General features: G+C 41.1%; 1 protein-coding gene across 5 annotated transcripts; it reads right to left on the reverse strand.

Moving 5' to 3' along the window:
- Positions 1 to 10352: 10352 nt before the first annotated feature.
- FBXL4 (F-box and leucine rich repeat protein 4) lies at positions 10353 to 83007 on the reverse strand. Of its 5 annotated transcripts, XR_008576380.1 has the most exons (11): positions 82936 to 83007; positions 76769 to 76940; positions 75372 to 75962; positions 65154 to 65499; positions 57335 to 57579; positions 47032 to 47245; positions 30713 to 30784; positions 29173 to 29485; positions 20131 to 21059; positions 19704 to 19745; positions 10353 to 19590 (listed from the first exon to the last, which is right to left on the reverse strand). XR_008576380.1 is itself a non-coding variant. In XM_054820411.1 (9 exons), the coding sequence occupies exons 3-9, from the start codon at positions 75878 to 75880 to the stop codon at positions 20896 to 20898; spliced, it is 1863 nt and encodes a 620-aa protein (XP_054676386.1). In that variant the 5' UTR covers positions 75881 to 75962; positions 76769 to 76940; positions 82936 to 83007; the 3' UTR covers positions 10353 to 20895. The 5 variants fall into 5 exon arrangements, 1 of the variants encoding a protein (XP_054676386.1); XR_008576378.1 differs by having other exon boundaries at positions 10353 to 20264; positions 20766 to 21059; XR_008576381.1 differs by lacking the exon at positions 19704 to 19745.
- Positions 83008 to 144179: the final 61172 nt, after the last annotated feature.

Below are 144179 nucleotides of genomic sequence, written 5' to 3' on the forward strand. Positions count from 1 at the left end.
TTTGTTCCGGTGCCGTCGGTGCGGGGTTTCTCCGGTGCGGGAGGAAGAGGACGGATGACCCGCCCGGGGAGGGGAAGCCACGGCCCCGGCTGCGCGACAGGGCCCGGCGTCGGAGGGGAGAGCGGCCACCGGCGGGCGGGCGCGCCGGGCGTAATCCGGTTTAAACCTCTGGGTTTAGATAAAGCCATGGGGAGGGTCGTGTACACGGGGTGTCCTCCGGCCCGGGCAGCGCCTTGCGGGGCAGGGGGGTGGGAGTAAGGGCGGGGTGGGTGGGGGGAAAGATGTCCGCGGCTTCTCGGCGGGTGGATAGGGCAGCGGCGGCCTTTTGCCGCCTCGAAAACGGAGGCTTGGGCGTTGCGGTGTGTCTTGGAAAACGTGTGCCTCCCGCGTCCTCTGCTCCTTCGGGGGTTATCTATTTATTTTGTGTTTCAGAAGGGGAGGGGGGTCTCGGCAGCCGCTCCGGGTTTAATCTCGAGGTGGAAAAGAAAGAAAAAACATTTTTTTCAGAGTTGCGGGCGCTAAGTTGGTACTTTGTGGTCGGGGCATGGCCAGGTTGTCGTCGGGGATGTAGGAAGATGCTCTGAAGAAGGCGAGTGTCACCCTGGCTCAGCCGGGCGGCCCAGGCACCGGACGGTACTTGGAAGAGAGAGTACTTTTCCGGGGAAAATTCGAGCAAAACCATTTAGCAGAAATGGCAAAATAAAAAGCAAGAACTCCCTCTCAGACCCCACTTCTCATCAAATTATAAACCAAACAAGTGGGCTTTTCCACAGACGAGTCCGAGCCGCAGCGCGTGGATTTCCACGCCGCACCCGGCCTCAGCCCGTGGGCCGACTCACGCCGCAAGTCCCTTTCCTCGAACTGCAAATCCGTCCCTGCAAAGTCCGTTTAAATACCTCCGAAACTCGGCCGAGTGTCCCGGGTGTGCCGGGGTTTCACGCAGCGCCCCTGGGGCCGGGGAGGCCGCCTGTGCCGGTGCGGACCCCCTTCCCCTTCCATCCCCCTGCCCTGCAGCGGCCCCGCACCGCCCCCCGGCCCCCGCAAGGCCCGGGCCTCCCCGCGGGACGAGGGGGTCGGATCCTGCCCTCCTTTCGGCGGGCAAGGGAGAGGGACGGGGCGAGGGCAGCGACGAAGGAGCGGCGGAAACTCTTTGCCGGTGCTACCGGGAGGCGCGGCAGGGCGGCGGCGGGAGCTGCGCCCTTGCCGGGGGGTGGCGGGCAGCGGGGGTCCCTTCGCCCTGGGGAGGAGGCGAGTTTGGCCGGTGTCTGTCTGGCCCCGTCCGTGCACAGCATCAGTCCCCCGCCAGGGCAGAGCCGGTGCCGGTGCGGGGCAGGCGGGCTGCCTCCTCCCCGCGAGGGGTGCGGGCCGCGGAGGCCGGCGGGGCCGGCCCGGGGGACGCCGCCGCTCCCACGGCGGGGCCGAGGCGGTGCGGGCTGTCCCGGGGAGCTGCCGGGGCTGGAAGGCGGCCTCGGCGCCGGGCTCCAGCTCTGGCCCGGCTGCGGCTCTCCCGGCGGCCCCGCAGCGTTCGGCTCAGCTGTACCCCCGTGTACCCCCGGGCATGTCCGCGCCCATGTCATTTTTAAGGATTAAACAGCAAGTAGGCCGGTAGGAAGTCGGCGGCCGGTGTTTCTTCCCCTCCTCCTCGCCGGGCGGTAAATCCTGTCAGGAAAACCCGGGCAGAGGCAGCTCGTAAAAGTGGTGGCGAGACCGCTCTCCCCCTCCTCTTCCCTGTCCCGTCCCCTCCCGTCCCGGGAGTTGTGAGAGGCGCTCGTCTAAAAGTTAGGACTTGTTTTTAGCCAGCCTGACTCATTCATTAATTCTCTTTCCCTCCTTGATTCATTCATGTCTACAGTCATTCATTGCCAAGTCCATGGAGGCATCAGCTCCTTGGTCAGTAGGGGAGACGTACAAACAAGGATGGTGCTATTTATTTCCCTCTGCCTGTGGATTTCTAAGACGTTCAAGCAGGCACAATCATTAAACTAATTTGTATTTGATTGTTTGGGCGGACGGGGGTGAATTTTATTGCACTAAGCATTCAAGCACGCACGCATCGCTGATTACCAGTATACATTAAATAAAGTTGTTTGTACACATTGTCTTACCACATATAGGCAGTCTTATTATTCTAATTACTCTAATTAGTGCATTGAAATGTTTTCTACTTGATTTGAGGAGACAGTGATTAGTTCTATTACTTCTTTTAACTCTTATTTCATGGAAAACTGTTGATGCATGTTCCAATTACCTTGTTTTTCTCTTTAATATAGCGCGGACCAAAAATATGATGAAATGATACCGTTGGCGAGTAGAAACATTCATCTATTTTACCTTTTTAAAAGAGCTTCCATTTTTTATACATCCCCCCAGCAGATAGACACTTCCCCCCACCCCCCAACCGTTCGCAAATAATTATTTCTATCCAAAGCAGCACATTTCTTCTTTACAATTTCTTCTGCTTGTGCTTTGGTACTTTATGGTTGTAACATTTACTTTATTTTTTTTTCCTCAAAAAAAAAAAAAAAAGAAAGAGGGGAGTCTGAGGTATATTTGATGCGAATCTATTTCATAAGTTTTAAATTAAGGTTACTATTAATTGATAAGATCAGTTCATCAAACATGTTACTTCGATAGGGAATTGTAATTAAAACTTTAATCCCGTTTGAGACTTTTTTTTTTCTTAAACACTTTCTTGAGGGATTTCTTTTTCCTTTTCCGTGGCGGCTGCCGTTTTAAGCAGGACGGAGGTACGAAGCGGAGCCCAGCCCTCACCAGAGCAGAAAGGTTATTTCGTTATCGAAAAACTCATCTTCACTATTGAGCCAATAGAAGTTTTGTGTCGAGTTTTGGGATGTGTGTGTGTGTGTGTGTTTGCCTTTTGTGTTGATGTGCCGGCCACTTAAACCCAGCCGGTGACAAAGCAGGCGGCGGGGACGGAATCTCGCCTTCCTCTCACGTTACAGACAGGGAGACTGGCTACTTCTCGGTCATAAAAACACTGCTTTTATTGTTGCCGTCTCCCCCCTCCTTTTCCCACTAGTTTGTTAAATAAATACGAAGGGATGGGGGGGAAAATACCAACAAAAAAACCAAACAAAAAAAGAAAATAAAAAAGAAATGCAAACCGTCCCGTAAATTCTTAGAAGTCCAGGTCTGGAGGGAAATCTATGGAGTTACATAGGTAAATACAGGGCCTAGGCTGCTTGTACTTTTAATATTTAAACTGGGATTGTAGGGGATCTAAAGACGCCTTCCTAACCTTTGCCAATTGCCTATGCATGGAGAAATCCCGCAAGATGCACAAAGGGGTGAGACGGCTTCCCGTTGCCTCTGACAAACGACTCCTCCGCTGGTGTGGCTGGGGACCGAGTTTCCCTCCGGGTCGAGGTGGCGGGGGCGAGGGAGGGAGACGGGGACAGCGGTGGGGTTTGGTGGGGGTGTTTGCGGGGGGCAGGGGGGTGGTGGTGGTGTCCTGTTTCTCCTTCTCGCAGAGCCTCGTGTCGCCACCCTCCGTGGACCGGCCTCAGCGTCGGCAGCGCTTCCGCCCAGGGAAGATGCCACCGGCCCCGGTCCCGGCCACGGCCCCGGCCCCGGTCCCCGGGGCCGGGGCCGTGGCCGGGACCGGGGCCGGGACGGCGCGTGGAGTGCGGGCGCCCCCCAGCGGCCGCCGTGGCCGCGGGGACTCCCCCGGGAAGGGCAAGGGGAGCATCCCCCCTCCCTCCTCTCCGACATCTCTCTCTCTGTGCTTGGACTCAAGGACGATGGGGTCGGGCTCCGGGGCACCCGGCGGAGAGGTCGCTGGAGCTCGCCGGTGCCTCTGTGGGGGAGGAGAGTCGTGAGTACGCTTGTTCTCTTCCCCCTTGGTTTTACCTTTTTTGTTGTTGTTGAATTTTTTTTGTTGTTCTTTTATTTCAGTATACACGCAGCAGCATCAAAATCAATTAGACGTGCTGCTTCTCCCGCTGTCTGGCTGGGGTTAAAACAAAACAACAAAAAAAAGCAAACCAAAAACCAAACAAAAAAACTAGCAAAACCCCGGTTCATTTGCAAGTCCCCGAAGTCTGGGAGACAGGATGCGATTCGCCTGCCCCCCTGCAGGCGCAGGGCTGGCAACATGTCCTGCCCCACAGAGATGCAACTCCTCTTCCAGCTCCGCAACGCTGTGTTGGATAACCAGACAAACGCATGCCACCTGCCCTCCGCGGTGTGGAAACAGTCCTGCATGGTGCCCGTGCCCGCGGAGCCTCGCTCTGCCCTGCCACCCGTGGAGTGGGACACTTGTGAGGCTTGGCCATTCCGACCACGTTGCGTAGGAGCGGTGTGGCTCCTGCTGCTGCCCTCAAGTTTGCTGCCAGGTCTAACTCCAGCACCAGATACCCTGCAGCCCATGGGAGCCGCTCTCTGTCCCGCCCGGGAAGCCAGGGCACAGCCAGGGGAGCGGGGCAGGTCCCTGCGGCCCTGCCGGCTGCAGCACTCCCCACACCTCAGCCAGTGCCTTCCCCACCTCGCTCCCTTCTTCTGGGGGTGTGTGCGTGTGTGTGTCTCAAATCTCACCATTTCACCAAACGGCTTCTGTTCTTGATGAAGTGGAATCACTCTAGATGCCAGACCATGACTAAAGGCCTCCAAAACACCCCAGCCAACCCCAGCCCCCTGCCGCCCTTTTGGGTGAAACCCCCATTTTCCAGGAATAGAGAATCAGAGACAGCCCCGGTCTCCTGCGGGGCCGTTTGGTGCTGGCTGGGTGCTCTCTTCACCCACCTCACGGCACAACTGCGACACCCTCCTCAAGCCACCTGACTTGGCTCTTTATGGGACCCAGACCCCAGCAGCAGCACTCGCTGGTGAGACCATAGAGGTTTACATCTTGTGTTTATTTCAGTGCTACCCATTTCGTAACTACCACTTACCATGCTGTGTAAGTAGGTGCTGAAAATGTTAAACTATTGTGAATATCAAGAACTCAAGCCATTCAGACATTCTGCTACAGCAGACTTTAGTGCACTGAAAACAGCTAAGTGACATATCACGATCTCAGAGTCTCTTCCTAACTCAACAAGCAAATGGAGCTGAAACAAAACAAAACAAAACAAACAAAAAAAGATTAAGTTTTAGAAAGGCATGAGCGTTCTGCACACAGCTAATCACTCTACAGACAGCCAATACTGTAGCACTGAGCAGACATGGGAGAAAATAACCTGTTTTCCAGCTGAACATCAATTGTGGAGCTGTTCAGATAACAGAAATAAGATGCTATGCATACAGCTGGAACTGGAAAGGTAAGCAGTGGCTACACCTTCCACCATAGACCAAGCCTGCGTCAGTCCTAGCTGTGGAGACAGCTCTGTTCGCAGTCGGCAGAGAGCCACGACGAACGTTCAGCCACTAAAGGGAAAAGCTGGCTTTGTTTCAGGGACCTTTCCTAAACTGGCAGATAAGTAAGGATTGATTTATCTCCTAATAGGTTTGGGGAGCTGGATAACATTGACCTTTTGCATACTAATTTTGCTGAACACCCTCAGTGTATAAATCATATCCCAAACCAGACAGTTTTAATTTTGGGTAGAATCTAGGCCCTTAACTTAAGCAGTCCCTTATTAAAATTATGAATGTCTGGCCCTTTGAGTTGGGCAAGAAAAAGGGTGGACAACCCAGCCTGCCTACATGCATTCTGTAGCTGACGAAGGGAGGGAGGCATTGCAGAGGATCTGCGGAGGGACGGCCGGTCCATTCGGCTTCGGTTCTGCCACCTCTCCAGCTGACCGTTCAGAAACACAGGCAGCAGGGCCAGGCCACTGCATCTCTATACAGAGCTACATATCTATAGGGGCAGGTTAGATTTCACTTCTACCCTACCTACAAGGCTGAAATCAATCTTCCTCTTCCCACCTGGCCCAGCACCCTGACTCTTGCACTCCTGCCTCTACATCTCCAGTGAAAGGGCAGAAGGGGGCTCACCCGGAGTATCGCCATGTAACCCGGCAGCTAAGCCTCAGCTGCACCTTCAGTTCCCCTTGGCCTGAATCCAAGGCTTCCCACATCCTGCTGGTGCTCCACCACCAGACCTGGACCTAGCACTTACCAGGTCAAATAAGGTTAGCTGTAGTAGGTGTTCAGCACCTACCAGTCCTGGACACACAGCCTACACACGCGGCCACAGGCTGCTACAGACAGTGGGAAGCCTTGTTTAGATGTCCCAAATGTGTTTTGTTTTTTTTTTATTTAAGATCAAATTCAGCAGTGTCCAGAGAGTCTGGGGTAAGAAGGACACGCTGTGGAGTTTGCAGGAGTCCTTAGAGGCAGTGGCTGTGACAGCAGCAAGCACTGTAAAACATGGCTAACAGCCTCATTGAAATGTCACAATCCCAACCTAATACAGAAAAGCATCCCAAGGGAATATGGCCCCTTTTCTCATTTCTGTTACTTTTGAGACAAAATATAGCATTGCTATTTCTCGACCAGAGCGAACGGCCTCTCTGCCTTCCCTGGACTGATCCTGCTGTTCTGTAAGCAGGGGGCCACGACAGGTACTAACCGTCCAGCAGACGGAAAGATGCAAGAAGGAGCTGCAGTTCCCTCGCTCTTCCAAATTTAAACTCAGCATCCGTAGGAGACTTCTGGGAAAAAGTATTTTTATAAAGAGACAGTGGTGTTCTGAGGAAAAAGACATGCTAGGGAGCAAGGTAGTGTGCTTGCTTTCTTGCAAAGAGGAGAGTGTACATTTTCACTTAGTCTCTTACAGCATTTAAGGAAAAAATCTCTTAATAAAACTGCATTCAACAACTTTACACATTAAATTGGGGTAACATTGAAAGTACAGTATGATACTTGCCAAAGATCACCTACACACATGAAGGTGACCCATCTACTGATGCGTGGCACTAAATCCTCCACTCCAGAACCGCAGTTGAAGATGGCAGCTCCAGCTGCCAGAGTTCAGATTCAGCTCCTGCCAACTGAAAGATGTAAAACCAGCCTAAGGACTGTGTATGTAGGAAAATGAAAAAAGGTGGGTCGTCACCGCACCCCCTCACACCTGACTTCTTGCTATCAGGTGACAGATAGCACCTGATCATTAGCTGACGATCATTAATGTCGATCCGTGCCTCCTTTCCGAAGCTCTGCCACATCGAGCAGCAGAGGCACAGATGCGAAAGCCTCTGCGCCTTTTGGAGAGCAGCAGAACACCCGTGGATCAATACTTTAACTTGAAAGCCGCTGTCGTTCTCTGAAGAGACTGAATTATTTAAAAGCATATATATAAAAAAAAATATCACAGCAGCATTGTAGATCTCCAGGTTTGATCGGTACCCACTGTATTTTGCTCTTACAAATCCTTTCTCTTAGCCAATTCAAACGCAATGATCTACTCTTGCAGAACATTTAAGGTCCCCACGAATCTCATCAGTACAAGATACAGTAAATTTTCCCTGATCACACAGAGATGGAAAGTGAATGACAAGTTTAGTAACTTGTCCCCAGGTCAATCGGCAGGCACAGCACTGACACCGCCACAGCCCGTGGCGCACACCTGAAGTCTCTGTACCCACCCACCGCTTTTTGTTCTCCTTCCCCAATCACTTAAAAAAGATGAGTATCTTGAGCTCAACACCAGGTACTTGCAGACCTCAAAGAAAGGATGTCTGCTGGCGGAATGAAAGTTACTGCAAAGCATCCTATCAAGTCTATCAACGCATTGTACGGAAAAAAAAATACAAATGCTGAAAGTAGCTTGCCATCACCTTCAATGAACTCTCCATATGGGTCAGATAATTTGCACACAAGCACTTTGCAATTACTAAACAGAAGTGACTGCAAAAACACAGTAAAGATTACTCTGAAGAGAGATACCGCATAGTAAGGTCTCTAAAGTTCATCCCAAAGCACACTCCTTTTACATATTTTCAAAATGCCCAATTAAGCAGTTTAGCACTCTGACATTTTCCTGTAGTCACTGCAAGGGAACAGCTGCTCCCAGCAGCAGCATCCCGGGAACAGGTGGCGGAAAGCGGTAGCAGACACCAGACCCAACCTTCTTCAGCAGTATCTCGAAACGAGACTGAGAATGGCATCAATCACACTTTCTCAGATGTAATGCAACTTTTTCTTTTAATTCCAATTCCAGTTTTCATTAACTCTGAGCTGCCTTTGGTAATTTTTAGCAAATGTTAAAATGACTAATTTAGACGAGGTGCTCTTGATCCTTCCGTAAGAGACCTCCTGTGCTGAACTAAGAGCTGCCCATGTTGTTACATTTACCGTTGGATACAGGTACTAGGAAAAAATAACCTATGATGTGATTTGCAATCCACTTTTTTTCTGGGACATCCCGTGTAGTTTTTAAATATAGACTATTTAATGTCTATTTTTTTTTTTATTTTTATTTTTTTTCCTGTGGTGGACTTTCTTTGAGCCCTGACCTTGCAGCCAGTTAATAAGGCTAACTCTAAGCCAAATTTATCCTTTTTTCAAAGGAACTGTGTGGACTGTATCACTGGGGTCCAACAAGCACTCGGAGACCTATTGGCCTGAAGTTTGAATTTAAATTGCTTGTGCATTTGCATCTAGAGAGATGGACATGACCTTGTTACAAAAATGCTGCAGCACTTATTTTAATTCCTAAAGATATCTGGCAGTTCAAAACTGACTGGTCACTGTGTTAGAGCTTTTTTTTAATTTCTAGCTCTTCAAAACCGAGGGAAAGTGTTACATTAAAATCTGTTAATGTTGAAAAAAAATAAAAAGAAATGCCTGCATTGTATATGATGACATTTGCTATTATCAGTCAACGAACAATTGCGGAACACATGGTATCACATCCACAGCGTTCTGTTTAAATTCAATAAAGATTGCCAATTGCATGTTAAAGTAACAGAGATAAGTTCACATCTTCGAACATTTTCACATAACACTAAACTTTCCCCTGTCCCTGTGGACATATAACATGTAAAACCACGTGAGTACTGAGAACACTTAACTGCTTTCACTTCCCCAAATAAAAATGCACTTCTGCCAAATAATAATGTAATAAAGCATATTATAGGCTCTCCGGCATTGAAGTCTGGAAATCCTGAAATATTTTAAAATCTGGCTTTATCTGTGTGTTTTTTAAACCATTTCCATGATCAGAAGTGTCACCCATAGGAACAGAAACACTTGACAATTTCCAGTTATACGTGTGAATTTTCAATACTGTGAAAGCAGCACCGAGAAACAGGTATCTGTCAAAAATGACGCCTGAAACTGTACTTAGCACGTGTCAAAAGTCAGCTGTATTTTATCCAAGATGTGCAGAAGCTGGGACCAGTCCTGTCCTCATGCTTCCTGAGAATCAGAAGCAAGAGCAGCTCTACGTTGGTGCTAGGAGGTGGTTTCAGCACATGGGAAACGATACTGGCCCGAGGCAAAGCTGCGATACAAAAAAAGCACGTAAACGAAGCTGAACACTTCTGTAGGTGCTGGACATTAAAAAACAAAAAGAGTCTTAAGAAAAGTTTTACTGAGATGCAAGAAAACAACTCAAAACATAGTATTTCTTTTAGCAGAAGCGTTGTCTTGAACAATTAACAGTATCAGGCAAATCTAACGCTTGTTAGAACTCTGCCTAGAAGAAAATGGGCACTGATCAGACCAATATCGATTTGGTAAATAATATCGATTTGGTAAGTAATTCCGAACTAATAAACAAACTTTCTAGATAATTCACGGAAACAGGAGGACCAAGTCTAGCAAAGCAGTTACTGATTTCCAGTTCAGTACTTGGGTTGTTCTGGACAAGTCGAGCCCAACCTGGTTCCCATTTTCAAAGCTGCAGAACTCGGTAAAATCATTGCTAAATTTAGAGTTTATCCTATTACTTGAGTTCCACTACATCCAAACACAACTATATCACTACCTATATAATTAAAGGGATTCATACGTTACGGTAACATGATTTGCATTAGAGTAGGAAACTATGCTTGAAAAAAATTCAACAATTATTTTTTTCTTGGTAATCTCCATATTCCGCTTTATATCCCGTCTGTCTATACCCATCTGTTGTCTTTTGCGCTGTACCTAGATCACAAACCGTTTCAAGCATTTATTTTGTGTAATGCCCCTAGTTCCACGTGCTTTCATAGGGCTGCAGTAAGCTAAACATTAAACAATAATACGCTTAAAAAAAAAATTACTGCACAAATTTGTATCTAAAAACAGCCAGGGGAGCTTATTTCAAAATGAACAGTGATAAAAAATATGCCCAAACTGTTCCTCTGAATGTATCATATTTTGTGTTTTATTTCACTGCTTTTTTAAAATGAATGCACAAAAGGTCAAGGAATGTAGACGAATCATTTATTTTTGTTTTATTTATTCATTATTTTATGTACACGTGGTAGTTTTCAACACAGTCAAAGGGAAAAAAAATTAAGTGCAAAGCAAAATAAATATTATAGGTTGAATATATTTTAACACATTTCTGTCATCTCTGAATTAGCAGACACTGACAACTCGGCGAGGACATTAACTTCAACTTCTTTATACTGGCAGTAACAGAATAAAACTGTACAACACAATATTATGACATTTTAAATGATCCGACACACCAGAATAAAAAAGGCTTAATTCACTAAATGGAAATAATTGGTGTGTAAATATGTAATTAACTTTTTAAGATAAAAAACCCCTACCTTTGCGTTAGCAATATAAGGCATTAGATGATTTCTCCATAATAAATTCAATCATTTATAAATATAGGGCTAACACCTCTGTTTTACGTGTGTTCAAGTAAACCCTTACCTCTTACCAGAAATACAAATTAAGTGGTAGGAGTCAAAGGCATTCAAAGGAGGAGCCGCCAGGTCTGCGTGCCTGAGCTGTGCCCGCACGTGCACAGAGACCGTGGGGTTACACGGAGAGAGAAGATGCAGTAGTCAAACGTGAACAGGAGTAACACACTAACAACATTCACTTGACCATTTACTGTTGGTCAAGCAGAGCACTCGGAGGGGAAAACCCCTTCGTTTTGAAATGTAATCAAGTACTTGCATAAATATAAAAAAAGCACAAGCCTCAGAGGGCTGTGGTGGGTTGACCCAGGCTGGAGGCCAGGTGTCCACCAAAGCCGCTCTGTCACTGTCCGTCCTCAGCTGGGCAGGGGAGAGGTACCAACAGGCTCGTGGGTCGAGATAAGGATGGGGAGAGATCACTCACCAATTACCGTCAGGGGCAAAACAGACTCGACTTGGGGAAATTAATTTAATTTATTACCAATCAAATCAGAGTTGAGTAATGAGAAATAAAACCGAACATCAAAACACCTCCCCCCACCCCTCCCTTCTTCCCAGGCTCAACTTCACTCCCGAATTCTCTACCTCTCCCCCGCCAGCAGCACAGGGGGACGGGGAATGGGGGTTGTGGTCAGTTCATTACACGTTGTCTCTGCTGCTCCTTCCTCCTCAGGAGGAGAACTCCTCCCCTGCTCCAGCATGGGATTCCTCCCAAGGGAGACAGTCCTCCATGAACTTCTCCAATGTGAGTCCTTCCCACAGGCTGCAGTTCTTCACAAACTGCTCCAGCGTGGGTCCCCCACGGGGTCACAAGTCCTGCCAGCAAACCTGCTCTGGTGTAGGCTGCTCTCTCCATGGGTCCACAGGTCCTGCCAGGAGCCTGTTCCAGCATGGGCTTCCCACAGGGTCACAGCCTCCTTCGAGTGCCTCCACCTGCTCTGGCATGAGGTCCTCCACCTGTTCCAGCGTCGATATCTGCTCCATCATTAACCTCCCTGGGCTGCAGGGGGACAGCCTGCCTCACCACGGTCTTATCCAGGCGCTGCAGGGGAATCTCTGCTCTGGCGCCTAGAGAACCTTCTGCCCCTCCTTCTGCACTGATCTTGGTGTCTGCAGAGTTGTTCCTCTCACATCGTCTCACTCTTCTCTCTGGCTGCAGTTGCTGTGGCACAGGTTTTTTTCCCCCTTTTTAAATACATTACCCCAGAGGCACTACCACCATCACTGATAGGCTCAGCCTTGGCCAGCAGCAGGTCCGTCTTGGAGCCGGCTGGCATTGGCTCTATCGGACATGGGGGAAGCTTCTGGCAGCTTCTCACAGAAACCACCCCTGTAGCCCCTCTGCTACCAAAGCCTTGCCACGCAAACCAATTACAGAGGGGAATATTAAAAACAAATTTACAGAAGATGCTAAGGTAAACACTGCTATCACAGTAAGAAGAGCACAAAATGAAAAATGGGTTTAATGCTGAATGTGTACAACTTACTGAATGACAGCACAGAGAACAAATTTGGGATCTAAGGTTGCACGTGCAGACACAGCTCTTAGAATATTGACTATATTTAGGACTGCAACAGTGCAAAGTAGTGGATGTTAGCTTCGTGGGGCCATGTAGCTTAACATCAGGAAACAGTTGTGGAAAAACATGTCCACAAACCACTGCCCCCACCTCCCACTTTTGGTTTTGCTAACCGCTGCCTTCACCACGCTTCAAATATGCTCTTGCTAGCCTTTCTGATCTAAACCTTCCAACGTCTGTTGCTCAAAGGACCTTAGTTAGGAAAGTTACTGAAGCCAGTTAGAACTTGCTTGTTCTCAGATGTTGATTTTATGCTTCAGGGCTTGAACCACCATTACGGGGTGAAAATAAACCACCTCAGTTTGGACATCTTTTGGATGCAGTAGTGAGGTGAAGTTATCTAAAAGTTAAGGAGCCTTGGAACACCATCGAAAGTGGCTATCCTCATGTATGCTAAGTTGAATTAAGACATTTGCACAGCCAACATGCTCCCACCCGTTGCTTGTTAATTCTTTTCACTGAAGTTTACTGTCCTCTTCCTTCTTCAGGTTTTAATGCCCAACTTGTGAGGGGAAAAAAAGAAGAAAAACAAGTACTTCTATAGACTCAGCTACCAGAAAACAAAAAGTTTTCTAGCTTTAGCCAAGACATTTTATAGGGAGCAACAGAGTAAAGAAAGCAGTGGCCTTTGATGGAAGGGGCTAATAGGGAGCATCTCACTCTAAATCCACACGTGCTAGGACAGCCCGCATTGTCCAGGAAGCTGGCTTCCAACAGAAGTGGTCTATGTGGACCTCAGCTTCTCCAGAGGTCAATTCAAGACCTCAATTTAAGATTGATCTCCCAATCTGAATTACCCAGCGGAGGAACCTGTCTCTCCAGAGTGAAGGGATCAGAGGAGACTAGTTTCCTAACTTTAGTACCTACCCTAGATATTTAAAATTAGATGATACAAATATCCTCCAGCTATAGAAAATGTGCTTAGAGGCAATTATCCCTTTTGTCCTTCTCGACTTGTTATTAAAAAAAGGCATAACTTGCTTCTTGGTGCTTACTGGCATAGCAGAGCTATTTACAGATAGTGTCCAGAACTGTTCCCTCTATTGCTGCTCTTCCACCTTTTATATAAATTAGTTCCTTTAAAAGGTAATACAGTAGGAGTTCATTGCAACATTACTCAAACTCCTATTGTTGCGGCAGAAAGTGGAGCATGTTATTAAATCATAAACACAGCACAAGTATTTTGTTGCTGGTTATCTGAGGGGGGGCAAGGAGAGACTTATTATTTTTAAATGAATCCAGGTGCTGGGTTCAGGTATTTAAATTTGAAGGCCTGGAGATGCCATTCCTTCTCCTCTGCACATAGGAATAAACGTGAGCAGGAAATTTCCCCACGCAATTCACGCACCTCACTTGCGGAGCTCAGGCCAGTCTCAAGACACCCCAAATCCACTCTCTGCCTGGTAAGGAGAGGAATGCAAAAAGCCACAAGATGCTGAAGAGCTGCAGTGGCTTTATGCTCACTAGGAATAAGTAGAGTGAGACCATTGCACTGATTTTGCTAAGATAGCTCAAGGGACAGCTGGTAATTAGGACTTGTCTGTATGTGAAAGTTAAATCAAAAAGTGCACAGCATCCCTGCAACACACCAATTCCTTGTTATTTTAATTCACTTTCAGTAACTCTTCCAAAATAACTCCAAGCATAGCCCAGCCATTAGTTTCCAAATCACAACTAAACCAGCTATTTTTAATTTGCCTCTATTAGTTCCAGAATAGTGTGTATGTGCAGAAATCTGTGGCACTGCCCTGAGGAAAATAAACCTAAAGAGACCAAGGTCTGAGAGAGAGAACCCATCTCCTGATGGTGAGTAGTACTACCCCACAGCTCTTGACAAATAACGGTAAGTGCACAAAAGATGGTAATTCACCACAATTACACAGTATCTCCCTAAAATGCTCAGACAGTTCAGTGTTTCATAAACTTTGTCTTCTTCTTCATCTGAATTCAAACTTTCATGTTTTGGCACTACGAACAGCTAACCACTATACTCGGTAAGCAGAAACAACTGGCACCTAAGCCATGGTAATCCCAATTTATTATACGATCTACGTAAACTAATACAAAAAATATGCAAACTAAACTGTTCCTAATATATGATAGACAACTAATTTTCTAAACAGAAACTATTGTCAGTACCCAAGAATAGGGATATTTATCTTAGTCCTTGGTCTAACTTTCAGACTTCAGAGTGACAATAATACTCCTGTAATCATGTGTTTTGTACATTACAGAACTGTATGTCAAAAACATTACCAAAATTTTATTTTAGTAAGTTACATTTAGATTTTCTTACTAATTTAAACCAAGAAAAAAAACCAACTTTCCTTAAAAAAAAAAAGGAAATTAAAAACCAACAAGATTCTTGTGACTGTTCTCGACATTTCAAGTTTCTTAAGATAGGTATTATTTCCTTTCTGACCACTTTCATCTTCAGCAATCAGTACACTGAAGCAAACGGAACAACCAAAGGGCAAGTCTCAGATCACAGAACCACAGAACGTTTGAGGTTGGAAGGGACCTCTGGAGCTCATCTATGGCTCAAGCAGGGCCACCTAGAGCTGGTTGCCAAGGACCATGTCCAGGCAGCTTTTGAGTATCTCCAAGGATGGAGACTCCACAGGCTTTCTTAGTCACCCTCGCCATAAAACGTGTTGTCTTGTGTTCAGACCGAGTCTCCTGTGTTTCAGTTTGTGCCCACTGCCTCTTGTCCTGTGCGTGGGATATGTCTTCCTCTTCTTTGTCGCCCTCTCCATCAGGTATTCCTATACATTGATAAGATTTCCCTGCAACCTTCTCTTCACCATTTTCACCTCGAAACTGCCATTTATTTGTCCTCATAAAAGGACCAATTACAAAAATCCTAAACAATTAAGTCTTAGATGTGTCTGTGTGTGCATGCACAAAATCATTTCAGAGTTCAACAAAAAAATGCAGATGGGCAGCGATAGGTGAAGAAAAAAATATTTTTATGTAGTTCATAAAAATGAAACAAAGAAACATCAGGAATTACTGCACAAGCACGTATTTGAAAGGTCAGTATTAAAAGCATCTAAATGCTAAATCTCGACTTAGAAGTATGAGCATGTGAAACTATATGGGAAACTAAATTTCTGGGAAAGATGACAGCTGATCTAGAACAATGCACTTACTTTCCTCACGTCTATAAATAGCTCTGGCCACCCTTTCATGAGTTTCCAGATAAATGTGAATAAGTCCCCTTTGTTTCCTTTCTCAACTTTCCTGACATTTGCATTTCTTCAGTATCCAAGGAAAAAGAGAGAGCTTTGAAATAGTTGAGGCTTTTTTTATTTGTTTGTTTTTAGAAAAGGGAACAAAACAGGCAAGAGAAAAACTTCATTCCTCACAAAGGATCCTCTCCAATTCAGGATGTCTGTCCTAGCTGTGCCATTTATCATTCTTAAATGAAAACAAGACAGGGAGAAACTAGAGCTACATAATTCAAACTAAAATAACAGTACTTAGTCCATTAGCTAAAAAGGAAAATCTTGCCACTGCCTGCTATTACTGAGGCTGAATCTTCTTAAAAAGAGCCACCTCTTGCCGAGGTCCTTCTTTGATGATCATGAGGATCTGTAACACGCAAGACTCATGTTTCAGCTCTTCCTCATGTCAGTTCTCACAACCTGTCCCCATGCCTGGCAATATTTAGTAAAGAGCCCTTTTTCATTATCAAGTCAGAAATCTAAAATCACAGAAATTGTCATCTCAGTGAAGGACAAATGCCTGCATTTGGGAAAAATCCTGACGGTGTCCAACACAGCATGTACAGATGCATTAAACCAGGAATTTCTAGCCTAGTAATTTCAAAAGCTACAACTTACGGAATCATTGCAAAAGAGTAATAACGAACATGTAAATCAATAAAGTCACCCCCATACTGCATACAATGAAATGCTACATTTTATCTAGATTTTGTAAATTTAGTAGTCCTGCAGATGTGACATGGGAAACATAACTCGTAAGATGCAATAAGTACGGACGGTAAGAACCAGGATTAAACACACAATTTTTGCAAATGCACAGTGGGTAACATTTGGGATGACAGGAAAGCAGGTAACCTAGCCATAGTCTGAATTATAGCAACATGAAAGATTATCAAATAGCCACAATACATTAATTACATTTTCCCATTAATTTCATGCATTTACAGAAGTATAGATATAGCCAGAGATTTCAGAACAGGGAAAAAGGACGCATTTCCACCAAAAAATTAAAAAAAAAAAAAGAAAAAAAAAACATACCACCAGCATTGGCAAGGGACTCAGGAGCAGAAGCAGATCCTGGCATTTAAAACATTGACTTTTTAAGTTAATTTGCTTCTTTCTGGACGGATTTTGGCAAATTTTGAGGTTTGGGGATGGATGTTGTTCCAGTCTTGTTTTTTGCTATTCCAAGACAGGTAGTACAGCGCTGGATGGAATTAATATCACTTTAGTATTCTAAAGCCAGGTATCTAACCTGAGCTAAATCACAGCTTCCACAGTCTCCAGAGAGGCTCTCCAGAACATGATTCATTCCACTTTCCTTCAATATCTATCTTAGGAGGAGATTAATAGCTCTCTAGAGGTGCCCAGATTCCTCCCTTAAACTAGATGTCTAACTTTGAGAGCGCTAAAATTCAGTGAGATGAATTCTACTCACTGTGTACCACGATTACTGGACATCCTGTATCTGGAAAAGTAGGCATGAGAGCCCCAAGGAACAAATCAGGCAGTAAATACAAGGTCTTTTTTTTGTCTGAAATTTGGACCTCCAAGTACACAGTGATTCTAAAGTCCAAACTCCTATGCAAACCTGTTCTTCCATATAAGTCCTGCTCACTAATGTACTTAATCATGTGCATAATTTAAACAACAAACCCCATCAAACTTCCATAGAGTTATCCAGCCAGAAAGCTCAGAATTATGAATACAAGTATGTACACTATTCAATTAAAGCCTTCAAGAGTTGGGAAGATGCTTTCAATGGTAAAATTATCATATTAATTTTTAAAATGACCGAAAGAATGACATATCTGCCTACATGCCATCCCACACCAATTTCATACAGATAGTATGGAAGCCCTCCTTTAGTTTAGGAACAGGAGCACTTCAGAGCAAGCCTTTTTTTTTTTTTTTTTGACATGTTAGCAGTGTTTTTTTAACATCTGTTGCCAAAGTACATCTTTTACAATGCTTCTGAGAGACAGACAAGATCAAAGTACAAGATTAAAAAAAATGGAATATCCTTAAAAGCAGAATTTAGATAATGTGACTGAGGGATGGTCTAGTGTTAGAGATGACAACCCAATTCCAGAATAATTAAAATTCCTCCAACGGAGGAATTGGCATCATTCATTTTGGATTAAATGAAACTAGAACAAATTTTCCTCTATATGACAGCTTCACAAGGAGACAGTCCACAGTAGTTATCGGACTCTGCATTTGCACTCTGGCATACCCTGTAACACCTTCCACGTGTAGACAAACCAAAAGGCACTTTGGCAAAGCAACACAAGAAATCCAGCACGCCTCCTGCCCAGGCTTTTCCTGCTGCACAGGTGGAGAGGAACTCCGTCTCCAGGCACACTAAAACAACAGCTGAAACCAGAACTGCTATCAAACACCTTTTGTTATTACATTCACTGCACACAAGTTATTCCTACATGAAAAACTTTGAGATTTATACATATGTGTAAGTATGTACACACACACAAATAAAATTCATATACACGCACAAACATATGTGTGCATATATACAATTTCTACATACATATGTATAAAGAGATATACACGCATAAGTATAAAATAACAGAACTAAAGAGAAAGATCTGTTCTTGCTTCTTTGTGATGTATAAGGAAGGTTTGAAAGCATATTGTTTTCTTTATCCTGGAAATATTAGAAACGTCTCTTTGCTGGAAGACTTCTTGGAGGTATAAAGCCACGGCTAAAAGAGCTTACTCACTGATTGAAGGATAAAGTCTACAGCTATAGATGGAAGTCCTTCCCAATTATTTCTCTGCCATTTGGACTAATTATGTGTTAGTGATAGTGAAGTTTTAAATAGTCCAAATAAAAAGTAGACTTCAATTTATCTTTCAAGTGACAATAGAGAATTCTTGACAAAATCAATTTCAAACAGAAAGCACAACATAAGACAAAAATCCTTTAGTATGACCATCATGTCAATTTAAAACTCCTTTATACTACCAAAAAAGCAACATAGAATGAAATCCTTTACACATACATGATTACAAAAACACTTATTTGATTCACTGATGCTGTAGAAGTGAAACTATTATTTACCAAGTTTACCAGTTTGAAGGCACAATGGCTAACACTTCATCCACATCCCATTCTATTTACAGTGAAAAACAAACAAGAAGGATCTCTAAGAAAAAAAAGGAGATAAACACAGATGCACCCTGAGAAGTGAAATTTCACAACAAAAACATTTGTTCTGAAATACTGTTCTTTGTAAACTCCCATTATCTGAACCTGTGTTCTCCTAGAACTAGGACAATAATGTTTAATACTCAATTACAATGAAAAAAAATTACTTGTTGATTAAAAAAGTTAAAAGTAAAGCTCCCAGAAAAATAAATCAACCCAAACCTGATAGAAAGAAATGAGGTTTCACACAGAATCATACCAAAGCTGAGATCTGTCAACTTGGAAACCCCCCCACTAAATCTGAATCTAAAGATCTCTGACAATGTCCAGTTTTCTAAAAAAAAAAAAAAAAAAAAAAAAAAATAATGGAATGGCATAATCTAGTTGCAAATCCCATAGTGCCATCTGTGTGGAGGGAAAAAAAAAAAATCAAAAAGCCAACTGTGCATGCCCTTCTTTGGATCTGGAATTCCCAAAAGTATCTGTAAAATTTAAAAATCTGAAGAAAAAGGTCTGTTTATAAAATCAGATAAATGTTCTGTAACTGTTTCATGACATGGTTTATAAAGCATTGGCACCAGCAAAAAGAGTTCAAAGCGTTCATTCAGGAGTCACAGGGCTCGTCAAATCCTTAATGATTCATAGCAGTCCTCTAGTAGCGGTCAGTTATTTACTGCATAAATGGAAGTATTCTTTGCCAGTGATCGTCGGTGCAATAATGTACTTCTGCCAGACAAATATTTTCCTTCTTATTCCAGCAGATAATAAGCGCCATCGATACAAGAATAGTGGAGCCAATAGCAAATGACAGGCAGTGTTTCATGGTCCATATTCATCAACAATGGCTAAAAAGGTAAAATTCAAAACTCAATCTGTACATAGCAACATACTCTAGCAGTGGTATTCAAGAAAAAAAAAGAAAAAACATTTCATCCAAGGAAGCACAAAAGGAAGAAACCTCTAAAATTTGTCCATCGACACAGTTTTCCTTCTCCAGAAGCTAAACAGTATTAAAGAGAAAGAGTGCAATAGTACTTTGAGCAATCACCTCTTGGAAAAACAAACGAAAAACCAAAGCCCAAACCCAAAACAAATCCAATACTAAGGTTTGGTGATTATTAAACCACCAAATTATACTGCCCTTGTTTCAAACTCACTATATTTTCATTGCTGTTTTACTGAACAAAAAGTTTGGTTTTACACTTGACAGTAGATTGGATGCCAGTGTAGGGGACAGTTGCTAACGCATTATCCCAAGTCCTACTTTTCATGGTACTTTGCATGATAACCAGATGTATCACAAATCAAGTCTTGACAATGACAGAAATTTGAAAAGAAAATTGCTCTGGAGTTTTCTACACATTACCAGTTACGACACTAAGTACCTGGCTCAAACTTTATCTCCAATACCAAGAAGCAGCTGGCAATTTTCTCTTTCGTTTCTGCTCTAAGTTCAGGTGGAAGATTCTTGCATTTATCTGTTGTGTCGCTTAGGCTGGTCTGTAAAACATCACTACATCTAATTCAGGTGGAGGAAGGGAGAAAAAAACGTATCAGATACAATTCACTGCCAAAAAAATGAAGACAAAGTGTCTTTTCAATCCATTCTTACACAAGCTTAAATGGATTTTCAAACAACTAATTATAGGCCAGATCATAACAACTTACGCTGCTGGCCAAACTAGAATGCTACAGTAAGTGTGTATGTATATACAAATACATCTGCATACATTTATATATACACACACAAACACATATACATAAAGAGGAAGCACCCATCTTTTGCTTACTGCTAAATATTGAACTTCTGCTTTCACCTGGATATTAACATAGTTTATTGTGTATCACACACCCTATCAAGGGACAGTTAAATGACATTCTTCACTTTCTTCTCATTGAAGCCACACATATGGCTGGTATTTAAAAACATGCAGTGCCACAAATTAACACAGAGTAAAACAACTGTTAGGTACAATATCAATTCTTTAAGAAATGCATAATATATTTAAATGTATTTTACCCATTTGTGTAGATAATTAATACTTTCCACTATTTCATAGGGGATTTATATTCTTCTTAAAAAAAAAGTCAGCACAAATTCACAGGAAACAACTCTGTCAAACAAATTCCACAGCAGCATATGTAGTGAGTCACTGGGTGAAACTCTTTTTAATGAACACATTAGGAAAGTTGGCATTCAGCTCTAGGACAACTCTATTATCAATCTGTGAACAGAAGGACACATCGAGTAAAGAAAGATCTTTACAAGACTCCAGCAGTTTTCTTAAAGATGCAGGGCTTACCATCCTCGTCCCTGTTCAAAAAAGATACAAAACAAATTGTAAGGTCATGGAGAATAGCTGGGTTTTTTTTTCAAAGCTACTATGAAAAAAAAATGACTATAATGCAATTTTTATTTAGATTATTTCAATTACATTTAAAATTAAAAGCTTCTCAGAGACAGTGCAGAATTTTTGCCTTTAAGAAGCCCGTTGTACTTTCCTAACCCAGCTGCTTAAGTAACTCCATCACTTCCTAATGATAATGGGGGGCAACTTCATAACTTCAAGAGGAATTTCTAACTACAGAAGCTGAGCCGAGGTACCCACAGCTACAAGACCTCCCAGTGACCAGATGATGGGCTTTGGCAACAAGCAACACTCATGCTCTCATGACTCTCCTACTGACTGCAATGACCGGCACAGCACACGAGCTATTACAGGCTACTCCAATTCCAAATAAATCAGCAAGGTTTCTAGGACTCTAGAGTGAGTATAGGTATTATGTACACACAGGGGCAGTTGTGCAAAAGACTACCAATCATATCTATACATACACTAACTGTAACAGAAAACACACTACTTACCCCTGCTAAAAACGTGACCACAGCAACTAAACTCCTAAGTGTCACACAGGCTGGGATGAAGCACGGGATTGAGCCAGAAATCAAATAAATAAGGTGTCTATAAGCATGCATCCACAGTGGGCTAAATTGCTTATCAAGCTCTCCTGGCTCTACTGAGTTTATACATCCAACATGACTGCAGACACCTGCTGGTAGACACTTCAACTTACTCAGCTCCATCTTGAACTGAACTGCACCCCAAAAAGTCATCTAGTCCAGGATCTTGACTATGGCCAGGGCCAATAATGCTTACCAAAAAAGCAAGAGTAGATTTTTAAAGCAGCTTTTCACTGGTGGATCCTCTAAACTGCCAAAAATTATCAGTTTAGGGATTTCTGAAGCTACCTTTCATGAATGCTACTACTTTTCTGAACTTCTTTAAACTTATGGCCCCTTCACATGATTTCTACAGTTTAACTATATAATGCTAAAAAAAAAAAAAAAAAGAAAAAAATCAGCCTTAACCCCACTGCCTATTAATTGCAATAATTAACGAGCAATGAATCATAAAGCAGTGAAAGATCATTCCCAGTTCATTATTTCCACATCGTTCATAATCCTATGGACATCTCTTCTGTTCCCTCAAGTCTGTCTGTTTTCCAGAGTCTTTGGTATCTCAGATGACCACTGTTGTCTTGTTTCTGCACTACTTTATTTCTTTTGAAATTGGATGACCAGAACTATACAGTGGTCTGAGCACAAAATCAGTAACTGTATAATGAGGTCTTATGGTGTTTTCTCCATTTCTTTCCTAAGAAATCCCAACCTTATGTTTGTCTGTTAGAATCCTGCTGAGCAATGAACTGATGTTTTCCAAAAATTGACCACAGAATCTCTTTCCTACAGAACAGTAACTAATGCAAAACCACCCCCCATATGTTTAGTTAATGTTATTTTGCCTCATGTGATTACTTTGCACTTGATGGAACAGTTTTCCTTCTGCTTTATCATCTGTTTACTAAGTATCATAGGATCCTTCTGCAATTTTCCAGTGTTAAGCTCTTCAGCTTAAGATTTTTCTACCCTGAATATCTGTGCATTACCCTCTGGTATAGCATTATTCACCTCTGCCTGGATTACTTATAAACAGATCAGTACAGACCCTTGATGACCACAGTAGTAACTTCACTGTGATAAGAGACGACACGTTCTTGTCCTCTGTTGTCTATCTTTGAAACACTCATTACAACCCAGGAGAAGACAGCTAAGTTACAAAAGCAGAAGTACCTTGGCTAAAGCTTTTGAAAATCCACTCCCCTATGGACTGGATAAAGTGTTCACCTTCACCAAGAATTTAAAGGAATTCTGAAAAATTGGAGAGGCATAACTATCCTGATGGGGATGCAGCTCTCCTTCAAAATATCTAATGGCTTTCATGTCCACTGACTCTTTCTTTCTTACTATTGCAACCGTTTTACACAGAGCGGAAGGCAATCTCACTGCTTTGCAGCTTCTAACCCTTTACAGAAGACTGTGCCATGTTTGTAACCCTTCACTCCTCTAGTGCCGAGGCTGATTTCAGTGACAGATCACACACCAGAAGTAAGATTTCCACAGCCCTGTATCTGAGCTCATTTAGAATTGCTGCATAAATACCATTTAGTCCTAGCAATTTATTATGGTTCAATGTATTGATTTGTTCAAAAGCTTTCTGTATTGGCATTCCAATTTAAGGCAGCTTCGCAGGCTAATCTCCTGGAAAGAAATGCTCTGATGTAGCACCCTACTTGATCCCCCTTGCCATGAACACTAATGGACAGACAACCATTCTCCTGCAATGGCCTTCTTGTATTTGAGTGATCCTTTGCATCTGGAGCATCTACCAACCTCAGCAACTCTCCTGTAAACTTCTTCTAACATATCTGAAATACAATTTTAGCATTTAACTTCAGCCAATCATTCCTTAATATCTCATTCTGCCTTACTGTGATTTTGTTTCACTTTCTAGAGTTCATCTTCCTATTTTTCTTCTCTGAACAGGATTCATTTCCAGAAAGATGCTTCTGTTTTGAGTAGTCTCCCATACTTGTCTTTGTAAGCAAGGGGGTAGCTAAGTGTGGCCTTCACTTCTTCTGTGGTAGGTTCTCGGACTAGTTGCTTTGAGACATCATTTAACATCACCTGAAAACAGTCTTTGCTATCATACCCCCAAATTTTACCTCATCCGTGCGAAGGTAATCAAAGCTTGTCATTATTATTGTGATTTTTAACTCCCTTATCATTATATGATCACTGTCACCACAACCATCTGGTGGTTGATGTAACAGTCCCTATAGCCACACACAGAAATTCTGTAATATGCTTCAGTTATTTACTTCACTTGACCATAATTTTACCATAGGACCACTGTCCTACCAGCACAATCTGCTCTACCATTCCAACCGAGACTTCAGGAACACCACGTTATGCTTCTCATCTTGTTCTACCAAGCCTTAAAATTGCTACTGCATCAGCACCTTCATTTAAAACCAGTCTCGTTTACAACATCACAGCTTTTAAGTTTCAATATCCAAATGTGCGCTTCTACAAAAATGCTAGATCTAGATGCCTAGCCACGGATTTTTTGTGTAGGATGTTCTTCATTCCTTCATACCTGAACTTTGACAGTTGTCCTACCATTTCATCTAAGATTTTTAATGGATTTGTAACTAAATAGGCCATCCTGAACTAAAAATCAAAATTTTTCATTAGAAAATGTCTTTTTCTAAAAGCTAAAAAAGCCAGTAATCTAGTTGGGGTTTGGTTATTTCCACCAGGGGATAAGCAAACATCACCCACAGCCTTACTTTTATTTATACAATGTACAATTAGTGAAATATATTTCTTAAAGGCACATTCAAAAGCACTTCAGAAGTGTAATTCAGCACATTTTCCTTTGCCTTTGAAAGACTGATAATGTACCCTGCTAGTTACCTATATAGCACATTCTTCTAGAGTTTGGAGGCTTTGTTGCTTACAACAACTTTTCCAACATGGACTAATCTGCCTTTTTTCAGAATAAATACATAACCGGTATATGAAATTCTGCTATTTAATTTTGTTGTTCAGCTTATTCCCTGGAAAAATTCTCTGGTATCGCCTTTGTAAAAGGCACTTCTGAGTAAGGAGTTCTTTGCTAGAGCAATTATTTTTATTAGCTATAAAATATTTCATTTATACATATCCAAGTCTTTAAAATCTACAGCTGTTCAGGAGATCTGTGTATGATGACTATAAAAATTGCCAGAGCTCCAATTTCTAGGGCAAGGGATACTACTACACACCAACTAATATTTAAGAGTAGAGACCCTGAAAATAACTAGCACAATTCCCTCAAACATTCTTACTTTTCCTTTTCTCCCCTAGACCAGCCAGACTAGCCTTTTATTCTTTACATTTTATTCAATCTATTGCACACAACTCAAATTCTGAATTTCAACGTGCTACACATTTTCATGTTTGAATTGACTAGCTACTTGTTGATGCTCTCAAGATAAAGCTGAAAATTTTGACAGCTGGCAAGGGGGCAGTTGGGTTTTCTGTTGCTCAGGAAGGTGTGGGAGGTGTTGGTATGTAGACAGGAATACATGAATTTTGCGGTAACAAGGGTGTCTACTTTTCGTTACTCTTTTTGTGCAGGACAGAGGCAGTCAGGACTTTTGGGGAGCGAAGTTAAGATGACTTATTCTTCATCCTTGACAGCAGCTGGTAGCCCCACAGCAACATAAGCAGCTGATATGATGTACAAGAAAAGCTTTTGGCACTGCCAATTCAGGTTGTCATCTGTCTCGTCACACTGCTCAACGCTGATCACAGTTTGAAGACTAGTTTTTAGCTACAGGTCTAGAGGTGTCCACTTAACTTTTGATAGCACCGGATGATGTACTCCATCACTACAAAACTGTCAGATGATCAACAGCCGGATCATTCTACTGCAAGGTGGAAACCCACCACGTCAGTCAGTGGAAAGGATGTGGGCAGAGAAGGAAATGATACATGTAAGCAGGCAGCTCAGTATGTAACGGGTAAAAGAAAGCTCAGAACTGAACTTGAAGAAACACATCCTCAGGTGACACACTTACATCATGCTTCCTCCCAGTTATAATTGTATTATAATACAGCAGATATGGACCCAACTCATGACATATTTCTTTAAACAGAAATTTACTTTCTGAAGTATGTTTGACACACCACAAACAGTCACCCATCAAACACAGGCCAAGAATTTTATGCAGCCCTTGAAAACTGGCGATTTTCATCCTCTAGGAAGTCTTCTGATTCTGTAACAAGTGAATTGCCAAACAGTAACAGGGAGACTAAGGAAAGGACAGATGGGTAGCAAGCGGCAGGACCAACCACCTGAAAACAGCACCCAGGGTATATATAACACCCATTCTGTAACGCTTACATGAATGACACACAGTTCAACAAGGTTTCTTTCAGAGGCTTAGACTCCTCCAGTCCTGAAGCTATTGTGGTGCTAAACAATCTTTAACTGAAACAAGAAGTCTTCCCTGACAAGTTCGTAAGTTCTAACAACTGCAGAGACAAACCAGTATAGTATTGTCAGCACTGGTGACTGCAGAGCAAGGTAAGACATTCTGATCCCTACTTAGGTAAATGCCCATATGTAGCAAAAAAAACCCTCAAGCTTTTACACAGCTTTGTTGAAGCAAAATAAGTTCCCCTACAGCACGCACTGCCAACCTAGCAGCAATACTTCTACATCCTTCACAATGCCAGGCATTTCTGTACTCAGGAGATGACAAAGGATATAATGAGACTACCTCTCATTCATTCACATCATAGAGAAGACCCGCTGTTCAAGGTTACTCTTGCAAAGCTGAGCACTGACCTCAGGCCTCTAACAGCTTCAGACCTGTTGTCACACTTCTTCAAAAGGACAAAAACATATTAAGCATTTATACGGCTCATAGTAACAGGATGGCCCTACATCAGCTGCCAAAAGTTAGAGCACATACAGAGATTTATGACTTCCTTGGTACTCCTGCACTGTGAGAGGCTAGCTCTTTAGTTCTGACAACAGCGACTTCTGCACTTACATGGGAACACCTGGCAAGCCTACCTCCAGATGACCCGACGCGGTTCTACTTGACAACTCTTTCTTTTAACCACAGACTGTAATGGTTCTCGTATTCACACAAAGAAATGACCATAGTTTCCTTGCTGTTGCCAAAAAAGCTGGGTAACTCCTTCACATACATCAGATCACCTTGTAATGACTCATTTACAGCAGAAGACAACCTCCCCCCCCCTTCATAGAATCACAGAATGGTTTGGGTTGGAAGGGACCTTAAAGATCATCTAGTTCCAACCCCCCTGCTGTGGGCAGGGACACCCTCCACTAGACCACGTTGCCCAAAGCCCCATCCAACCTGGCCTTGAACACTTCCAGGGAGGGGGCATCCACAACCTCTCTGGGCAACCTGTTCCAGTGCCTCACCACCCTCACAGGGAAGAATTTCTTTCTAACATCTAATCTAAATCGACCCTCCTTCAGCTTAAACCCATTACCCCTTGTCCTGTCACTACACTCCCTGATAAACAGTCCCTCACCATCTTTCCTGTAGGCCCCTTCAGGTACTGGTAAGCCGCAATTAGATCTCCCCGGAGCCGCCTTTTCTCCAGGCTGAACAATCCCTACTCTCTCAGCCTGTCCTCATAGGAGAGGTGCTCCAGCCCTCTGATCAGCTTCATGGCCCTTCTTCCTACTAAGTATTCCTCTGAAGGAAGAAAGCAAAGTCTGGAAGGTGGATATTAATGTTTTTGGTAACATCTTGCAGATAATTCAACTGGATATCCCCTGGAGAGCACCTATCTGAAACAAACACGCCGTCTCACTGGGAAAGGTCAACTGCAAATCCACTTGACTCAGGAATACTGGTAAGCACCCAGGAAACAGAACAAATTCCTTTTCCACGTTCACACATTATTTTTGCACAAAAACATCAGTAAGATGTTAAACTGAATTCAAACGTGAATTCAAATGCTAAAGGAGAAGCGTGGCCACAAACCTTCACTGCCGGCAGAGAGGCAACAGAAGCAGCAGACTACCCGTAGGCTTAACACAGCCCAACTATTCACTGGGCAGGCTCTGGTGTAGTGAAAAGGTCAGACCACTCTGTGGGCAAACACAATACCATTGTAATAGAAATGCATGGAAGTGGGTGGCCAGGAGAACATACGTTGTTTCTGAAAGACTTCATTCACTATGCCGTTTGGAAATTTTTCATGTCTGAATAGGGAAACATGCCCTACAAAACAGATTTCCTTAAGGATACGTAAACCACGTTACCTCCTGTGGACATATACATCAAGTCTTTACAATTTATACTAGGCAGAGATAAGTTTTTAACTGTTCATCCTCCTTTCCCTTGTTGGTCAGAAGGCAACTTTCTCAGAGATGAGTAAAACCATATTTCATGGCAGAAGAGTGTACTAGCTATACTGGAGTGACAATTTGAAGCCATATGGTAAATTTTTTGTAATGAGAAATGCTGATAGTCTTAAACTTGCTTGGAATGTTATTCAAGTTGAGGGCTCTCAGTTCTTTCCAGCATCTATCTCAAACTAAATGTAGTATTTTCATTAAAATTATTAAATATTAAAAATACGCAGTGCAGCTACTTTCTTCCCCTTCATTTAAATCTTCCTTTTTCAACTAACCCTGTGAAAATAAGTCAGTAAAAGCATGAAGAAATTTCTCCCACCTTGATGTCACAAATATCCCTGCTGTCCTACATGATTTTAGAAAGAAAACCTCATATTCCACCATAAAAAGAATAAATTCAGTATCATGCAAAACCACATTTCTCAAAGTCCTTACTCACGAGTTCAAAGTATATTTACTTTAGATTCCTAAAAAATACTTTGAACCATAGAAGCTGCAGAGGATTAGAAATTTAAGATTTGCTATGCCTTTTGCCCCTCATCACTTCCTTCCCATCTTAGTAGAAAGTTAATTTTAATTTTAGTTGTTAATTACCTTTTCCTCTTTAATGAGTTAAATTCATTTCCTGGTAAAAGTGACAAAGAAATTCAATATTGCTTGGTGTATCTGTATTGCTCAAAAGCATAAATCTGTTTATTGATCACAGACTCACACTATAAATATACTTTGTCACACTTCGCAGAAGTAAAACAACAAACAAAAGCAGAAAGAAGGAGAAGAAATTGAATCTTCTGATAGTCAAAAGAGAAAGATTTCAGTTAAAAAAACCCTAATGGCCATGAAACTAAAAGTTGTTGGAAAAATCTCACACTTAAATCTCAGTTTAAGCAATTCATACTAAGCAGTCAAATTACACGGTTGGTATAAATCCACTGGATTTTGAGTCAGAAACTCACTGCAGTGAGTAAAACTTTGCTCTGTTTTTTTTTTTTTCATGTGCTAAACCATAATTTAAAGAAATATTTATTTTTAAATATGTCTAGAAGACAGTTTGGTCTTAAGGGCTTCTTTTTAACCACAAGGCTTCTGAAACGCCGTAAGAAATATACCAATAGTCCTGCATTTTCTTACCCAATATATCCAGCTGCCGTAAACGCGTACAGTTAGCAGCAAGCTCCTCAATGTCTGTGTCACACACAGACCTGTTGGCCGTAAGAAAGAGCTTTTGCAAGTTTGGGAGTTTACGTGCAAGGTTTGTGAAACAGCCCGTACTGCTCTGTAACGTAGGGCACCAGCCAAGATCAAGTTCTTCCAAAAGCTGGCAGCCTGAAGCCAATTCTGCTATTCCACTTTCAGTTATGTTTTTACATCTCCACAAATCCAGACTGCGAAGCTTTTTGCATTTTGCTCCCATCATGCTTGCTATAAGATCATAGTCTTCAATCTGCAAGGAAAGCAAACACTTTGTCAGTATATTGTCTTTCCAGACATCCATAGGTGTTTCAAGATATGCTTGCTAACACACCTACAGATCTGTCTTAAGCATTTGTCATTTCTGAAGAGCTCTGAAAATTATTCATTGTAGAGTACAGTGAGGTCTACTTTTACAAAAGACAAAAATAAAATAAATTTCCTATCAACCCCCAGACATAGTTTTTTTAAAATTCACTTAATTCTAACAATCAGTGAAAATGCAGTGAAAAGTTCAATTTCTTTGAAAACCCCTTCTTTTTATTGCACTGTTGTTTTTCCTTCAAAAGATGATTAAAACATTTTTTATGACCATAGGCACTGCCACCATGAGCACATGCAGGTTGAAGAACGTGCTTATTTCCATTCTAGGCTGATCAGTTGCTGCATCTCCTTACGGAAGTCTTATTAGTTACCTCGGGTGAGCCAAAGGGATGGAAACAGGGTCCTGCCAGACAGGCAGAAGGAATGAAATCCACTATCAAAACCCATAGGAAGAAAAGGACCGTTGCAAAAACGTAAGCACGCTACCTTCCTCTTCTGTCCATGAGTCAAAGCAGGGAAGGCTCAGCCAATTCTGCTTTGTCACTTGCTTCTTGAACTACAGTGAAGGTCAAGTGAGTCTCCCTGGTGAGTGATCTGGCGTGCTTATACCATCAGGGACAGGAGCAAGCCAGAGCCCCACTACACACAGCTCTGGCATGCACATGCGATACAGCTCAGTGAGTGCCGTGCGGGAATTGCTGCTGTCCCTGTATTCTCTTTCTTTAAATCAACGAGGGTGCCCAGCAAGTCTATGACTCAAACGGCTTTTGCTGAAAATATTTCTCTCGTGGTTATTAATGTAGGTCAGACACAAGCGTTAGTCTGCTGGGAACGATGAATTGGTCCGAATTAAAATAATTAAGCCTTGATTAGTTTGGGAAAGAAAAAGTGATTATGCATATAAAGAATGTCCCAAAATTTAGGAAGAGGCTGAAGAACTATGAGAAAGCCTACAAGCTATGCTTTAGGCCTACTGAACTAGTACGTAACTTTTAAGTATATGACTAAGCTGCATTCATCTTGGACCTTTCAAGAGAGTATAGTATAACGTCAACTTGGCATTTAACACGTCTTTGTGAAACATAAACCTAGGTCTAGTTCTAAAGCAAGCATGCACACATACGCACACCCCCCCCGGCATGGTGTAAGTACTCACCATGACGCAGCTGCCCAGGCTGAGGTGCTGCAGCTCCGAGCAGAAGTTCAGAATACTGAGCAGGGCTGTTTGCTGCCACGGGGGAACACATCAGAAGGAAATATGGAAAGTGAAACAAAGAGAAGAGGTCAATTAGACATTAAAGGCTGTCACCACATTTCCTGAAATACAGCTCAAAACTCTGTTACAGACACCACAAATGCCACTTAATGAGTCCCTGGGTACTTTACCCATTGATTGGCTTAAAGCAACGGTAATCGTTACAAACCTTTATGCGAGTCACTTTGGATGTGGCTTTGCATTGCCCTGAAGAAAAACCTACACACCCATGACCTATCCGCTCATTTCCCATAGGAAAGCTGCCGAAGAAGTGTGGCAAGTTCAAGTAACAGGCAAGGCCAGCCCGAAAACGCAGAGGTCTGGCGACGCACCAGAAGAACAGCGGAGGCTCTGACATTCGCTCATCGGCTGCAGCCTGATGGAACTGCCAATAGAGCTGCGCAGCATCAGGACCGAGCTGGTGACTTTAATGTCAAAGGAGTCTCCGTGCTGACAAGGATGCTGACAACCATTGAGCACCTGTCACTACTTGCATGCAGACCGAAACAGATATAATGTGTATTTTACAGTCACGCTCCTGCCATTTAACCTGGCTGTTCTTTTCAGAAAGTACTGCACATTGCTCAGCCTGAAATTGGACTGGAACATCAGACGCATCTTACAAAATGTGAAGTACATGGCTGTTCTGTTCCACAACAAGGAAAACTTCATGGGTTTTTATTTGTGTTTCTAAGACACAGAAAAGACCCTTCTGCATTGTTTGTAGCCATATTTTGTTTTATAGTTGGAAATACACACATAGTGCAAAAAAGGAATGTAGCCTGGGATTCACATCACAAACAGCTGTGCGTCATACGTAAAACATTCACCACGTCATTAGGATTTTGTGATCTGCATGAGCTTGAAAATGGGAATAAGTTTCACAACGTATTAACAATAGAAGTCTGTGGATGTCTACAGCATATACAACAGTTTCTAATGAAATAACCCAAGCAATATATAAGGGACAAAATAATCTACTGCTAATAAGTGGAACTCCTACAAGAACATTAGTCAACAATATTTGTACGCACGGGTACTATAATTTTTTAATATATTTTTTAAAATATAAATTTAGTTGTTTTCAGAAAGTTTATGGTAAAATGCTTGACTTAGTTTCCCTAGTTTGTTATACTCTAATGAAACTTGGCAGGAACATGATCTTCTGTCACACCACCATGAAGAAATATCTGATCCCTTGCACTGAAAGGCTGGCAGACACAGAACAGGGACATAGCATGGGGTACTCATGGGGATCGTTTCAGGCATCTAATTTAGGTGTCTTCGGGGATCAGTTAGAAACACCTAACACTTGACATGTATGGAACCTCAGCTTCCAACTTGGTCATCTAAGATTTGATTTCCCAAAGGCAGCCTGAAAGTAGACGCTGAATAAGCCTTCCTCACATACATCTTTGCAGAGGTCTTACAAAGCCACTGTCTGCTTGCGTGCTTTACTTTCATTCATGTTTTTAAAGTAAAAGGTAGCTAGGGAATTAGACACAAGAGCATTAAAAAGTCATTATTAAAGAGGTAACACATAAGAACACTTTAAAGCTAGTAAATGTGTAAATATCCAGTACATTTTAAATAACGTATTTATTAAGCAAATGCTTCATTTGGATCATTAAACCTGAATAAATGAGTAACTCCAAGAGAATGAGACATAATCTTTCCTATTTAACTCAGTGAAAGCTATGAGCTTTAGAACCTACTCAGGTACACAAATTAGAGCAAAATTCCCAAACCCCTCTCTACAATCCTTAAATATCAGAGCTAAATAAATCAGTCTCTGACGGCACACACAGTTCTACATGGGGTTTCTGCAGGTATTCAGGTGACCCCACAGGAAAGCTAAATACCTCGCTGCATTCCACCATGGGTTTTAGCAATGGTTTACAGACTGGAATTTAAACACTGGCCTGAAAGGACAGGAAGCAGCAATATCTTTTCCTTAATTGACACAAACAGTGCAAAAGCAAACGGTCACTCTGAACAGCTTGTAGGATGTGAGATCAATTCCATACTTCCTCTTGCTCAGAGAGGGCTGAAATAGGTAGGGAGACTAATATTCATAGTTATCTTGATTAGATAACCGAGCTGCTTTTGTTATCTTGAACAGATATTTGATGCACCTCTCAGAATACTTTCTTTAGTCCCTCTCTGAGGGAATCCTTCCTGTATTGATGTGCACTGAGTCCACATTTTCAAAGGTCTTTTCACAACCTATAAAGAGTTTTTATAGTATTATTTTAATCAATTTAAAAAACTAAACAATTTTTAAAAAAGCACTAGGAATGTGGGTAATAGAAGGGAACTTGGTAGAACACCATGTGGTACCATCACAAATCATGCCAAGCCCAAGAGTAAATAACTACTTACTCAACATTAATTATACTGGGTATATTAATTCCTCTTCTGGGGTGCACACATGCCCACACACAACAAATCAGATTTCTTTCAGGAGCAGTGCCTGTTCTTCTGCAACTGAGGTAGGGTTTGCATATGTCAAGAAAGAAGAAAAACCCCTTTGTGCATGCCTAGTTGTGCCTCAGTCAATCGAGAATCCAGGTGGCAAAGGACATGAAAATAGCAGGAGAGAATGGCAGCTCACAGAATCCATATGCACTACATATAGAAGGACTATCATTGTAATAACCGGTCTGTTTCAAGCCATCTGTCTGTACAATTCATCTCTCTGACTTGCGGTACAAGATGAGTGATAAGACTCCTATTTAAGCAAAGGAGAAGAGCAAGGCAATCACCCGACCCTCAAGCTGTAACACAAGCCAAACTTCTGATGTTAGAGGGCTTTGCAAGAGGAGCTAAAAGGCCACCTAAATTCTGATTCAGCGAGCTTTAACCTGGAGAGAGTCTAATTTCACTCAGTCAAATCAAAGACTACCCATGAAATACTATTCTTGAGCCTGGTAGCCACGACATGTACAGTTTGGAGATTTTTTTTTTGTTGTTTTCCCTGAACCAAAGGTAAGGTTTGACTTTGTAACTGCTCTCCTTTACATAGATTGAGAAAAGAAGAGAGTGATGATTTTAAAAAAATCCCACAAAACCAAACAAAAAACCCCCATCACCCTGGAAACAAACGTAAGGTAAGAATTACTTTTTCTTTGTGGAGTAATTTATGGCATGGCTTCAGTGGTGTAAATTTCTTCTGCCATCCAAGCCAAAATAAAAACTACTAAAATATTAAATTTTTATAAGATGGCACAGACAACAGGAAGAGTCCAAAGGGGCCAAATAAAATGGTCTACCCTATCCTTCATTCCCAGGAAAGGTATTTGCAGATGAGGAAAACATACAGCTGAGACTGCGCAGGAGCTGCTTTAAGAGACAAGACTTTTGATATCAAATTGATCAGAAGGATATGATACTGCTGCTAAACACAACCTTACAGAGCAGATTACAGAACTATTTTAGGGCACGGCATTTAGTCCTAAACCTCAGGAAAGGGAAGCAGACCGCCAGAAGAGTCTCTGAAGTCTTTATGAACAGGTCAGACAAACATCTGTCAGAACGGACATCGACAGAGTTGATCTTGCCTTTGACAAGAGAAGGGATTACTGCTTGAAAACCTAACTTACTCCGCACAAGACAGGTGAGACATCTGCCCAAACATGAAAGCCCTCCAGTCTGTAATACAGGCCAGCCTGGAAGTCATTTATGTGTTGTCTATATTTCAACTGAAGAGCTGATACTGGACTACCTTGTATCCCACCTGTCTCTGTACAGACCTTAGACATCACACTTAAGTTTTGACTTGGACGTTGCTGGTTTGAACAGACAACCCACCAGTGGAGAAACCAAATACTGGTGCCAGAGTAATACACTTGGCAAGACTGAATCTTGCTTGACTTTTTTCAGGATTTTTTGCATTCATGATCTGGCAGGAAGTGCAAATCATTTCTGCTGTAGGTATGATAAAGAAAGCATCCAACAGATAGCCTGAGGTCAAAACCCTTCTGTCTGTGGCAGATTTGGCTCACCTGTGAAAGATACACTTTGAATATTTGACCATTTACTCATTGCAGTTTCACTGTCAAGTAGTCCACAATTTAAAAAAACCCCACAACAATCAAACAACGAAAGGTTTTAAAAAATACAAATGATGCACTGTAATATAGCTATCACATAATGGCTGCACCATAATAAAAGGCATGAAAATAAGCGCACCACAGTCTGCCTTTGGAAGATTAAAGGAAGAGCTTAAGAAAAACGACAAAGTTTTACTTTTAGGGTTGGGATAGGGAAGAAACAGTCTGCACCTTTTTATAAACTTTCTTTTTATAGAGAAATCCTAAAAAACTACTTTAAAAATTGTTACTTTTTATGCTAGGAACAAACAACGGGCTGTTTTTTCCCCGTTCTCAGAAGAACTGTGTCTGACATAACTTGGGAATTCTTCCAGCCCCTCAGTGAAACAACTTGAGAGCCCAAATCTTTTACAAGACTTTTATTCTCCTACAATTTTTTCTTCAGATTTTTTAGTGAAGTGAATGCTGAAAGTAATCTTTAAATTTCTTAAAGACTGCTTCCTCCCTTCTTTAAATATGGTTTCCCTTGCTTGCTATGTTTTTAGTCACAGAGTTACTAATTCTCCAGCTAAACACTTTGTCCAAGAAAAAACTGAATTATGCAAGACTTAAATTTTGGGGTTTTTAACATTAAAAATTTAAGTTAGGGGTAGAAAAAAAATTCCTTTAACCCCCCCCCCCCAACTGCACTATATGAGAGGACAACCAAAGTTGTATTATCTTTTTTGTATCATTTCCAAATGACAACCTCATCTCTAGCCCTCCCTGCCCTATCCCCCCCAAACCCTGTTGTCTCCACTTACATTCAAATACTTACATAACATTAGTTGCAGGCAGATATCAGATAACATGCCTACGTTTGCAAGCTCACCACAACAAGAATATTGCATTTTTCCACAACATCAAAGAATATAACAACATTCCTAAAGATGACAATTTCGTTTTCATATTTCAGTTATCTCTCCATCAAAAAATGCATCTTGAAGAGTCTTTGCGGTAAGTTGCCTTTGCATATAAATTTATGAGGTTGTTACATTTAATAACAGGTTCTATCACAGTATTTACCCATGTTTCTAGGTAGCAATTTCATCTTACTTTACAGATCTGTGTTAAAATATTGTAAAAAATATGTGCTTTTAGTTTAGAATCAGGGTCTTTACTATATTAACCAATTGTACTGGATAACATATTTAGACAAGCTTATTCCACAATCACCTATTCATAAGACAAATAGGGAAAGCATCAAAAGATTTGATAAGCCAAGTAGTAAAGAATTGGGGAACCCTGAACATCCAGTATCAAATCACCAGCTGTCACATGCTGTTTGTATACAAATCAAATTTACATTTCTCAACACATTTAGCTAAAAGTTGATACAGCAATTAGGCAATTACTATAGGACATCAAACAGTCAGTATACATTTGATACTATGCAGTTATATTTTGGGAGCCTATTTATCTGACAGAACACCTGGCAATATTATTCCATTTAGTAACAACTAATAATCTGATTGAAAATCCAAGACAGGAAATTCAGCCTCGCCAGAATGAGAAGGGATAAATGTGGTAACGAGGAAGTAACTCTGCAGGGTACTCTAAGTATTCTGTCTTCCTAATAAAAGTCATAGTCAATGGCTTTTGGATTAATTCCCTAAAATTCTTGGAACCTGAGAAGCAGATGGAAAGGAGAACTGGAGAACTACAGACTAAGGCCAGGCCAATGAAATTTTCCAGGTCTCTCTCAGTCCATCAATCGCATCCACATTCTAAGAAGCTGATCCCTCAGCAGAGAAATCAAAATATTCTCAGAACTGCACAGAAAGGTTCCTCTGTTCATGATCTGGGCAGGAGCTAAAGGTTTAAATTTACAGCAAGGGAGGTTGGGACCAGCCGACTCAGCCAGACAAACGCACAACTGCGGGAACAGATTAGACCAAAGCATCTCAAACTTCAGCACACACATCATGAGTGCTACTTCTACCACTGCTGATACAAACACTCTCCTTGTGCAACCACCTTGCCCTGCACACAACTATTACTGCCTACACATTACTGTGTACAAAATGGCTTTTGGAATTCACCTTAAAGGTAACACAAGGCCTCCAGCACGCCACAGACTAGAATTATCCTGTTGGAGAACCAAGTGAGACATACCACACATACAAAAGACATGAGAAGTCTCAATCATGTCTTTCTGCATGCAGTCACAAAGAAAAGATGATCCAGAAAGTGGCAGGTTAACAGGCCAAATAGGTTAAGAACTCCTTCCTTAAAATAATAATAAAAAAGATCTGCCAAGTTGTCACAAGTAAAACCAAACCTCTTAACGCTGAACATATACGCATGAAGAACGCCATGGTGAAACAAAAAGTTGACTATCAAGTTGCTGGGAAAGCAGACAGCACGGAAATCACCGCTTGCTTTAAGAAAACTACAAACAAGCTCTTGGCAAATCAAGAAGAGAAATCAGGTGTGTGGTACTTACCACTTGACATTGAGATAATGGTCTCACATGGGTTATTTATTGGGACCAAGTAATCTGAATCAAAAGGGTATTTGGAAGTTTTTACAGAACAGCCTGACTACCGGAATAGAAACCAAACTTTTTGGAAGGGCAGACTAGTGACTACAAGTTTATCCCCTTCCCAATTTCACACCAACAGTTCAAACCTCCCTTGGTAAGACCCATCCTACTTAACAACTGCCGTACCTTGTTTTTCACCATGGATGTGTTTCTGAAGAATGCAATGGTTAGTGATTCTGTGGGCAGCAAAGTAGTTTTCCCTCGTAAGAATTAACGTAACAGAGGGGACACATGCAGCGACCTAAGAAATACATGCTGGTTTAATACAGACAGGTCACACACATTATGTGATTATCACCTGAGAGATGTGACGGCTTTTAAGCTGGCTTTAAAACATCATCCACATCATATGTGGCCTCTGGATATTTCAATGGTGTGCATAAAGCCCTTATGTACATGCACCCACTCTGAATTCTTACAAGAAATACTGCTTTATCACCAACCAAATTCAGCCGCTTCATCTGCAAGACTGAACAACTGACAGAAACCTCCTAAGGGGAACACCCTCACTGCCTCTTTCAGGGCAGTTACATCTCCATCATCATCACTATCCTCCTCAGATTACTCAGACAAACCAATCAAAGGAGGTTGATGGAAAAACAGGGTAATAATGATGACTAGCAGACCAGAATACTGGGTGACCGGCAGCAGAGCCTGAGCAACAGCCAGCGAGCGATAGATAGCAGAGCATCGCTGCAGCTGGGCATGACCCCACCACCCAGAAAGCAAGTTTGCCTGAAGCCCATTCACCTCCCTCGGGGCAGGCACTCTCACACAAGGGCTGGCAGGAGTTTTCCTGCCGAGAACCATGTGTCTCAACATGAACCCTTCAGACAGAAAAAGGCTGCTGTGGACTACTGCTGAGCCTTTGGAGAGAGAGCCCTTCCTCAAAAGGGCAACCAGAGAAAACATCCTGAACTGTCCTCTTTCCCATGGCAGCTTCCCCTCTCTTTAGTACAAAATGATGTATGCAACTTTTGCCAAAATATTTCAGAAAATGAACCAAATTACTTCTAATTTCAGGGGAAAGAACTGAAACACTTAAATGTTAATTCTGCTTTAGGACTTCCAGAAATACCTTAGTGAATAGCAACTACTATGTGTTCCTGAGTAAAGCGGAGACAAGGCATCTTGATGGCAGCACATCACTGGGTTCATTTTTTTAAGACTACAGCTATTACTATATGTGACTAAGGTATCTTTGGAATGGTAATTGATTTCCATACGTAAAACTGGATAAAAGGAGGTTCTAGTAAGACTCCTTTAAAAATAAAACACCAATAACCAATCCTCTCCCCCACCCTGCAATAACACAGCTGAGCAGAAAGAAAGTTCTTCCCTCCAATTTTGACTTCTAGTAGCAAAAATACTGCAGAAACATTGTTATCGGTGATTTCCATCAACTATTTGAAAATATACAATTATAATTTATCACAGTCTTTATCTTAAGCCAGTGAAGTTCTATTTCATAGGTATCACACCAGAAAAAGTTTTACCATGCTAGAACTATCTGTGGTAAAAAAACCCAAACCAACCAACCAAGAAAAGCCTCACATGAAAGCAGACAATTTTATTTCAATCTGAGTGCGACTATTGCTATAAAAATTTGTAATTACAAACATCTCATGCAAATGTAAAAGGTAATTTTAAGACTGTCAAAAGTAATTAAAAATCTATATAAATTCAGAATACTTCCCCACACACACCTTTGGCATTATATAGCACAAGAAGAAAGCCAAAAATCAACTTTTTGGGTATGGGGGGTTTTTTTGGCACACACTATGAAAAAACTATGTCAGAAATTACTTGGCATCTGCTATTCTAATACAGTAATTAAAAAACACATCAGATGCAAAGCCAGAATTCTGTAAGCTTCTATTAAACTGTTCATTTTGAAAGGTACAACAGGGCAAATCAATATTACCTTTAAAAAGGTAAAAAAATCTACTTCATGAATTTCAAGGTATTGTACCTTAGCATCTAAAAACCAACCTACAATCAACCTACAATAGTCCGAAAAAGCAATTCTCAGAGAAAGCAGGATTTAATGCATTAATAATGCAGAAACAAAAGCTATAGCAATGGTAAAATACAAGTCTTATCTAAATCTGCTCCAGCACAGAAACTGTAAAATATGGTTCTGGTCTTTTTTTTTTTTTTTTTTTTGTCTCCTCCCCTGCCCACAAACAGTATTTTAAAGCATCAAGATAATTTCAGTTATGTACTTGTTGGTGCTATGATACTTTGAAACAACTATGTTAAAGATACAAGGGAATTTGAGAGTTTTAGAGAGATGGTATGATATGATATATGATATGAGTGCTTATAAACACATGAGAATCAATGGTTTAACCAGTTAAAAAAGAACACAAAATGAATTTTAGATACTTATACAGTGCTAGCTTTAGTTGTCAGGAAAAGTTTTCATACCTGTTGGCTTTCCTGAAAACACTCATTTTCAGACTGCTTCTAAGGATTTTGAGTTCTAAGGATAAATACTTCTTCTCAGTATCTTATTTTTGACAGAACAAACATGCCTTGGAATAGTACACAAACATTCAATAATACACGAAATATGTAATATACTGTTTCTGGAAATTAAAATTGGATTTAGATGTCTACAAAGCTGTTCAAGTTCTTCACCACCTTTTGGTTTCATCGATTTTCACTTTTCTGTATGTTAGTTTTCAGATAAATGAAATGTTACAGAAAATGGCAGGGAATCATATGCCAAATTAGAACTAAATGGTGGCTAAATTTGTTTTATGCTTAAGTTCTTTGGTCCCCTGAGCTAACTGGTGCCATTTCATGAGGAAGCAAATAGAAGAGGTCACCCCATCCTTTACAAGGCAGTTTTTGTGGCCTTGGGAAGAACAAGATACCCATGTAATCCCAGAGATAACCACTGAAAGCCTTCAATCATTAGTTCACAGAAATGCTTATACCTCTTAAGCAAGCTTTCTTTAACAACCCCTTTCTCAATTTTTCCAGAGGAAAAAGGCTGAGTTTTGTAACTAACCAAACTTCCTGCAACTTAGAAAAACATGTTATCAAGGTAGGGTATTTCAAGTCCTTATACACATCCCTGTGTAGAGTGCCCTATATAGTACCATACATATCAGAGAATCTCAAAGTCTTCTGCATATCTATCCTCATACCGCAGCTACAAAATGAGAACGTTGCTATTACACAAATTTTACTGATGGGAAAATGTGTGGCATACAGAAACAGTGCATCTCACAGTTGGCCGTTGGCCTGGTCACAGATCAGGAGAACAAAGCTCCTGGGTTAAGTCCCCAATTAGTGCCATCGGCACCAAGTCACAGAACTGCAGAAGAGCTGAGTGTTGGAAGGGACCTCTGGAGACTGTTTAACCCAGCTCACCTGGCTCCAACCAGACTGAAAAAGCCTTCAACAGATGGAGGAGCCAGTCCCTTTCACACCTTCTCAACTGGTGTTTGCCGAAGGGGATAACCCCCCACCCTGCCCTTTATTTCCACAATCATAAGTGTATGTAAGTGCTGCCTTCTGGATAGAGACATTAACGCAGACTATTTTCATTTATAGATGCAAAGTAAGTACGGCAGCAAAAACATTTTCTTCTGCAGTATAAGCTGGCATTAGAGCAGAAGTCTAGTCTCCCTCGAGCATTCATCAGCTATCACCTTGGAAGACATAACATGGAAAGAAGCATGATGAAGAGGGTGAGAATTGGAATACATTTGTTAAACATCAGCTCCTCCCTCCCCCTCAATTTACTTGGACTACTGGCCCACTTTTGAGATGAAGACCTGGACACTGATAAAACTTTTACCTCCAAAACTTTATGACAGAGATTCAAAAACAGACACAATATGAACACTGTATGAGCACCAGGTAAGAGAAGAACGAGAGTACATGGAAATGAAGGTGGAATTAACATTATTATTGAGTGCAGATGTTGCCTTTCAAAACTCAAAGCACTTGCCTCCTTGAAAATCGGTGCAGTGCCACTTACAGGATAGGATTCAGGATGTACAGGGGCACCTTTCTGCTCTCTACAGCTACTTGGCAGTGCCAGGGACACAGCAGGGACTGTGACACAGCAACATTGCAATTGCTGAATTAATTCAATGAAAGTAATAGTCTCTGTAGTTAATTCAATTACTGTATTTTGGTTTTGCTTAATTTGGTTAAATTATGCCCTCCCTTATGTCTGCAAATCTGTTTTACACCTTCATTCTTCCCCCTCACTCTTCACATTACAGGCTCAAAGGACCAAATCCAGCCCTATAAGCCTGACATGGGACCAGAAGGAACCATTAAGGCCTTGTATTGCACAATTATTTGTCACCCCAATAATCCACTTTCTAGTTAAAGCCTTTCACTTTTTCCCCTCACTATTTGTTCGCAACTCTTAATCCTAAAGATTTGTACCTAGGCCAATGAAGTTTCATCCAAGCTGAAAAACCTCAGACAATAGCTCTCAGAAGTATAACATAACCCGTAACGGGTTAATTCTGAAAACTCTGTAGAATGATTTTATGGCAGCTTTCGCTCTTTCATTGCTCATGGCATAAGAAAGTAAGAGCTGTTACATTTATTGCTAAGATTCTTATGTCTCTTCTTGGTATCTAAGATTTCCAATGTCCTCTCTCACAGCTGCCCAAGTCCCGAATTTGCTCTTGGTCAAATATATCAGAAATATAATTCATAAATACAACACTTTAAAGCGCGTGCAAAATAAAGTCCTTTGTCCACTGTAATTTCATTTAATTTTGTTAATTTTGTATTTCGATTATAATTGTAACGCAAGTTTTAAAAACTTTTTCTTCACGCATTATAAAGAATCCAGAATATCATGCAACATGAAATATATAATCTTACATTAAAATTTACACCCAGCATTAATAAGGAGACCATCAAGTTATCCTACTGTAATTGTGGCTTTGGTTCCTTTAAAATACAGTTTTAGCTGCATTATTTATATGGATGCAATACTTCATGATAAGCATTAAATCAAGACAATATTCATACTCAAACCATAAAGAAGTGCATTGCTAATTACTGTATACAATAATATCTTCATTGTTCATTGTATTCTTTAAATGTATCAATGACAAGAAGTGCTTAAATCATGCTGTGAATATGCTCTCAATGAATAAAGCAGAGAGTCATGTATCAGCAAATACCAAAAACCACCAGCACAAAAATCCCACAAGAATAATAGTGGTCTTGAGCGAGCAGAAAGTACATCTATAAAATGTTGGGATTAGTTTCTCAAAGCAAGTTACAAATTATTTCATATATATACATATACACAATCAAACAACCTTTAAGAACAAAACCTTTAATAATGACCTTAAAGCGGTAGAAAAATGAGCTCTATTTAGTGGGGAGGAGTATAGAGATGCAAGACAATTTTTTTTATTTGTTTGGCCTGGAAGAAGTTACTGAAAGTCACCGGACTTCCCTTCTTGTAACAAAGAGGTTGGAATAATTCAAGGGTGTTGGAAGCTTCACTTCAGAAAATCGATTTTGTACACAGAAACTTGCGCTAGTAAGTCAAGGAAATAACATTATATATGGCCTTAAGAATCAGCAGGGTTAGGACCAAAGACCATAAACTCCTCCAGACGGTACACAGCTGTCTTCCAAAACAGCAGTGCAGTGCAGAAAGCAGCAGAATGCCAGAACTGCCCATTTCACTAAAAACATACGCTTAAAAAATGGAGCTTTGATTACAGAGACAATGGTAATACTTTAAAATACAAAACCTATTCAAAGAAAATAGCTAAAATAACAAAAAACTGTCATAAAAGCTGCTCAGAGGATTACATCATATGTTGTCAATTTTATTAAATTTCCATTTTCCTCAAAATCTGTTTTCTGTACCTAAAACATAAAAACTATTAACAGTAGTCAATTTTCGGCAGAGTATTTTCCCAGAATTCATCCATTAGTGTCACAGTAGTTACACAAACAGTAAAGTACAACAAATTCTTTAAATGTTAAAAGCAATTTTTCTCTCTTTTTTTAGAATTAAAAAACCCCCAATAAAAATAAAAGGAAAGACATGCAGACATGCAAGACATAGTCTGAGTAAAGGAGTTCCTACACCTGGACAGGTACATGGGAGTTTGTTTTCATTTAATTAAAATACCATTTATTTTATTAAAATGTTAATACTGTACTTTATAAAGCATCATGCAAAACCGGAAACAGCTTTATCACATACTGTCAAAAGGATGGAGAATCTTCTTCCCATATCCTATGCTATTTAATTACACACCCAAAATCACAACCAAAAGAACAAGTTGTACCAGTTACTCAGATGTGCTCTAACACAACACTCCATTTTCAATATTGACTGACAACTGTGGAATAGGAAAACAACCCCTTTTTCACTGACATCACAAACAACATGCAAAGAGGGGCCCTCCTTTAAAAGTCAATTATAGCATTAAGTCCTATTTTGTTTTTCTTGTTCTCAGTGTTGCCCTTTTTTAAAAATACGATTACTTCCCTTAAATAATTCAACTTAAGTGTTTACCTTGATCAGCCGTAACAATAAACTCATGAGAGTGTTTACAAGCATAAAAAGCAGTCCCCCTTCTCATTCGATCTAATTTTACTACACTTCAATTCCACTGACTGCCTCTAATTGTGCATTAAGATACACACAAAGAAAATGATGATACCGCATTGGAAAACTCATTTTGGTCAATTTTTTACCTACTTGTTCTCTGCATTTTCATTCCCTCTTCACATTTTGGCAACTACCTCAAAACGTCCAGTAGTATCAGAAGTACATCACCCCAATTTTACATCGAGGAGGTTAACACAAGATGAACAGGGATGCCATTCTGCTGTCACACAAAAATGACAAGATACTGATAATTATGGTAGGACCTGTACCTTTGCCATTCTAGAATACAGTGTGAGAAGAAAATTTAGATCAAAAGACCTGGTGCTGTATTTTATTTGTTCTTTGGTTTATTTTTAAGAACAAAAGCAAGCAAACCACTGATTTATTTAGAAAACAGTGGGTTAAATTGGGTTTGGGGGTTTTTTTGTATTTTGAGACAGAACTTTTAGAGGACCATAACACACACACACACACTCTCTGTTCTTCTCACCTTCTTACTTACTTTCTCTTAATAATCACATACTTCTTATCAGTTAGCAGTTTTTCTTAGTGGATTCACGGCCTCAGATTCTTTTCTCTGAGCAGGTCCAGCTGGCAACAATACATTGCCAAGCGCTTGATTAAACATTAGCATTGTTCCACTGTTTGCTCCCTAGAAGCTCCAACAATAAAGAAGCAGTAGTAGCAGAAATTTCACAAAACTCAAGAACACTACTTGTTCTTTGACAAGTTTTAGAGAAGTCTAAATCACATGAGAGCATGCTTGATCAATCTATCCTGTCTTTTTTGCATCTAGACACCAATTACTGTGTAGCATCTCCGCACCAGCTAGAGTATGGAAGGAAAAGCAGCCTACTTTGTATAGAAAAACAAAGACGTGTATTAAGATAAGCTAATGGCGAGAAAGGTAACATTATTTCTACAAATCTGTGACTTTTGTAACTAATTCTCTAATTCAAATCCTATGCTACATCTTCATTCTTTCCCTTTTACTTTTCCACCTGCAATGCACAATGTATATTGTTAAGTGGCTTCATATTAACAAGTAACAGAAAAGTATCCTCTCCAATCTACCTATTTAAATTTCTAGGAATTTCTCTTCCATGGTTTGTTAGAAACAGTGCCTTTTGTTTATACTTACATATAAAATAGAAGCACAACCTTAAGTACGCTTGATTATAAATGAATGTTCTTGTCAGCTACAAGCAGATGCATGTCCATACACATGAAAGGAAAAAACGAATCTTCACAATTTAAGGGCTTCAAAGTCAGGAAATCTTTACCATCTACGTTCAATCTAATTTCAAGTTCTGTTCAGCAAAGTGATAGCTGAGAAATGACAGTTACCAATGATTTTCAGAATATACCTCAGCTCCTGCACTATTACAAACACGAAATCTCAAACTTAAGAAGTTACCTGAGTAGAATCAAGAAGATTATGATCAATCAAACAGTAGAAAAAAAAAAAGTTACACAATCTTTACCTCTGATACAATGATCTTTTTCAGATCTGAAAAAGCCTTGTGAAGTACAGAGCCCATGCTCAAAGTGAGGTAGGGAGATTTACCCAAGATTTACATAAAGTCCAGTGAGATATAAACAGAACAGATATACCCAAGGTACTGATTCAGAGCTCTATACAAAAGGCACTTCAAAGCAGGGCTCACCGATTTATTTTTTAGTTTGAAGAAAATAATAATTGCTTCAATACACAGAGCAACTACCACAGACAACAAGTTACTGAGGGGCACTGGCTTCATGGGGACTGCCTGCATACCCCCCAGCAAATGCCAATCATTCCAGGCAGCGTACCCTTTCATCCACCTGCCTGGCATTACCAAATCGCAGTTACAGCTAGCTAGCTAGGCCTTGGACACAAACATACATATGATTTACCAAAAACAGGACAATAAGATTCAACTAACTTTGTAGTATGTGTGTTAGGTGTGAACTGCTTATAAATAAGATGCTATAAATTCAGTTTCCCCTTAGACATCTAAAGAGACAGAACCTACTGTTCCAGCTTCAGTTCTTCTATTCACAAGCCAGCATCATAACCTCCCTTCTGCATGCCAAAAGCATAAGCAGAAGTAACAAATAACAGCAAACCCTTCTTAAAATCTTTAATCTAGAACCTGAACTGCAGAGACATGTTTTTCCTCCATTTCGGAGCGCTACTAAGCAATAGCTTTTGCAACAAGAGAAGCACAACAAGTATGAGTGCTTCCATGTAAAACAGAGTAGTAAGGTTGTAATACATGAGTAACGTAGGAACGGAATTGCTGCCGAACCAAATTGCCGAATTTACTAGGATACAACATTTGTAAAATGTAGTAAACTGCAACAGCCTTCTCAACTGTAACATGTAAAACATTCCATCTTAGGAAATACATTGCAGCAAATGGTAACAACCCTGATTCGGGCAGTTGAGTAACTGCATAAAGAAGTAATTTTTACACTCTAAATGAAAAGTATTTTAAAACAATTTGAGTGCCATGTCTCAAATACTGCTAACATACAAAGACAGTAGGAATCTAGTCATTAGCAAGTCATTCTAAAGGACAGAATGTTGATAGCTACAGTAAGTTAGTAAACAGGATAATTTCCCAATTATATTGCCTAATACAGTCTGACTGGCATTCCCTTCAAAACAAAAGAAAAGCTTTCACATTTGTGATTTCACTACATTACTGAAAACAGCTGGTAAAAAATCACCAAACTTCCACGCAAGTTAAAACATGTAGGCTTTTTATTTATGTTTGTTAAATCCAAAAGCTATTTTGAAAATAAAAAAATCCTATGGTTTTTTGAAACTACCTTTGCATTTTCTGAATTTACCTTTGAATTTATGTGCAAAGTTCTAATTCACTCCTTCATTAGTGAAAAAAAAAATAAAAATACAACTTTACCAGGAATGAAAGTATTTATTGCAAAGGTTAAGAAGACTTGTTCTTACCTCAACTTTTGTTCGGTAGAGAATGAGACGCTTTAGGCTGCCCACTTTGGCTATGTGGTTGAAAGCCTGAGGTGGTATTTTATCACAGGATGAGAGATTTAATTCCTGAAGATTTGGACACATTTCAGTAATGACCTCCAAGCACGTTTCATTGAGGAAATGGCCACACGACAACTCAAGACGTACTAATTCAGAGCCACAAACTTTCAAGAACCTGCAAAAACCGTATTTTAAATGAAAAATAAATGTACTTGCAAGTGAGAGTCTGAATACTGTCAAAACCTTAAGCATGTAAACCAGGAAAGAGTTCCTTTCAACAGTGAAAAGCCTACAGACCACAGCTCTTATGTCACCTCAGTTAACTAACAGAAAACATGATTAGGGTAAAGTAAATTAATCATAACCATTCTGAAGAAGTTACTTCTGAATCAAATCTGTACAAATCCGGAAGAGACCAAACCAATTAGGTGTTGAGTTAGAGAGCAATATTCAAAAAACCAAAGGTAGTCTGAAAGTCAAGGCTCTTTCATCAACATTAACTTGCTACTGTACATAACCTAGATATTATACAATGTTTTGTACAAAGCAATATCTGACTACATACATTTTAAGAAACACAGAAGCCTATATAATGCTATACATGGCATAAGGAGGCTAATGTCACTAAAGCAGCCTTAAAAAGCAACTCTACCTTGAAAATGAATTGCAAAAGAATAATCAGGGGTGAGAATGCCAGAGAGAGGGCTTTTTATTAAACTAATATTAGTCTGGGAAATTCTGTTTTGATTTAGAAAACTGGAACACGCTTCCTTCCTGCCAGTTACTCTGAGACAATGGAGCAAACATGGATCATGTTTGAAACGTTTTTAAATAGTCCCCAAAGCCAATTTTGACAATGGCTTGCAGGTTTCCACCAATAATTTCCTATTTATCTCAGAAAAATCCACAAATGTGAAAATGAGGTTAAACAAATACTTTGAAATGGATGAAATATTCAGGATAAGTATTTTAAGACTTTCAGAAAGACACCTCATTCCTTTCATTAACAAATAAGTCAAAATCAACACTTTGTAGCTGTTCTAGAACACAGATTTCTAAGGACTATTTCACATGACTAATTGGAATTACAAAAATTTAAGACCTTAGAAGACAAACTATCCAAAATTTAAAAACTTTTATGGTCTCTGAATGAATTTATACCTTCTGTCAAAGATCTTGTGACAGAAATTCAAGCTCTATTATATCTAATCCAAGCTTTAATCAAAACCACACATAAGCTTATGTCTCTTTTTATTGCAAAGATAACCTTCAAACTGTAAATTGATCACGAGGCTTTTAAGTTTGATATTGAATAGGGAAAAAAAAAAAAAACCCACACATTTGCAGTGATTTTGTTACACTTTATTTGAATAGTTTATCCAGTAGAAAAAACTAAGTTTCTAACCTATGGGCTGCAATAAGCTCCCTTTGTTACTTCCTAGAATAATACAGCTACTTGTGAGACAGTATGAATTAGTTCCTCATAATAAATATTCTGATCTACTCTATTACCAGTTCTATCCTACAAAAAGCTTCTTGCAGACAGAGCAGCTTTAGGTTCTGACACTTTCACTGCAAAGTTAGTATTACTTCTTGGATTTAACTGATACAATAGAAATGCCAGAGACACGAGGATCCTGCTTTGCACAAAAACTCCTATTGCTACAACTACATGGGTATCAGCCTTCCAAAGACTTTGCTCCTTCTGAACCTTAGGATGAAATAAACGCTGTCTTAAAAGCAGACACGTTCAGGGAGGCATTCCTTAATGACATTAACAGTAGCATGGGAATTCAAGTCCATCTTCAAATGGATCCAAGTTTTCAAACCTTCTCCCTTCCCTATTTTTTCATTACTCACTCAAGTCATACTTGCCATTCATCATCACCTTTTTTTATTCCTTTCATCTTGCACATTACACGGCCTTAGCTTGATTATGCAGATCCTATCCAACACAGAAGGGAAAGGAGATTCCAGGGTGGCATCTCCATCCCTGGAGGTTTCCAAGAGTCACCTGAAACCTTGACTGACCTGATCTAGCATTGGGCACACTGGCACTTCAAGTGGGAGCCTGGAGTAGATGACCTTCAGAGGTCCCTAACATCCAACATTTCTATCAGCCTATGCAAACAAAGAGAGGGACTGAGAAATGAAAGGGGAGACATAAGCCCCAGAGCCACAGGGTTCTGCCAAGTATGGCCTTCAAATCTACTCTTCCACTGCTTTTGTCTAACTCTGCCATCTCTCTTCAGAATCTATTTTAGCTTGTCAAGTCAGAGTTTAATCAAACACCAAGCACGTATTTGCTGTTTTCATACTGGATACAGTGAATTCACCTAGACTGGCAAGCCTTCTTATGGGAGCACCAGAGCTGAAATGATACGAAAATTCACAATTAACATCAGGTATTTAAACATTAAACTGCTATTTTAGACTAGCAATAGAGTTCAACACTGCCATGGAGAAACACAGGACAGAAAGCCCCTGGAAATCAGAGACATATGGATTCATTGCTGATTACCAATTAGCCAATTCCTCTATTTAATGAGTGCTTTAACAATACATTCACACAGCTTCTTTCATCAACAAATTATCAGGTTTGTTTGAATGGTGATATTTTCCATAAAACCTTGTCAATCGTCACTTATTATACCTCTAGCTTTTAATTTGTAACAGATAAATATTTTATGAATTACTCCATTACAATAATGGATGTTAGGTTAACTGCCATATAATTTAACAGGGCTTGGCTGTTATAAATGTTGGTACAGCTCAACACTTTTCTCCTTCTAGGACTATTAAAAGTTAACATTACCAGATCAGGAAAACACTCACTTAACCCCCTAGCCTTGGAGAAGAACTCCAGGCTCACCAGCTTGAGGAGTTATTATCCTCGTAACGTTTTATTTAAATTCATTACACTTGAAACACACAGGCAGAGCAAACACAGTGATAGCAACGAGCATTACACTTCATGGTTTTACTGCCTTTTTGGAAAGGGTTATTTAGGAGACATTAAACAGAAAGGCAAGGGGGATAAGGGACATGCAGCAGGGTACAAGAACAAGCTGACAGACATCAAGTAAAGGGACAAACAGAAACAGGAGGAGGAATTTGAGGAAATCACCAACCGGCACAGGGCAGAGAACATTAGACAGGACTGCAGAGTTCTCTGAACGATCGAGACACCCCAATCTTTGTTCGCACTTAACAGACTGCTCAGGACAGAGGTTTCTGCTAACGTCTTTCTACATGGATCTTCAAAGCCATATGGCAAGGTACAACATGGGTTCTCATGCTTTGAGAACAAATGTGGCATTGCCTTCATACTTCTGAGACTTAACAGACACTGGATGCCTGGCTCTGACTTAGCTTATCTGAAAACAAACAACCCCCAAAAAAGCACCTTCTACTCAAATCAACACTTCTTCACAGACCTCTCCTTTAATCACTGAGGATTGACTGGTTCCCATTTTTAGTCTCTCCTCCTTTCTGCACAGTCATCCACCCCTTTAGTTTTGCTTTTATTATCAATATTTTATACACACAATTTCTGAAGTCATTTCCCTTCATCTCTTCATATTTGTTATGAAATATGACTGATTAAATAACCTAGGAGAATGTGAACATGTACATTTACTTTGCTAGGCACTGGACTGGGCCTTTCCCTCTAAGTTCATCCTCATTCTAGACTGCAGTATTTCAGGGGTTGTTTTGGTTGGGTTTTGGGGTTTGTTTTTGGTTGGTGGGGTTTTGTGGCTTTTTTTTGGGGGGGGGTGGGTGGTGATGGTGTTTTGCTTTGTTTGGTTTTAATTAAAAAAAAGAAATCTCACTTCCATCACTTTCTGCTTGTTTTCAAGAACTGCTGCTCATTATCCCCTTCTTCAGCTTTTAGGAAGTGAGTTAGTCCTAGTGAAATCCTCGTGAAACATCAAACACATCTATTAACACTTAAGACACTATTTGTTTATGCTGAGTCACTTAGTCTATTAACAACTTCCAATCTTGTAATTAATGTCTGTATCATAGGCATATCCCATGAGCCAAAGAAGATCCAAAATTAAAATATCAAGGTAAAAGCACCCTTCACGTCAGAACTGGACACGTAAAATGTCCTAAACAAAATCCTCAAAATACCTTTAGACATATGCTTAAGAGGAAATCGAACACATCAACATTTGTTCCAGTGGTTTCTAATGGAACTGCAAACCCTACACTTCACTGTTAGCATTATGATCCCCACTTTATAGAATCATCACAGAACGGTTTGGGTTGGAAGGGCCCTCAAAGATCATCTAGTTCCATCCCCCCTGCCACGGACAGGGACACCCTCCACTAGACCACATTGCCCAAAGCCTCATCCAACCTGGCCTTGAACACTTCCAGGGATGGGGCATCCACAACTTCTCTGGGCAACCTGTTCCAGTGCCTCACCACCCTCACAGTAAAGAATTTCTTCCTAATATCTAATCTAAATCTACCCTCTTTTAGTTTGAAGCCATTACCCCTTGTCCTATCACTACTTGCCCTCGTAAACAATATCCCACAGTTCTAAGTTACTGAAAACTCTACAACAAGCAACAATCACAGTCCAGTTCTCTCTCATCTACTCATCCTTCCTAAACACAAATAGCTACCTAGTTTTAGATTCCTTTAGTACAATTATCTCAAAAGGTTTCAATCATGCTGATTTTACCAAATTTATTTTCAATGAAAAACTTAGGTAATCATTTTGTCATCACTGACATATAAACCACTGAATTTGGCGTTACAGACAGTGTGTGTGGGGAAACTCCACAAACTTCCATTTATGAACAACATACAGTTGGAGAGATTTCTTTCTTCAGCACTTTCCCTTGTAGTGTAACCTTATGCTAGCATCCAAACCAGGGATGTCACCTCCATTGCTTGACAGATACAACACTGCCCCATTTGCCTAGCCTTACTTGGTATCTCCCTCCTAGAACCGGTATGTGATGAAAACAACCATTTCAGTTTGCTTCAAGCCAACTACACGCTCCTTCTGGCTACTCAGGTCTCCTACTTCCCTAAGCCTGCCACCAGACAATAATAATGTAAAAAAAAACACCAAACAAACCAACAACACACCAACCCAAAAAACCCAACAACCACTTGGATCTTATTCTTCCTCATTTCACTTCTAAGATCTTGAGGTCTTCTCTGTCTTACTGTAGTTCTATCTATATTATTACTCACACAAACTTGGCAGAGGACTTCATAATCCCAACCTGTCTTGCATTTAATCCAATGGCTTGCGGAATTACATTTTAATATACTTCTCAAAGTCCTGTTCAGATATTTTTATATTCACAATGATGTTTTTCCTTTCATGACTGCTGTGTTACAACAGCAAGCAGCAAGTACAGATAACTGTAATAAAAGCATTAAGATTGGCATGACTATGTACCCGTACATAGGGAATGGGTACACAGAGGTGTAGAAGCACGAGAAAGAACAAATGGCAATACAAGGGCTGGTTAGAGCAGTGTGTGTTGGTGGAAGGCCGATTAGCAGGTCATCAAGCCCCTTGAATATACGGATGTGCAGTTTTTCAGCACACGCAGATTTGGAGACAAAGGACAGAGGTGGCAGAAGATGGAGACTCCTTGCTGGACACATGTCTCGGTCGCCTCTGTGCACGTGAGTATGCACACATGGGAGTGAAGCTGAGTAAAATAATCTTGTTCTTAAATCCAAGTCCCCTTCCCTACCTCTAAGCTATTCTAACTGTTACAATGTTATTTTCTACTCTGGCATGCATTACACTTATTTTTTGTCAGTAAACCTTAAAACATTGAATGCAAGTAGGGAGAATATTAAGTACATGATCTTATGCTTTTCTCAACACAGATGAAACTATTTTCAATAAAAACATGAAAAACAAACATTATGACTTAACCTCAGTTACAGCAACCCCAGGTTTTACTAAAAACTGAGAAATTATAGCAGGAGACAGACATGATTCTTCAATTGAGAATCCTTGTCCAGTCCCACATGACTCCTATTTTCTGTGACTGAGTATTTGATGTATGTTTCAGCAATTTCTCTGACCTTCCTGCTAGTTTGATTGGTAGCAAAGCCTCACCAAGTTAAACATTGTCAAAATACACCTTTATTAAACAGCAACTAAAACCTTCAAACTTTAACAACAACAAAAAAATTGTTAAAGTAGCATTCTTGGAGGTGCTTGTCATGTAAACACTGCATCACCAGCCTGAAAGTAAAACACTATTAATTCATTTTCACAGTATAAAATGTTAGCAGTAAATAAAAATCTTAATACGTCAGATATTTAAAGCAAAGTAATTTAAACAAGCTAGTGACATTACCAGTGATACAAAGAAATTTGCATGCAGAACTCTGTTTTTAAACTGGCATCATCCTTGAGCTGTTCAAACCTCGGAGCATTTATTGAGCGCCTCGATATTTAGCACACCTCCAGTCAACTTGCCTCACTTTTCCTATATAGGTCTTATCCTCCCACGCTGATATTCCCCTGGGATGAACAAATTCACCATACCTCCAATGACGCCAGGAGAAACGCAGTGCTGCTTACATAATGCTTGCTGCGAAATTTCTGTTTATTCCCTGTCACTTTGCATTCCAAACACTTGAGACGGCTCAGATACTCATTTCATTTGTCTTGCACTTTTCCATATACTTTCAGTTCAGTCTAAACAGTAAAGTTTAATTAATTTATATTATATGCTGAAATGAAAAATTTATGGTAGTCATTTTTAGCCCTGAGGAGTAGATGTTATCAATAAGTTAAAATACCTTCAGCTTTGCCTCGGGATGTTCAGATGCCTGAAGCATTCTATCTTCTCATGACAATACAGTATTTGCTTCAGTCACATTTCTTAAAATTAATCTTTTAAAAAGTTTTCTACTTTAATACATTTTTGCAAGAAAATATATATTTTCAATTACTTCTTACAATCATGTCTATATGAACCTTTTAAATCAACACACAAATTTACACAAGCTACTTCTTTTAAGACTGTTGTAGGAAAGGACAGGTAAAAACATTTTGGAAGGATATTTGCCAAAATAAAATTCGAGCAAGAGTAGCATTTTAACATGCCCGGACTTGCAAAAATCATAGCCTAAGCTGTATAGTTGCAAGAATGAAACTAACTCTACCGGTTCTGAATTCAACAGTGCCAACTCTAACACCAAGTGCTGAGAAAAGTGCAAAAATAAAGAAAACAAAACAAAAAACCAGGCAAAAGCAAAATGCTGTTATCTGCGAGGATAAGGTATTTTGGGTTTAGCATTTTCCTGGTTTTGTACTGCAGCAATTTGTAGTTTTTGTGAAGTTATTTACAAATTTCATTTAGAAAATAATATTTTTTCTCCTTGAATTGACAAATATAGGTTGGCCTTTTAAAAACAGCGTAACGGAGTCCTTCAAACCGGACTTCTAGGCAGAATTCCCTCCAGGTAGTTGGTTTGATGGCCATTCATGGTCGCTTATGCAGCAACTTATCACAAAAATTTATAAACTTGAAGTATTGGAACAAGCAATTTAGGCTTGTTTCAACTCAACCTCAAGTTGCAAGAAGACTTTTTCATCAAATAAATCCAAAATAAAAGATGTGGCTTGGTACCGTATAGGCACACCTCATCGCCGTATTTGGAAATTTCTTTTGCAGAAAGAAATAGATAACACCAAGACCAGAGAGGGAGCCAAAGAGAGCAGGATAAAGAGAAACCAACAAACTGATTCAGAAACATTCACGCAGTAGGCAGGAAGAGAAGGTTTTACATGAATAAATGTAGTGCCACATGTCTTCTGCTGTTACATATAGAGACAGAAATATGCATTTAATTTCTGCAAAGAACAATTACAGTCTGAAAATTTGATTAAGTTTTTAGCAACAGTTAACATCAGGAGGTAACTGATAAAAGCAGCAATGCACTCTCCCAAGCCAACTGAGAACCTCCTCTGCAATACTCACATTCTGAAGAGTAAACTAGAAAGAAAACTTAAGTGTGAAATAGAACTCCTAGGAAAGTCAAAGTACCTCCATTCTTTGGAAACTCTGTTTTGCATAATATCTCCCAAAAGACAGGCTGGGTGAGGAATATCTCAAAGTCCAAAAGGAAAAATTGTGGGAGTTCATGACTATGTGTCCTGGATGCTGCAATATCCACATGACAGTAGTTTCTTAATGACAGCCAGGGCAATAAAACTAAGATATTACTTGACAGATTTCTCCTTTGAGGAACTGTTATCTCTTACCAGGAAGCTACTTTTTTGAAGAAAGTTACATTAATGCTTTTGAAAAGCAAGTGCTGTTCTAAAAAGTCTCCTGTATTAATAGATACTTCCATAGCAAATGTGCAGCAAATCTTCCTTTCTTTGAGGCCAGCAAATTTGACAAACATACTGATGAAGGATGTCAAAAGGAAAATTTGTCTTTGGAAATTCTACTAGAAAAGACACTTCTACAGAACAAAGAGTTGCAAAATTATTTCTCTATCAGGAAAAAGAAAATTTTCAAACCCAGACCTAGTTCCAGTGGAGAATTTTTGATTCAGAAGTGAAAATTCTGAGCAGAAGTCACGCCTGAAAATTATTTAGCTTACAACTTTGTTTCAAAAATTTATGATTGAACTGCATCTCCCATTCCCTGACTGCATGTATGTCTTCCAAGAAATACTTTTTCCTAGAAATACAGGTAACTCACAATTATATCAATGTCCAAAAACACTTATCCCCTTGTTACAAATAAATATCATCCATGATAATGAACACAAATTGACCATGTTTATTCACACATTATTAATACTCAAACAATGAGTATTACTTATTTTAGAAATGCTGACTACATGTAAGTGCTGCTTTTAGTTCAGCACTGAAGTAAAAAAAGTCATCAGGAATAAAGCCATTTTCAACTAACTGGAAGTCAGAAATACCAGAACTGCAAAGTTTATAATTTTCTGAATTTGGACATTCATTACTTTCAAGACAACAAAAATTTTTAGCAGTACTGCATGTTCAAAAAAAAAAATGAAAATTTTAAAAAATTGCCATGAAGATGTACATGCCTTTAAGTTTTAAAAGACCGATTTAATAGCTAAGCACCAGAAAGCAAGCACTTCATGATTTGAGAGTTGAATTCTCAATTAAGGTTTGCATAATTATTCTCTGCGTAATGTATCTAATATGAAATCCAAATTTAGAGGAAATGTTTGTACCCCATTCAACAACTAGCTGCTATCTATCTCCCTTTTCTCCCAACAAGCACAAAAGAGCATAGGGCTCTTGGATTATACTGGAAGGTCAGGAAAAAAGGAAGCGACGTTCTCATCTTGACAAAGTATTTCTTCAAATTATTTTACTTCCTCAGGGATGGCACCCAGGCACCAAAGGGAAGAAAATATTTGAATAGCTGATTTAACCTTTTTCCTTCGGAAAACAAAAGAGAGTTAAGACAAATTTTTTTAGATATATTAAACATTTCTGTTTCTTATCTGTCAAGGTCTGCTTTCACCTGCCATTGCTGATTACCTCTTAGTCAAAGCAGCAATTTTTGCTTAAATGCATTGATAGATGCTGTTTAACTAATGCAAACAAGCAAAGAAGCAAGAAATGATATATTAAGAAAGCAGAGAACACGGCTGTTATACAGAGAAGAATCCCTACGAATTTGCTATTTTAATGACCTATAGCACAGTCATATTTTCAGCCCAGTGGAAGATGCACATGCAAACCCCCTGTTTTCCAACAGGGCTAATGTTTTAAATCATTTTTATGAAAATATTTGCATTTACATTGCACTCCAGTGATTACTTAGGGCCCATACCTTGTAAGCATGCACCGTAATCAGTTTATTACTGCAGCCATTCTAATACAGTCCTACTGATGACTCATCTGTACCAAGAACAACTGCAAACATTTTCTTCATGAGACGGACTTTTGACAGCTCGGTTCTAGTGGAGTCTTTTAGAAGCCCAGGAGAAAGCAAAACCCTGCTCCACCAGGAAGAAGCCTTTCGGTCACAGGCAGTTTGGCACATGCAGACTCTACATATTGAAATGGGCTTCTGCTGCTATATCTAGTATCTCTTACTGGTTTAACTGTTGGTTTTTTTCTACATCATAACAAGCACACCCTTTATGGTAAATCAAAGCCATTTTTTGTTTTTTAATAAGGTTTCAAATACTTAGTGAAAGTACTGCATACCAGCTCTGCAAACAAAGCTTGTCAAAATACTTCTGAACATTTAGCACTGACCTGCTAAATCCAGAAACAGAGATGGCTCCCCTGTTTCCAGTCCAAGACAAATTCAGCCACTGAACGAGAGTGCAGCGAGACTGTAGGTATTCCAGAGATGTGTCATTAATCCTTGCCCAGTAAGGTTGTAAACTGAGATGAATGTACTGCAGAGGATCACAGCAATGTTGATACAGTAGCTTACAAGTTTGCGCTAGTCTACACAGGTCTGGTACTGTAAGGTGACTCAAAATCAACTGGATGAGCTATATTAAAAACAGAAAAAAAAAAAAGTCACAGATGGCCACATAGCACTTGAAGTGTTAAGGGAAAACTGCAAAGGAATAAGAAAAGATGTTCTAACTTCAAAGAAAAGTAAATCCTTTTACTTAAAAGTAACTTCTCGAATAAATCATTGATTAACTATTAAAGAGGACTGCACCGTCTTCTCAATTTGACAACATATAAAACAAGAAAGGAAAAAGCAGATCAGCATATGAAAGTGACAGGAAGCTTTCAAATTAGAAGTTTCTGTACCCATGCTAATTTAAACAGTGATACGTATGTAAACACTATGTTTACATATTTCCCTTCACAATGTGCATTGCCGTCAATCAGAATGCTGAATTGGTGTCCTCTTTCTTCTCTGGATTTGGTTTTTAAGATGGTAGCCTATTTTCAGAGTACATGGAAAAACCATACCACGTCCCAATTTCCCCACCCCTTGAACTGATTTCAGATTTATTCCTCCGCTCCCTGCTTTAAAAATCAGTGTTTTGTCTTCCACCTTATATCCTCTCCCATACATGCTGGACTATGCAACTAGATAAAAAATTCAACATATTCAGATCTTCTTTTATGAAGTAATCTCTTTCTTGCTGTAATACTTTGAGAGTATATTTGTTTTATGCCAGAGTCAAATCTGAAAGGCAAAACCTCTTTTTACCTTTATCAGATTGAATAATCTCAGCTTCAGAATAATCACCAGCCCTTCTGACTAGTACCACTATATACATTTTTGTAATGACTTATCTCACATTCAGAAATGAAGAAATATCATGCTCTGTTTTCCTTTCTAAAGGAAGATCAGCACACACAGACACATAAATACTCACTTTATGAAATAACAAAACCGCTCAACAAAAAAAAAATCTCCTTTAGCTTAGAAACTGAGAGAACATGCACTTGAAAAATGAAATCTAAAAATTAATGTTTACTTTACCAAAGCTGTCTTTAACAGCTACAAGTACCTGCACTCAAGTTATGTAACTAAAATTGACTAAGTGTTTTCAAGCAGAGTGGGAAACAATAACTTATTGAAATGAATCAGTGTAAATTAAAAAAAAACAAAACAAAACACACCCCCTCGCCCCCCCAAAAAAAACCCAAACAGCTTAAACTGAAGAGAGTCCTGTGGCCCTTTCAAAATACCATAATGTTTCATTTTAATGTCTCATAAGGATTCATAGAACAAACCCGCCAAAAATCAGAATAAAATGCTTGACATAAAATGAAAATGAAGCTTTTTGTGAGATCCAAACAGATTGTACTTCCAATGTACCAGTTGATTATGCAGCTAGCTTCCGCCTCCCCTCCTCCCCCCCTTCATTTTTGGAAGAGAAGAAATAAGAAAACAATCCAACTTCCTGCAAAATCAAAAATGTTACTTCCTACTCAGCTCCAGATTTAGTATTTGGATTTCAAACATGATCTACAACTCTTCAAAAAAATTTTAACTTCAAGTGCAATGCCAAAATGCAGTGTTTGCATATACTCCAGTTTCTCTCAAGCTTGATTTCAAGCCTTCCTTCTTCCCTCCTCCTCGCTCTTTCTTCCCCCTAAAAACAGCCCAGGTTGCCTCTGCAGGTGCCTGGAACTCTCACCTCAGCTTCATGCAGAGGATCTGCGTAGACATTTCAATCTGACAGCAATATACATATAAAATTTATATAATATACAATAACCGCAGTTTATATAATCGGCAAAGTTTGCTCCCAAGGGACATTTAGGTTGCTGGCATTTTGGTATCTGAGAGAGCGCAAAATAACTAGGAGCTAACATAGATATAATCCCAAGTTAATATCTTTATTTTTGTTTGGCTCAGACCCATACTTCACCTTAAAAGTTGCTTAACACAGTTTTATCATTCTAATAGTAGATACCTAAACATATACCTATTTTTCTAAGACCATCAATTCACTTTAAATAATTTTCAATAGTCTGAAAAACAGCTTCAAACTATTTTGCAATCTTTCAGCTATTCCCCACTCTGTAAGCCACCCAAATATCTATTTGACGAACATCTTTTCCCTCAGATTTTTCCCAGCTTATTTAGCAAGTTTTCTAGAGCAGAGAGCTCAGCAAATGTTGCAGTTAGCTAAATTTATGTCTGTAATAACGTCTGATAAAAACAAAGTAACACGAATTTTGTTCAATGGAAAAAAAAGTTATTTTCTAACTTCTGAGCAGTATAGATAATGGTGAATGAAACTATAAATGCCTCACCAATGTCCCTTTATACTAAATGATGACTTTAATGAGTATTTCATAACATATAGGATGTTGCAATCTTGCCACACCTGAGATGAAATCTCTTACCACATGAATATTTTAATCGAGGGGGAAAAAAAAAATCCTTCTTTATTTTTTACTGAAATTATGCTACTTCATAATATCTAGAATGAAAAAAATATAATGAAATGTCACTACTATGACATTAAGATATAAAGTACTTTTTTCTTCTGTTTTTTGATTAAACAAAGATAACAGGTTCCAAACCTACAGGCTAATAACCATTAATCACCGTTAGTCTGGAGTCTGGTGTCTGTCAGAAATTCGCTTTTTATGTGTGTGTATCCTAGCATAAAGTACAATTTGATACCATAATGAGAATGTGACATGATGTGCTGTATTGTGCTACACCATGTTCATGGTGATTCCAAGAATGCTGCAGAATTGAGTATCTGCTTTGAAAACTAATTTAGTAACACAGTTTCTCGCAAACAACTGCTTTAACTCTGCATTTATGAAAAAATATGGCAATCATTATTGTTTCACACTTTCTTATAAATCAGTCAGTAAAAACAAAGATTATCAGAAAAACAACCCAAAGGAATATAAAGAGGAAAACAAAATGTTATTTATAAAACACTGATCGCCTTTTTTAGGCTATGATGGACCAAAAATACATAAGTAGTTTCCCATTTGAAGGGCCGATGTGGCACATGCCAGCTTTAGAAACGTGGTTTCACTACAGTGAAAACCTCCAAAAATTGGAGGTTTCCAAATCATAACTCTCCACAACAATTCAACTAACAGTATAAAAATTCACGGTGTGCTGACTGAGCACAAAAAAGATCCTGATTCATATTTGATCCATGTGTGTTTTATTATCATCTCAGTCCCTGATTGCAGTGTCTAACATATTAGCATGTAGTTTGAATTATAAATTAAAAAGTATAACATCTGGAAAAAAACCAGAGATGTCACCCACTGCATCAAAGTTCGCTTATAAGCTCAGACAGGATCGCCACCACACTCTTCAATACATGGGATAAAAATTTACCAATGACGTAGCTCCTGATAGTATTTACCTACGCAAAAGTTTCTGCAGCATTTTTAAGCTTTTTTTGCTGAGTAACAGCAAGCAACAGCCATTTGTACCAATGTACTTTCTGTGGCTAGAGCACAATAATGCAGAACTTGATTTGGTCAGAAAATAATGCTTGGATGCTGGTCAAACCTAGAACATCTGCACTTCCCACAAATTCCCTCCTTCAGTTCTTCAACATGAGTCCCTCCAATAGGAAAATATATTGGCCTATGCAAACCACTCATTCAGAAACACACAAATGAATGACTTGCAATATTTTTCATTCTGCAGCTAGAGCTGCCACAGCTTAGACTCTAATTAGAATTGATACTAAGACATGTTCAGATAAAGGACAAAGGATATGTGCACAAAAGGGCGAAGAGAGAAGGCAGAAAGGAGAAGATGGCATTCTAGGGCTTCTGACATTCCTCAGCATCGTTTAAGAAAAGAGAGTCCCTAGTTCCACGATCCTATAACTTGCACCAGCAAATGCATACAGAGTCAATAGCACACATGAAAAGCGGATCCTGCAACTGTTTCACAAAACACAACCATTTCAGCCTCTCTCTTCTTTATTCTACTAACATAATATGCTTTGGTGGAGTGGGCTTCACATCACCAGGCTATAGGCTCTGATACTCTCAGCACTGAAAGGCTGTAAAGGTTTTAAGTCCCTTCTTGATTCAAAGAAAAGGAAAGGATCTTACTGACAGACTGCACAATCAAATAATCGAGACTCCAAGAGGACTAAAACTGGAGAGATCTTCTCCATGTGCCATCGCTCAGAGCCCTGTCTGCTATAGCAACTGGCAGTACATTGGCCATTAGCTGAAGGGAATCTCGTGCCATATGGTTATTAGCTGTTAAGACAGCTTTTAAGACCCTCATGAGTTTCTCTTTCCAAAGAGAGGCATAAAATCTTGCTGATTATCCAAAAGACTACAAATATTTGTTCTGGAAAGATGCAAGAAGTTTACTGTTGAGGGAAGAAAGCGTATGAAATTTAAAAATGCTCCTGCTTACTGCTCCGACTCTTCTGAGTATCATTTAAGGGATGCAGATCTTACTTTCAAGACCTGTTTTCCTGGAACACAGGTGCCAAATCCACATTTAGCAGTGGAAGCAACTCACTTCCCCAGTAGACATGAACAGATCATCAATCTTGTAGGCAGCTTTAGGAAAAATTGGCTTTAAGGAATGACAAAGATGTCATTTATATCTTTTTATATCAAAATTTATATTAAAAAGTATCTTTTGGACTGCAGCATGCAGGATTTCTCCCGACTCTCCTCTCTGGAGGACAGAAGTTAGGTTCTTGGTACCTGGCACAACTTGGTGAGCCTCGAACTTCACAAGAGGTATGCTGTGACAGGTATTCCTCACCTTTCTCAAAGGCTTTTAACTTGCTCAGGCCTTCGGGTCTCAAGCACTCTGTAAAGCCAACTAAGACTAAGGTCTTACTCCTTCCACTTTAGAAGCAGCACAAGTTAGTCAAAGATAAGTGGGAAGAAAGACAAGGACATTAAGTGTTTCCTAGAAAATCCTTCCTCAATTTTAATGTAATTCTGCAGAACAGATGATAGTACAAAGTACTTAACAGCTACTAAGGGCTGGTTAACACCATCCATGAGCAGGGAAGGAAAATTCTCTCACCTAGTTCATCCAAGATGTCACCCTTTCTTCTAAGGAAGTCTGTGCCCCAGGAGCTGAGCATTTTTCTCTTTTGGTGTTTAGAGCTCAGAGTGAAGCAAGCCATTCATAATACCATTTTGAAGAACACCACAGCCTATGAAAGGATAGTCTATGGAAGTTTCAGAAAGACAACAAAGGCAAAAAACAAAGGCTGGAGGCTGCTGCCTACTTGAAGATTAGCACAGAAGACCACTCTGCCTGTGTATTTTGTGAATTATGGAGGGTAGTATGAAAAAGCCTGAAAGAGCTCAAATAAGGAATAGGCATATGTATGAAGACTTAGGATAGTTACATGTTCACAATCAACATGAACATATAAAAAGATACAATTTTTCATGTATCAATCAAGACTGCAAGGAGTCAGCGGTTGCCTTACTTCATTATTACAAGGTTCAAACACTTCCCAGAAAAATCTGACACCTGTCAGTCTTGAAGACAGCATGCAGAGTACTGTTCCACTGTATCACATATCTGATGTGATAAAAAACTGTCATACTACAAAGTACAACATTTTTGTTGTTCTGATACCCAAACCTCCAAGCTGGACCAAGAAGGTAGGAGGCTGAGATTTCTGCTGTCACAAATCCAGTCCAGAAATAGCCTTTTGTAGTTTTCTGATAAATATTCCACCCATATTTTCAGTTTCTTTAAATCAAAGCAGAAGAAAAAAAAATGTTCTTGGTATTGATAGACCATATAAATGCATTCATGAAACCAAACATGTTAAAAAATGGATAAAAAAGGAAGCTGGAACACAAACAAGAAAGCAGAAAAGCACAATAAAGTACATGGAGGCAGAATTTCATAGGAGTAACAGGACCACACAAATACTTCCTGAATCATAATCTTAATATGTATAATCATGTGGAACAGAAAAGACATTAATCAATCTCAATAGTCTACTATACTACAAATCAATTTATCCAGCTTTTTCAAACAAGACTTCCTAGATTTAAATCAAGTTTTCTCTACAATTAATTTCTTTGAATGACTAAACCCAACAAATTTTCAAATGCAGTTATACATTTTAAGATGTTCACCTTTGCATATGCAAAGTACTTTCTTTACTTGAGTACTGATATACAAGCACCAACAGTAAAATATATTAAACACTAAATGGACTTTGGGAAAAAGAAAAACATAAACACTAGAGTTAACTCAGGATGAAGTTAGTATCCTCATTTAACATTCCACTGCAGAAACAACAGCAAGAACAAAAAAACAAACTCAAGAACAGAAAAAGACTTAGAAGAAAGATACACAGGAAAAAGATGGAGAGAGTTGTTACATTCTCTTCCTCTCTCTTTACAAGCCCAGCAAACTTCTGCAGGTTACTACAGCACACAGGTACCCAACCACGGCCTTCACCTGCTGAATTTGGGTACTTAGAGACAGAAGAGATGACTAAACGAAAATACTATTTGATTGAATCACGTATTTCTGAAAGCACCCCACAATCAGTGACAGCATCTCTCACCGTCCTCCCGTTGCTTTCAAAAGCGAGTCTGATTCAAGCCACAAGCACTCTGAGCATCTGATGAGTTACCACAATAAACAGTACCCTGAAGAGCAGGAACAATCACGTCTCTGCCCAAGTCCAGAGGTCTGACCAGCAAGTAAACGTTCCTTTCCACTACATGCAAACCCAGTTTATTTCAGCAGAGGTGAAGACAATTACATGATCCCTCAATTCTTACTCCAACTAGGGTACTGGCCTCGATAAAAGGCTACACTCCACTGAGAATTTCCTGGCCTGCACACAATATTCAGCAATCATACTTCACAATCTCATTATACTGGAAATTACAGGAAAGAAAACACTTATCTACACTGACTCTGAGCATACTTGCAACTGCCCCGCTGCCAGGGGATCTGAAAGAAGTAGTTTCTGCACAACTGTTTCCTGTGCTAATGACAGAATAAAAAGTAGAAAAACACATCAAAACAAGACAGTGTACAGAGGTCCAGCTTTTTACTTGCACCATGATTCAAAACTTAGCTGGATGGAAGAAGCTTATTTCATAATGATACAAAAATATTATGGCAGTTTCAAGAACAAAGTTCTGGGTTTTTGTAAGAGAGATAACAGGGGAAAAAAAAAAACTTTTAGCCCACTACAAACAATTTTCACTTCCAGATCTAGATTTCGTCTTTTCATATCTGTTTTATATTTCTTCATCAAACATGAGGACTAAAACTACTGGAAAACTGCCAGAAGCTTCTAAGTTCAAGAGCTAGAAATTCAAGGCTACAATAACTGGTGTAAAAACTGCATGTCAGTGGACAGATTCCTGATAAATAAAAGTGCAGTAACTATGCACATACCAGCAAATGGCTTGCTGGTATCCATCCACAGAAGTAGACAGACTTAGATAATTCAGGCATAACTCTACAATAACTGCAGGAGATTCACAGAAGAATGCAAGGAACTGTAACTGGAAAAAAAAAAACCAAAACAAACAAAAACCAAACAGGTCTTGACCAGTATCCTATAAAGCACCTTTACACCCTTAACGATCAGGACAAATACATTGAGTATAAACAAGCTTTTCTTACCTCATAAGGCAGTTTATCAAAATATCCGTTAGTCGGCCATTCCCTGAGGGTAACAATGCTTAACTGCTTATTAAGGTTGTCCATTCCACAGCCATACTTCTCTTCATCCTCGTCTTCATCAATATCATTCATATCAATCATCGAAGTCTTAAGTGAAAGCACAGGTCTCTCTTTCACACCATGTAGTACTACTGCATCCAATTCGGTGTAATAGTCCAGGAGAGAGCTGTTCACTTCCAATCGGATTAAGTTTGTGGGAAAGTTTATCTGCTTGATACAAGGTGTGAATTGCCGAGCCTGAGGACCATTCACCTTTGTAGGTGCCTCAGACCAAAGGATTTCCCATCTGTGAAAGAAAAATTGCACACACAGACAGTATAGGGATTAAAATCAAAGTTACTAAAGCAATTTCTGAACACAGTAAGACAGCTTCTCTGTCAGAAGTATTTAACAAGTGAGAAACATGGTTGAAAAGACAATGAAAATTGTTACCTTTTCTCTAGGTTTGGTAAATATCCTAAGGATGAATTTAACAGGGCACACTAATTCATGACCTTAGCATATTTTCTCTGCATTGCTAACTAACAAAACAAGCTGTATAGTCAAACTTGCATTAGAGCATTGTTATTCAGGCACAAGTTGTGCTAACATTTCACAGGTAAATGGATTATGGGTGTCTTCACAATGATGGCGTGTTAGTATAAGTATGCAGGGAACAGTCTTGCCATGAAACCCAAACATACAGTCAGCTGACCTCTCTTCTTTCCCACAGAAGGTTTTCACAAAAAGAAAAAAACCCCACAGCTCAGATTTTTTAACATCAAACCTGTTCAAATTGCAGCATTGCAAATTATTAAAAAATAATCTAAACTTTACTTTGTTTATCTGTCTAGGCAAGCAAACAATTCCTTTTAAAAAAGTAATTCACTGTCAAATTACCAAAGAAAATAGAATCTTCAAGTCATTTTTGAAAGGGTCCTTTGCAAAAAACTTTAGAATTTCCAAACTGATAAACCGAATTTTTTTTCTCCTCTTTGGTCCAGTGACAGAAGAAGGTGGAGGGCATGCACAGAACTTCCATATATACAGCCTTACTTTCACACACAGACCTCAAATCTCTTCCAGTAAATGACAGTGAAACCTGCTGCCAACTAAGGAATCTGGAGAATCAAGTCTGATATTCATTAGGTCTTTAGTGCTCCCAAACTTGCCCAAAGGCCTGAAAACAGAAACATGCTCTTTATATCTGCATGGGTCCTCATCCACTGAATGGATTGTAGAGGCCCTTCAGTCACTGATGCCCATCTTTACCTCCCTCAAGTCTAGTTAATTCCTAAAGAAGGAAGCCTCCAGCAGCCACTGCTGCTACTCCCTTTGACAGTACACTTACAGCAATCTCTGCATCCCATCTGCAAAACCCAGACACTTCCACATCTGCTCCATCTCTTTCTGATCACCAAGTCCCAGCTTCAAGGATTTCTCTCAGCCTACTTGTCCTGTCACAAGGGACTCAGAAATGGTGTATCTGCTCCCTAGTTCCTCAGCATCTCAGCTTTCCAGATACCACTACTCTGAACTTACAAGTATTGCTCAACACTGACATGTACTGCAGGGGGAAAAAAAATAGTAAAAATAAAAAAATAATCAAACATGCTTTGTTTTCCAGAACCAAATGCTTAAACTTTGTCCATCATGGCAGAAAGTAAAACAAATGCAAGAACTTTCATTAAACATAGCACATAGTATAAATAAGGCTTAGAAGCTTGATATTTGCTACTATTTCAAGGATAGGAAAATAAATCCGTATCAGCTGAAACTTCCATTTCATGATGGACGTTTTCAGGTATGCACAGATAAATTTTCCTATCCTACATCATGCCGCTCTCCACAAATACCTTACAGTAGAATGGGAGGCCTGTAGAAGTCTTCTGTCAAAGGAAAAAAAAAAAAAAGTCATGAACTAAACCCAAACATGCAGGACTGGCGAATATATGGCAGATCAGAAAGTACCAAGGTAGGAGAGTGGACAACTCTGCCCTAAGGTCAACATTTTTTATAGTAGAGACTTATTACTAAGGGAAGATTTCATTCATTTAGGAAATGAATGTCAACTCATGGCAAAAATGATGTAGTCCCACTGTCACACCCGCTCACACAGGTCGATTCCCTAAGCAAATACTTAATGTTGGCAATGCACCTGACCTTTCTTAACACATCCAGATCACCATCTGACATTTTGCTTAGATACTTTCATGTACCCTCTCAAACTATCCTTAGGGAAACTCAAGGCTATCTTTTTCACTAATTTAGCACATACTGGACCATCAGCTTTTAAGAGAACGTGTCTCAGTTATTGACTTCTTTGGTGCCCAGAGAGAGGATTACCTAGCAGTAGAAGAGCTCTGGAAAAAAATAATGCACCTGGAGGTCTAGGTTCATCAAACTGCAGAGTAATAACCTCCTTTAGCAATCAGTCTCTGTAGTTCCCAGTCCTTGTAATAAACTGGAGAAGGGTAAAGGAAAGGCATATAGCATGTCTTTTTACAATCTTGTGCAACTCTACGTTACATACCATGTGCTGATGAACATGAAGACTGGTGATTGTTTTCCACTGTCCTTGTCATACTGTTTTCCTTTTATCAGCAGCCCACCAATCTAATTTTAAAGGAGTTCACTGTTGGTTTAACTGGAAAACCTCAAGTCTATCAGGTTAATTTGATGTTCTTCTCTCCCTTGGTGGCACCGCACACAAGAACAGGCCATAGCAACTGTTTTGACTCAGGGTTGGTATATTCCTCCCCAGTGTAGGCGTACTCTTAACACACTCATTACTGCAATAGGAAGTGGTTTCTTCATTTAGGACCAGCACTTTGACACTTAAATGGGCTACATGTAATCTGAATGGGAGCAAAGACTCTACAGTTGGAAATGGATCAAAAAGTCTAAATTTCCAAGAGACTTCAGTAAGAACTGCATTTCTTCTGTACTGGAGCATTTTTTGTTTTGTTATGGCCATCCATTTCAAAATCCTTCAGAAGAAAGGCATTTTGACAGTCGGTCCTGCTTTGAGGGTGCATACCAAAATCAGCTTCCCTAATAAGGTTGCCTGCATTTGTTCCAAGCTTAAGATGCTCTATTTAACCCAAAACAAAGAGAAATTGATTCTCCCAAAATACCTGTAAAGAAGTCAAAGGAGTTTTCCTTTTCTCCTGCCCTTTGAGTTAACCAGGTAGCTCTCAAAAATCAAGCAGAATCAAATGACTGAAGGTAGGACATTGTTTGTCCTCAAGTCTTGCATCCTCAAGTCTTTGCCTGTGCATACAGTAACAGCTGATCAAAGATGTTGCAATGAGAGTGCTTTGATAAGAAGGTTTCACCAGCTATGTGCTGGAAAGCTTCAGTCTTTACGCTGCCATGCAAAGCCTGAACGAGAGGCAGCAACATTTGTATTACTTTCTCTAGCGACTGAAGAAAATGAGGACCTTTAAGTTTTTCCATTCAGCTTTAATGGACTCAGTTTTCCCACTAGATTTCTCTCTATCTCATGAAGATAGCCAGGAACTCATTCTGCTCGAATTTCTGATGCTAAAGACTCCATATATGTATATGGTAAAAAAAATAAACTCCCATTCTCCTTCTCTCACCATGAAGAAAAATACAGTCTAGAGATTTTTAGGCTGAGAAACATTCTTGCGAGGTTTGTGTCAAATAAGAGCACATGTTTAATGCTTAATTTTTTTGTTAATGCTGTTGGAAAGCATTTTAATGGCTAAGATGATGCCTGAGTAGACCCAGTTACTTCTGAAGAAAATGTATAATAAGAAAGATCCTCTGGCAAAGTGGCTCCTAAGGAAAGTAATCAGCTTGCTTTCTAGCAAGACAAGATTAAACTTTGCCTGCAATCTGCTGAGATTTCTTGCATTGTAAAATTGTGATTGCTGTAGAAAGTGAATAAAGCACCACGTGCTATTCAAACACAAGAAAACCCTCCCTGTCCCAAGAAACTTATAGCTGTGTTAAAAGACAAAAGAAGGAAAAGTTTCAGATAAACCAACAAGGAGAACATAAGGAAACTCAGAGGAGCTGCTGAAATTGCAAGTTCTGCAACAATTATAACCATGATATGTGATTATAATACATCCCATCTGCCCTTCTCCAAGCAAGTGCTCTGCAAATAATCTGTAGGCTACCTACAAGAAAACGTCTCCTGCCTGCTAAGATGCCAGGGATGCTTCAGTATACAAAGTTCAACATAACCTGGAAAGTGCATCCCTGGCACTTTGTATTTGTAAATACAAATGGCGGGGAAGACTGATCATGAGAACAATTTTAGAACCATTCAGATCAAGGTGATAAGCAGAGTTTACAGCAGTCTAATTACCTGGACGGGGGAGGAGGGGAATACACAGCAGATTTTCTCTTCTACTTTGAGAGTTCAATTCTGAAATACCAGAGAAAGCAGGCAGGACTCCAAGAATGCCCAAGGCATTTAAAATAGCAAAAGATATTTCAAATAACTGCCCTGGCCACATGAGCTTTTTATGGGTTTCTCAAAAATGACTGTGTCCCATGAGCCCAGAATTCATTCTTCTATGACAGTTATCTGGACAAGGAAAAGCTGTTTTCCCAAAGATGTCAAAACAAGTTATAAGTAAGGATGCAAACAGCTAGAACTTAAGTTGTGTGTTACACATAGGTGAGATACAGCCCTGAAGGTCCCTTATCACACTCTAATGTGTTGATGGTATCAGCAGTGTTTTGGGTGCCTCCATCTGAGATTCACAGGGAACAAAAGGTAGAGAACCATCTGAATGCCGCTCTCTACAAGCAAGACGTGATACTTCATACTGAATATACTGCCTTCCTAGTTTCACTCCCTTTATCATAAGGGGGGATTTTCTTTTCAAACATTTTCATCTCAATCCTGGCTGCCAGTAAACAAATCTACAACATTCCCACCTGGATTAGACTTCCAGAGAGAGAGCCTATTGCCTAAATACAATAAACTTCCTAATGGAAGGAGACTGAGCCTTTTACTTTGTCCGTCTTCCTTAGCCTGCTCCTCTGGTTGCAGCAGCTTCTGCCTCTATAGGCTTCCAGACCTTCAGAAAGAGAAAGGAACCCCGCATGCAGCAAACACAGCTAAGCTAGGAAATACTGAGCCAAGCATCTACAAATCAAACTCAGAATTTGGCTTAAAGAGCATCTAGCAAAATTCTAAACGACATGAAAGAAATTAAAGAGAAGCACATGGTGGGAACACACAAGGCAGAACGGAACTGCTCCCAGACAGTCAAATGATCATGGTATCTCATCTGTGAGAAACAACCTCATCAGTGTTACACTTTATCTGTGGAAAACAAGAAAAAATAATCACAAAACAATCTCCAATCTACTAAAAAAGCAATCATCGCATAGCAGTAAGGACATATGCTATGATACATCACCCCAAGCACTGCCACACATCCCAGACTAGTTAAGAATCTCTGGTTTTGAACTTTTATAAAAGCACATGAATATGTGGTGTCACTATAACGTACATGAGATAAGAGAAACTGTCAAATTAAGTTAAAAAAAGACCACGACAGAAGAGGAGCAGGGACCAATTTTTTTTTCTTTTATATTCCAAATTTAAAAAGCAAAGTTATTTTTGTAAAAAGAAAAAGTTGAAAAAACTTCTGAAAAAATTATTTCTGACTTGAAAGCTCCCACTTAAACAGACACAAACTCTTCCTGGTTGACAGCAGTTAACTATTAGGAGTATCAAAATGTTTCAAAAGGCTGACACCAAAGAAGCCATTAGGGACCGGCAAAGAGTAAGCCTTCTGGGTAAATGAGAAAGAAAAAGAAACAAGAAAGAAAACATCTTCCTCATCTCAGAAGCTAGCTACATCTTATTCATCAATCTAATACACTATGAGAAACAAAGAAAATTCTCTTGTTTGGGTTCAGGCACCGTGTCCTCATCATGGCTGTGTGGAGCTCTGCCTCTTCCACTGGAGGAAAAGGGACTCGTCATTGTCACCAAACCCTAAGTACGCAGAATGTACAAAAATAATAATCATAGTGCAACACAACACAAAAAAGAGGGATTTCTTCACCACATAACAACTGAGACTATATGCTACAATATTCCCTTAACCTCAGATTATTAATTTTTGCTTGGATTTTCTGCACTCAGATAATTCATGTAACAAATTTGTACATAGATACTAACATATGTTAGCATAGTTCAAGAAATTACCAAACACTTCTCACCAGTCAAGGTGTGAGTGGCACTAATGAAAAGCACAAAAGGTCTCGATGTGTAAAGACAACAGTGTCTCTGACATTTATGATTTTTAAAAATTGGTTTATGAGGAGAGTGATGTAACGTCTTCTGTGTTTAAAGCAGCAGAAGATATGAGAGGACAGAGAATTCCTAAATTGCTGGAAACTGGTTAAACCATAATGAAAAAACTTCGAATTAACTGTCATGTTTTAAGCATTAGAATCATTTAGGAACAATTACATTCCATTCTGAAAATTAAATGTTTATTCCCATTCCATGAAGAGCTGATCCCACCTCCAAAAAGACTCTGAATAAAGCTGATTTGAGACAGCATCATACAAAGCTGTAACTGATAGCAGCACTCAATGCACCAGCAAAAGAGAAACATTACTAAAGACCTTTTTCTGAACACCCGCATAAAGTTGCTCTTTCAACTGAAGCATAAAGTGAGCAACAGAGTAACATATTGCCCAACAGCATACAGCCACATGGGCTATAGCCATTTTGCTACCAGAATATATGAAGTCCTCTTGAGCAAGTCTGCAGCACAAGAAAGACATGGAGCTTGTGGAGCGAGTCCAGAGGAGGGCCAGGAAGATGATCCAAGGGCTGGAGCTCCTCTCCTATGAGGACAGGCTGAGAGAGTTGGGATTGTTCAGCCTGGAGAAAAGGCGGCTCCGGGAAGACCTTATTGCGGCCTTCCAGTACCTAAAGAGGCCTACAGGAAAGATAGTGAGGGACTGGTTACAAGGGCACATAGTGATAGGACAAGGGGTAATGGTTTTAAGCTGAAGGAGGGTAGATTTAGATTAGATATTAGGAAGAAATTCTTCACTGCGAGGGTGGTGAGGCACTGGAACAGGTTGCCCAGAGAGGTTGTAGATGCCCCATCCCTGGAAGTGTTCAAGGCCAGGTTGGATGGGGCTTTGGGCAACCTGGTCTGGTGGAGGGTGTCCCTGCCCATGGCAGGGGGGGTTGGAACTAGATGGTCTTTGAGGTCCCTTCCAACCCAAACCATTCTATGGTTCTAGGATACAATTCTATGAAGAACTGTGGTACACCAAGTCCTTACAGAGCCTCTTGTAGGTTAGAAGCTTTCGCACACAGCAAAGTCTTGGATGAGCTGATGTTTCAAATACTAAACAAACAGAAAAAAAAAGATTACTCAACTGCACTAGTATAATCCACTAAGCATAACATTTTAACAAGTTTCAACAGATTATATTTCCTCTCAACAGTTTTGACTCCACCATTAATTTGGCCTTCTTTTTATAGCAAAGTAAGAACTGGTGAAAAGGAACCTTTCTAATGACCTGCCCTTTCTACACCAGTGTTCAGAAAGTAACAGATTCTGAGTCAGCAGATAAAACAACAGCATTTTAAGGTTTTTAGGTAATAAGGTGATTTAAAATTGAGTATCAAAATAGTCACAAGAGGAAAACAAGGTTCTAAGCGCCCTTTGAGTAACTGGGACATGGCCTTTTTTAACAGAACAAAATAGTATGGCAGTTTTTCAAGTCCAAAACATCAGTTAAACACAGAATCACCTGAGATTGTCAGCAGCATTCTACCTTCAAAAAAAAAAATTCTTAGTTGACATCTTGGAGAATTTTTGGAAGTGAAAACAAGGGACGAAGAAATGAAGCAGAAAAGAGACCACATTCTTCCAACTCTTCATATTTCCCTCATAATGGTGAGCAAATGAACAGAGGAAAAAATACTGCATACCTCATGTGGAGACAGGGTTCGTTCATCTTCCCTTCAAGACACCATGCATAAGACATGGTTGTCTCTTTCAGAAGAAAGGAGACAAACCAAATGTGCAGCTCTGAACAGCTAAGTCCTACTGAGGAAACGTAAGTCAAAAGCAAAAAAAAAAAGAATAAAAAGTCCCTCCGACACTTTTCTAGCATCAAGACTGGCAAGTACTGAAAATGCAGCATAGACAACTGGTTCTGAGGCTCCCTGAGACAACCTTCTTCTAACCAAAAATGTTGTTAACCTAGGTAGGCAGAACAGAAGATACTCCTGCCTACAAATGAAAAAGCATGGTCCTACAGAAACTTCATCCTTTTTTTATGAAGGGAAAGTCTGAGCTCTCACTCTGACCACACCCCAAGAGGAGTCATAAAGCACATCCCAAAGTTTTATATTAGTATTTTCACTTCCATCTTCTTTTAGCTCTCTGAACAATCTTCTTTTTTTTTTAAGTGCACATTACTAAAAAGCTCCTTCGGTTAACATCTCTTGAGCTTTCCTTCAACACTTCTTGGTCTTTACACAAAACTAAAAAAAAAAGTATATTAAGAACCAAAACCTAAACAGACTTTTTAATAAAACAGCGTTAGCTTATTACTCAGAATATCCTTGTATTGCCCTGCAGCACGCTATCCTACTATTACTCTAATGCAATATTATCAACAGCTACAGAAATAATCTCTACATAAATCTGTGCTACATCATAAAATGAAGAAGTAAAATCTACATCATAAAATGAAAAAGTAAAATGAAAGTTCACAGAGTAATTGGCCAAAAGTCATTTCACATTAGGTTCCAAGTTCAAAAGTCTTAAAAGCTGCCTTCACAACACACCATCCTGTAAGTTCTGTATTACTGTGCCAAACACACTCCTACTTCTGAAGTTAGGCAGTCTATTATTATTAGTTTGACCTATCACTGTTCCTTGAATTTGGATGTTTACTTTAAAGCTATACAGTATATCCTCATTAGAGTGCTGTAAAACAAACAACTGCACTAAACAACAGTAAATGACAGAATGACAGAAAATAGATTAATTGGGAATTTCGAATATATAACATGACACCTGATTTTCTACGGGGTTTGAATAAACACCAATGGCCTAGTGTTAGGAAGCACGATATACTAAGCTAGACCTCAAAGTATGCTTTTTAGCTGTAAGACACAGCTTAGGGAAAAATACTCAGCATCCAAGCTAACACTGCTTATATCGCCAAAGTGTGCATTTTAAAGGAAGACAGTATTTGTTGGCATGTTCTTTTCTATAGGATACATTTTAAGTCTTTCTTCTACCAGTTCTTTCCTTTATGGGTTTGGTATCATTTCACTGCTTTTTGATGTATATGGAGTACTTTGATTGCATATACTGATAGGTCTTCCCAATGTTTTTCCCCACTATGTGTTTTTACCTGTTCTCTTTCTCCTTCCATTTCTATTTCCTCACCTCCTACTAGGAGCTTCACACCTCATACACAGTGTTTTCCTTTACTATCTTACCATTCCCCAGGTCCCTATCTTCCTGCCCCCCCCCCCCAACTGGAATTTCACCAGGAGTTCCTACTACGAGGAAAACCAATAGGATTGAATCAACTTCTTTTAGTCTAGATGCAATTGTAAAAATGAAGCACGGCTCACACCCTTTGACCAGACCAAAAATAAAGATCAGACAAATGGCATCACCTTTTGCCCAACTGTTTTGTGGTTCTGGTTTTGGCCTCATTTCCATATGAATAGTTATAGTGCTTGATTGTACTATACATACAACCTAAAGCATGCAGAGAGCAGTTTATGGCTACTTGAAGCAGGATGATACAGCAACCGTGAATCCTCAGCCTCTTATACACAATTTGCTTTTCTTATTGTAGAAAGAGAAGAACTCAGAACTGCCAGTGCAAAAGTGATTTTTGTACATATATAATAATTATTGGTCATAGAAATTCCAACATAAAAGCTATCATTACACAAATTAAACCTGATATTAGGATCTGCATTAATTCCTACCAAAAAATCCACATCTCTGAAGTTGCTATAAAAACATGCCACCAGTTTTAAAAACATGCAGAAATGAAGAAAATGTTAGTGGGTCAGATACAAAACAGAGAAATACTAGGAAGTAAAATTATCTAAACTGCATTATTTGTAGCATTTAACATCTTACAGGAAAGCACAAAGGAGAGAAAAAAAATTACCTTACTTCAGCTGGTGGATTTTGAGAGTAAGGATTTGCAGAGCATGCCAAAATCCTGACTACAGCTCCAGGATGATATGTTTCCAGAATGTGCACTGCGGTGGGATAAACTGGTTCCTCAAAAGCGAGTTCCACGTAGTCCTGGCTACAGAAGGTGGGTGGCGTCCTCTTGAATGGCAGGCGAGCGCTAGGACAATGATCCCACCAGGTCCCGTAAGTTCGAAAGACGGCAGTCTGAGTAAAGTCACCAGAACTAGGGTACACGTTTGGAATACCCGCTAAATTCCACATGGTGTACGACATGCTGTTTTCACTACCATAGTGAGAGCTGAAATCCAACACTTCTTTGGCATACTGAACTATTTCAACGTTGATAGGTAAGGCTCGGGTGTTTGATTCAATAGCCCTCCGGCTGTTCATTTCTCCTCTCGTCGCTGTCCTAGCTCGGCGCCGAAGGCACATATAGTAAAACATGCTCAGAACTGTTAACATGGGAAACACTGGTGACATCTAGATATGACTTAGGAAGATGCAAAAAGGTCAAGAGTCCTTTATAAGGTGCATTAACTGCTTGTGGTGTTTTGGAAAAGAGCTGATAAAACAGAATGAGTAAACATAGTGAGCAGATACAACATGCTTAGAAAGCAAACTGTACTCTTTCAAATACCCTCCTAAACAAAGTCCCGCTATTAAAACATTAAAAAATTATTACATTTTATTTTAAGACAATTATTTAGTTGGAGGCTACTAAGTATGGCTTCCTATTTACTGGGAAGGGGGGGGTGTAAAATAAAAAGACTATGAAGAAACATTAGCCGAAACTAGCCCTCAATCAACAAAGACTAACGGTTAAATTAAACATTATTTTCAGGGATTTATTCAGACAAAAAAATCTTGCACTGACTTATGGAAATGAAATCAAGTGTGAAATGAAATCTGGTCCTTGCACTAAACAACTGTAAAAGAGTATCTGAAGGTACAGCTAAAATTATCCATAGTATAGTTTTGAAATAATTAAAACAAAACTGACTTTTAAACAAAATACTCAAGTACCCAGTAAGGCTGCAGCAGTATACAGCTCAACAAAACCTAAGTTACTTCACTGCTTATGTTTTGCAGTAAGACTGCTCCCAGACCCAAATTAGTTCATTTAAAGCTAGGTCAAGTATATATTATATTATAATCTGGAGAGTAAATACACCCTTAAAACAGCTCATACAGAAAGTTGGACAGACACGCCAGCAAACTGTATCCTCTAATTTGTTCCCATAATTTGTGAATGGTTTTAAGAGTGAAAAGAAAGAGCTTTGGGCAGTTAATCTAAACCAAAAACTTAACCCGCTGCTTCCTATATCAGAGTGCTAGCCTGAAACAGACTCACAAAAATACTGTCTTTACCCTTTGAAGTTGTCCATGACAGCATTCACCAATGATAGAAGGGTCACTAGCCTCCTGAAGGATGCTCAGAATTCATTAACAACTTCATCTTCCTTGAAGCCGAGCAACAAAGTAAGTCTTCAAAAGTGTCCTGGCATCAGAAGCAGAAGTCCCCATAGAAAGCATTTTACTTCTGATAAGAGAAAATATTTTCATTTATGTAACAATTCAGTACACAAAATGTACAACATCTGCATACTGCGAGGCCACCTAAAAAATCCACACAAAACATACTAATAATTAAGCATACCGATGTGTTTTGCACAGCCTACCTCAAATCATAAGTAAAGCAGACAGACAAACAGGTTTAACAATTAGAAAAAGCCAAAGTAAAGGTAAGTCTCTTTACTAAAGTTTTCTCTTTACAACGGTGAAGAAATATGCATAGCTGAATGTTGTCTTCAGGCCACAGAAGGACTGTATCATATTCCCTACTAATAAAGATCCTCTTACATATGTTTGTCCCATATTTAGCAGCCACTCCATACCTGTGTGATGTAAACTGTTAGATTTGCCAACACACAACGAAACGTGGAACGTACTCTGCGATTTCTGCTAGCAGTACACAACACACTTGGACAATAACACAGCACTCCAGAATTCACATCCTCCAGTACCCCAAACTGGCCTTCTGATTAACTTGTTCATCAGCTTTACTAGGAAAGAATAAGGAGTAATGCCCGTAACCTGTTAAAGACCAAAACAGGTAGGACTAAGCATGTCTCAAAATAGAATAAATGTTTCTTCAACAGCCTGTACTGGACTTGCCAGTTAGTTTATCACAGGATACATACTGTGGTAATCACCAAACCAACAGAGGTGACTCTTCTATTGCAGAAGACACATCACACAATGACTAACACGATGCCTCGCGTTGTCTGGCAGACAAACCACATATTTAATGTTGGCAATGGGTACAAGTGAGACCATACTCTAAGCTTATGTTTCCAAAAACTCTATATAAAGTAGGGTAAATAATTAAACAAATAGAGACAAATCAGAGTGACTTTTGTATGCCTCTCTAAATCCACTGTACGTGTTTCTTGGGTAAATTGCTTGTTTCCCATACTCATAAAACACACATAGATGTACAAACGGCTCTTTCGCTTGAACGTTGCCAACAAGAAGGCGCTTGTGGTAACAGATAAGGACAGGCTGCGCTATTTGACCCTCTTACTCATGATTGTGAGAAAGTTTACTAACGAAGCGTTCACTTCTCACTTTCTTGCCTCTTCTATTATTAGCTTTTTGTTTAGTTCCTGTCCTTCATTCGGTTCACATGTTGACATAGCTGTCAACAACATGAATTACTCCTGACATTCAGTGCAGAAGGGAATGCAGACGATATGCTGGATCCACTTCAAGCTCTCCTGGAATGCCAAAACCCAACAATGTCACATTTCCCCCAAACATCCTGTTGAACCACCTTTTAGAAAAGGCACTGGGAAAAAACCCAGCACAATCCCCAATCTCTCCTCCTTAAAAAAACTCATCCAAAACAAAAAACCCCCAACAACTCCAAACTGAAAATTGTTATTTTATCTTTTCAGTGTGGAGCTGCTGTAAGGTGTATAGTGAAGATTACAAATACATTCTCTTTCTGGATTTTTCCCTCTTAAAAAGAATAATTTATTTACAGAACATGCCAATAGACATTAATCTTCAACAAACTTACTGCTCTCAAGCCCTGGAATACATGTGCAGACCAGCATATACACCAGCTTCTAACTCAAAATTTTACTGATTAACGTGGTTTGAAGCCTGCTCCATGGGAATTATGACTTCACAGAGCTCAACTTTAAGAATCATTCAGTTGGGGTACTTCAAGATCAGGTGCAAATCACTGATCTCACGTACACATCCTACACACCTTCATGTCTGCACTCCAAACTCCAGGTTTCCTCTGGCCAGAGCCCGGAGCTCTGGCTGCGCCGTTGTAAAACCCAGCTGCGCTCCCATCAGCTTGTCAAAGAGCAGCCTAACCGCCGGCTGGTTCAGAGCTCTACATCAACTAGCTGACCAGTTTAAGTCAGGTCTAACAGGGCAGATAACTTGAAATCATGCTGCAGATTCTCCTTTAGCAGAAACATGAATTTGGATCATTCCCCCTCTACCAACTTGATGATTTTCATAAAACCTGTAAAAATTTTATATTCTTGACACTGACGCCACTTTGTCAATTTTGGCTGACATTGGTCAACAGGCTCTACAGTAAGTAAGTAGGAAGAAACACGGAAGAGCATACAGCTTTCATAAAAATGCATTAGTCTGAACAATACAACTGCAGGTAAATTACTTCTAAAGAGTTAAAAGCAATATAGGATTTAGTAGTTTGTAAAAGTCAGAGAAAACAAAACTATTATAAAAGAAAGATAAATAAGGATTAGGACTACAATACAAATAGGAACTCTTCTTTTGGCATTTTAAAAGAAGCAATAGGAATTGTGTGGAGTTAAAAGACCAATGAAAAATTGCTCAGGAGGTTAAAGGATAATAAGCTAGTGAAAGAATTACATTAAATAAATATCAGTAGGGCCAGATGATATAGAGAGATTTTTTCAGGAACTACCACAGGTCAAGCTGATTTCCAATTAAAGGGATTTAACTTTGCAAAAAAAGATAAAAATGCAGACTCAGGCTTATGCAAAGCATCGAGACAAACAGCTCTGGAGCAGAGCAGTTCATGTACATGCCAAGTTTATGTGGAAAACTCCCCCCTTCCCCAAACTGCTTGACTATTTTTAAGAGATCCATTTGGGCCTATGCAACTATACCTTCCAATCTCTGGCAGCATCTTTGGCCTGATGTATATTATTCATTTTCTTTTGTACAGGCATAATTATGCTAAACTAAAACTTAATAAAGGTTTCTTTTAAACATATCTTATTATCCTCCTCCCAAGCAGCAGCCTTCTACTTCTTTTCTTTTATTTGGTTTCTTTCATGTCATAACTTTTTCTGCCAAGATACCATTAAATGGACTGAAATGGTGCTTTTGAACACCACAAAGACCTTCAGCGGCCACCACAGACGAGCACAGAGGGCGTAAGGGTTTGAGTAGGAAGGGAAAGCTATACGCTATGAACGCGCAGTGACGTCGTGAGGTGCTGCCCTATGCCTACATGCCCAATTCACACTCCCAGTCTGGATCCCATCCCCGGCCTCTCTCGGGGCTGCCCGAGCTCTGCCCTCCCATCTCCCGCCCCACACAGACCCATCCCTCTCTGCTTCACAGCCAGCGCTGCTGGGGAGCCAGCTGGGTCCTGGGGCTCGTGCGGCCAGACACCAACCGCTCTTCCAGGCAAGTGTCATTTTCCGCCTGTTCATCTCCCTGAACCAACTTGTCGCCAGTTAACATGGAGTCAGCGCTGGCTCAAGGGGGCAGGAAGACTGCAAGAGCCCCAAGTCGGACCAGCTCAAAGTGCCATGGAAATGTGACCTCCAGTTTTTCAAGAGAGACAGGACTCCAGAGAACCAGATTGGACTAGACCTGGAATAAAACTCTCCTGAGAGAAACGCTGCTTTCTTTCAAAGTGCATTACCATACCTCAGATTATTTACAATCTCTCCTATTTCCATCACTATCTAATTGACAACAATTTAAATTATATGGGCAAATTCCCTTTTTCTGTATGATTAAGCCTTCTTCCCTTCGTGCTATACATACAGAAAGCCTTCTACGATAATTCACTGTTTCCTTCTTTCAAACACAACAAACCTTGATAAAGGAAAATGTCCTATGGTTTCTCTACAGATTTCATGGGAACTGGCACTAATTAAACTAAAGCATTCAAAAGCACTAGATCCCTTTGGTCTATTTTGTCTCTTTTCAGAGGGAGTTTATGTACACAAATCTATTTTCCAGCTTCCAAGCAACCCATCCTGTTAATGATTATTGTACCTATTCATTTTGGTTGGTTTTGCAAGTTCATCTCCTCAGCGTTCACAATTTCATCCCATGAGAGCAGAAACAGGACACGCTTACGTAGTTATTCACGAACCAGAATGCTGAGCAAAGGTGGGAAATACACAGAAAAACACTAGGGGTTTGGAGGGGTTGCAAAGTGAAGGATGTGTGTAAAAACTCAACAAGTAACAGATATGAGACATAGAAAAAAATTAAAGACAGCATATTTCGTCCCTGAGCCATCCCTGGCAATGCACATGTAAGCCAAGAGTTCGTACTGCTTCAAGAGAAGCACATGTTGTATATACAAGTCATGTATACACTGGGTTTGATTTTTAAAGCCAGAGAGGTAATAATCCCTCTTTACACCAGCTTTGCTAATCTCACACTTGGGAGTACTGTGCAGTTTTCTTTCATTTGACTATAAAAGAAACAGCAACATTGACAAATTGCAAAGAACGTATAAATGACAAAACCAATAGATTGTATTATCTCTGAAGAAAGATTAATGCAATTTAATATGTGCGTCTTAGATAAAAGATGGTAAATGGGAAATCTCTTAATTATCTTCGCACATTAATGCACAGAGGGAATACTGGAACCTTACATTACAGGCTAAAACAGAGTATTTTTACCACAGGTTAGCATCTCTCGCTGTTAATTACCTAGATTATACCAACATCTACACTCAACTTGTTGAAACTAGAAGCTAGTATTAATTAAAAATTAATAAGCTCTTACAGCTTTAAACTCAGGCCCCACTTGCTGTGTTTTTTCCTGTAATGTCTTCTGGCACTAAAAACATAGCCGTTTTACCTATTTGCAACTTATAAATTTACAGTTTGGGGAAAAAAAAAAAAAAGGAACATTATGACAATTCCATCTATTTAAAATCTTGTTTGTGGTGCTGTCATGAGCATCAAAACATGCAAAATCCAAGAATTTCAGATTACTTCACTGATTGCCTGTTCCTTCCTGCTAGGACTAGAACTCATTGCGTGGTTTAGCATCACAGTATAACAGAGACGAACGTTCCTTAGGCATCTATCACAAGCTCCAGGTGAGCACCCTGCCTTCTGGAGGTTGTCTTCCCATATAACAAAAATTGGTTTTCGATATGTGTAAGTCATCAGGTAGCCCCTTTCAAAACCGACTCATTCTACACAAAGCCTAAAGTCACCAGCATTGTACCACTTCGTTTTGAACAACCACCTTTCCAGCTACGGTGAAACTCTCCTCCTCATGCCAAAAAAAACCCATATATATATCCCCATTCAATACTATTTTCATAAGAAATGCAAGTGCATTTGTCTTCTCATTTTTCTCTCCACAATGTTGTACTACCTCTCCGTGCAGTCACATTCTGTCTATAGCACGGACCGCAGCTATTAGGCCACGTAGTCGTCTCCCACTGTCCGTGCATCAGCCTGCACTGATAATAAATAACAATTCACGTGAAGTGAAACACCCCAAAGCACATACCTAAAAAAAAATAAAAAATATTTAAAAACCACTAGTTAAGCTCCTACCCCGTTGTGTTGTGCTGTGATCGGGCACAAGGGGTAACAAGGCGTAACTCGCGTGGCACGACAGAGACCGTGCGGCAGCTAACGCCTGTGGACAGCCCGATGCTGCCAGAGCAGATGACGCTCTGCACAGGAGATGATGCACAACCCCTGCCCCAGCTCTGACGCCTCTGTCCGTTTCGATGTCCGTTCCTCCGGTCGCGCTCCATCCCCTCCCTGTGACGTGGCACCCCTCGGGCACCCGCGCTCTACCCACGGGTAGGTCTCGCCGAGGCCCAGGGGCACCGGTGGGACACCCCCGCCCAGCAGCGGGAGGGACTGCCGGGTGCCGCCGCTGCCCGCCGGGTCCCCTCCCCGACGCGCGGACAGCAGCCCGCCCCGGCCCCGCCAAACACGCCCGGGGCGCCGGCCCTGCGGTTCCGCCCCCGCCTGCCACGGGCTGGCGGGCGGGCGGGCGGGCGGGCGCGCATACACCTGCGGCCGGCCGCACGGGCCGCGCACGACCGGCACCGGGCTGCTCCCGGGGCCCGGCGCCGCGCTAACCGTCTGCAAGGCCGGGCGGGGGCGCCGAGGGGGCACCCGGCACCTGCCTCCCTGCCGAGGCGACCCCCCGCCCCCCGGCCGCGTCCCGAGGGGAGGGGCCCCGGTAGGCAGCGCGGCCCCCCCTCCCCCGCCCGAGCGGAGCCGCCACCCTACCCCGTCCGGAGGGCGGAGCAGCACGGGCCGCCGCCGCCGCGCCAGGCGCCGCCGGAAGCCCCGCACCGTGGCGGGGGCGGGGCGCCGGAGGAAGAGGCGCGGCGGCGGGCCGCGGCGGGGGCGGGGTCGCGGGCTGCGCGTGGCCGCGCCTCAGCGCGGGGCGGGCCGTGACGGGCGGCGCGCGGGGTGGTGAGGGGGGCGACGGTTGCGCCCTGAGGAGAGAGCGCTGGGCGGCGGGCCAGTGTCCCGTTCTTTAATTGAATTGGATTGCAAAATCCAGCGAAAGGCGGTGGGGGGTTGTTGTTTTGTCATTGTTTGTGACTCAGGCCGCCTCTGGCTTGTGTGGTAGCTCTGCAGCCGCGGCGAGCCACCCTCTGGAAGCCCACCTGCCATCGGCAAGTACCGGCCTGGTTTCTCCCGAAGCTTCTTAACGGGCGGATTATACGTCTGGCCCCAGCCCCACCGGGTCGTGCTTTTAACGTGGAGTTCTGAGTCCCCGGCATGTCATAAGGGCAGCCCTGATTATAATTGATTTTAATGAGTACTCGCTCCAGCGAATTGTAGCGCCTCTTGGGTCCCTAACTGGCATATTGCAAAGGGAAGTGTCATGTTCTGCTTCCATATCCTTTAATTTGGTACGCATGCCCAGGCATTTGTGCTTTCTCTCTCAACTGCTGCTTCCGATTCCAGCTCCTGCGATGATCACCAACGTTGCTGTCGGTCCGTCTACTCTCATGCCTCCGGTGCTGCTCCATGGTAGATGATACCTGGGACCATTTAGTTATGGTAGAAAATAGCGATGCTGACTTTGACTAGGCAGTCAAAAAGTAATTCTAAAAATTCAGAAAAGATTCAAAATAATTGATATCTAAGGTGCTGTTGGTATAATGCTTAAATATAAATTCTATACATTTCTAATAAATTCCAAACATAGAAATCTATACATTTAGGCTAGAGTGCTTCTCTGTTGCTAACTGTAGGGGCAGACAGGCCACTACACAAAGCTGCTTTCCACAAGCAGACATGCCAGGGTGACCAGCTGATAGGCAATTCATGTACCTGCATGCACATGTGGGCATACATACATACATTGTTTTATACGCATAAGATGCCACTGCACCATTTTAAAATGACAATTTAAGCCCCAACTTTTAAGGCACTACTTCTGCTGAAGAGGAAGGTAGACTCCTCAGGTTCCAGTGCCAGTGGTGTAGTCTGTTTCTGCATCATTTAGCCTCACTTCTGTCACACAGTCAGGTACTAGCTACAGAGTGCTTATAAAGGTGCTTTCAATAGTCACTTTCCCAGCCAGTTGCCATCTCAAAATTTGAATTTGCAATACAAAAAAAAAAAAAAAAAGGAAATAAGACTATGAATTAGTTTTGTAAGTCACAAAATAGGTTAGGCATTAAGCTGATTTTTTGTGGGTTTTTTTGTTTATGTTATTCTTTTCATTTTAGGTTTTGTACATATCATACTATCCTCCCTTTCCAAATGAAATGAAGACAAAGGGAACACTCAGAAGGCACAATTTACCTAACCCATTTAAGACTTCTACTTTAGCATTAAACGTATCACCAAAGAACAGGAACCTAAAAGTCTCTATTTCTGCCTGTAAGGAAAAAGCAGGCAACTGCTTGAGAGATCTGTACAGAGGTCTATGTTTGACCAAATCATTCCTATCCTGTGTTTATTTTAAGACTGCATTGAGACTGAGTTCTGCACCAGTGCAGAAGATAGACTGATATGAAAATTTTTCCTCTCAGTCCACTCACCTGCCGGCTCACAGAGGCTGAAATTATCACAGATTCCTCTTACTTTAATTTAGCTTTGTAAAACTTAGGTGTTTGATCTAGTCTGCTAGGCTTATTCTATAAACTATGGGGAGACATGGATACCTCCAGGTGATCCAGCCTATCCCATTCACTCCTTTGACAGGTACCTAAGATACACAGAAGATATGGCTGTTTGGAGGTACACCTCTCTCCACTTACCTTTCAGACAGCAAATAGGATGTGCTATGTTTGAACACATCCTTACCAAGCTAGACAAATTACGGAACCCACTTCATTGTTATTCACAGCGGTTGTCCAATGGCAGGTAGGATTTTAAATCTGTGGAGAGACTAGTATTTATTGAAGGGGACAGAGGACATTGGGTGACAGTGTCCTTTTTGTCTAGGCTGTGGTCTCAAATTCAAGCTATGTGCATTCAAGATGTGCTCCAAATTACTGTCAAATTGTCATTCCACAGCCTCTGTAAAAATCAATTGATGATCTGTTTCTATTCAACAGTTATCCACATCTGGAGCTGACAGATAATTTCCAGTGAGCTATGCCACATAAAGACTTTATACATATTTCTATATACACATCAGCAGTAAAACTAGGCATAGAATATGTTCCAGAAATGATCCTCTGTGTTGAAAGGAAATACACTGGTAGAACAGTACAGGAAAACTTCCGTTTGTAAAATAACACAGAGACTTACCTTCTGAGTGTTAATCAAACTTTGTAATCACCAAATTCATGTCTTAACAGCATCCTGCTTCTCCTTCAGCTTTTGCTCATTATGATAAGCAGTGCTATGGCTTGATCATTAGGGGGAGATCCTACTGAAGTCAGTAGGAGTATTGTCATTTCAAAATTAGGTATAAAGAAGGGAAAGACCATGTAACTGGCACAGTTAAATGTGATTAAGTTATGTCCGTATCTATAGTGAAGGCACATAAGGGAATGATATGGCTAGTGACATTTTAATTACTTTTGACTCCCAAGACATCTGACTGAGTCTTGGATCCATGGTCAGGTACTTTAATTCACATGTCACCACAATGCACCATTGTGATGACTGGTAAAAATGTCCCGAGGGAAACTTTCCGTAGGAGGAGGTAAAGATCCCACCGCATCAGCTATTGTGTCTGGTGGTTGGAGCTCCAAGGCTCTCTTATGTTCTGCACTCCCAGAAGATGCCCAGATCCACTTTTCCAGGCAAGGTGATTGTTAAAAAAAGCCCATGTAGCAGAGGGATTTTTATTGAGGATGAAGAATCTGCTGGTTAAGCAATGAAGCTTACCTGACCCTTGGGTAAAGAGTTAGGAGACAGCTCCTCCTGAACACGGGGTAACACTTTAGTTTAAAGTTTGCAAAAAAAAGAAAGGCCTGTGTTGCTATTTCTCAACATCCCAGTTGAGAAAACATTTTGTAAATAAACAAATCATGCAAAAAACTACCTGGCTTGTAAGTCACCAGTTCCTGCTCCCAGCAGGAAAGTGATCTGAATTTTGTTATCACTTCGCAAAGCTTTGTATTCTAAAGTGTTAAACTGAACCCTAAAAATAATGAAATGATTTTAATCAGTGAGTTATTTTTAATACAACAAACTTAGCCAAGTGTTAACTGCAAAGCAGCACTGAGCGCGTATGCATAGCACCGTCGCCATTGATGTGAGTTGTTCTCTCTGGCTTCTTCTGCATCCCGGGATATTAACCCAGCATGGGAAACATCTCATTGCCTCTTGGACCGGCATTACTGCTTTTTGATATGTGAAATTACCTATATGCTTTGAAGTGGAAGAGAAAGTATACTAAGTCAATGAGACTTCTCACTGAGTAAATTTAAACATGTTTGTAGGTGTTTCCATGAGCCAGGCCTAACAAATCATTGGTTTCTATTTCAGCTTGAGCTCTGTTTTTTCCAGATGAAATTTTTTATTCCCTGTAAGTTTTTTTTTTCCATGTAACAATATTTTGCATAGCATCCTCTCTCTGCTATGCTCTATGAAAACGCCATATTGAATAGTTAATCATATTTGCTGCATTTTATCTTTATTTTCCTGTATTTTTATTAAAAGATAAAGAGAAGAAGGTGCCACAGTACAAGTATGTGCTTAAATTTTATACACAATTAAATTACTGCAGTATTTCATCTGCATCTCTGCTGCTTGGCACTGGTTCTCGGTAGATCACACAATTTAGAATATAGACTCACTGGGGTGAGGGTGATGTCTTGCTATGTGTCTTGTGAAGTGTGATGTCTTGCTATGTCTCTTGTGAAGTACCTAGTATACATTATCAAATTATATAACAATAACAGTTTCAATATTTACATGGCTAAGTGCTGCCCTTACTGTGGAAACACTCTGCATGATAGATAAGTAAGCTTTAAGAAAAAAACATAAAGAATGAGAAAATCCTAATTAATCAAAATACGGTATTACCTGGACATATCACGGTTAAAAATCTTTCCTCTTTCCTTTTAGTCTTTATGCAGAAATATGAGCAATAATCCTAGAGCCTGGAAATGATGTGCTGACTGAAGTCTTCGTGAGGTTTTTAATGAGGATTAAGGAATCTGAGATAGATAGTAAAATCTACTGTATACAAGGAGGTTGTTGTGCAAGAATCTTCAGACAAGTTTTAAATCAGAATCCTTTGTCAGCAGCAGCAGGATCCAGTAAGGATAATATGCTAATTTTAAGCAGCAATAGGCTTCATATAGGGATCTAAAGAGACAGAGGTAGATACAATCTTATTAAGCTTTTGTGTTGACACTGCACAGCTTGTTACTGCATTCAATTGAAATTTAAGAGTGGGAATGTAAAACCTGTATAACATTTTAGCAAGATATACAGTAACACTGAAACCTGAATAACAATTGAAAGAATAAGTAGGAAATTTCCTTAGCCCTTGGGCTACCGCCATTTTTCTATTCCAGCAGACAAGTAAATGCTCTAGGTGTCTGTGCCATAAAAACTTTCCCAGAGGCAATTCTGGCAAAGCACCTACTTTCTTCAAACTGGACCGGTTGCTTTAACCTTGTGAATGTCAGATTTCTAAAGCTAAGTGCTTCTGGTGCACTGTCGGCTGCTTCTAGTCTCTAGGCTTTCCTTGCAGCCTGCTAGGAGTGCAGAAGAGTATCACAGGCATTGTATGCTCAAGGAACAGGGACAATTGATTCCTTCTTCATAACAACTGGAGACCTGCAAGGTGCATTTGAACAAGGTCTTATTGTAATTTCATGATGAAAGTTCTAATAGTTAGCGGGACTCTGTTTTATCAGGCTTACAATATTGATTGGTAGTAATTGCTAATCAGCTCAAGTCTCCTTTATCATGCCAGTACTTTTTCTGTAGAAATGTATCAGCTGTTTCATATTTTTTTGCATAATGGCTGCATGAACTGACAGCAGCAAGGAGCATATGACTGGTAGTTTCGAGATAGACATGTGTAATGTCCACACTGTGCGGTTTTTTAGCACAAAAAACAAGGGAATAGATATAGCTGCAGTGCAGCACCTCAGTGTTTGCAGACCTGAGCCATATTGATTTCAATAGATATGTTATTTAGCCTCACAGAAAGACATTGTTAGCCCCTCATCAAGCATCACATAACTATTTTAAACTCCTTATAATATGTTCATATGACCAGAGATATTTTTATAGGTCAGTTGTGTTCCATGGCTACAAAGCTGCCTGTGGCTCATCTGCTGCCACGACACTTCACAATGGCATGATCAGTCAAATCAGTGCTCAGCAGAGCTGAAGACTTACAGATGCTATACAGTAAGATGGATTATTCCACCCAAGGGTTAGAAACCTGGAAAACTATGAAAAGTACTGTGAAGTTCATACCGCTGTTCCAATCAGATCAATGTGAGCATTGTTATCGATGGCAATGAATGGAGAAGGTGGTGGTGGTGCTTTGCAACTCATGTCTTAGGCTTCCAACACGATGGATCAGATGTGCAAGTTTTCTTTCAGAAATAGCATGCGCATCCACTGAATGCAGAAAAGCCTCTTTCAGCCATGTAAATATGCTAACAGTAAAACCATATGCTTATTTAGTACCTTTCTCCACTGCTAAAGATATCATGCAAGTATATAAAGTAAAAGCAATGTATTAAAAGACAATATAAGAAAATGTACCCATAAAAAAAATGAGGAGGCTTTAGTGCTTGCCATGTTTGTTTTGGTTTGTTTTTTTTTAAAAAGAGAGGAAATATACAAAGCACATTACAAAGCTTATGTATACGGAATATGTATTAGAATTCAACATCTTATTTTGTTGCCTTCAACTAAAAAATTATTCCTGAATTTTAGTGAAGCAAAGTCCTGGAGCTCTAAACATATGCATGGGAAGTCATGGGAAATCTACCACAACTTGGGCAGTTAATGACCTAATGACCTCTTGGTTAACTTAATGAGTCCTCTTCAGCAAGCAAGGGCATGAAAAGCAACCTATCTTCTTAAAGAGATAAGGTCCATTCATCAACAGAAGTTCAGTTCTCCCAGAGTTGAGGATAAATGGCTTCAGGTCATCCAGCTGAGTTTGTCATTCAAGCAATTTTACAGAATGTAGAGCAAACCAGAAGAATGGATTGAGAAAGAGGGCTCATATTGTTAGGGAGGGTGTGTAAAATTGGCAAGAAATCTCTAGTTGTTTTCTTTCTGCTTTCTGTTTCCAGCAGATAATGTATAAGAAAAGAGACCGTCACTTCCCTAAATATATGGTTTTAGCAGCCAGTTTCATCAAAGACTTAATGGGCTTCAGCTTCTAACTAGAAGCTTGTAGCCACCTTCCTTTCCCTGCTATACCAACAGCTAATAAAAGTTCCACCGTGTATGTGTGCTTGTAATATGCATATGTGTACGTACACACACGCGCACACACCCTGCCCCCATTGCTGGAAACACTTTTGATCTCCTTAATTTGTGAAAGTCCCTTAAGTATGGATACAGTGCAAATAGAAAATAACACAGTCAGATGTTTGACCCAAGCATTCCCTGTTTAGGAATGAATTTGGTACAGCAATAGAAACAACAGGACTAAGTCACTTCTGAAGTATGCATAGACACCATATTGGCATTCAAACAATCAGAATATAAAAATCAAGAAACTGGGTTTTTTTCATTCTTGTCTACTAATTATACTGGAATTTTCTACCTTAGTGAGCTGAATGCTCTGTTTCCATCTTACAGCTAGCCAGAAACAAGCGAGATGTTAGTTACAAGTAGTTCTCCAACCCTTGGGACTTAGTTTATTTAGCTAGCTCTTTTCTATTTCGCATATTTTAGCTTTTGAAATTATCATATTTTCCTGCAGGAATTTGAGTGGTTTCCCTAGTTGATGAAGTAGGTTTGTCATCCAGGTTATATTTACAAAGAGAGGGTTAATAGGCAGCAATTATCAAGCAACGTAGCGTCATACTTGTATGCAAAGGAATCGTAATGATCCAGACATCTACATATAAGTCCTCCATGCAGCATTGCCGGGAAGAAATACAGGAAAGCGGGAGTAAATGCTAGCTGGTCCGAAACAAGAAAAACTAGGCATCATTTTGAAATAATTCCTTCTCCACATCCACACATCATTATCGCTTTGGAAAGAGGACTCATAGCATAATGGGAGGTGATGGTTCCTAGATAGAAAATTACCAGCAGTGTGAAACTTTAAAGACACAGATGTGTTCAGACTGAGTTAAGTATGATAGAGTCGCACACTGTTAAACCTGCTTGGTCTGTGATTTTATCAGCTGTGGATTGATTCCCGGTATGTTAATGAAGACCTATGTATAGTTTTCTTGAATAACTTAAGGCTTATAACTTGTTACTTTAGCACTAAGCAACATTTAGTTTTTTAAGCTGTTGCATCTGATACCTCAATTATTCATCCCGGGAATTAATGTACAATTAGCATGAATTCCTGCTCACATGGAAATAGATGGTTATGTTAATTTGGATGCAGTTGCTGAAAGAATTCTGAATAATGAAAAGACTGGTATTAATATCTTTGTATTGGATACAGATCAGACTGTGTAAGGAACAATTTTTTTAATGTAGAAATGTCTTCACAGTTTGTTTTATTTGTTCCATTCTCCCTTCAGTTTCAGGCTATTTGGCACATCTGCCAATGATTTCACATAATTATGACTGTTAAATAGTTTTTGACTACAAACATATATAAAATATTTGGCCTACTTCTGTACTGATTCGTACACTTCTGAATGACTGTAACTCCTTTGAAGTGACTGGAATTACCCCATTATAAAGTTGCTTAAGGAAGATCATAGGTAGGTCAGTTCTTCCTGGAGCTTTTTCCTCTAACATATGCCTGAGATTTGCCCGTGAGTTATTGGTACTGTAATTGATTAGTTCATCCAAAACCAAGGGTTTTGTTCTTAGCAGTTGCTAAGAACACTGGAATATGTTTTTCATGGCAAAGCGATTGCATTCTTAGCTTTTAAATACAGCTGTTTCACCAGAAGAGCAGTGTTTGGTTTGAATCTGTTCTCTTTATCTATTGATTTCTCTGCTTCCTGGCACCAAAAGCTTTCCGTACTGTTTGGAGGACATAGCTAGGGATCATCAGCCCAAGCCTGAAGCTGCAGTGACATCTGCAGCTCCCACACAGGTTAAGGAGGCTTGGGACGCACAGAAAACTGCTTATGTGCGTGCAGCCCACTCACCTCCACACAGGGGACACCGAGTTACTTGCAATAACCAGAAAAATGAAACAGGGTGTTTTTTGCTGCCTGCTGTTAGCTTCCAGTATGCATTAATGAAAGTTGTTCAGCATTGCTAGTGAGAGTTTTCCCTCTTATAATATTGTAACCCTTTAGACTGAGACTTGTCCTGTCCCTGGCTTCCTGATGATCACTTATTCTGGGCACATAGTTATTCCTGAAGGTGGCATTGTTATTGACTGAACATACTAACTGCTTGAGAAAATGTTGATTACTTCACATTCCTGAAAATTAATCCCGAAACCTTCCTGAACTATATTAATCAACTCCTTTAACTTTTTCTCCAGTGGAGAAGGTGGAGGCCAGCAATGTCATTGAAGAGCAGGTGCTCCTCCCTGCCTCATTAGCACCTTGCTGCCTTCAGTTGCAAAATCCTCGAAACCAAGAACACTATTTATAGCTTTTACAAAGCTCCGTTGGCTCGTCCTGTCTCTGCAACTAACCATTTGTCTGCCTCTTCCACCATCTTAAATCAGCCCCTTGTGACAGCACCCTCAAGACCTGCAGAAGCAACGGCTCTGGAATGACGTGGCAGGTCTGAAGGAGATTGATGGTAGCTAGGATGGTGGCCCGTTGGGAGCATTTAAATACACCAGCTTCTGAGAGACTGAGGAAGAAATCAGGAGCATGAGGATGATAAAAGGCGAATATGGGGGCATAGGAGGGAGGAGAAGCAGGGACTCCCATAAATAAGAGCTGGCCAGATCCCAAGACAGGAGGGTAATCTCAAAATGCCTATAAAGAGGATGCTGGTAACAAATGACTTTTTTTTTTTTTTTTTAATCTGTGTATTCAGACTACATTAGGAACAGAATGCAAGGGGGCACTTAGATCTAATAATATAAGCTATGTTAGAAAAAAATGAGAATATTTTCTTCCCTGTATTTGCAATAATTATCTTCTGATAGTTGTCTTCACACAATGTCACAAAATCAGGTACTACTGTTGGATTATTTTGTAGTCAGCAAGCATGTCTGCAGTCCTCTGTCTGCAAGGTATATCTCACCAGATGTCCTTGTGGTTCTGGGATATCTGTGGAGGATTTTTCCTTCCATATGCAAGTCAGCACAGCCTGACTGGCCAAGGATATTACACCAAAACACCAGGCCAACCTGCCTCCGCACACTGGATACTGGAATTAAGAATCATTATTTCAGGTTGGAATGGAAAATCCCGTATTTCTAATGACAGTACTGATAGCCACGATGACAAGTGCTTTTTTTATGATGTTAAAAGGCAGGGACCTTTAAATGTTGATAGCCGAGGTATGCAGTGCAACTTAATGCTCTGGTGATCCATTTCCAGCATGTAGGAAATGTCTCTGTACATAGTCCTAGCGTACAGTAACAGCTATGCACGGTAGTGGAAATCAGATGCTCTAGGTAGTAACACCTAGGTCTGCTGCAGCTGGCTGAGTGACCTTAAATATCTATCACCTATCTATGTATGCAGATGCTCTCCCATCACAAAGGAGGATTAATGATGCTACTTCACAGAGCTAATGAGAAAATGAATCAGTTAATGTTTGATTCACAAGAGCCATAAAGCATTATATAGACATTGTTTGTTTTTAATTCCTCCCTCTATCATGCTAGCTAATAAGCAGTATTATTCATATTCATACTATTATTAAAATCACATTATATTTCCCAGATAACTCAAGACATCTTTCCGATATGCTTTTTCTTGCTTCTTTTACTTAGTCTCTTCCAGGCTACTTGGATTGCAGAGTCTCGGTTCAACAGTATGCATAGGTTAGAAGATATAGGCAGGTAGGATCGTGCTCCCCCCACCCACCCCGAAAGTCACGATCAAAGAGCTTTGTTCTCCTTTTACAATATCTAATGATCTCTCCTTTTTCCTCAGCTTCAGGATCTCATTCTTGAGACCCAGTTTACTGTTCTGGATGGAAAAGGTTTAAAGGGTCTGACACAGAGTTTGTTCTCCTGCTTCTGTAAAGCTGAAAGAAATCATTCGCAAACAGTCAAAGTGTACATTCACTTTTGGATACAGCATACGTGCTTTCTCCATCTGGTCCTTGCACCAACTAACAGAGGTGAAAAGACATCATCAGCAAATGATGTGAAGCATCATTTAATCACATGCAATTTCTTTCTTGTTTAGTGCCAGAGGACATGTGATTTTGTAAATACTTACACAAGGTCTTAGAGCCACCTATGTAATAATAGGTTCATATTCAATAATGACAGATCGCCAACACAAAAGCCTGTGCTTGTTAAAATGAAAGGTAGCAACAAATACACACTCCTAATACAGATAAGAATTCTGATTTGTGTTCTTGTTTGCTTCTTTTTTTGTTTGTTTTTATTTTTTTCAGTAACATTTCTGGTTATCACACCCATACATTCCTCAAACAAATTGGGCTATAGCCTGTCCTGATACAAGCATAAATGTCCTAGGAACATAGCTTGAGGATGAGGCAGGTCCTGTTTAGATGTCTCAAGCTGCTAGTGTATTTCCTTTAGGGAAAAAATCCCTGGTTTATTTCCTTCTGCTATATGCTACTAAGCCTTCCCAATGTGAGATGCTTCCTTGATGCAACTAAGGCAGCAGTTCATTTGAAGTCTCCATTGTAAACGTCTCTCTACAGTTCTGTGTGAGTCTTTCCAGTTCGCCTGGTTAGAGTTTCTTTTTACTTTAACTTTCTATCTGGATTCAGAGCGTGCTGGAAAATCAGTTCTCACTCTTCCAAGGGTTAAATTTCTGCTAACAAATATGGACTATTTGATATGAAAACCATTATTGTTTGATATGTCAAATAAAACATTTGTCAATCAAAAGTCTTTAAGCACTGGGCTATGTGACATTTACTCTTTTATAAACCGACAAAGTCCCTGGTGGCATGCCTTTCTTCCTCTCATTTAAATAGTGGTAGGAGAACAAATCACACTTCAGGGCAAGTTGATAACTGCCAGTCACGATTCCTGCCTTGTTTACTATAATGAGGAGGGTAATAAATGCATCTGACCATTTCAGCTGGCATTTGCATAGATGAATGATTTGTCCAGTCAGTCGCTCTCCAGTGATTTGGGCCTTTTTGTCAGCACAAAGAGCATTCAGTCTCCCTGGAATTTACAGCAGCCAAGCTCTCATTAGCAAACATCCTTTACCATGAATGATTCAAATAATTACCACTGAAATAATAAACTGTTTCACAAAAACATTTTATTTGATGGCTCAAAACATCAACTTTTCTGAATTGTTGACATTCAAATAAGCCAGAGAGCTTTATTGTTGAGCAACAATGATCCCCTTGTAAAAGGGTGGGCATTGTTTTACCTCCAGCAGACCTTTAAACTTGGCCAGATATCAAATGTGTCCCTCAAACAGCTAGCCAACGTGCTGGGTAATCAGAGGGCACGTACCAGATGGAGCTATAGTAAAAGTGTATGTTCAGGCTCCCAACTAATTTTCACTAGATTTACTTAGGATATTGTGAGCGTAAAATTCCAGAGCAATTAGCAGCAAGTTATCTATTTGCATCTACGGGAGTTGTATAATTATTAAATGCTTCTGCTTACACTGAGCTCTCAGTTCTGAGTTCTCTTCTGTAATGATATTCTATGTGTATAATTAAGTGTTATTTGATATAGTTTTGGAGTTCAATCAAATGAGCAAGCAACAATTATCTCTTAGTATGATCTCCTCTAGTGCCTGGCAATAGGAGTGATGTCACTGCATTTCCAAACCCGTCACATGAGGCAAACGGAATTTCCTGCTATCACTCTCCTTTACCCATTCTACCATGCATAATTAGAAAAGTTTTATTAGTTAATTTAGGGTAGGGCTATTTACTATGAGTATTCATAGGCTGCAGGAATGTATTCAGTTCTCATTGCAGCATTGTTTGTAGGGGTATGTGCATGAAATTATTATCTTAATATCAACCAAACAGGATTCAATTGCACATTTTATGCTTCTCTTAACTGCAAGGAAACAAAACACAACAAAAGAAGGGGGGAATATTTCACTCATCCCAGCACATTTTTCATTGCGTGATTTCACCTTCACATTAAGGTAGGGTAGGTAACAATAATCTCAAACAGCCTAATACCTGAGACCTTGGTGTTCAGAAACAGAATAACTGAACCCTGATTTTCATTTTCAGACCCTTTATATCCCTCTGGCAAGATAAATTTCTTATGCTGCCAAGGAGAGGTAGAAAGCTCTTAATGTATGTGAAAGTCAGGCCAGTAAAATTAAATACATTAAAACACATGACTGTTATTTGCATGCTATAAAGTGTACTCCTTAAAATATAATGTCTGATAATTGTTCTGAGCCAGGAAGGCAAATATTTAGAACCCAACTTTTCATACTTGGGTATTTGCAATAGGAGGCACAAATTCTGCCTCCTTTTTATTCACCCAAGGATAATTGCCCATTACAACACCCAAATCTGGAACTATATATCTTATTTAAGCACCAAGCTTTGCGAGCTGAATCCAAGTGTACAAAGTTACTTAGATAAATTGTACACCGTCTTTGAGCTTTTCAAGTTTGTCCACGGTCATTTCTTCTTCACCTAGCCAAGATCAATCAAGTCCAGCCTAGTCCAGTGTTATTTTTTATTTCCTCCTGCTGTTTCTCTAATATGTAGTCAGTACCTAGATGAAAAAGGCTATTTCTCATTTTCCTTTATGGCCTCTCAGGCACAACATCAGAAGGAAATTAAGAAATCCCTTAATAATTCACTTTTGACAGATTTTTTTTTTAATTTCTAATCCGGTTTGGTGTTGATAGAACTAAGAAACAAACAGAATTGGCTGGAGCCATGTACAGATGACCAAGTGTGAAGAACATTTCCTACACCTCCTGGTAGTCCCATGTTCTGACAGACTGACTGGAGCTTCTCTCTTGCAATGAAGAACAGTGAAAGCTCAGTTAAAAGTGATGCTCCTTTCCAGAGCAGTCCATTTTACACCTCAGCAGGAAGAGAACCACACACTATAATTTAACTCATAGTTTGTTTTTTGTATTCTCCTGTAGGAAGTAGATTGCATTGTTACCATATTGCCAGTGTGCTACAGGTGAACCTGCTGCTTCTGCCACCATCAAGCTAGACTTTAAAGCTGGCTTAATTAATCAGTTATTTAATCTCAAACTGCATACATCTTAGACATCACCACAATTTAGACGGCAATAAAAAAAATGGCTGGTTTTGATGAGAGCAAAACAATCCAGAATTTAAACCAGAATTTGGAGTGGGATTCAGCTCTGGATATAGATACATATGTTTAGATGTCTACAGAGGAGGCAAATGTCTAAGCTCTTGTCTCAGTAAATAGAAACCCTGTCAGTACTGTCAGTGGACCATGGAGAACAAACTCAGGTCTCCATTGACTGCAAAGAGTAGATCTTCACAGGCTGCAAAGCAGGATTAGATATCTTGATAACCCGTAGAAATCTCCATGTAGACACCTAAGGCTCAGTTTAGTTACCTAAATATATGTACTTGGTGTTATTTGAGATGTTCTGTGGTATGTAAGACATCTTCACAGGCAACTTGCACTCCTCTGGGCCAGCAGCAGGAGGCTTAGTGCAAGTGAGATGCCACTAAAACCCATGTCTGCAACTCTAAAAAAAGGTATCTTAATATTGATCTGAATCCTTCCTCCGGTCTCCGAACCCAGAAATGCTGAAAATCCCAGCTCTGACAAAACTGGAGCACCCTGACCAGAGTTGGCTCTAGACGTAGGCAGAAGAGGTGTCTGCCTAATACTGCACACTGCTGCAGCAGGAAAATACTGTGCAAAGGACCATTTCTGTATACCTCAGCTTCTTGGGCATCTAGCACCTTCCTTGCATCTCCCCACTCATCCTCTTCTGCTGCTGCCATTTCTGCCTTGGAGTGGACTATGAGATCTGCTCCCACTACAAGAACTATTTACAGAAAGAAGTTTTATTTTATTTTTCCAGCTCACCTTGTTGTGCTTAGACAAGCTACATGATTTAGCTCATCGAGCCATTACAATTTCTTGTAATTGTAAAATGCAGCTGTAATCCATTGATAAAATATTTTTAAATTTCTTATGTATGTTTTTCTTTATAATTAGGAGACTTCCTACATTATTTATGACTGTTATTCACTTCTGCAACAGATAAACATAGAAGTACTATGTAAACCTAGTGAAATGAGTAAGTCAGGCCAGTAGTAGTAGTGAAAGAGTAATCTTTAAGTACTGGCATAGTGGATTATAAGAAGTTTCTTTAGATCACCTTCTGTATTACCCTTCTTTGTGACAAGGAAACCCCAGTTAACAGTCATAGAACAGAAAAACACAACTTTTTTTTTTTTTTAATCCAATGCTCTGGCAAGGTTTTTACTGGTAGATTTAAAATTCTAAACACAAAAGCTTTCTGTAAATGTGTTTTGTTTGCAGTTATAGCAAAATTGATTAATTAAAAATGGCCTTGCAAAGTACCTGAAAACTGTCAGTCTGGAACTGTTATTTTTAGAGTTTAATTCAGACTATTTCAAGCTGTATTTCAGTGAAGCAGCAATGATATGCAGCCTGTAATTTTATCACAAGCAGATGTCAAATCATTCTCTGTCCCATGTAAAAGGGGTTGTTCTGAAGATGCAAAGTGTTACAGATCAAACTACCCAACAAATCTGTTATATGACATCCAAAGGGAAAAAATATCAATATGAGTTAAGCAATTTCCTATCCTTTTACTTCACTGGGAAGATTATTCTCAAAAATCATATAGTATAATCGTTTCTAGTTATTATATAAAAAATAAACATTTCATTAGAATTACCACATATGGTAATATCCCAAATTTCAGGCAAACACACCAGATATTTTTCAGTGATAGCCAGAGTAAGTTGTGAGTTTATTCTGACATACAAACTTCATGCTGCAGGAAATGCTTGAAAGACTTAAGGTATAAACTATTGCACAGAATGTGAAGAATTTCAAGGTAATGCAACTTCAGTTATGCTCCAAGTAGTCCATTGTATCACATCTTCTGCTGTGTCTGGCTATTTGTACTGGATGTTCATATTTTTATCAGTGTAGTCTTTTCCTGAACACTCTGGTCCTTCTCTAGCAATATATTTAGAAACCGTCAGAGTTATGAATACACTAAATACATTCAGTGACTCTCAGTTTTGTGAGACCACTGTCTACTTGACCTCTTTGGCAAAGCTTCAACTGAAGAGCGAGGGAAAAAGGAGACAGTTCTCATGAGAAGCAAACTTCTGTCTTTCAGGATGGATGCTTTCACAAATGATGTGTTTATAACCAGAGGCAAATGCTCAGCTTCATGTAAACAAGCATCAGGGTCTCATGATCTGGGCAACAATAAGAATCTAAAAACCTGCTTTTTCTTCTTCTGTGTATGAGTCACAACAAGCAACCATTTATAAAGTCTGTCCTCAAACCTCATGAGTCTGAAGTGTATGTTCTTTCTGTATGCAGATTTACTGTTTAAGAGCTTAAAAAAGCTCAACAAGCCCTGAAAATAAATAAATCCCAGCTACTGAATTCCCTTGTAAGTCATGTCCTCTGAAAAGCTTTGTCTGACTCCTCCAGAGGTGAGTCATTTGGCCTGAAATCTTTTTGTCAGTGAGCCAGATACTGGTTACTGACTTCGTTTATATTCCTTCTGCAGAGTAAAAAAGCCTGTAATGATCTCTGGCAATTCCTCAGGTGCAAAAAGAACAAATCAGCCCCATGGCTGTACCCGTACTGCAGGCCAGGTGCCCTCAAGGGCCTTGCTGGAGAACATCATAGGTCCCTTGCTTCTGTGCAGTCCAGACCTTGGTTGAATGCTAAGCCATCTCAGGACCTGGGAAGCGCTCTCTGGTGCTGCAGTCTCAACATTTCCTGCATTTATTCTGCTCTTACGCCTGTGCCGTATAGCCTCAGAAGAACAAATGTAGCCAAGAGAGGGAGGTGGTGGCTCATGGGTGGGAGAAAATGTATTTGATGTGCAAATTGTGCATAGAAGCACAGACTATAACCAGTGTGCAAGGTTGTCAAAGCAGAACGGCTACAGACGGTGGGGTGCAGAGGAGCCCCTGTGGCCCATAGATCAACCAGAATTAAGAAGGTGACAAAATCAGAATATTGTTTATTTTCTTTCCAGTCCAGCACCCAGTACTTTCTCATCAGCTTTTAGAGCTTTTAACCTGACTCTGGAGCCAGAACAGTACTGGAAAGTAAAAGGGGACCTATGTAAAGAACTTAACATGGATATACTATGCCTGATCCTTATCAGTAGAAAACCTGATCTATAACAACTGAAAATGCAGTCTATGAAGCCTGCAGAGATCTTGGCCTTGGAAAGGTAAGTGCCTCCAGGGAGCCCTCCCTATCAAGTCCCAAAAGTCATGGGTGCTGCCTTACCAAAGTTCCAGCTGCTGTGCAGCTGCAGTAGCTGCTGTGCAGTGGTGAGAGCAATGCTCTGCCTTTCCGGAGCACAGCGCTGCGAGTGCAGGTGGAGTTCCTTCTCCTTCCCCCACCTCTGCCCCCCTCCAGGAGAGCAGCAGCTTTCCCTTGAAACTTTCCCCTCCCACTGAGCACCTACGCTGCAAGCTCCATAAGTTTGATTTCATTTTGCAGGAGACAGTAAGGAGTTAAACTCCCACTCTACTAAAGGAAACTGTACAAACATGATGTGACTCCCACATATCCCAAACTTTCAGATGCCGAGCATATTTTCTTGAATGAAAGCCCTTTTGGTGTTTTTCATTGGAGGGAAAAATGCATTTCAGAAGAATCAAAATCAACAAAGAGATTACAGATAGCAAATATAACACTGCACATATTATGAGGGACAAGTACAGTAAACATGGATGGCTTATTAAGGAAATCACTGAGAATGTCTTGAAACAGGATTGCTATATGCATTTTCGATGAGCCATCCTTTACAGGCATCACATTCAGGAAGAGTAATGGAAAATCTTGTTCTTTCCTACCAGAACTGCTTTATCAAAAAGCGAACTTCATTTTTATTATTTACTAAGCTTACAATAGTGCTTAGAGTTTCCAGTTGTTAATCTAACTGCTTAAGAAGTATTGTTAAAGACAGCTGCTGACTCATATTTCACAGAGAGGAAAGCAGAAGGAGATACTCCTTTCAGCTCTCTCCAGATCGTCCAAATGACACCTGGGTCTCTTCTGGGCTGAGTGGTGCCTCTGTAGCTTTTAAATGTAATCATGACTCCTTCCATGTATTTCTTCAATTTGAACTGCCGGAATAATATGAACCCTGTGCTGCAACCCACCAGAGCAGGTTTTTACAAAACTGGGGGCTTAGCATTGCATGTCCTGGAGGGTGATGTGAGGGTGCAAAGTGGGTAAGATAGTGCTGGAAAACTGTGCCAGGCAGGAGGAAACGAATCTAATGTGATCTCCTCCATACTGCCTTTCAGGAACGGACCTGGGAGTGAATTCAATAGGGAAGGTACCTGTGCCTTATCAGTGAATGAGTTGTCCACGGTCATCCAAATGAAAGCCAGGAGTGGGAAAGCAATTAGCAGGGTGCATAACTGGGGCCCAGAGCGAAATCGTCTTCTTTGGTCCTCATTCACTTAGTAGTATGGACAGACTCCTATAGACCTGCGAGAAGTTGCTGGGATAGGGCGGAAAGTGAAGCTGCATGCCCTGAATCTCAGCCACTGGATAATCTCTTCCTCACTTAATGTACTGTGAAAAACCACCATTAAAAAAACCCCCAAAACTGTTCTAGTTTCTTTTGTAGCGTTGAATGCTCTCAAAGGAGTAAAACTCTTTCCCCCTTGCTGCCTTCACCACTTTCAACTCCCCCCATTTCTGTCTTGAAGAGTTACAGCAGAACTCCATCTGCAGAATGGATCCCCGTTTCTCAAATGCTTAGTATGATTTTGTGACAAAACCCAAAACGCTAGTCCTTCCCAGATCTAAGAGGCAGGGACAAGGGGCACTGTGAGGATATTCTGAGTAGGATATTTTGAATAGGGTTTGTCTGATTACTCATCGTAAATTCTGAGAACGAAACACAAACATGTACCTCTGAGGAAAAGACCCAGGGCCATCTAGAAAAGAGCAAAATGTCATTATCAGAATCTGATGCACTCTGAGTATCAGCAAACATTTCTACTTGTAGGACAACTTTGAGAATTTAAACTGGTGCAGGTTTACATCTGCTCCTGGCCTGCGACTCTTACCAATATAAGGTCCACCTAGCCCAAGACCCTGTTTTAAGCGGCGTCCAAGGGCAGGTGGCTACAGAAAAGTATGAGAATAGAGAAAGCACATAGTGATATTTCCCCAAAATACTCTCCTAGCAACCACAAATTTGCATCTCAGGGGCCTTCTGAGCCAGAGAGAGTGTTTTGTTTTTAACAGCGCTTGGTGGATTTCTCTTCCATGGATGGCTTCAAAACAGAAACAAGAAAGAGTCAGAGACACTACATTTACCTGTCTGAATGCAGGATGGAGTCAATGGAGTGAAAATGTCAAGAAAAAATTTAAGCTCCTTTTTCCTTGTGTAGAATACACTTTTTTCATGCTGATGGTATCACAGTACATACTCAGCTGAAATTTTAAGTATGTTTTGTTAATCTCCATAATGTGGATACACCAGAAAAGTCGGACTCTAGTACTATAAATTGCCAGAGCCTTCATGCAGTCAGTGAGCTTCCCCACTTACACCACCAGAAAATTTGGCTTACCATAGGTTCCTCTACTTCAGATTCTCTTGGTAAGCGAGGCTGTAAAGAAATATTGCATGTAGCCCTGGGTTACAGATATAAATGATGGACGTTTTTGAAGAGAACTTGCTCAAAAAATGTCAAAGAAAAAGAACTGCATGCTCAATGTTGTATTTAAAGAAGTTAAAGAATATCTTGGATAGCCTTGTATGATGTTAGACAGTACAATTTCATTCTGTTTAAGAAAGTTTGCTATCCAACTTTATCAGGCTCCATAAAATTTCAGTATGATATTTTGAATCTATCTAAACCAGCAAGAACACAGATATGTGCAACATCATGAATATAAATGCAAACCATTTAAAATATATCTAAGCGAGCAATCCAGGAACAGCCCGATCGTGGGGGAGAAAAACAGATAATCTGAATTTGTCTATATCCATGTCTCTCTGTGTAAATATCTATCTGTGCATACTCATAAATATTTCATCTGGATCTAGTTTGAATTTGGATTCAGCGCCTAACCTAGATAGGCAGAGTTCACAAATTGCCTGTTCAGTGATCCTGCTTTGTTTTGTAAGCGTATAAGAATGTGACTCTCACAACCAATCTAGAAGCAAAAAACCTCAAAGAAAAAAACAAACCTGAAGGACAATACCTTCAGTTCTGAATAGGCAAACACCCTAGATTCTTGCTGCAAGGTGCATTATGAAGGGTAGTCAATTCACTGCTCAATTTCATATTAGAGGGATTGAAGTGAGGGCCTGGTTTCTAAATAGCTTTTTCTATTAACCTTTGCAGAAGACCATCCAGGGCACTCAGTTATAATGCTGCTGAACACCTCCCACGGCGTGTTTGTTCTGTGCTTGGGAAGACTTTACTTAAATCAGGAGCAATATCCATAAGATATTTTTATCCCCAGAGAGTTTTTTTTTAAATACCTAAAAATTAAGAACACCAGTGACTTTTTTCTATTTGCTTATATCAAATTAGTTTACATCAGTATGAAATAAGAGAGAAGGAACTCTGGCTACATATCCTTAGCTCATCTTTTCTATAAGCTTTTTCTTAAAAAATGTATCTGGTGCAACATATATGTTCAAACATCTGGATCCAGGAAATACAATGGTTTTGCCTATGAAAAGAATTTTATGGTGAAAATCACTGGTTATTTTATATTCTGTTAATTCCAAACTGGTTTAGGCTAAGAAGAGATATTTGAATTTGAATACTGAAGTAGAGATGAGAATGTGGCTTTCCATTGCTTCAAAGGAAATAGGGGCTTCAAGGCTCAACATGGGGCCATCATGTTGCTTTAGGCAATTGCTTCTCTTTGCCTCGCTGTTCTTTGGCTGTAGGAATAAGAGCGTCTAAACATTAGCATAAGGCAAATAATGATCATGCTCACATGCTTTTCTGTTTTCTCAATGATATGATCCACCTGAGAAGTTGGAGCCACTCAGGCTGTGGAATTTGTTTGGTTTCTATGGAAAGAGAGCGTGATGCACAAAGGCTGCCTGGAAAAAGGAATATCAATTCCTTCTTGTTGACTTAAAGGGAAGTCCTGTTAATCTTGATCCTCATTAAACAATTTTTTCTGAAGACTTCCAGCAGATCTATCATTTATACTCACATAGATGTGTAACAGTAAGCAAAACTATCAATATCTGGAAAAAATCTTGATTTTTGTCCTCACAGAGCTTCACAGAGAAAAGCATTTTCAAACAATTGCCCGGTTGTCTTTTTATAGACCAATTTTTAATGAACTTTTTTCTCCTCTTACACATTAAAACAGTCAAAAGCAGACCATGTGAAATGTACCTCCTGTTACATAGTACCACCAAGCTCTTGAGTAGCTGAAACGACAGCATGCATGGGTAGCCACAGCACAGAGAAATCCAGGCAAATGTGCGCACAACACAAATTCCACAAATTTAGGTCCCGATTCAGCCAAGTCCCTAAAACATGAGCGTAATATTAAGGGTACAAATAGTCCCAGTGAAGCTAGTGGAATTACGTTCCTTCTAGTATTCCGAGACACACGTGCACAGAGCAAGCTGCAGAAACCCCCATCTATCTTTCGAACAGCTCCTGTTGACAGCTGCTGAATGCGGACGAGTGTGCCCAATGCCGCTCTGGCTTCTGCCGGTATTATTGCTCGTGTCACCCCGGCGTTAGGCCAAGGGAGCACTGGCAGCTGCTCCGGGGGGCAAAGGAGGCTGTAATGAACGGGAGGGAAGCAGGCAGAGGGGCCACGTGGAGCTGTAAGGAGCAAGGGAGAGCGATGTGTTGGCTGCAATAAATCCCCTCGCTGGAGCCATAAAACTTGGATTTTCCTCTTAATAGGGCTCTCAGTTCCTCTGTAATGCAATCTGAAAAAAAATTACAACATTAGAGATGAAGGAAAGGAAGCTTCTTGAAGATCTAGGCTGATTCAAACTAATTTGACCTGACTCTTTCTTCATTAAGACAATATTCTCTCAAATCCACGAGAGAATATCGATTCCAGTATTCTGTTCTTTTTAAAAGCATACGGTCTCTTCCTGAGCTCATCTATGTTCACTAAGAGAGGAGGACTGGAACAAAGATCTATCACAGTAATCTGTGAAGGGTTACTTGCTGTAGGGTTGTAATTCACCCCGACATGGAGCAGTTACGCAGGTGCCTCCAGCATCCCTGTCCCCTTAGGGAAGAATTAGATAAGGCTGCCAGGGCCTCTACACTCAGTTTAATCTTAAGCTTGTAGATTTTTGTCTTGAATATAGAGTGTGAAGAAACTCTACCCTTGCTGTATTACACTTGTTTTTCAAAGGAAATTAAGTCTATGTTGTCAAACTCTGTATTCGCATGCACATCCACACCCTTTCTCCACCCCCCAGCACCATCTTAAACCTTTGGCCAGTTTTGACCAAATTTGACAGAGGGGTAACAGACCCAAAGACACAAGCTCCTGCAGTCCTGTGGAAGCAGGCAGCTGCCCAGAGATGAGAGATCCACCTGAAAGAAAGGCAGGCGTGTGCGTTCAGCCCTTCTTCGACACTGGGGAGTCCAGGTGGCAGAGGGAGGCTGTCAGAGGCTGGCTCGGAGCGAGCCCCTTAGTAGACACTTGAGAATCCAACCAGAAGACACCCACCAGTCCGTAGGAAACCAGGCTCCCTTCGTCCCACCGGCCAGCAAGCTGCCGTGCTTCAAAAAATGAGAGCAAAGCACCAATTGGAAGATAATAATAATAGTTAATTGTTTTAGTTTATTTCTTCCTGGTAAAATCTTAGTGCTCGTTACAGTTGTGACTTTCTAAGGTGGGTCCTGGGATGCACCTGGCAGTGCTGTTCAGCCTGCCCACTGTACAGCCGGGGGGAAGAGAAAAGCAAGCACATTCTGCACATCAAGCTGGTTCAGTTCCAGCGCCAAGCGTGGACCTGCCTGAGTGCAAGTGGAGCTGTCAGCTCGTACAGGCTTCACTGTCAAGGGCTGTGTCATCTGTCAGCGTCGGTTCCAGCTCACTGTACCACATAGAGGCGATGCACTGGTGCCTCCCAATTGATAACACGCTGCCAGAAGCATGTTACTTTCTCATCTGTCTTCTTGTAGCTGTCAAAACTGGAATCCATTAATTAGTTTGTTCTTGTGAATTTTAGTTGTTCTGAAGACATGTAAATTTCAAAGTAAGACACACCAAAAAAAAAAAAAACCAACCAACCACCCAACAAACCACCAGGAAGGTGCCAATAGGGGGTTCACAAATCCTAAGTTATTATAAACAGTAAGTATAAACAGTGGCAGTTATTATAAACAGTAAGTGCTGGCTACAAGAACTCCGTCTAAGTGAGTATAATGATGTGGCTAGTTTCACCACATTGCTTTTAATGAGACTGAGCTGCTTACGGGGGCGAGATGCGATGACAGCTAAGGAGAGGGAAGCAAACAAGGCACCAGCTAGTGAAGTCAGCTGGGTCAAGAAGGCTCTGCTTGTTGTTTGCCTGGGGTTTTTTTTCTGTTTTACATGTTACTTACCGAGAGTGGAGGAAAAGTTCGACTGAGCTTTATTTCCCCATATTTTGCATCTCATGAAAAAAAATATTGCAGTTTCAGAAGGAGATTTTGCCAGCTTTGTGGGTATAGGATGGGATGCTTCTCACACTAGCACTTGAGTGGACGGTGCTATCTCTAAACAGAACAGCAGTTCCATTGAAATTTCAAATATCAAATATGTATATTTTTATTTTACATCGGTACTTGCATCCGCTCCCTCACTTTCTCAAGGTGTCAGCAAAGAGACTTAAGGTAAAAGTTTCAGAAGCTTCCTAAGTGAGTCTTCAGAAGCAAGTAAAGGATTGGGGAGCCTGCATTGAATTATGTATCAACAGGACCTCGGTGCCACTAAGTATGATGTAGAAATCCCTTAAAGGGCAGCACACGAGCACAGCCTTGAAACCAACCTCACCAGCAGGTATCAGAAGAGCTTGCCGGCTCCATCACAGCCATACAGCCACCACCAAGCAGAGGCAGACCAGGCAGATGCCATCGCACTGCCTAGTATTTCTGTATTGGATCTAGCTGAGACGGAGCCAATTTTCCCCATAGCAGCCCTCATAGTGCTGTGATTTGTATTGGTAGCTAGAAAAATCCTAAGGAATCTCATGTATGAGCTAACTTCAACTTAGCTGTCTCGCTTCCTACAACACCCTGTGAGGTAGTCTGCTGTCATGGTTTAACCCCAGCTGACAACTAAGCCCTGTGCAGCCGCTTGCTCACTCCCCCCTGGTGGGATGGGGGAGAGAATTGGAAGGGTAAAAGTGAGAAAACTCGTGGGTTGAGATGAAGACAGTTTAATAGGTAAAGCAAAAGCCGTGCACGCAAGCAAAGCAAACCAAGGAATTCATTCCCCACTTCCCATGGGCAGGCAGGTGTTCAGCCATCTCCAGGAAAGCAGGGCTCCATCACGGGTAACAGTGACTTGGGAAGACAAATGCCATCACTCTGCATGCCTTTGCCACCCCCCCTTCCTCTTCCCCAAGCCCCTTATATGCTGAGCATGACGTCATATAGTATGGCATATCCGTGTGGTCAGTTGGGGTCAGCTGTCCCAGCTGTGTCCCCTCCCAACTCCTTGTGCACCCCCAGCCTACTCGCTGGTGGGGTGGGGTGAGAAGCAGAAAAGGCCTTGGCTCTGTGTGAGCACTGCTCAGCAGTAACAAAAATATCTCTGTATCATCAACACTGTTTTCAGCACAAATCCAAAACTTAGCCCCAAACTAGCTTCTGTGAAGAAAATTAACTCTATCTCAGCTGAAACCAGGACATCTACCTGTAGGAAACTATATACTAAAAGTTTCAGTACTGTAATTGCTTCTACTAGAAGAGCAATTTGTTAATGTTCTGACTAGACATCATTTGTTTCTACATTTTCTTTAAAGAAATGTCAGAATGCTTCCCTAGAATTAGTCCTCAAAATAGCTGCTTCTTTCTGAAAAATCAAGATATTTCTCCTTTTTTTGTCCCAAATTATGCCAACCAAGGACATAAAAATATATTCACCCAATGTAAAAGGTGGAACTATATATTAACAGATAAGACAAACGTGCTTCCAGGAAATCAGATCCTTTCATTGCTTTTGCACTGGTTACAGAAAAGGAAATGAAGCCAAAATTTGCAATTCAACAAGGTTACTTCTGTGTCAATAAAATACCTTTCATCAACGCTTTACTGCTATTGTACTTGGATATCTTCATTTGCATGCATTTACCTCATGTGGCAATGCACACTTTCCTAGGTATGCGGACATCTTTTTTAATATCAATTGAAAATTTGGCTCAGAATCAGCTGTTTAGTGATTGAAGTTCATTCACTCACTTGGGTAATCCATAAAAGGAGGAGCTCCTCAGAGAAAAAAATAGCAGCCTTATATGTATTTTGGGTATTTCAGGTACTTACATAAAGAAAAAAAAATACTGTTTACGATCACTGGTTATATACTTGTAATAACCCATTTCTGAAGTCCTGAAATCTCAAGTCCTGGTACCGGTATCTCAATGCTATGCGCAGGAATGGAGCTCTATGCTTTTTAACAGTGCTTGAGCTCTCTCAGAGCCCTTGCTGTTTTCTGTGGCTTCGAAGCCACCCAAATCCTGCCAGTACGGCAGTTTGCACGCACAGTCACACCTGGGGCTGTAAGAAGGGTGCTAAAATGCTAATATTTGCAGCAAGCAGTGCCAGGAGGGAAGGGTCAGCCAGCTGCAGCCTCTCCTTGGTCCTGCTCTTCGCTCCTGCGCTTGGGCTGTCGCTGCTCCTCTTCTCCCCGTCAGCAGCCCTGGAAGACAAGGGCAGTGCCCACCTGCCCGTCCCCAGCAGCTCAGCCCCAGGCAGGGTGGCTGGCAGGAGGCTCCTTCCAGAGCTATTCATCTGCTTGACAGAGGGACCCAGAAGAGACAGCAACCAGCATCCCCCTGGTTGGGGGGCTCTAGGTGGGAAGGAAGCGCCAAGCACAGCTGGCAGGCTGACCTACAGGGCTGGCTAGACTTGGTCTGTTGTAAATGTCTACATTTTTATGCACCGCAGTGATGATGTGGGGCCTCCATATTGCAGGTGCTTGTAAAAATAAGCAACAGCTACTGTGGATATTTATTGCCTTATTTTGGGCATCTTATCTCTCAAGTAGCAGCAAACAGCCGTTTGAATACAGTGGCTGGCTGTGATGCACATGAAATCGGAAGTGTTTGGTGGACAGGCTCTCTCCAATGTTAATAGCACAACAGGACGTTCTGGAGAGGGATGGGGCAGCGGTGCTCATGAGGAACAGCTGGCTGGCCCGCGGCGAGCAGCAGCTAGCTGGGTGCTCTGATGGGTGTCCCCAGGCGAGAGCCAGAGCCATGAGGCTGCCTCCGCATCCCTCGTGCATGGGGTAGGCACGAGGGCAGGCCATCTTACCTTGCCCCCACGGGAAGAGTCACATTTGGACATCCTAGAGCGCCCCACAGGTCTTGTGGGGATGCTGAAGTCTGCGACCACCGTCTTTGTCCACAGTCAGTGTCAAATTTTACGTCTCTCTGCAATGGAAGACTGTAGAGAAAAGCATGTTGGAAAAATCTGCCTTGATGGGATTTGTGCCCAGAACAGTCAGCACAATGGAAATTTACGGCTGGATTAGAGAAAATCTCTTTGTGGTCAAGTAGTATTGCATAGGTCAGCTATCAATAACATAACCAGTTGTTTTATTGTAGAAGGTGGAAACTAGATTGCCCGAAAACAGCCCTACCTTTCCCCATACACAGATGTATATGCTCCCAGCTGTGAGTTTATAATAAAGTCCTTCAGGAGAACATTTGCCTATGAATACTTAAAGAAGGCTTCTGCTTTCTACGGTGGATGGAAATTCATACTTTTATTCACACTTTTTTCTTAATGACCTTCTGCCATAAGAGCAATTTGCTTAGTCCACTCCAGGTGATTTTGCATGATTTGCAAATCTAATTTTTATCTCCACGTCTCATATTTGAAAATCTTTTGCCACCATATTAATTTAACATTTTTATCTTTTACCCACCAAGACAGCTCATCGTGACCTTTAAATTCACTTACAAAGGATAACCCATTGGTTAATCTGGACCAATTGGCCTCAGTTACACACTTGGTGACAAACCATTATTTCTACCCCAGTTCTTTAATTGGCCAGAATGCTCTTTTTTATCAGATATATTAGCTGTCAGAAGTGCCTGCTAGCCTTTGCGTACTTCCTGGATAGTGTCCAGGTCATTAAAGCAACATCTTCTGTTCAAGTCTGGAATATTTATCCTGCGCCAAAATCCTAACTTTCCCCCTGCTTTTAATTAATTAAAGCCCGAAGAATGCTGGATGGGTCATTCTACAGGGGAGCCTTTTGAAATGGAAAAACTGATACAAAATCTTTCATTATTCTTTTTCTTTTACTCATTCAGCAGTTTTACTTCACAAATCACAATTTTATACTATTTAAATTTCATCTGGTTGAAGTATTTTACTTTTATTTCCGCTGAATTATTTTGCACTATAATGAGGCAGGCACAGTTTCATGGGCTGGCAGAAATAGCAGGAGCCGCAGGGGCTGTAACCCCCAGCATATGAAGGGGGAGCAGCTTTACCTCTCCGTAATCATCCCCCTCCATCTGTCCAGGGATGCAGCCTCATCAGGACTGCATCCTCTGAGGATCAGAACCCACTTTGGAGAAAAAACAACACCCCACAACTATGGCCAGAGTTCCCACAAAGCTCTACAGCCCTGCCTGCAGGGAACAGCCAGGCAGCTGAATTTCAGCGCGTTTGCTGTGGTGGAACAACTGATACACCTCTTCAGGGTGCACAGGCGCTACTTGTACAACTAACACGCACGACCCACATCCCTTTCTGTATTTAATGTCTAACAGAGATGCTGTTGACATTAACAGTCCTTTATCCCTTGTACTCACGGAGCAGTAACATTGAGATTTTGACTGCCTTGGTGCCATAAATATTCTATTCATCAGCCAAGAAGAGCTGGTTAAAATAATCTTTTGCAACGAAAATTTATTTATTATTTTATACCACTGTGTTCATTGCCATTCATACTCTGTATTCTCCGTCAGTGACTCACAACAGAATCAAAAGGCATTTCTTGAAAGGAGACATGGTAAGTGTGGTGATTTCTTTAAGTAGTAAAATATTGTTCATTAAAGACATACCTTGTAATATCTCTTGATATCTCCTTTATGCCAGTCTTCAACATAAAATTCCAAAGTCATCCTATGATAAAAATGGAGTGACGGTCTTCAAAATATCGTAAGTTTACTCCAGTTTTGTCGGTGTCACGTGAATGTGAAAAGCAGGTCTATCTCAGTGAAAATATGCTTTCCTGCAAATAGTTTTTGCAGCTTCATGTTCTTTCAGCTTTAATATTAACACTCTATGAAGTGTAAGACTAGTGTCTAAAGGTATGCCAAATGGAGATGTTATTTGAATGACAAACAATGAAAAATTAATGTAATTCTATTCTTGCTTCATGGTTTTGGTTTCTGAAGCAAAATCAACATATTTTTAAAGTAACTTTTTTTGCTGGGTCTGTGTTTCCCATGCATGTTCCTTTTCATCGTTGATGTATTTCCCATTTAGATCTGGATGATCTTTGAATAGTTGAAGAACCTTTCTGGGAGAGCAACATTCCTGCTTTGCTGACATCAGGGATCAAACTTCGCTATTGTCTGGATTTTACCCACAAAAACCCTGTTTTTCAGGCAAAACAACAGCCCTTAGGTAAAGTCACGGGAGCCGCATGACCTGAATGAGGCATAAGGGCTCTACTAGACGTGCTCCCTATAGAAACCTGCAGTGTCACCTATCAGCAAGCCCTTCAGTCTCCAGTACAGAGTGTGTTTAAATGCTGTGTAAATACAGCTTTTGCACTTCCATTTATCTTTGTCTCGCTTCTGCTGCGCTGCTGCCAAACAATGCTGGAAGCCGCGGCGAGGCTGAGCGTGCAGGCTTGTACGGGAGCACATCTGCCAGCAGGCTGATTGAAACGTTCAGGAGGTGAACGGCCTCGACGATGAAAAGCAAGTCCTGCGGTTCACGGAGTCTGTCTCAGCCAGACTGTGATAGGCTGCTCAGATTTTTTAAGCCTACTGTATTTTTTGCAAGCTGAGGTCTCATGTTTGCAAAGGGTCAGAAGATGCGGTTGCATAGATCCCATTCAGGATGAGGCCCTTTACGTGCATTTATTCTTAAGGAACAATTTTGCAGTAGCTCAAAAGAAACTGTAACCTGGTCATGGGTTTGTTTTTTTTTTCCCTCTCCCATATGTTATTGTAAATGTAAGTCTCTCAGAATTGCCTTTCATTTTGACATCTAAAGCTGGTGCAGACATTTTTTCTGAGGACATGGATTTTAGGTCTGTTATGTTTTATTCTTTTGTTAATGGATAAACAGCCTACTTGTTGCACAACCATTGAACGAGACTATTTCAAAGGTGGGAAAATCAAACTCTAAAAAATAGGTTATGCAACAGCTGAGATGATTGCTTGAAAAACCCTGAATTTGAACTCCTCACAGTTATCTGCAGTAAACGTTACTTACATGGCTGCATTTTCTGCCACTAGACTGATGCTACAATAAGCCAGAAGATTTTGAAACAAGCTTGTGTAAAAAAAAAAAAAAAAAAAAAAAAAAAAAGGCAAGTCTCTGGATGACTTCTGCCTCTTCTGCTGTGGAAGTGGTGGGTAGTGATAAAGCAGTGGATCTCAAGAAGAGATGGTTTCCAGGCTGAGGCAGTCCTCTTTTCCATCCTCTTTGATGCAAATAGTGTTTCAAAAATTGTTTGTGTTTGGAACGTGAAGATACACTTGTCTTGCAAGCCATGAAAAAAATCAGAAAATTTGCCTTTGGACCAGAATGTGAACAACATTTAGGAAATACAACAACATATAGAAAATAAAGCATGCCAAACAAGGGAGAGGAAATTAAACCGCACATAGTTGCTGAGATCGTTGGTCTTCTTCACGCAATTTTTTATGTACAGTGGGTAGGCAAGGGAAAATTAGGCCTGTCTGGGTGTTGTCTAAGCTTCGAATTCATAACTTAATGTTCCTTCATATATTCTCTTTGGAAGTAAAATACATACAACATGAATACTCTAGCTCAGTGGTACCCAAAATCCAAATAGAGAATGAATAAAAAAGAAAATTAAGAAGTCACAAAAAAAAGTCCCCATGTCAAGATGCTTAACAATTCATTTTTTAAAAAAACAACACCAAACTCCTATATTAAAGGGCATGTGTTAATTGCAGCTTTTAAAAGCTTGAGAATACTCAGAATAACTGCAAAAAACAAATCTTGTATAGAAAAGTCATGCATCCTGCCAAATTTGAAGGCACTAATACAGAACATTTGCATGAAAGCATTCCTTAAATAAATGAATTTTTTAACATAGGAAAACAGTCATTCTAGTAACTTGTCCTCAGAATTAGCTGAGTCATTTTTAATTAAATTCTTTCAGCTCAGCCATCCTGAAATAAGCCACTGAATGAAAAATTCCCACTCACACGGTTACAGCTTGTCAGCTGAAAACAGAATCTGTCGATCGAGAGGATCAACGTACCCTAAGCGTAGCTGGGGCTTACGCTGTTATGTTTCTGCAAGTGGTGAGTACTCGGATCACATCCACCCGGCTGTTGGGATACAGCCCCATCCAGCCATCATCTTCCATAGGGCTTTCTTCCAGAAGCTGAGGAACGGTACTTTAGATGGCAGCACCTTTGCTTTCCATGGAGCTGAATGCAGTACTGCATCTCTGGAACAAGAGAGGTAGGGGACTACGACTCAAAATGTCCATTTTTAGCACCAAGAATGGAACTCAAGTTTTGGCTCAAACCTTGTTATTCATTATTTCCACTACACAAGCTGATCAGAAATTGAACTGAGGAGACTCGTAGGCAATTATAAACTATCTTCCAAATTATCTTCTTGCAAAGAAGGAGAATAAATCTCCTTCAGTGAAAGCAAGATAAAACCAAGGTTAATTTTATGCCAGCTGGGTCCACAATAGTTTACTCTTCCGCTTGTCAGCTGAACTGCTGAGTTATTTGTGATGGAGTAGTACTGCAGCCTCTCAGGGTATGGATGTGCAATGTGCTGGTATTCCAGCACCGCCTTTGATATAAAACCAACTCTGGATAAAACCGGAACTAAAGGTAGGAATGACAGTAGCGTTTGTCAGTGCCAAGCTCGGTGTCTACAGCCTCCTCAACATTGTTAGCTGTTGAGCTCTTGGCTTGTTTGGCTGCTTTTTAAACATTTTCAGCCTATGAACTCTTCCGGATGTCAAATTGCAGCTGATGATCTGATCTGCCGCTTGGAGCTGTGAACATTTGGTGGGATTTTATGGAGACCTGACATAAGTAAAGTACCACGGAAATCAGGTGCAAACCACTGACTTTGCCAAGAAAGCAGCTTTAAAAACTAGTGTTAGGTTGGAGGGGGGATGTAATCTGGGGACAATCTTTGTCCATCTCTCTGTTTGTCATTTCTGATCTGTATTAATATTCATCCTAACCCGGCCCCGGTGGGAAATTACTATGCGTTTGCTCTAAATCGGTCAAAACTCCTGAACCAGCCATATGGTGTGAATCCCTGTTTGTCTGGTAGCGCAGAGTCTATCTTTCACAGCCCTGATGCACATACAAAACTGTCTGCTTTCACTGCTTCGTAGCAGTGTTGTAAATATAACTGAACTTGTGAAAGAAACAAGGTGTTAATTGATGGTGTACATATTCACCCTCATAAACGTCTGCTCCTAAACTACTTTTCCTGGTTTCTAAGGAAACCCTTATTCCTTAAACGGCCAAGATTCTCGCTTACAATACAGTTTAAATTCTTAATCATCTAAAGCACTTTTTGCTGCAAGGGGAAAGGTGTAGATACAGCCCATCTGTATATTCAACAGTTACTTTGAACTCGGAGGAAGGGAGGATTTTTGTCGGCGCTGACTGTAGGAAACCATCTATTCACACATTATGGGAAATGTGATACCGTATTTTCAACTCCAGCTCCTGACTTTCTTAATTAAGACTGTGCTAGACATGCCAGAAGAAGGGGTCTGTGTGCCTGATCATGTGCAGTCAGTTAAAAACAGTTGCCTGCGGTTGTTTCACTTGTCATACCGGTTCATTTTTTAAGGCTATACCAAGATGGGTCGGCATCGCACAAAGGAAAGGCCGCCACTGATAACCGCAGTGCCTTCCCTTCAGTCAAGGCTCATGTCACTTTGCTTCCCCACCGCATCCCACAGGCCAGGTTGAAGCAGAGTTGTCCAACCCAAGGGACCAAAGCTGGGGGCCAGCTGCCTGTTCATACATCTGTGGACAGTGGATCCTCCAGGGTTTTTTCCCTGGCCCAGATCACAGTAATTTAAATTAACTCCCTAGGCTAATGTTCTTTTTCTACAAGAGCAATTGCTGTGTTAGTCAAAACAAGATTAAGGTTTATAAATAAGAGCATGTGTCTATTATGCTATGCTTGATTTGCATTTAAAAAGTGTATGCAAACCGCTGTAACTCAGAGAATGCAACGACTCTAGCAAAAGCCACATCAAAAAGAAGCGGCCCACATCTGAACAGACCTGGTAGGATACCTCAGCTAATGGGTATGTGAGTCACGTCAGGCATATCGTGCCTGACAAATTTAGTGGCCTTGTACAACAGGGTTACAGTGTTGGTGGGTAAAGGAAGAGCAAGTGACATCATCTACGTGGAGTTGTGCAAACTGTTTGACATGTCCCACATGACATCCTTGTGTCTAAATTGGAGAGACATGGATTGGACAGATGGAGCACTCAGTGGATAAGGAATTGGCTGGATGGTCACACTCAAAGAGTTGCAGTCAACAGCTCGATGTCCAAGTGGAAACCAGTGACGAGTGGTGTTCCTCAGGGGTTGGTACTGGGATTGGCACTGTTTAACATCTTTGCCAGCGACATGGACAGTGGGATCGAGTGCACCCCCAGCAAGTTTTCCGACGACACCAAGCTGTGTGGTGTGGTCGACACGCTGGAGGGAAGGGATGCCATTCAGAGGGACCTTGACAGGCTTGAGAGGTGGGCCTGTGCAAACCACATGAAGTTCAACAAGGCCAAGTGCAAGGTCCTGCACGTGGGTCGGGGAAATCCCAAGCACAACTACAGTCTGGGTGGAGAACAGACTGAGAGCAGCCCTGAGGAAAAGGACTTGAGGGTGTTGGTTGATGAGAAGCTCAACATGAGCCAGCAGTGTGCACTTGCAGCCCAGAAAGCCAACCATGTCCTGGGCTGCATCAAAAGAGGTGTGACCAGCAGGATGAGGGAGGTGATTCTGCCCCTCTACTCCGCTCTCATGAGACCCCAGCTAGAGTACTGCATCCAGTTCTGGGGTCCCCAACACAGAAGGAGATGGAGCTGTTGAAGTGAGTCCAGAAGAGGGCCACAAAGATCATCCGAGGGCTGGAGCACCTCTCCTATGAGGACAGGCTCAGAGAGTTGGGATTGTTCAGCTCAGAGAAGAGAAGGCTCCGGGGAGATCTAATTGCGGCTTACCAGTACCTGAAGGGGCCTCCAGGAAAGCTGGTGAGGGACTGTTTATCAGGGAGTGTAGTGATTGGACAAGGGGTAATGGGTTTAAGCTGAAGGAGGGTAGATTTAGATTAGATGTTAGAAAGAAATTCTTCCCTGTGAGGGCAGTGAGGCACTGGCACAGGTTGCCCAGAGAAGTTGTGGATGCCCCATCCCTGGAAATGTTCAAGGCCAGGTTGGATGGGGCTTTCAGCAACCTGATCTAGTGGAGGGTGTCCCTGCCCATGGCACTGGGGTTGAAACTAGATGGTCTTTGAGGTCCCTGCCAACCCAAACCATTCTATGATGATTTTATAATTCATGTGCCTGCTGACTTACACTCTGCAGTGCAGCTGTCTGCCCCTCTCGAAACACTGCATGTCCTTCCAGCTACTTGGGCATGTGCTGATCCCTTCCCTTAGCAGGGGCACAGGGAGCGGTGCTTGGGAAAGCTACTGAGGGCTTTTGCTGCCCAAAAGTGACCATTCCTGTCATATCAATCCTTCTCCTAACAAAACTGCATGACATAGTCTAAGAATCACCTCTTTAAGATTGCAAGCAAAGCTTCAGAAAAAGACTACGGAGAACTGTGATTTTTTTATTTCCAAATCATTACTGAAAAAGCAGATGTGTGGGTCTGCCAAATCCTTGGCTCTGGTAATGCCCTTAAAGTTTCCCAGGGCCATACAAGGGTGAGCAATGCCCGCTGGCCCTCAGAGTCCTCACAGTTTCAAGGCATAAAATGAGGTGCCCTGTATTTCTGGGGCACAGAATCCAACTGGCGTTGCTTTATTATTCCCATGCACTACTACTCCTTCCCAATTAATTTTTAAATTAAAAAGGAAATAGGTAGCATGTTATTTTTTGCTGGGATTATGTAGTTCCCCAGAGAAAAAGGGGAATTGTCTGGACTGTATCATAATGTCTGAGTCGCTGCCAGGAAGGTTACAAAACCATGTGGATAAACCTGCCCAATTGCAGGTGGACAACTTTTTGTTGTTGTTATCAAATAACTCTCCATCAGTACTGTCTTTCAGCCTCCCCACTCAACAACTGCCTTGGTAGAAATTACTGAACACATTTTCACTGCCATAAAAATTGGCCAGAGCTATATTTCTGGATTCCAAGAAAGCTTTTGACAGCCAACCATGATACTTTATGTAATAAGTTGTCAGCATACTGTGTATCACCTAACACTGTCACTTGGCTTAGGTCAAAGCTGTCAAATTGCCAACAAAATATTGTTACTAGAAGCACTAAATCTTCTTTTCAGCCTAGTCCTGTTGGGGTCCATCAGACATAGTCCTTGGTCTGTTATTGTTTATGCTGTGTATAAATGACCTACCACATGAATATGCATGAAAAACAAAGCTTACATATACGTAGACAACATTGCCAGCAGATGCTGCAGTCAGATTTCAAAAAGATCTGTGAACCGGTAAGGGAGGACCGCTTATGGTCTGCTTATGGTTTTAAAAGCACACACATAAAATGTTTCAGATCAGGATCCAGACTTTGAGCTTCTCTCTTATACTTGCAGGTTATGTTTATGTTGAACATTAAATTAACATCTGAATTGCAGAGTTGACCCTTTGGCTGAAAAAACCCCAGCTCAATTGCGAAAAACTGCTGCAGCCCTGGGGTGAGAGGCCAAGAGATGAGTGGTGAGAGATATACCTGAGAGGGGGATTTGGGAGCTGCCCTGCCAGGGATGCAGCTACGAACGGCCCTGATGCAGCTGATCTCTGGGGACTTCTCCTCTTTTCCTTCCTTGCTTAGCTGGCCCTTAGTGGTGGGAAAGGAAGGAGAGCCCATAATCAGGACAAGATCCCAGTTGAGGGAGTGAGACCACAAAGTCTGAACTGTGAGTGCGATGCCCACAGTGCAAGGCTGGCTTTGGTAAGCAGAAACAATGTTGTCTCTGTTATATAAAAAGTAGACTTAGAGGGACCAAAGCAGCACATCGTCTTCTCAAATATCTCTACTCAGCCTTTTAAAAACCCAGCCTTCCTAAAGCACTCCACACAAACAAGTAGTCTCAGAAGCACGGAGGTGTTTTAAAGATGTGCACAGGTCCGTCATAGCCAATACACCCCACAAAGAGTGCGAAACAACATTGCACTGTCTTGCCGTCACTTTAACAGAGAGTACAGTGGGGTGAGTAGTAGCACCAGTGTGATTTCTTCTCAACCCTTGAAACTCTGGCCACCTGCTTCAAATTTCATGTGCATTGGTACTCAAGTTTTACGTCAGTGAAACTCCTATACCATTAGTGGGAGTAATTCTCCTGTAAACTGGAATGAGCAAGAACTGAGTCAGGCGCTTGGAAAAAGTACAGCAGTGAGAAATTCTTACATATTATAATGATGTATCATATAGGAACAGAAGAGAGCAAGCTAGCCAGAAATTCAGGCCAGGAGTTTCAAAAGTAACCAATGAGTTGAGGCTCCTCAGTTTCCAGATGCCTGCCTAAAGCTCTAGAAAAGGTCTTAGTTTCCATAATAACTTAGTTTCAGTGTCTGAAAACTAAGTTCATTCAAGAGATTGAAATTCAATTCTGAAAGGCTGATTTATCTTAAAAAAAAAAAAAAAAAGCTCAGACACCTTTGCAAATGGGACAAGAGGGCTCATTCCATCACCCTGCACCAGTTCATGCACCCTTGTAGGAGTATGCTCCATCTAAGATGTCTCACTCCTGGCGTCAGCAGCTGTATCTGTACTGCTGAATTGAACACGTCCAGGAGCTGCTCTCTGGCTCTGTGGCTTACCAGCTGCATGGCACTTGGCTCTGGCTCTCCCCCGGGGCCCTGCGGGATGCTCCTACAGGCCTGGGATGTAAATGTGGCATTCCGGCTTTGTCGCTGTTGTATTGGCACCGAATCATGAGGATCTGCAGCCCCTGACAGTGATGTTTTCCTAGCAGGAACCCCAGGCTCTGTGCTGCGACTGCATGGGGAGAGGCGTTGGAGAGAGCAGCCTGGACACCCGCAGACCAGAGGCAGCCAAACCTGGTGCACCCTCGCTGATAGCGCCAGCCGAGCGCAGGGGCCAGCCATGTCCCAGCACTCCCCGAGGGAGAGAAGCCGGCACGTATCGGGACCGCGCCAAGGTGTGAGCTAACAGCTAATAGCTAAGTAGCCTGGATGGCCAGGAGTCAAGCTTGCTCCCTAGCCCTGCTTTATTTAGCAGCACAGACGCAGCCTTTGACAACTTGATTTCTGCTTTGAGAGCGAGCGCAAGGCTCCTGGAAACATTTGCGGGGTGCAACGTGTGACTGCGGCTCCCGGACCGCTCTGCCAGTGCAATCCAGGCGTGACACGGCCCGCAGTCCCCCTCCGCTCCTGCCCGCGGCTTCCCAGGAGCCCCGCCTGATACTTGCAGTAATTTGTGCCTAATCCTGGGGTTGCTTGAGAGATGAACAAAAGGATGAACTCATCTTATTTGGCAGCTTTATATATGACTGGGAGGGAAAAAAACCAAATTCAAATCCCTTTTTCCCTTTAATATAAAGCAACTGTTAGGACCATTTACAGATCTATACACTTACGTTTTTATTGCTTTGGTTAATGATTTGATTTAAATGGCAGCAAAGGTTCTACCAACTCCACACTATTGATTATGTGGTCAATAACTGGATACAATTATTATGCCAAAATACATTCTTATATTAATGCAGATGTAAAGGCATTTCAAAATATAAAGCAGCAATGGATATGTTGTGACTCAGAGCAGAGAATCAAAGTCACAGCATGGGATGGCAGTAAAGAAAAGAACACAGTAATGAGGAGAACAGTCTAAGAGAGAAAAAACAGCAGCACTTGACAGACTCTTTGCAAGTTAGAAAACAAGCAGTTCTGAGAGCTGCATCATTAACGAAGCCTAGTTTACTATGAAACTGTGTCCTATATTCCTATTCCCCTCCTCCACACAAACCATCCCAAATCCTCACCGTGTTCCCTATGGCCTTGATAATCTCCCACAGCATCCTCCCCTCGTCCCCTCATCCTCCACCTCCCCCAACACTGTCATCTCTCCGACGCCCCCCACGTCCCCCATGCCGCCCGAGCAGCAGCTCGCGCCCCGGCCGGTCCCGAGGGATGAGGGTGCCAATGAGCTGGCCAGTGAGCACCTCCTGCTTGGCCAGCTGGCAACCGAGACCCACAGATAACTGCTGGGCTCTGGCTCCTGCCGCTGAGCTCCTCCCTGAGGAAATCTCCAGCACAGCATTTCCTTGGATCCCTCTTCCCTTTGCAGATGCTGCTTTTCACAGTTTCTAATAAACTCATGTATCTGAGAGCTGTAGTCGGTTAAACTTGTTTACATCAATCATCAGTGGATTAAAGGGATGGGATGGGTGGAATCTGAGGCAGTACAGGTTTAAGACTTTTTTTCCCTTGCAAAACTGGAAAACTGGATCAGAATCCCTGTCCTGTATCTACTTTTCTAAAGACGAGCTGCAACAAACAGCTCTGACCAAAGGTGTTGGCTACAGCCTCTTTCAAATGCTCATTTTCCCTTTAAAGAACTATTCAGGTTAGCTACTTTCTGGCATAATATAAATACCACATAAATAAATACCAACAACTAAAACTCAGCCTCAGTTTCCCTCAGCCATTGGTATGCCATGGAAAAAGTAATGCTGCCCTCTATAAAAACTGCAGCCCCGTGTACAGCTCGGTCTGAGCCTTGGCTCGGAGCTCTACTCCTCATTTTAACTTGACTTGTGGAGTCAGGGGGAGGCTCCCACTCTTTCATCCCACAGTGTTCAGGGATAACTGAGGCAGATACAGGGAAAGAAATAAATCAGCAGGTTTCAGCATTCACAGCAATCTGGGATTCTGCGCGGGACTGCTTGATGGTGTAATTAAAAGCTTAATTCAGAGACCAGAATTAAAGTTCAGCTGCCACTTTTACCCTTTTCCGTGCCTTTGAACCTTTAATTTTGCTATGTTAATAATCTTCTAAGAGAATTCCTATGGATTTTTTTGTATTTCTTTAAAATGACAGGAATAGACTTCTTCTGCCACGTACCTAGACCTGTTAGCACCAGAGCACCTGGGGACGTTCAGGGGGTATAACTTTCTGCTTCATTTATTGTAAAATATACTGAGTTATATGGATAAATTTCCTGAGTTATATGGATAAAACTTGGACACTGGCAGTGACAAGCATCTCTGGCAGCTTAGCGGAAAGCTTTCCATACAACTCCAATAACTATTGAGAAAAGCAGGGTGTGATTTACATACTCCTACTCTAGGCATTCCCACAGAGCCGCTAGGCTGTGATCACAGCACATTATTAAATGCAGAGAGCATGCGAAAAAAAGGACATTTAAAAAAAAAAAAATCCTTACCATTTTTTCAGATCACAGCTAATTTCCACCAGCTGACAGGAAGCACATTTTGCTCTCTTACACGTCCTCTTTCTCAAAAATGTCCAGTTTCTGTTTATTTTGACAAGTTTGGTCTCATTTTAGAAAGTGTTGGGTTTTTTAAAGTTTAAACCATGCCTAAGCCAACTAATTTTCCAAACAAATGGATAAATAAATAATTACAGAATTGAGAAAACACTGACAGTTACAACGGAGGAGGTAAAGAGTAACAAAAGCAGGTGAAAAGGTGGAAATGGCTATATAGTCCTAACTGCAGGCATTGCGTATAGTTTTGTTTATGAACATGTTCAACATATATACATATCGCACGTTTAGGGTAACGATGGCCCTATTTCAGGGCGTGGAACTGCGAGGGAAGTCCTGGAGCAATGACAATAAGACTAAATCATATGTGTATTTGACTACCTCATTGACTCCCTGACCATCCATCCATCTCTGCTGAAGCTCTTGAGATGTTCCAAACCTCTAGACAGATTAAGGCTTTTCTTCTAATCTACTAGAACATTTCTTTTGTATTTCCTGCTCCAGAATCAGGACAGATGCTTTCTGTCATTGGGAAGGAAATCTCTCCTTCCCGAAGGTGTAGAGGTTACCAGAGTAACAGAAGACTTTGAGGCTCCCTCTGAGCCTGGGAGAAATGTGAGAGAATGGAGTTTCAAGGCAGGACAATTTTATGTGCTGAAAATCTATTGTAGGCCATTTTAAAGCAGCTTTTATGGCTTCCTCTGAGTTGTGCATCCATATTATTTGCTTCCTGGCTAAAATGTGGTTCAAGGTTATGGATCCACATTGAAGTTTAATAGTTACTTCAACATCAGAAATATTTGTTTGACTTGTATCTCCCAATGTCATAGAAGTTCAAATACTGCTGCAGCAATATATTAAGGCAGAAAACTGAGTTAAAAATTTGAGGCCAACAGGTCAAACATTCTATCATTAAAAAAAAAAAAAAGTTGAGCATCTATTTCTTAAAAGATATTCAGAAGACCACCAGATCTCATGTAGAACTTGCTCTTTAGAAGATGTGTGTTTTAAAAATGCAAAAGAAGAATCTTAATCAAAGAAAGCTCAATTCATTCCCTTTCCCCCCCTTTTTAAAGAAAATAAAATATGGAAATTCAAATTGAAGAGTGTGTCTGTGAGACACTGGAAGATGCTACCCAAGGGTGTTCACTGTAGAGAGGAGGATAGCTGTATTAAAATGAATAATTTTGTGGGGAAAGGATGGAGAGTTGTTGCTGTAAGAAAAAAATCTTTTTGATTGACATGAGAAATTGCTGCCACATGAAACAGTTCATCTTCTTTGAAGGGTTCTTTTGTCAGTGAGGTCAGGTCAAAGAGGTTTGAAAGGTCCTCATCAAAGGAAGTTGCCTTTCTAGGCCCAGTGCATTCCCTTGCTGGAGTAGTCTTGGCTTCAGGAACTGTATGGAGATGTGGGAAGCCGGGGGATGGCAGCTGCATAGCTAAGCAACCGCGGCCGGCTGAGCCATGAATCAACACTGTCACCTGCTGTGGGCAAGATAATCTCCTCCTCACCCATGCTGGTGGAAACTGCTGCACACAGGCGAGTGCTCAGTAGTAGTTGTCTGACCGCAGCACGGTGCTGCTCAGTTTGTGCATCTAAGTACGAAGCAGAAGGGAGTCCCTGTGCTCACCGCCCCATTCCCCAGAGTTGGAATTTGGATTTGCAGCTGAAATAGCAATGTAAGCCATGCAGAGTGTCTGAAAAAACAGAAATCCCTCTTCCCCCCTTTCCTGTCTCAGTGCTATTGCTCATCCCTTGGGCACGTCCACTCATCTGGGAGTGGGAGAGCCCAGGTTTTCCCCTCGACAAAGGGGCACTGTCCCCAGGGAGGGCATGGCACCTCTTTGCAACATGAAGGAGCAAGGCATGTTAAACTCTAGCCCTAACCCACTACTCCAACAGGTCTGTGCCACCCCTCTGCCTCAGTGTCACTTGCCACTAGTCACTAGTTTTGTAGGTGTCCTCCACCACCCCACTCGATGATGGAGATGCTGAACAAACCAAACTAAGGACCTGGGTGGGCATGGGGTCTTGGTGCTACACCCAACCGGTTAGCCAGGCACCGTGCTGCAGCGGGCTCAGCCGAACCAAGTCCCTGCTGCTGCAGCCTCCAACGGTGCGGCTGAGGCCACCGCAGCGGAGCTCCGACTCCAGAGCTGCCGATGCGCTCTGGCCCAAACACAGCTCCTGTTCAACGTGGGCTGAGCAGTACAGGCGGCTGTGCTTGTCTTTCTGGTAGCCAGCACCACTTTTTATATTCTGCATTTTCTTCTGAAATCTTGTTCCAAACATCTGCTCTTGCTTAGTTTTCAAGAGACTGCAGACCAGGATGGCAGTCACAATTCGATGAGACCCGAGCTCTTTCCCTTCTTCCCTGCAACTCATCAAAATTCAGAGGAAAATTCACCTCCTCCTTTTTCCCAGTCACTTGGGGATGCCCTGCATGCCACAGGAGAGTCCCGCTCCCCACTTCTACCCCACTCCCACAGCCTCCCATTCCAGTGGGACCTGGTGTCTCCCTGCAGAGAGAGAGTATGGGAATTAGCATCTCATTGACATGAGAGAAGCAGCTCACACCTCTCCCAGTGATGTGCAAAGCCCAGCCCTGGTAAAGGTCAGTTCTTTTTTCAGGGTAATTTTCTAGGAAGGCTCAAAAATTTGGGGGCTTCTGTTTGTTCTCTAAAAGAGAGCTGACCTTCTGATATAGTCGTGCGACTCCAGGCTCCGCTTCTTTGGGCAGGAATTTCGGATGCTCGGTGCCTTAAAGCCTCATTCAGCTGATTGCAGGCAGGTTTCACCACTGCTCGCTCAGCCACATCTCCAGTTATGTGAAAAATCACCTTTGCTGATTAGGGCAGGGCTTTCCTTCCTGATTGCATTGCCCTGTTTACTGTCATTGAATTTTTGAATCAGGAGGACGTTTAGTTTGTTTCTCTAATTTTAATTGCTGTATGACTTTCCTCTTCTTCACTAACCTGCTTCTAAATTTTAGCAAACAGTTCCAGAGGTAATTGCTGAATTTATGTATTCATGGAAACCCAGCAGATACGTACGATAATAGCGCAATTTGATATTTATGAAGTGCCACTTTTCTATAAAGGTAGAATTTCAGTTAATTATCACTGGGCTGTTTATTAACACTTGGAAATGGAAAAATAATGAATGGGCACATCGTTTATTCATTAAAATGCTGCTGATGAGTTGCCCCATTCATAAATTAGCCTTGCATTTCACTTCAGCAGAGCACTGCCTGTGCTGGTGGGTTTTGAAGGTCAATTGTTCTTTAACCCACGGCTTCCTGTGAATGCCAAACATGTCGCCTTGGACTGTGATCACAGTGACTCTTGTCAACCAAACAGAGTTATTCTGCAAGGAGTTTGGCTGGCAGGCTGCGTAGGCAAAGGAAGAGAGCTGCAGCGAGCGCCGTTGTTCAGGAGATAATTCTCTTTCGCTTGGAAGCAGTGCATCCGTCTCTATCAGACGGTGAGGATTGATGCACCGGCCTGGGAAGGTGTTCCTGTGGACATCCCTATACGTCTTCTGAAATCAATGCCCTTCCCTCCCACAGCCAAAAGCCAAGCTGTTCTTCGGGAAAGTGCTGCCTTGCTGCTGTCCTTCTGATGAGAAATCACACACCCCTGACTGGCAGAGCTACCTGGGCACGGCATTTTAATATAGATGCAGGTGACAGAGAGAAATTCAGAGCAAGTGTCTGAATATTTGAGCTACCTACTACCCTTTTTCCATGGTGTGCTGGGTTTGCGTGGCAAGGTTTTGGTAGCGGGGGGGCTACAGGGGTGGCTTCTGTGAGAAGCTGCTAGAAGCTCCCCCTGTGTCTGATAGAGCCAATGCCAGCCGGCTCCAAGACGGGCCCACCGCTGGCCAAGGCCAAGCCAATCAGCGCCTCTGTGATAACATATTTAAGAAGAAGAAAAACACTTAGAGAGAGAGCGAGAGCTTTTGCAGCTGGAGAGAGGAGTGAGAAGATGTGAGAAACTCTGCAGACACCAAGGTCAGTGCAGATGGAAGGGGAGGAGGAGCTCCAGGCACCGGAGCAGAGATCCCCCTGCAGCCCGTGGTGAAGACCATGGTGAAGCAGGCTGTCCCCCTGCAGCCCATGGAGGCAGGATGAGGGGGTGTAGAGATTCCACCTGCAGCCCGTGGAGGACCCCACGCCGGAGCAGGTGGAGGCACCTGAAGGAGGCTGCGGCCCGTGGGAAGCCCACGCTGGAGCAAGTTCCTGGCCGGACCGGTGGACCCGTGAAGAGGGGAGCCCACGCCAGGGCAGGTTTGCTGGCAGGACTTGTGACCTCGTGGGGGACCCATGCTGGAGCAGTTTGCTCCTGAAGGTCTGCACCCCGTGAGAGGGACTCCATGCTGGAGCAGGGGAACGATGAGAGGAGTCCTCCCCCTGAGGATGAAGAAGCGGCAGAAACACCGTGAGATGAACTGACTGTAACCCCCATTCCCTGTCCCCCTGTGCCGCTGAGGGGGGGGAAGGTTGAAGCCGGGAATGAAGTTGAGCCCGGGAAGATGGGAGGGGTGGGGGGAGGTGTTTTAAGAGTTGATTTTATTTTCTCATTCCTCTACTCTGTTTTGCCTAGTAATAAATCAGATGAATTCCCCCTCTCAGTTCAGTCTGTTTTGCTCGTGACGATAATTAGTGAGTGATCTCTCCCTGTCCTTATCTCGACCTACAAGCATTTCGTTATGCCTTTTCTCCCCTGTTTGGTGAATGAGGGGAGTGAGAGAGCGGCTCTGGTGGGCACCTGGCCTCCAGCCAGGGTCAACCCACCACACATGGGTGACCCCTTTCCCATCCCTGCTGGGGCACGCAGAGCCCTGTGGGAGGAGAGGGGCAGCAGGAGCAGAGCTGGGATGGAGAGGCTGGGCAGAGGACACCTCCTCACAGCCGTTTGCTATTCGATGCAGCATTGAGAAGATGCTACACTGGAATAAGATCTAATAAAGAGGCTTTTTCCTGAATTTCTGTGGTCATTAAAATTATCAAGGACTTCCTCCCAGGATAATGTTATCCCTGGGGTCAATTTAAAATTACATATTTCATTCTGCCCATCCACAGCCTTCCTGCAGCAGAGGCTGGACGCTGCCTGGTGCCGTTGAGGAATCGCTGATAACTGCTGCCCCAGGGGCAGCGGGATGCTCTCTGCAGAGTTTGCTGGATGCCTTGAATACTTTGGCACAGAGGTGCCACTGAAATGTCAGCTGTTATGAGGACAATGACTCTGCCAGATGTGCTAAACATGACAAAAATTAGAAAGTAGGTGCCAAAATATTCTGTGGTGGTTAAGTGGAGAGAATGTCTTTGAAGCCGTCTTGAGCTGATGAGTGTTTCCAATGAGTTTGAAGTAATCCACAACCGCAGCTGGAGCTTGAGGGAGCCCCAAGGTGTGAAATGATGCAATGAATAGCTAATAGCGGCCATTTCCAGGACAAAATACTCACCAAGGCCAGGAGCTAAGCAAGCACTCCTGACTGTGGGTTCTGCTACTGGCCGCAAGCAGCTGTAGGCTCTCCTGAGAAAAAGCCCTGTATCACTAAGAGAAAGAAAGCTAATGCAGTTTAGCGCCATAGCTCCAGGTCTGAAGATAAGCCACCCTCTGACAAGTCTGGTAATGTTAATTAGGTGCTCCTGTGAGTATCTCGGCCACTAAACCATTTTCAGTAGATGCTATTCCCTTCTAATAGCATAATCACCACTTGGTCAGGTAAGGAGGAGTACAAAACTTATTTTAGGAATGACTGCAAAGTGAAAGAATAATCCTAAAGGGCCACAGAAGGACGGATGTGGTTATCTAAATGTGAAGCCACCTATAAGCAAGGTGGGTTTTCTGAAAAACAGATCTACAGTGACCTTGGATGGGACTAATATGTCTCAAGTGTTAGTGCTGCACAGAGTTGTTCAGAGATAAGTCCAGGCTGCTAACGTTAGTTTCTAAGACTACATATATAGGCTTATTTTTCCAGTGGTGTGTCTGAAAACAGGAATGCAAGAATCAAATTCAGGGTTTGGGGTTTTTTTTTTGCTGTCTTTAAAAATGCATAAAGTTTTGCTTCAAGTGTCACTGTTGGAGTTTTACTATTATGCTAACAATCCAGGCTACCCGCTGAATGCAACGGGCTACAGGCTCCATTTGGGGATTTTGCCTACTGTGAGCATTTTTTCGTTTCTTTTAAAATAAAATACTGTTCTCAAGTGCCCACCTTGCAAAGTTCCTTTCATATATTTTTAAATAAAAAGAATGTTTAGAGAAATTATCTCTGATTTCATACATGTTGCTTATAAAGTCAAAGTATTTCTGCAATTTTTTTCCCTTATCAGCTATGACTAAAATGCAAAACCCACCAAACTTTTACCCAGTTTAAGGTGCACTACATTCTAAGCACTCTGATCCTTCATGAGGTAACCAACTGATTTTTAAGATACATATCAGATAATATGACTAGCAAGGACAAATTAAGGTTAGCATTTGACTTTTTCCTTTGAAGTACAACTTATTTTCTTGCAAAAGTACAGCATCAGTTCCTGCAAAGCACTTCTTTTGTTATTGATTGGAGAGATATAATATATAAAGCTGCTGCCTGTACCACTCTACAATAATTAAAAGTACTTCATCATGCAGCTGTGAGATTTATTTTAAAAGCACAAAATATGTTCCTTATTGTGATTCACAGGAATTTACTGGTCTAATTTCTTTAGAGACCAGCAGGAAAATATATTGACTCTGGTTTATTTATAAACCAGCTATTTAAATTACCAAGTTATTTACATTGTTATTGTCTCCATCATTTAGTCACCATTTGCAATGATTTCACATTGCTCTTAATTTGGCACTCCATAGCACTAATAGTACTTATGGGAGAAGGTTATTTAGAAGAGAGTCAAGCAAGCCATCTTGGCACGGGTGATCTCCTTCTTGCCCCAGACAGGCTTGTTCTCTTTGGCGACCTCCTTTGCAAAGGGACAACATGCAGCACTGAGCCCTGGAGAATGTCGCAGCTACTCATCACCACGATACAAGAAAGAAATAAGACACGTTGCGAGGAACTGTAGATCCAGGGGGTTCAGTTGCCCTCAAGGTCTGGATTAAAGAACCTCTTGGGCAGGTGTTTATAATGTTGTGCAGCCATAAATTGGTCCGTGGGGAGCGCCAAGAGAGACATGGTGGCCCAGAAGTCCTCCAAGATCCTGACCTGGTTCGGGGGTTACATGAAGGAAGGAACAGGCTTTGGGTGGACTCAGCTGGCCCCATTTCACCTTTGTCCACCAGCAATATATGAAAAACAGCAAGACCACAAGGCTCTGAAACTGCTGTAAGAGTAGCTGAGGAAAACAGTTATTAGAGGAATATTTCATTCCTGAGGGTGAGGACATTACCTACTCCTTATTTTCATTTCTAGCAGCATTTTTTTTTTTAAGTCTTAAGCGCACAGTACGCTACTTATTTTCACAGCATTCGGTCTCCCTTTCTTCTTTTCTTTTCTTCCTTAAACTCTGTGTGTAGAGGATTGAGAATAACAGCTATTATTTACTGTGTGGCTTTTATCCCGTGGCCGGGTCTCGCGCTGAAGGGCCTCCCTGAGTATCTCCAGTCGAGAGACAACTGTCGAGCAGACCGTGATGAAGAGCAACCCCGGTGGCCCCTGCGGGGAGGTGGGAGGCGGGTGCCCCAGCCACAGGGACACCGCACTTTCGGAGAATGGAGGGGAGAGGGATGAAGTGCCCCAGTGAGCTGGCTAGCCCCGGCACGACGGCAGACCCGCCTGGCGCTGGCGAGACCGGGAGGCACCAGCTGACACTGTGCCGAAAGCCTTTCAGCGCGGATGAAAGGGATTGCAGCTCAAGTGTTTGCGCAGGGCTCCGTTTTCAGTTGGCTTCGGGATGATTGTTGGCTGGGTGAGCCTGGAGAGGTGACTCGTGTTTTAGTTCAGGGTAACCTCAGCACCACAGCGACTGGGAGCTGCAAGCAATTATAGAACTCGGCTTTCATTTCCAACAGCAAAAACGAACGGATTCAAACCACCCAAGGGGAAAAAAAAAACAACCAACCAACCCGCAGGAGTTTACTGGCACTGAGGCTTATTTCCTTCTAGATCCTTCGAGAAGGAGTCTCAGACGGCGGTACGAGCACCACGAGCGCCATGGGAGCCACGTGTGAGGGCAGCGTGGGAGCTGCCCGTGGCTTCGGGAGGCGAGCAAGGCAGCGGTTGTCCATGCCTCACCTTAAAGACGGGGCTCGGCGTGATGCCGAACCAAATTGCCTACCGGTCGTGGTGCCTGCCACCCTGTCTCTTGTTGCCACTGCTGCTGCGATGAAAAACCCAAAAAACAACAATAAAAAAAAAAAGACGCCGAAAGAGTGTGGTCTCTTCCGCAAGGAGATGATTGCTTCTTTCTGAAAGAGGAAATTACTGAAATGGATGCTGCTTTGTTGCTTTATATTTCTAAATAGCCACTTCCACATAAAGAATGAATCCCTTCTCTTACACAGAGCGGGCAGATTCAGAGCACGTTTTGGAAGAAGGGGAATTTTTTTTTATTCCAATGGGCTTTGGATTGTAGCGTTGGAGTTTTTGCATTCAGAACAGTTTTAAGGGAACTGAAAAGTTTCAGAGGTATGGGTCCATTCCCAAGCCAAGAGATGCTGATCCAGAAATTTTATAACACTGTACTTTCAAGATATCCAAAATGCCATGAATTATGTATCCAACCTTGAAATGTTGTTAAAAATATAATAGAAAGTCACATATTGTGCATATTTCAGGGTTTTTTTTCAATACTCATACTTCATAGTTTTGAGCCAGATTTCTTCTCCTCCGTGACATTTGTCCACACTGAGAACTGAGTCCAAAATATGCTTAAAGGCAATTGAAAGTTGTTTGGAATTTTTCTGATTTAAAGCATTGACTCACTGTGCAAGTTGCCAAAAATCTGAACAGTTTAAAAACACTGGGCACCTCATTTTCAGTTTCTCTCAGCAGTCATTCCATTTATTTCTTTGGAGCTTTAATATCCTTACAGGTTTTATTTCATTTTCACATCATGCATTTCAAGATCATTTTCGTGGAGCGCCTTTAATAGATATTGTTTTAATTCCCAGCATACAGATCTTTGTAGTTATTTATTGTTAATGTTTCCTCTTGGACTAAACCCAAGAAACTGAAGAACTTGGCTCCAGAACATGGCAGACACATAGAGGGAATGCTCTGACAAGTGAATTTGGGATTTAATTGGCTTGTACCGCTAGATGCTGGGTTTGAAATGTATTGACAGCAAAGGACTGACAGAGAAGCCTTGAACAGTACAAGCATTATTATGCTGATAAAATGGAGAGCAAAATGAGTGACAACCATTTCTTTTTCTGGTTGTTATCAACCACCCAGCCTCCCCCAAACCAGTGTAGAAGCCATTCGCCACTAAATCTTCAGCTGGTCTAAAGCAACTTCTTTTCAAGTCAGGGCAGGTATGCCATTTTATACCATCTATGCATGTTCACTACCACCTTTGCAGAGGAAAAACAACTAGTAAAATAGATATTAGGACTGCATCTGGCAACGAAAGAGAGTCTCCAAACCATAATGTCTGCTCTGAAAAAGAAGTGTGAAGCAGCTTCACTTCAACCCACATGGCGAGCAGATACAGGCATTCACTTACAGGTAGGTCAGAGGATAATGTCTCCCCATTCCCTGACCTCCATCATTCTTGGAAAGATAAAAGCAAACAAAAAGAAAAAAAGCTCTGACATGTTAAGGGAAATTCCAGAAAATCTGTACTTAGAGCAGTGGTAGCAGTCAAGGATCTCCACATTCTTCCATCTTCCCTTTAAAAAGCTTTTGTTATCAATAATAAAGATAATTCAAACATGGTTAGATCACATTTTAGACCAAGAAGAGCTAACTATGGTGAAGGAGGAGACATGGAAAAATCTATTCTGATTTTTGAAATCATGAAAAAAGGAGACCTTGTATCATGCTAAAAAAAGACCTCGTTCACACAGGTATTGAAATCCTCACCTTTCCTGCTCTGAACAATATTTCTCAGATGGGAGGATGGAGGGAGCAAGAGAGGGGCAGAAGATTAGGGGAGCAGATTGCCTTATGTAATCAATTTATGCATGGTAGATGAAATTAAAATACATATTTTTATGACACTAAGTGCTAATTCTTCAGGTCTTAATGATGCAGGAATGGATTTGCTTGATTAAAGACAATAAAATCCAAACCATTGGAGACTTTTGCTTAAAAGGAGCATACATGTTATGGTCTGGAAAGGAACCTGAGAACTGGGAAATTAAATATAATACTATATTTCTTAGAAGAGATAAGCTTATTCCTACTTGGAATGTATTTAATTATCATCAAATCCATTTTCTCTGGAACTCTAAGTTTCACTAACCTTTCAGAGTGAAAAAATACCTACTTGAAAGAGTCCTAATGCAATGTGTGTTCTTCTGAAACGGAACGAAATGCTACAAACCTCTCTCGGATTTAGCAAATGAGCTATTTGTTCTCCCCTTTCTAAATAAAATTGATGTGCAACATTTCTGAGAAAGACATTTCATGTCACCTGGATTGGTACAGGTGTATACAGCAGATTTCCTTTGTCAAAATTGAGGTAGCTTAAAAAGCAGCTTTTATTTCTGCTGCGGGGATTGTTTACTCGTCTGCTGTGAAAGAGCATGTTAATTCACTTACAAATGTTGCTGGAAGCATCCAGACTACCCGCTAGGGCTGTTTATTCTTGGTTTATTGTTTTCTTAGCCTTTCTTCTGGACATCCATATAACATCCTGGCTATACATGCGATTCAGTTGTGGTTACACGACAAAACAGGTTAGAGCTTAGTAGATTTGGAGACTTTTTGTTTTGTGGCTAGCGAGGAGGGTACCAGCTTGTGGTGCTGCTTTGTAACGCTGGTGTTGGCTGGTGCAGCAGATGCATCAGTCCTTAAGCAGAGACACTTTTGATAAATCCTAGTGCTGGTCTGGGTGTCAGTGGGGAATGCAGAACTCCCGTTATGCTTAGACTTTAGGATTATATTAGAGAGGAACATAATACATTTTTTCATCTGTCTGAAATTTCATATCCATAACTCTATATGTCAGTGCAATAAATGAAAATCTGTTCCTGCAAAACCTTTCCCATTGGCTTTAATATGTGCGCAGTTTTTGCAGAAATCTGGGTCCATAAAATCATGTTCTGTTTCACTAATTACCTGCTCAATGTATCACAAATAAGACCCTGACACTCCCATGGGACAAAGTTCTTTGCAGCCAGTAAAGGTGCAAGTGCACAGGGATGGTGCAAGGCTCCTTCTGCTTCCCACACCAATAAACCCCACTTCCACGGCTCTGGGAAGGAGCTGGGTGCGCCATTTACTGCTCTGTGGAGGCAACAAGCAGCAGCGCTGGTCCAGGCTTCAGTCTTTGTAGTGAAGACACTTTCTCCTGAAACAGGAGTAAATTTATTTCAAGCAGAATCCTAAATTGTCTTTAGACTACAGAATCATGTCATGCCAGGGGCAGATTTGAACCGGTAACCTACCTAGAAAAAAGCTTTATATCATGTGATTTTTCCCTTAGCAAGTAAGTCACCTACAGCCCAAACGTTGGTCCTTGGATTTAAAAATACTTCACTGCATATTCATAATCTGCTTTTTGTATATTTATGCCTCTAATATTTGTAAATTCTTATTATGCATCCCTCTCCCACTCTTAATCATCACCTACCAAAGATAACTAGTTATCTTTCCCCTTGTAAATGAATTCACTCCATGCCCCTAATTATTTTTGTAGGTCTCGTTTCTCCTGTAAGACAGAATCTTATGATTAAGGAAGTGCCTTAAATGAATTCATTCTTTCCTGAATTATGTCTGTACCAAAATCCTTCTGAGAGGGTCTAAGACTTTCTTTTTACTTCATAAGGTGCTGCTCTACTGTATATTCAGTTTCAGATTCTATAGGCATTTTTATTCTCAATTTCATAGCTAATTTGCCTTTTGCCATTCCTGAAGGTTCTGTTTAGTTACCGCTTCTGCCTACTTTTTCTGCTCTTCAGAATATCTCTATTATGGATCATTTTTCATTAGCAACAATTTTTTTTGCAAGTTAAATATGTGTCACAGTTAGGGAAATCTGTGCAATTTACAGGTTTTTCATTGGGATTCTTTGTATATCTGTGTCAGAGAGAGAAAACCCTCCATCTAGAAGAAGGGTTTGCCTTCTCTGCTGTCTTTGGTATCTCATAGAATCATAGAATTGTTTTGGTTGGAAAAGACCTTTAACATCATCCAGTCCAACCGTTAACCTAGCACTGCCAAGTCCAACCACTAAACCATGTCCCTAAGCACCACATCTACGGGTCTTTTGAATACCTCCAGCCATGGTGACTCCACCACTTCCCTGGGCAGCCTGTTCCAATGATTTGATAACCCTTTCAGTGAAGAAATTTTTCCTAATATCCAATCTAATCTATCCAATCTCAATGAGTTAAAACTTACACAGGTGACAAGAATCACTCTTGTACCTGACTCAACTTCAGGCCCCTCTTACAGCTGAAGTTTTGGGTTTACCCATGCTTCTAGGGAGTCAGGAAAAGCCCCAGGTCTCCCGTAAGAGAGCACAGTCCCTGGAAATGTGACATTTGACTCACCAGAAATATGACATTCCCATGGCAAAACAGCCTGTGTAACTTAGGACTTTTCAGAAAGCTAGCTGTTGCTTTATGCCCTTTCTGATAGTGTTTAGGAGACTACATATACTGGAATATAGGAAACAAGTGGTTATAGAATCCTATCACTAACCAAAACACTTAAGTACTTAATCTACCTCCAAAGCAGTTTTTCTGGGCATACTCCAAATCACTGACGTATTCTGATTATTTGAAAGACTTAAGTGAAAAAGAAAAATCCCACGTTTCTTTGTGGAAATGAGAAAGTAGCGTGTTGTGGTTAGTTCTGCTGACCTACAAAGCAAATGCACAAAGGCATGGGATACTTCCATAAGGAAGTAAGCCTAAAAATGAAAGGGTCTACTGGGCAACTGACACGACTTCTGGCGTATGCTTACTGTCCTCTGAAGGTTCTCACCATGATCATTCCTGGCCTAGTACAGTCACAGCCCTTCACGTGCGTAGGTTCTCGTGCACAGCCCACACGTGTGGGTGCTGAACAAGGAACCTGAGACAGGTTTGAAGGAAACCTCAGCTGCGCCTAAAGATTTTGCTGTCCCAGGCAGGCAAAATATGATCTTCCCCAGAACAAAGGCCTCGCTTTGCCACTCGTTGCTATTCATCGCAGTCTTCTTCCAAGAAGCAACATGATGTGTTTTGCAATTAGTTTATAGATCCAGTAGCTACAGTCCCATTTCCATGCGTTGCACTCCATTTGTCGCTTAAATAGAAGGCCCTACAGAGACCACAAACCTGAGGAACGATTGGCATTCAAAAACAAAAGTGTTTTGATAAAGATTGAAGGAAAACTGATGAAGGAAACACAGACAGTGTTAGGAAAGAATAAAAGTTAAAAGATTAGGATGACTGAGGAATATAGGGAAGGCACTTGATTTCATTATTTACATTATTTTAAAGCTACTCGTTTGTGGTTTACACAGATAATTACTGGCAACTGCACGAGAAATATTTACAGGAATTTTGGTGCTCAACTGTTACAGTAATATGAAAGACCATTGATCTAAACCTGCTATCCTTCTTCAATAGATTCGATCCCAACCTTCTACATCACATCAGCCAGGAAATTTAAATTGTGATAGGGTCAATTATATTCATCAGCTCTTGCTTTGGCTTCTGAGAGGGACTTGGGGTTTCTGAGATACTGGGAGCCTACATGAAAGGCAACGGCAGTCCTATGGTACCTCCTCCTTTATTTATTTGATCAAAATTCTCTTTATTCTACTGTATATTGTACCCTCACATTCAAGTCTGTAATGCTTTTTTCTTGTAAGAGCGTAAGGAAAGGTTATGACTCCGTCAAAATATTTGCCTTTCCAAACCTTTTTGTGATTGGTTTCCTCCTTGGTAGAACATTTTCTGGAAAAGGCAACAGAATCCCATCAACATTTTTAAATAAGTAAAAAGAAATACATTTAAAGCTTTTGGAAAGTTTACAACAACACTGCCTATTCTTTGGTGCCACGGTAACAGCAAAAAATACTGATATCTGAACTGCAAATGGTGTGCTCCCTAATGCTTACAAAGGAGTGTGTTCTTTCATACACTTAAAAATATACTATTCAATGAATTTAAGCCATTTGAGTACATGCCATGTTGGTTCTTCCAAAAGCAAAATGTTATCCTTGTGTATGTATGTCTGAAACTAGTTAAAAATTTAACTGAAAGCCAAACTTTTTATTTAAAGCTGTTAATTGCTATTGACCAAAAAAGAAAAATAACAGGTGAACCACTAACACCTGTGCAACCTTCAAATAAAAGAAGACAATAATTAATTACAAGTGTTTACAAATTAACATTTTTACACGTTTTCACCCTGCATGTGAGCAGGGTGCATGTGTGGCTATGGGGTGCATACAGTGTAAGCAGGTAAAGGAACAATTACCAGGAAGTCCTTATCAAGGGGTATTATATACAGGAAAGGTTTTAACTAGCCAGAGGTGGAGAAGAGAAGGAATTAGCCAAGATGGAGAAGAGAATGAAAAACAGGTAACGAAGGACGTATTAAACCATATTAGTGACAAACCCTTGATCTCCAGGGTAAGAAAACACAAGAAGAAGAGACATCAGGCTGAGTGGTGAATGGAAAGAAACAATGAGGAAAATGAGGTGATGATGATTATTGAATTTACTCAAAAAAGTTGCAAATACTTGCTATGGTTACATAAGCTGTGTATTTTATCTTGGATAGCTACCTGCCACACACCAGAAGTAAAACAAACATTTTCCAGAAAGCCTGATATTCCCCACACTCAATTTAGGTGGATTAGATGAAATTTCCTCTTTCTTTTCAGCAATTTTGGTAGACCGCTGTACATTACCAAGGGTTGCCATTATCTTCCTCTGAACACCGCCGAAATGGTTTGTAATTTCATCCCAGTATTACCAAAGAAACCTGTAATCTCCAACTACCTTATTTTAAATAATACAGCCCAGCAATCACATCAACAAGCAGAATCCTCACAAATGAGGAAGTTTATATCTGGAAGAAAACAACAATATTTATTTTCTATCACTTACCTTCAACATAAAATCACCCGGGCATCTTAAGAGTGTAAACAACAAGTGTAATCACAATTCTCTTTTTGTCTACGGAGGAAACGCATTGGAAAGGTGCAAAAAAACCCATATTAACAGTAAGGCTTTTTGGTAGAACTGGTATAACTGGGAGTGCGTTTAGCACAGGCAATATGCTGTAATCTGTCATTACGTGCTGGACTGCTGTCAAAATGCCTTCCGATACTGAACATCTAGATAGATATTTACTAGATTTAATCTCCTTCACTAGCAGAGGTTGGGAATGCAACCAATTTGATTGACATTTCAAAACAATGCTGTGGATTGATACTAGTTTCAGCAGAAAACCACACAACCTAGTTATTTTTTTCATTTTTCTATAAATATATACTTTTTAACAAACAGATTTCTGGTTTCCATTGTAAAACAGTATGGTACTTTGAATCAACCTGTTCATTAGCAGTGTCTGATCACCTCCTGAGAGATTTTTCCAGGGATCCTAAACAGTCAAAGGATAAAATGCCAAGCAGAGTAGGAATTTATGGAAAGATCAGTGTTTTAGATAGCAGTCCATTGGTATAAGATACTCAAATTAATATTTTTTTAAAAAACAAGTTAAAAAAGTTATTATAGAAGGTGTTTATCAGATGAGAACATTTTAGCCTCAACTGAAAAAACAACACTTTAGTGGGTTATGGCAGGAAATAAATAGGAATGAACTTTTATCTTATAATATGACATAATGAGCTCTGTGAACTAATGAATCCCAAATCAATTCAGGGACTGTCTTATTTTCACCAACACAGAGAATTCCTACCTTTGTATGTGTATGTGTAAGTGTGCCTATCTCATTATAAATTGCACTCGTTATTTCTGCTCACCACCTTAATGATGGAGTCACTTCAGCATTTCGATACAGTCACCATGAACACTCATTCAGGAAAGTGAAGGGAGGTTTCTTTATAGACATTCATATTCCTCTTGCTACAATTATACCTGTACAAATATATATTTCACTGGCCTTTCCCTTACTTAACATTAGTGTGATGTTTAGGTTTTTTTCCACAGATGACCTGCAGGGGCTGGGGATAATTTTTCCTTTCCTCAAGATACAGTTTGGCTTTTGGCAGTTTTTTTTCTACTTTGCTCTGAATCACCTTGGACTGGCTATAGCTATGGATGAAATGGTGTGCTGGATGCATCCATAATCTTAGTGCTTTGGTGCACCACATCCGATGGGCAGGGACTCTAGAAAAACAGGGAGTCGACTTGTCTATGGCGTACAAGAGTGATCCACATCTTGGAGGTGCTGAGATGCTTCCATGTGATTCTCTCACTGTTGTGGGAGTTCAGATACAGGCTGTGCCTTTCACCATCGCTCCTCTCTTCTTGTGGCACCCTGCAGCTTTCTTCAATCTGGCATTAAATTGTCTGAAAAGGTTTTGTGGCTGGCAGCTCTTGGGGCACATGAATTAGGTGCTCTCTTCACCCATCCTCTTGGAAGCAAGTCCATCACATGGCTGCTTATCACTGGGCACAAGACTTGTTAACCTGTGCAGCCTTCTCCAGCCTGTGTTTGTAAGCACCAAGTGGGAGCACAAGAGAATTGTTTGCAAATTCAGGATACTGTTATTGAAAGAATCCCAAGTCTAGGCATTTGCAAAATCTCGAGTATTTTCTTCATAAGGTGCTTTGGGATTTGCAGGGATGGAAAACCCTATAAAACTACGAGGTATTATTAGTAAACTTTCCTTAATGTTCTTCTCTGGGTATGAGCAAAGATAACGCTGGTCGGCTAATGATTTCCAAGGAATGCAGTTGTACTAATAACGAGATATACACACTCGGGCTGGGATCCTTCTCGGTCGCTGTGATTGCTCCCCTCTACCCGAGGCATTTTATAAAATATGGTAATTAACGCAGCGCCTTCAGACAGTCTAAATTTATTGCGATTTATATGTTCAGGAGTGCTGGTAAAAGGCCAGTGCTGGCATTTCTTTAACTAATAATTATTGTGTTTTATTGTTGTGGTTCTCTAACACATTAACGAGCGAGGACCCAGCTTTATTAGAATTCACTTGGCCCCACTGTTCCATGCATATTTATTATGCGAGAGAATAGGATTCTCTTCCTCTAGCCTTCACTAATTTAAAAGAAGATATCCTCAATGAAATGTATTCAAATATTTTGACATTTTGCTTCACCTCACTTACAGAGCAGAAATTGTTTCTGACAGTTATTATACAGTACGGGAATCCTGCTGTTTCACTCTGCTGAAGCGCAGGTTGAAAAGACACAGCGATTGCATTTTGTTCAAAGAGTGATTCTCTGGCCTAGAAATAGCAACACTGTCAGCTGTGATTCACTGGAAGTTTAGATAATATCCACTCTGTACCTCTCCACCAAGAACATGGAATTTTTTTTCTTCTTCTTCTTCTTAAAACAGAAGAAAATGAATCAAAGTGTGGAAAATGTAGCACCTCCAACTTTGGAAACCTGAAGTAGAGGAAGGTTTTGATTTTGAAATGTATGTGGAAATTGGGAGAAGTGGGAGTGAGGGAAGCTGAGTGGGAATTTTTTCCTTCAGACACTTTCAGTCCTGTCTTTTACTGTGTTTTAGACAGGCCTTTTACAAGACAAACAGCAGAGGTAAAAAATGTAAATACCTGGGAATTTCCAAAGATTTAGAATGACTAAAACAATTATAGGCAGTACCTGCCTGTCTTTTCTTTCGTGTCATGCTTCCAGGCATGCTACGTGTATGGCAACCTCTTTTTTAATACAATAGCATCTATATGTGGAGCACAACAGTAAATTTCTCAGCTAATGCCCCCCAAGATTGCTTGTAACATGAAATTCTCAGCTTTTCTTTCCCCATTTTAGCATTTTGATGCTGTCTCAAAAATATATAGGTTGAAAAAGAGATTTTGTCTTCAGTTCTATACAATCAACTCTGAGTGAAGTTAAGAAGGGCTGTGGTAGCATATTTAACACTATAATTTAGTCCAAAAGCCCTTGCTTTTAGAGCAAATTTTAAGTTTCACGATGGTTTTTTTATTCAATGGCAAGTGGTAGAGCACCTGGAGAATCTCAAGCAGGAGGAGGAGGGAAGAATACACGGAAAAATCTGTAAAAGGCTCTCCCAGATGCTTTGCTGCTCCCTTTGCTGTTCATGTTATGCAGATCCTATATCAGAATTGAGGTTTCTCTTTTCAGAATAAGAAAGAGGAAGCCAAATGCACAGTGAAAAGAAATCATAACAGTGGTATTTAATACAGTTCCTTAAGATTTCAGAAATGGAGTTTCTGTCAAAACCACAGAATATCGCAGAAGGGGGTAGAAGACAGTGATAAAGGGCTTGTTCTCGTAAAAGGGGATTGTTCAGCTGTAATCTCTGTTAATGCTCCTGTCGTATCACAGGAGAATCTGCCTATTACATTGATGAGAAAATAATGAATGTAGTATCTGGGAAAATCATGCTGCTCAAATTGTTTCCTAAATTTTGCAAAAAAAAAAAAAAAGCCTGCCAGACAGAGACAGACATTATTAACTGGAGTGAAATAATGAGAGTGGCTGCAGGACATGGCCCTTCTTGTCCTGGAGATGCAAGTCCAGACTGTCAAATGTGATGATCAGCATGGCGTGCAAGCGCGGATCAAACCCCAGTCTATTAAGGCAAGTGAACAGAAGCTTTAAATCAGATTTTGTTTTGTGCCACTTCATCAGGGGGCTGGAGGAAATAGGACGCGTGTGAAGGGTTCCCCAGAAGGCTTTGGAAAGTGTGGCATGTGGCAACTATTCTCTGCTAGTCGCTCGGGCATGAGGCATGCTCACCCTCACAGAATTGCGTGGGGATGGGACCTCCATAGCTGGAGCCCTGCCAGAGCAATCACCCATTAACGAACCACCATGGTTTCAAGCACCACGGTCGCTGACTGTCCGAAGCATCTGTCCTCTCCTTGTCAGGGCTGCATCCAGCCTTCCTCTGGGCACAGAAGGCACGGTTCCCCCAGCAGCTGCCTCTCCAACTCACGTTAAAGCTCTCCCCCAAAAAACAGGTCTTGTCCATGCTCCTGACCTACCCCAGCTCCTGGCCTCTGCTGCCCCTCGAGGAGCGATCTCCTTGAACACCTCCTCCTATGGCAACAGTCATCACACGCTCAGAAATAACAGGATGTCAAAGTGTGAGATGAACAGGTTGATCTTAATTGGATGCCCTGCTCTTGGGACCTCTGCTTCCACGTCATTTTTCTAGAGAATCATACTTTATCTCTCAGGAAACAGTTGCTGGCAGAACAGGGTGTCTTCTGGAAACATGATTTGCCTAATTTTGGAGTCTGAGAAAACTTGTCTTGCCTTTGATCGCCTTATTTATGTGAAATGTCAGCTGGTATTTGTGTAACTATATGTTCCAGCTTGTGCAGAGGAAGAAACCATTGAAATGAGTGACTAAATCCTCACACCTGTTTTGCTTTTAAGTACAGGGGATCCACAGGAAGTTCCTGTTTGTTAATGGAATGATTTGTGGACCCTACCCAAGGGAAAGGAGATTTTAAAAGTAAACAGATAAAATGCACTCAGACGTCATTTTCAACAATCAAAGAGCTGAAATCGCTAACCCTGCTTCCCAGATCTAACATCATAATATCGTTTCAGATCCTCATGCAACATGCAGCCAGCTGTGCCAGGACTGTAATTATAGTAAAGGTTGATTATCCTCTCTGACATGATTTTCCCACCTATATTCATCCCGATATTTTTCATTTCCATAAAACATAAACCAATACTTTTTCCCTTTTATATTTTTTTTATTTAAAGGACAGGCTGGCTTCTCAAAGACTGTCTGTGAAGGTATTGACAGGAACTGTGTCTCACGGGAGGTCTGAGAGACACTGATATCCAGGGTAAAATCCTGCACCCCAAAGTCAGTGAAGTGGGACTTCACTCTTTGATTACACAAATAGGATTAAGACTGCCTAAATTGGCATTGGCTATTAAAGTTAACAAAAAGGTATTTCAAATAACAATGCGATTATTAAAAAGTATAACTATAATCTCAATTTCAAAGACTAATAATACCAGTCTGTGAGCTGGCAGGCTTGATTCTTGAATTTAGGGCTCATGTGATCCTTATGGACAATAATTTGGACAATATTCATTTAACAGAAATGTATTAACTCTGACAAAAAGAAGAAGGAATAAATAAATGGGCCTTGGAAGAGGGGAGAAAAATCCTGTCACCTGTTTCACTTCCAAAAGCAATCATCTCATCTGCTTTCTATACCCAAAACCCTCTCAGAACGTCCCACACAGCCCCACTACCCCAGGGGCCATTTTGGTGCAGGAGAAACATGGAAGAGTCCAAAACTTGCCTGGTCATCACTGGGCTGATGCTGTAGGGAAGACAGAGGATGCAGTTAGGATGCTTCTGGCTCACCCTCAGGAACTACGTCTTGTTTTCTGGGTTTAAGCTGGTCCCTTTGGGCTCCCCATATAGCCCGTGGAAAGTAGGAAACCCCAGAGAGCAGGCACATTACCTGTGTACTTATCTTAGGATAAAGTAAGCTTCAGATGCCTGTATTAGGTGAGGTAAGTCCTACCTGTCAGTCAATACACCTGAGATCACTGATGATGCTCTGGAGGCAGGCTAGGTAAAGACAGAGCCCTCTGTCAGCCTCTTATTAACCCCTAATAATTTACTTCTGTAAAACTACCCACCACTTAGAATAAAAGCCATCAGACAATATGCATGCGCTAAATAGCAAACACATACATTGCATCATACTGCCTCATAGTACCAGCCGTCACCCTGGCCCCAGTGTAATGAGCTTGCTACCAGTGTGAACGAGAAAGCAAGTTGTCTAAGCAAGACAGCAAGAGACAGCAAGTTGTTTAAGAAAGAAGGGGCAGTGGATTCACGCATGCAGGCAAGGAGACACCGACGCAGTGGTGGCCAGCATGGCTGGCTGCGGTCTCAGCCTCAGCAGCGCTTTCACCACTGTCCAGATCTGTGTAGGGATCCTGTTGGCTTGGAGAGAAGGTAATGCTTAATTTTGCAATGTTTACAGAGATCCTGCCAGGAGTGGAGGCAGATCAAGAAAACTGGGAAGACCCTTCTCAGAAACGCAGCAACTAAGCAATGAAGGCTGCTAGTCTAGGCAGACCTGGGAACTCACCTTACAGGAGGGAATGGTACATACAGCTAATGCATAGGAGGGAATAGGTAAGAAAAAAACTTAAATACTAACCTGAGGAGGTTATGTTTGATGTGACAGAGAGGAGGAAAACAGTGGAGGTATTCAAAGAGGAGTAATATGGTCAGTGATAGGCCAGTAAAATAATTTCTAGCAGGAAAATGAGTGCTAAATAGCATTTGTCAAGAGGTGTAGAGTTGAAGTGAGAAGAGCTGTGGTTGTGTAGAGGAGTTGGAAGTACCTGTAACTGAAATATCACGAAAGGCTTGACATGATGTAAGGGCTGTGAGGGCTTAGAGAAAGGTACAGTACATCTGTAGAGTGTCTAGCATCATGCACTTATGTAATTAGTCAACCCTACGTACTGTCCGGACTCAGCCCCCATGGTGGGATATGGCACTCTCTTGTTTTCCACAGCACCTGAAAATGGCCCTCTCCACTCCTCTGTGCTCTCCGGACTCTGTCCTCCTGCCTTCTCACTAAGCTTAGGACTGAGACAAGCAGCAAGCTAAACTGCTTGCAGATAGGGTTTAATGAGCACTAGCCACACACTGTAGTTCTCTATAGGTCAAGAAAATGAGCAGTGATGGGATTAAGATTCGTTCGATACCAGCCCAATGGCAGTATTATAGCAAAGATTGATTATGCAAAACTAAAATTCAATTCTAATAAATGCAAGTTAATAGGCTTCAGAATGAAAGTGTGTGGAAGCACAAGAATAAAAACCAGGGATGCATTAAGAAATACACTTTTGGAAGCCCAAATAAATGGAACGCATGGAGAGCCCCAGCAGCTGGTGCCGGCTGTGCTCCACGGCATTAACTGCCACAGAGGCAGCGTGCGCTGGGACCTGGCACAAGTCACAGGTAACGATCGCCAGGACTGCTCTGCTCACCTAAGACCTTGCTACCGAGAGAACATGTGCGCAATGACCAAGCTGAGGTCCCAGGTGCTCGAGCTGCCGCGCTCCCTACCCCATGGGGGCAGAGGAGGTGCCACGAGATTTCAGCGTCTCAGCACAGCAAGCATGTCTGGTCACTTCACTCAGACTCACAATGTCATAAAGAAGAGCTTAGGAGAGCGGAAAGGGAGTAATGCAGGCTGTGATCACAAGTCATAATATTTGTACCTTCTGTTC

The sequence above is a fragment of the Grus americana genome, chromosome 3 (genome assembly GCF_028858705.1).
Source record: "Grus americana isolate bGruAme1 chromosome 3, bGruAme1.mat, whole genome shotgun sequence".
In the NCBI taxonomy this organism is placed as follows: domain Eukaryota; kingdom Metazoa; phylum Chordata; class Aves; order Gruiformes; family Gruidae; genus Grus; species Grus americana.

Excerpts from the sequence above, each read along its gene's own strand:
- FBXL4 (XM_054820411.1), bottom strand. The coding sequence starts at position 75,880 with ATGTCACCAGTGTTTCCCATGTTAACAGTTCTGAGCATGTTTTACTAT. Across the intron at positions 57,580-65,153 it reads TTGATAAACTGCCTTATGAG|CTCATCCAGTTGATTTTGAG; the intron begins GTAAGAAAAGCT and ends TTTTTAATATAG. Across the intron at positions 21,060-29,172 it reads ACGGCAGCTGGATATATTGG|GGACGAGGATGGTAAGCCCT; the intron begins GTAAGAAAATGC and ends TTTTTTGAACAG.